This window comes from Mugil cephalus, chromosome 16 (genome assembly GCF_022458985.1).
Source record: "Mugil cephalus isolate CIBA_MC_2020 chromosome 16, CIBA_Mcephalus_1.1, whole genome shotgun sequence".
Lineage (NCBI taxonomy): Eukaryota > Metazoa > Chordata > Actinopteri > Mugiliformes > Mugilidae > Mugil > Mugil cephalus.
In genome coordinates this window covers 8,494,589-8,616,484 of record NC_061785.1, presented here as the reverse complement: position 1 = coordinate 8,616,484, position 121,896 = coordinate 8,494,589, and the positions used below count along the sequence as shown (strand labels likewise).

Genomic DNA, 121,896 nt, shown 5'->3' with positions numbered 1-121,896 from the left:
CTTCACATTGCTGCATTTGACAACTTCCTTGTAGGATTGTTGGCCTACATTTCGGAGCATTTCGAGACAGCCACCTGATGGGCTCGGAGCTGTCTTGAAACCCAACCATGGGCACAGATCTAACCTTTGAACCTTGAATGGGATCAGTTGACAGGCGAGGGCGCTAACTTTAGCTGCTAACTTTAGTCTTGTTCGGGACTAAAGGTAAGTTTAGCCGCTGGGAGGTAAACAAACACTCACACACAGCCACAAAATTCCTCTAGTTAGCGCCATTTTTTTTTTTTGTCTATACAAACACATACATTAGGAAGGCTTAAACTGCGCCTATAGTAATGACTCATTTAACTACTGGCCATTTTTTACCAAATTAGTTCTGCAATCCTCTCTCTTTCGGCCCCCTTCCTCTCTGCTGTTAATTCCTCTTTCGCTCCGTCGCACAATCACACCCAACCCATTTCACCTATTTTTGGAGCCATTAATCTGCAGCTATTTGGCACGGTGCTCAACTCTTAATTCTGATGGCTTTTTTACAGTGTGATTGAGAGTGGAGGGGAAGGGCTTCCTCCTCGCTGCTCGCTGCTTCCCTCACGTCGTGTTTCTGGGTCACATGAGACCTTGTGTTTGGGGTCAAGAGGTCAAGGTTTAGGACCAGGTCCGACGGTTATTCCAGCGTCTTGATCGACAATTTTACTGTTATTATATTTGAAAACCAAAATTCTTTTTATTGTTTTCTAGCTTATCATTAAGAAGACTTTGGTACGGTTACAAATTACCGGAGGTAAAATTTTTATAACCGTCCCGAGTGGTAGTAAATGCTTCAGCTGGGATTTAGATTCGCTGAAGGATTTAGAGCCCGGCTACTCACACGCTCGTCTGTATCAGGGACACTGGACCTGTTAAATTTCAGGGCTACCACAGTAGCTTGTAATGTCAATTCATTGGTTGATCCGCACTGGTGCTCCAGGCTAAATCATGTCAACATCTATTGGTTGAAATTTGATATATCAGGATTCCTAATCAACCAACTCTAATAACCTGTAACACTTAATTTTTTAATAACATTTAATAGAACCACAAAGAAACCTATATACAACTAATTTGTTATATATTAACCCACCATTTACATGTCTGAATCAGCAAACACGTCACAACTTTTGACCTTATGGAAGATTTCTAGTTATGAATACAAGGATTTATACTGACTTCTCTTCTCGTGAACATGGTAAACACCAGCCCATTTGAAGGCTTTACGCTTTGTCTTGTCCCAAATGGCAAACGCTAGCACGCTAACTTACAAAAAATAAAATGGCAAGCACGACAACCATCGAGAATTTTTGGCTTCATCATAGTGAGCAATGTTAGCGTACGAGCTAAATATAACCTCACGGAGGTGCCAGCATGGCCGCTCATTGCTAGCGTTTTTAAGTTGCTATCGGGAGCTTACTTGTACGGAAGAGGATTAGGACCACTGAAAAAAAAAAAAATCGGTTAGAGTGAATGCATTTTCTCAGAATTCTGAGAAAATAGTCAGAACTCAAAACACTCATTCGCTCTAATGACAATGTTTGGGTTTTTTTTTTTTTTACAGTGGCCCTAATCCTCTTCCGTTTACTTAACCGTTTCAAGCAGCTGGATTCTTCCTAGCCTTAAGCTCCTCTGGCTGAGGCAATTTTTGATTTTCTCTGCCTGCCACTTTTGTTATTTGAAATTGTCTATTATTACTGATACATATACTGAAATATTGATACTTCGGATACCAGGTCTTTATGCTCAAAAATCGATCCTCAAATCAAAATATCAATTCTTTCGATACACAGCGGAAAGTAACTAAACTATTGAGTTGTGGCAACACAACAAACCTTGTGTATCACCTCAGATTAAACCACAACACAGGATATAAGGTATTTATCATGAGGTACACAGGAGAGCAGTGTCAGATGCATCATTTTAATAGTAGTTCTTAACAGTTATTTATTTTAATGGTCTTATTCTTTTACTTATTTCTTCTCTTAGTGTTTGAAACACCATTTTCACATAATTTGTATAATTATATGTCCTCTGTTTGGTTTTGCTGTTGTGTTGTGTTAGCTTGGCTATATAGTAAATGAGGCCGCTACCTCAATATACCTGAGTCTAAAATAAATAAATAATTTTCTCTGATGTCTTGTAGTCATTGTGAAGCTATTATTTGAAGTACACTTCTTTTTTCAGATCTACCAGACACGTTGGGGTGTATTTGCACAAAGTATCGGTATCAGATCGGTATCGCCAATACCTCAGTAGCGGATCGTAAAGAAAGTCGAACATCACTACTGCGAATTTACAAACGGTTTCCTGAGGTTCTTAGTACCAAAACATATAGAGCAACATCATTTAGAGTCATAGGTCTGGCAAATGTTCAGTATTCACTCTCTTTTAGCTCTGTGTCCGGACTCCACTAATCCTAGGGAAGTTGGCTCGTTGTTGGCTAGGTAGTGCACATGTGGGTTTAAAAGCTTTTATTTAAAGCAGCTGCCTGCTGTTGCCAAAAGACTCACTAACCGATATAATTTACAGAAAATTCTTACGATTCCAGATAATTAGTCCATCTCAGTGGACTGGAACATCTTCAAATTAACTAACTAAAACAGGAGAGCAGTGAAATACAGAGCACGTGCACTGGGCAGGAAAAGTGAATTAAAAGAGCGACCAGTTGAATCTAAAAAGCTGTGGACTGACGACAACTTCGGCCAGGAACAAGCCAGCCTTGAAGCTAACCATACCCAAAGGACTTCAAGGTAGAGGAGGACGTAGAAAGACACAAACAGACGGGGAAGAAAACATATCAACAGGAACATAAATGTCCTCAGGCAAACCAACGATAGATTCAGTGTTCTTGTTTTGTTCTGTTCTCTTGTTGGAAGCGGTGGGACAAATGAATCTGGAGCTGGAGGAATTCACGTAAAACAATCATGTCAATTTGGGGAAGAAACTCTGCACTTGATGAGTTTTAATGTTAATATACTAGCACAGGGGAGTCAAACATATGGCCCGAGGGCCAAATCCAGGCCACCAGAGGGTCTAATCTGCAAAGTGCAAAAACTACTAACTAAACTACTAACTGCAAATGTTCAATAAAAATAACTGCTATTATTAATTTAGCAGCAGTGGGGTTAAAAATTAAGCCAGTGAATCACTTAAATTCTGTGTAATCAAGTTGGGCGTGTTCGTGGATAGCTGTTTGTCTGTGAATCAGTTGGGCGGAGTCAGACGTGACCAAGATGGCGGCAGACGGCCGGAGCCGCCCACCCTGAGCTTCAAAAAGCCGTCTTCAGAAGTGTTGTGTGACACAGGGTCCATCCGTCTTTTTATACATATGAAAGCAGAAAGATTAGCAAGATTTGCGTATACGGTTTTATTTAAGGAATTTGTAAGTTGTTGACAGGTTGTTCTAATAATAACAATTGCTGTCATAAAGAGTTATTATATTCAGTCAGCATCAGACGCAAGTCTCTTCAAAGTTTCAGTTTTTTTTTTTGGTATGGTTAAAATATAAACACATCTATTATAGCATTCGTACTGATTACCACTCATTTCACCAACTTCTGAACACCACACCCACCTTCGTCTGTACCCTCCGTTCACCCCACCCTCCTCTCACAACCCCCCCGACCCCCACCAGGCCTGGTCCATAGCACTGGAACAACCCTGCTGATAGGGTTTCACTCTCTGCGGGCCGAAGAGGAGGGCAGGCAGTGCAAAACAAGATCTGGGACTCAAATCTACCTGGGAATCTAGATTCCTGTTCCTCTGGGACCTGCGTCTTCCTGTAGATAACCGAGTCTGAAAGGTAAGACCGCGGAGAAACGTGTGCGATGGGCGTTCATGAAGTCCAAGGAAATCTCCCTGGCACGTGCCTTGAATGTTTGTGGATTGTCTGACATTGACGGCCACTGATGCTTCAGATAATTCAGAGTCCGTGTTAAGTTCGAGTTGACGATTATAGTTGAGATTGTTTGAGTTCTGTGGTCAGTGGTTTTTGGCTGCAGGACGAGTAGGAGGAGCTCCTGCCTGTGGCCAATGGAGACCTCTGTAAGTGGATCAATTAATGAGAGAAAAAATCAGAAGCAGATGCTTCACAGTGCACTACAGGCTGGGCTGTTTGTTAAAAGTCATAGTTATAGCTCAAGAGGGCCTTTAAATGTATACCATATCATAATATATATGCATAATTATCTGCATAATCTGAGTTTAACGTAACGATTTAACCTTTCTTGACCAAGTAGTTGATTTAAATATGAATCAAAACAAATCTGAAGCACATATAAGTAGAGGGCTTCCTCCTCTTCCACCGCTTCTTACCTAACACTGTAGCCGGTGAGGAATGTGGCCCTCTGCGGTGGAGTTTTTAGTCCACGGGGATGTATGTGTGTATTTGGGAATGTGCTGACTGATGCCCTTCCTCCCCCAGCTGTCCCCTCGAGATTTATCTGGAGCTAAAACAGGCATGTCGTGGGGGACAGGAGCGCCTCTTCACTTAGGGAGGCGGTAACAGGAGCCCGGCCCTTTGCGGCGCAGCTCCTGTAGTTCCCATCAGCGCAGCAGTTTGCCTCCATCTTGCATTTCCCAGAACGTCCAAAAACACCTGTAATCTCCATTTTATTTATTTTTTATTTTTTTTCATCCATCAGCCACCGGCTCACATTAATCACAGGAGAAAACCTATTTCGGTGCAAATCTGTGCTGGTGCGGTCCTATGTACGTTTGGTGCTGATGACAGTGCTATAGAACACAAGCTCATAAAAATAGCTCACATAGGACTGAGTCCCCGGCTAGGAAATGAGCTTCAATTACAGCGGATGAAAAGCAATTACATTAACTGTCTCCCTGAAGACGAGCCCTCCTGCTTTTTCCCTTGTGCTGGGACTCACCTCCAGCTTTACATAATTGCTTTCGACCTGAGCAATTGACAGCGACATACTGCTGGGCCCCATCTGAGCGCTTAGTCAAGAGAGACATGAGCTGCAACCAGGAATTAGTGTCCTCGGGGGCATGCAGGGATTGGACACTATGTTTTAAAGTGTGTTTTATTTAATTAGGGAATCCTGTGAGGTTTGGCTGGGATCTGGGGCTGATGTGCAACTTCATCATTCTCAAATATCTCCTGGGAGTACATTTGTATCGTCTTCCTGCGCTTTTATTGTATCACGTTTCTCTGCCTGCCAGTATCTTATTGCTAATTTTGTCATCCTCTCCGCGAAACACCTGCCTGTTGAAACACACTCTAAAAGGAATTCATTCATGTCAGCTTATTTACAGTTAAGTTAAACATACGAAATAAAACCAATTAGTAGTTATGCTAGTAATAATAAAGCCGTAATGAGTGTTAAGGTCAGTTGAAGATGCTTTCTTCAGTTTTGAAGCGAACGTTTTGTCATTGTGGATCTCCAGTGAGATAACTTTATTATTCTAAGGCTGTTATTTTTATCATTATTATTTATGATATACATTTCTGTTCAGACCTGAGATATTTTTGACCACTTGGTACCAGTGCAACGAGCGAAATTAACTCACTGGAGTCGATGGACGCGCCGGTGCGTCCAAATCACATGATCAGTTTAAGATGACGTAGCAGCAAGACGCAGCGTCCCTGTATCACCGTTTCAACTTTTGTTTAAAGTGCTGAGATCAACCTATGCACCAGTTTTTAAATTCTATTGACAGGCCAACCAAAACTAGGCTTATTATAAATAATTTACGCCTTACTTTTTCTGGAATATTTCCGTCATGTTGGTGCACGGGAGAAACGGTGGTAGATCGCTAGCCTGCTTCAAATGCTCGAAATGACACCTCTTTCCTATTGGTGGAAAAAATGCATCCCATCAACCAATCAGAAAATGATGTGTCAATGGTTGCTAAGGAAGAGGGAAAAGGGAAAAGTTGTGAGAGTGACGCTATATTCAGTCATTTCCTGCATTTTAATGAAAGTAGTTATAAATAGCTTTGTTGAATTTCCACATAAGCTTTTGAAATTTACACTTTAGATTTTCATTCCAAGTTATTAAAATGGTTCAGTAAACATGTTTAGGTTTTTACAGTGAAAAATCTAACTTTTTCCTACTCAGATTTGATGGTTTTATTGTGGTTTTATGTCCAATGTGTTAAAGCAGTTTTTAAAGTAATTGTAAAATGGCACACGTGAGGTTGTGCTGAAAAGAATGAACCCAAACAAGGCAACAAGGTGAGGAGTTTTTAAGATGAAATATCAAGCTAAAACCAAAAGTAGTCAAAAACGCCCAGTGTGGAAAATCCATTGTCCACACCGTCTAGACACATGCATCCATCCATCAGCAGGACAACATCATTTTTCTGCTGCTTTGAAAACCGTTAGAAATCGAGGCTTGATTTCGTTAATGGAAAGTTTAAGTTTTGCAACCTTTATGAGCAAATATGATCTTTCTCATATTTAAAAAATGCTGGAAAATGTGTTAGAGGATGATTTGGTCAACTTCTAGTCCGCTGACACAGTAAGAGCATATTCACACTCCTTATAGCTCTATCTCTGGTCTCCACCGACCTTTATATATTCAGCTTTGTCTGGTGTTGGGTGGGAGGTAGGCGACGTAACATTATTTCATCAGAGCCCGATTACTGAAAAAAAAAGAAGCAGTGAAAGGGTGAAGTCATCAAACTAAAACAACAAGCTAAAAGACGATAAAATGTTTCGTAGAACATCAGATGATCCATTGTTGTTATTTCATTAGTGCAGCTTAAAACTTTTAATATATAAAAACATTTCTCTGCTTTTTATGAAGCAGTTTGACGTGAAATTCTTCAGGAGGACGTTTTCTCATTAGTGAACCACTGGTGGAGACATTCAAGTGCAGCTGAAAGATTTAGTGTCAATGTTTCAAATATAAATTTTAAACTGTGCCACTGTATTTTTCTTAATGGTGGCCATTATTATGAGAACATAATTAGTCTGTTCTGTCTTTTAGCCATGCCTATCACAACTCCCGTCCCTCCTAACAAGAGGAAGAAGGCCAACAAGATCATCACTGATCTGACCAACATCAGCCAGAATGGTAAAATACACACACACACACACACACACACACACACACACACACACACACTCACACACAGCATCCAACATGAAGCTTTTCGCTGGTCATCCCACTTTCTCAAATATCCTCTGCCGTCTCCCATGTGATCTGATTATCCAGCCCAGTAAATGTCAAATCTTTACTGTGTGTCTGCTATCTGCCCACTCATCGTGTGGAAATTGAACTGCGTGGGTGTAAATCACTGCATGTGGTTGCATGATACTGCAATTAAATAAGGAGGCAGACACTTGTTCCAAGCAGTAACACAATATTGAACATGCATGTGGCATCTCTTGGACGGATGTGGGTCATTATCAGATGGCACAGCCGCCGCAAATCTGTCACCATTATAGGTAACACAATATACCAGAGGGGGATTCTGACATATTTCTTTGCGTAAGCGGCAACTAAATTGGAATCAATGCGACTTGTAAAAACGTGCCTAATAGGTCGTGTCTAAAATAGGAAGCTGAATTTACCAACATATTTCAGAAGTTTAGTTTCTGTCACTTTACAATATGTGCCGTGTCTTTTGTTCGTTTACATTGGCTGCTTGTGCTAAGCACGATTTTCTTTTTCTTTTTTTGCCAAAAATCTCTTTCTGTGCATCAGGGATTTTACTTATTGCAGGAAAGACCCAACAGAAAGTGTTTACCGCGGCTCGTTCTGCCAGGCTCACCAGTTGGTCCATCTGCTCAAAGTCTTGCTGCGCAGCTTAAAATGGTTCAAACTCAAGAGAACATTATTTCTAATTATAGCGCGCAAAGTTTTCACAAAATGTCAGAAGACTTTGGAGGAGACATAAGTTACTAACTGTAAAGTTTTACTGCATGAGTAGGGCACGGCAGTCACAGTGTTGATGGAGACTGAAACGTCGGATGGGTTGACATGGACGCCTCTGAATTAAATCTTCTAAATATTGAGATATTCTGACGTCTCCTGTGGGATGACCATGACGTTTCCTTTTAAGCAAATGACCTTCACAACCTTCCCAAGATGAAGTTATTATCTTCATTGTGTCATAATGTTAATCTATGTATCGTATATGTCTTGTGTTTAGAGCTAAAGGGCACATGTTGGCGTGCTAACACGTTATACTAAGATTGCAAACAATAAACTGAGCATTGTCGGACATTTTTTAGTTTACGCAGCATGTTGTATCCATAGACTGTATAAAGATGGACGGTGGAACTGCTCCTCTAAAGTGAAGCCAAAGCAAGTAGAGCTCCCCCTGGTGACTGGAGGTTGCAGTACAGGTCATAAGCTCCACCTCCTCCATGTTAGTGGATGAGACTTGGGTCAAAGTAAAACACAAAAATACAAGTAAATTTTTTTTTCAAAGATAGTTTCTGTCATTTTTAGGGTTTTTATTTAACATAAATGGTGATGTATGATCAAGACTCACCTTCATGGATAATTTTTTTTTTTTTAGACACTATAGAAACAGGATGTGGCATAATGGCTGCTACTAGTTGCCATGCCAACCACTTCATAAAAAGTCCCTTTGGGCAGTGGGCGTTGTAAAAAAAATAATAATAATAAGTGCAGTATATAATCCAATATTTTCTTGCAACCGGTGGACGTAGATGAAAATAGTGTGAGGTTGGCCGAAGCAGGGAAGTGGGGATACGTTGTCCATATTTATACACTCTATGGTTGACAAATGTAAACAAAATTATGTTAAATAGGCACACCACTGATGAGCATGATTCATGAGGGGCCAGGGCTTCTCAGAGAGCTCCTAAAAATTAACTCAGTTTAGGATTAATCCAGGACATTCTCAGAGAACTCTGATCTTAGGGAGGAGGTGTGGTTGACCCCGTTGCTAGGTATGAAAGCTAGTTAAAAATACACGTTTGATGATAATGGACATAGAATAGGCCGTCAAATCAATAGACTTAATCATAGAATCTAATCTGTGTAGAGTCTGTGTTGTTCTAAATTACATAACAAGTAAGCTATACTTTAAAATTATCCTACGAAATGTGTGAAAACTCACACTTGCACAGTATTCACATGCTGATAGTTGTGTATATATATTTGCTTACATTCATTTACCACGGTGGTCATTTTTGCACTTCATCCGTTTGGTATCAACGGGGGTAAAATGACTCCGCTTTCATCAATTTCTGTGACTGGATTCCTGCACGATCCAATCTGTAGCAATTAATTAATTCACTGTCACTGTCTCCTGCCTCTTCTTTCCTCCATTTTCTCCTCTGGAAGGAACTCCTGAACCTCTTGAAAGTCCTCCTCCCTGCTCTAAGCAGATCTCACCGTAGGAGCTCTTTTAAGAGCTAAAATTCTTTATGAATAACCTTTCATCTTTACCAGGACTCTTAACTTTGAGGGGAAATTCTCCATCATGATTCTTATCTTGTTTGACCACTAGGAGCAACGACAGGACAGTTCATGGCTCTTCCTAGCCCTCCTAGCTAGTAGACTCTTCCTGTTTCGCCTTACGAACAGTTTATGAACATTTCCTTTCATGCAGGTGCAGATGAACATGCCAGCTGGATGTAAGGCTGTTGGCTGTAGTCTTTGTGGCGCGTCGCAATCGGCCTTCGCTGGCGTCAGGTTTATCAGCTGCTAGCGTAGCTTAGCGCGTTTTAATATGTTGCAGCTCGTATATATATTCTCCACTAATATTCAATATAATATTCACTTACTAATGTCTGTCAGCGGCCCCTTCGTCTGTCACATCTGCAGCACATCTGCGTTTTCCCGCCAATTTGCTTTCAGACAGTCTGGAGCTTATCCTGCTTATCCCTTGTTTTGCTCCAGTTATTGCCCACACAGCCATCCTCCATCACTGCCACTGTGTCACTCAGTCCGTTCATGTCACTCATGTATGTTGTCCGTCTGCTGCCCCCCCCCCCCCCCCCCCCTGCTTCTGTCAGTCTGTCCAGTTTCCTCCCAGTCAGCAGCACCAGCTCCTGTTTCACATTCTTCTGAATTAACACTCTAATCAATATCCTCACGGGAGTGTTCGCTCTGCTCAGCAGCCTCGATTATTCTCTCCCTCTCTTTCTTTCGCTCCCTCGCACGCACACACACACTTAACACACACCTACTTGTGCAAGTCTGATTTACGAGGTACTGCTAACAGCTCTCTGCAGCGTAGCGTTGCCAACTCCCAGCTTTATGGATGTGTTCGTGCGTGTGTGTGTTTATGGCTGAACTCCAGGTGTTATGAATGATATCAGAGTGTATGTGGTGGATGAGAAGTGTGTTTTATGGGGAGCTCTGTGGAGCAGTAAAATCCATCAGATCTCTCCATCACTGAGAGAGAGCAGAGGCGAGAGCGGGGCCTCGTGTTATAAGGGTTTCCCTCCATAAATTGTTCTTCCAGAAACCCTGCCATGACATTCCCCTGTGTCCTTTTCCTCCGTATTGGTTTGGCCCAGTAACCCCTACAACTCCCCCGGATTCCCATGAACACACCCTCTAACACCTCACAACTGGTTTCTGGCTCCTGTTTATCACTACAAGTATGGTCTGGAAGCCTGACTATAAAAAAACATGCCCTTTACAGTCCCATACATCCATCACCCTATACCAGGCATGAGGTGGAACGTAAACCCGCTTTTTAATTTACCAGATGGGCTTAGGTGAGCATAACTCTGCCGCCGACAAGGCTGCACCAACATCTCAGTCTGCTATTTTAATAACAAAAATTGCTTAGGAAGTATCCACATTTGGAAACAATGACTTGATTTCCATTCCTACATTTTAAAGAAATGGTTTGACATTTTAGGTAATATGCTCATTATTTTATTTTATTTTTTATTTTTTTGCATGTCAGAGAAGCACTATCTAAACATGAGGCTACAGACAGGAGATGGTTAGCTTAGCATAGCTTAGCTTATCTTAGCTTAAGCTTCCTGCTTACTTCTTTGGTTGATATATAACATGCTAATGAGATATGAGAGTGTTGGCAAAATCAGTCTGTTTCCCCAAAGTACTTCTTGCTTGCATTTCTGCTAAAATAAGCTAAGCTAAGCTAAGCTACCATTATCTCACAGTAACTTTTATATCTCATATGTAGACAGTGTCATTTGCTCTGTGAGAAAGTAAGAATTTGTCAAAAAAAAAAAAGAAGAAGAAGAAAGAAAGAAGAAAGAAGAAATTGCATCAATTGCAAGTGAATGTCATTGACACATGAAACCGATGTTCAACCATTTGCCTCGTTGGTATTTTGGTGAGCGTCTGTCTCCATCGTATTATTTTGCACTATATGGGTGCACAAGGTTAATTGTACCTATTTTGTCCTCGTCCTCTTCCTCCAGATGATGAGCCGGACGCCGAGGCCGCTGAGCTCAACCTGGGTACCAAGATCAAGACGCCCAAAGACGTGATGTTGGAGGAGCTCTCCCTGTCCAAGAACAAGGGGTCCAAGATGTTCAAGATGAGGCAGCAGAGAGTGGACAAGTTCATCGTAACCAACGAGAACATGGTGAGAGAGAGGAAATGCAGTGTGCGTGTATTTGTGTTCTGATAAGATCACATCATCTGTTCTTTTCTTATCTTCCAGCAGAACCTCGAGAACCTGCTCATGTCCCCTCCTCCTATTCCACCAAAGCCTGAGATGCCAAAGGAAGAAAGTATGTTGATGGATGCACTCTCTTAAAAGATGCCTTCTTTCCGTTAATATTCTATAAATTAACTTTTTTTCTGGTCCTCTCACCCTTGCCGCTGTGTGTCTTAGTTGTGGAGGAGACAGTGGACGAAGAAGCTGAGAGGGAGAAGAGGAGGAAGGAATATGTACGCACCTACGTATCGCCATGGGAACGGGCCATGAAGGACAACGAGGAGCTGAAAGCCACCATGAAGGCTTGCATGCCGGGACCCATCCAGATGCACCCGGAACTGCCTCTTTTCAAGAGCTTCAACAGGTACAGAGTAACTTACAGTTCTCTGTGAAGGATCCAGGTCATCCAGGTCATGGTAATCCCAAAGACGTTTAAAAAGGCAACTGTTTTAACCGTTCTTACTCCCAACTTAGTCACCAATGTGGCCTCGGTGGAATCAGTTCTTCTTTGTGTGTGTGTGTGCATGGATTACCGCTATCTGGCCTCACGTTCGACTGCTACCAGGAAGCCTCAGTTGGATTATCCCTGGCAACTATGAGGATCAATAAACTGTTGGTGCAGTCTGTGCTTGCATGGATTGTCTTGTCTTTCATTGTTCATCGTTCATCGACAGCAATAATCCAATACTCCACGGCGGAGCTCCTGCAACTACGGGTCCACCTATCTGAGTCTCAGCCAACATAAAATGTATTATTATTATTATTATTGCTGTTTATATATCATGTATATTAAACTTAATTTTCTTTTCAATCAATCATTCAGTCTATAAGGTTTAATTGGTGTTAATGCTGATACAGTATGCTAGCATTCTGATACTGGGCACAGAGCCATTAACAAGGCTTAACAACATTAAATGTTTTATTGTATTTATTGACATTTGTATTTTTTTCTCTTAATCTCACATTCTCATCCTAAAATATATGTTGTATTTTTAACTATATAACAAGTGTACACAAGCTAACATGCTACACTGCGAGTACAGTATTTGCTTAGCGTAGCCCTTACTATGACTCAGAAGCTTTTAGTATGTTTGTTTTAACAATTTGCTTAACAGACGTGTTAACATAGCATAGTTCATCAAAGCTGACATTTACCTGTTGCATCATATATTCTCTTATTTCCGTGTTAGCATGCTAATACTCTAACATAGTGATGTTTTGATGTTTAGCCATCTCAGTTTAGCGTGTTAGCGTGCTGTCTTGTCCTAGAGTGTGGACATTGAGAAACGCTACAAACATTTTTGGCTTCAGATGTGGTCAGGTGATACGTTACTAGACTTCTTACATTGCTGCAAAGTAGGAAACTGTCTCATAAATGTCTAACAAACTGTGCTCCGGATTTGTAAGGCAGGCTTTGGGTCAACAGTTTGTAGCCTCAAACTGAGTTTGACTAATGTCACCTGAGTCATTTTGTCAGATGTGGCAGAGCTCCTGTGTGGTGTGAAGGCAGTTTACTCATCATAAGTAAACTGCTTTTGACACGTAAAACCCAGGGAGGGCTCCTTTAATAAAACTTTACTATATTAGAGAAGACATTATTAGGTGAGAGACCTCGGCTCTCTTTATGAGAACATAAAACAAGGCACACAACAGTTTCACCCCCGAGATAACTGGGGACATACACATTGGCCGAGGCTGTGTTTAGATAATACTGCTGCTTCAGACATCTGCTGTTTAACATTAATGGAACAGAGGTATTGTTTATGGTACTGTAATGTTCTTATATAGTAACTGCACCATCAGCTCACTGACTCATTCGGTAAAAGCCTCTTCCATCCAGTGCCGTCAACACTGCATCTATGACATTAAGAAATGTACTATTACACTCGAGGCAGCATTTCAGCCACGAGGTCATTATTTTAAACTCCTTTGAATCCTGAGTTTTCGTCCATTCAGATGCTGCTGACGAATGTTGTGGATCGAGGTAAAAGCAGATGTATTCTTTGTGTTTATCGCAGGATCTGTTAACGTTTTTTAACCCGCACTGACGTCACCCATGGTTTTGAAGCTCAGTGTGGGTGGCACAGACCGTCGCAATCATGGCAGTGCCTAACTTTGCCAAACTCCTGGTTAATTCAAAAATGGGTAAAGAGTTGGAGCTGGTGGCGCCTACTGTGGGGAAGCTGACAGATTCAGTGTGTAATATACGACCTGTGCTATCCTGTATCACTGAATGAGTGAAGTGCTGATTGAAAGATAACACTTCCTGCCTCCATTTATACCTTTACTAAAATATGTTGGAATCATGCTAATGTGTATTTAAATAAAGTTGTGGTGGAAAATTAAAAAAAATATAAAAAATTTATAATCAACCAAAGATTTTGCGACCCCCATGCAGTACCTCCGTGGACCCCCTAGGGGTCACAGACTCCCTGTTGAAGACCTACGATTTAAACAGTCATATTAACTGACTTCATTTTCCATCTCCAAAGGTTCCTGCTTTGTAGAAACACTTCTTTCTTCTTGCCTCTTCAGGACGGCCCTGCCTTTCGGCGGCTACGACAAGGCGTCCAAGATGCTGACCTTCGAGCTCCCAGAGATCAACGCCGCCACAGAGGAGCCGGAGCCTCTGCCCACCATGCAGGCCGACATGCGCTCGCGTCCCTCGTTCAACCGCACGCCCATCGGCTGGGTCTGCAGCGACGACAACTCACACATCCACATGGAAGTGGACAACATGCCCTTCGACGGAGAGACGGACGACCTGTGAACACGCATGCAGACACAAACATATATATATTTACAGTACAACGTAGCTTGAAAAATAAACACTGGAACTCGTAACACTTTCGCATAAAACTGCATCAAACACGTTATTTTATTGCATGGAAACAAAATGAACGTTTTCAAATGACTTCATGGAAAAGGAAGGAGTGTCTAACCTGGTCTCCTTTTCATCCCCAATTATGAATGAGTCTTACTATAATTTTACATACTGTGAGCTACTATGAGACCTGTGTGAATAGAAATAGATAAGCACTCTGCACTCTTAAAACAATGTATTTATGCAATAAACTTACCCTTTACAGAACTTTTGGCGGCTTTTCATTATGCACGTACTAGTCAGAGTAAAATCTTTACTGAAAGGGATCATGTCCCCTTATGGGTGGGTGGAGAAGTTGTCATCAGGTCTTTGACAAAATCAGCCGAAGAAACTGTGAAGGGAGTGAGAAACACACCTGTTACCTACTTCCAAAGTGTGTGGGGTAAGGAAAGCTTTGATCAAAACGATGATGACCCTGATGTAGGCCACAAGGCAAAACACCAAAGGCTAATGTTTCTAACAACCTGATAACTCGATGAAGGAAATGTAAAAGCACAGCTGGAGATGAAGCCATTTTACTCATAAATATTACAAACCTACCAATTACACTGCTTTTCTTCGACCATTTCTGGTGGCAAACACATCACAACTCCTGGACTTGGACTTCATTAATTCAATTTTATACATATTGTGTCAGTAACGACACAAATTGTCTCAAGATGTTTTACAAAAACTGGCCTGAAGTCTCCAGAGCAAGCTTGATCAGAACCCAACTTACATGAAGGGACCCATCAGCCCGTTGTGCCTCCAAAACAGTTGTGACTCATCAAAGAACGGACATGGGCCTTCTGAGGGTGTCCTGTGGTGTCTGGCAACGCAATGTTGTTAGTGGGGGTATTTGGATCCATTGTGCTGAGGGGAGGGGGTTCTGTGGATCAGGCTCGTTTCAGTGCATCCCACAAATACTTGACCAGTTTGGGATCTAGTGAATTTGGAGGCCAGGTCAACACTTTGAGATGTTTTTGACTTGTTCCTGACGGGTGCCTGCTGATCTAGGTGGGTGGCACATGTCTAAGTAACATCCACATGAATGCCAGGTCCAAAAGTTTCCCAACAGAACACTGCTGCTTGAACGTTGTCACAAGATGGTCAATGTTCTCCCGGGAGGGGTTTTAATGTTGTGGCTGATCAGTGTACATGTTCAGCAACATGAAGATCAAGAACACTGGCCGGGGATGACTACCCTTTGACAACAAACCAACATTTAAATACGGGCTTCTGCTACAAAGTCGCTATGATCTTGACTTATGATCATTCTCTCTCGCACACCTTCACTGCCAAACTAAACGCGTCCCCGTGACCTCTCACCTGCTCTATGAATAGTCTCTGTTGGTGACTGTGGACTGGAGCTGGCGGGTCTCCAGTTACAGAAACTAAACAGATGTCCTCTGCATGTTGCTGCCAGCATGTCTCATCTGAGAGAGAGAGAGGATCAGGGAGAGAGAGAGAGACAGAGAGAGAAACGAAGGGAAAAGGAAGAGGAGGAAGTGCTGGAGATGTGCTCGAACAGGTGAGCCGTACCGGGGGGTGACATCATCCCCGTCCGCCGTCGCTCTCCTCGTGCCCAGAAGGCGGCGGCATCGGGCCGAGCAACCGGGGCCCCGGTAAAAGCGCTACGTCACAGAGCGGAGCGGAGAGAACCGGGAGGAGATGGACGCACGGTATCGCGAGAGCGGCGTGCCGCGACCGCAGCGCTGGATGGCGCTGGTGGGGGCTGGATGCGCCCACGGCTCGCCCTCTCTCTCCCGTTAAATCACACGGCAGGACACGCGATCGGACGGAGACTGGCGGCGACGGCGGCCGGGGTGAGTGAATAGACCTGCACGCTACACGGGCTCCATCACGGCTACACCGAGGACTCGCGTGCGACACCGGACAGAGTAGGTGTGTGTCTCTTTACGTGTGGTGGTGGTGGTGGTGGGGGACAGTCAGCGTGGCGGCCAGATGTGATCATCCCCAGATGTGCTCTTGATGTGACAGAGGGTGACTGTCTTTTTCTTCTCCATCATCATCATCATCATCATGACCCCCCCTTCTTCCCTCTCCCTATGCGTCTCTAATTCATTCATTCATTTCTATTTATTCTTAATTTCCCTATGCGCAGCTGGCTCACCCTCGTGTTTTACGGTTTCTTAAAGTAACCCTCTGCTCAAACACAGGTGCACCACATTTATTTATTTTTTATTTATTTATTTTGGTGGGGGGGTCCCTCCACGGTTACAGGTGTTAGAGTTCAGGTATACATGCCTCCACTTCGCGCGTGGCTCCCCCCCCCCTGTCCTGTAACTGCGTGTTTTTGCTTTGAGACCGCGCGGCGGACTTGTTGATGGATGATCGGGTTGGTGGCGTGGAGGGGTGGAGAGGGGGGGTGGGGAGGCGGGGGTGCAGCCTTTCACCGAGGCGGATCCACGCTCCGCTGTCTGTCAGCGCTCCCGGGGGCCCTCCAGTGATTTAACGTTGCGGTTTCGATCCGCGTGATTGATGAGTTTTGGCCCGCATCTCCGGCAGCCCCACGGTCACATCATAGACACGGTGACACAGCCTTCTGCCGCGTGCCTCTCGCGCGCGCACACACGTGAATACCTACAAAAAAAAAAAAAAAAAAAGGAAAAAGGGAGAGTGTCCTTCCCTTCATTGTACTCATTAAACGAACTTATTAACCGCTTAAACCGTAATGATTAACCTTGCAAGGGCTCTTTTTTTTAATCTGTGTTATGAGACATAAATAAAATATCCCCACAGCATGAGGAATACACACCACAAACACACACACACACACACCTACACCTCCCAAACTGATCTTTGACATTTAAACTCTGTCAGCTTTAGTTTACAGCACAGGTGTCAAACATAGGGCCCGCTGGCCAAAAGCAGCTCGCCTTGGAGTCCAAATGCATTTGCAAAGAGCAAAACTTACATTGAAGACATTAACTGTAATTTTTCCAATAAATGTAACTGCTATTCCAAGGTTTTCACACAGTTTTAGTAAGAGTTGTGGACTCAACACCATACTGAAACCCAGACCAGACTAGTTTATTACAGTAAACACTTTCATAATGTACTTTTTTCCACTAAAACAGAGGGAAACATTTCGAGTTGTTGTTATTTATAGGTTAATACGCTATTGTTGAACTGGTCCGACCCACCTCTGAGATCAAACTGGACTGTGTGTGGCCCCCAAACTAAAATGAACCTGGCGCCCCGGCTCTAGAAGGAGCAGGTACACTTGTAATTTCAAATAAGCACATGGGTGCCTGCTAATGGTTTCCGTTGAGTTTAGCTCTTTATTAAATATGACATGTCCTCACATACACGCGGATGTTTCCATATTTCATGACACGCCACTGCAGCTTTAACGCTGGGATACACGAGGTGACGAGGTCTTAGCCAGTGCAACTCTTTAAACGTTCAAAGTAATGGAAGTTAACTTCTCAGTTCAACACGACGCTTTCACCAGCGACTTTATTTAAACGCTCAGAACGTATTATGCGATGTGGACGCCCTCAGAGCTCAGGCTGGTTTAACAGGTCTGAGTTTAGTCACTCGGTGAGATACGCCTTCAGTCCTCTGAGTGTCATGTGTGGCTGATCCGGTCTTGTGTCTCCCATTTATTGTCAGAGAGTTTCCGTCCCAGCGGTTGGGTCCACATGTGTGGGATTACCAGAGGAGAAGAAAGAGACGCTCACGCAGCCTGTCTCCTGTGACCTTTACCGTCCACTAGGCTGCTCTTTCTTTTTTTCTTTTTCCCATGACCGGTCCTCTTTGACACGGGGCTGTTTATTCAGTCTTAAGTCCCACTTATTTCTCCCCTGTCCTCCTCTATCCCACCCTCTCCTCTCTCCTCCTTTTTACTCCCTTTTTCCATTTTCCTTTCTTTTCCTTCTTCTCTCTTTTCAACTCCTCTAGTCTTATAATTTTCCTTTCCTTTCCTTTCCTTTCCTTTCCTTTCCTTTCCTTTCCTTTCCTTTCCTTTCCTTTCCTTTCCTTTCCTTTCCTTTCCCCTTCCATTTCTTGCCCTTTTTCCAACATGCCAATTTCACTTATTTGTCCTCTAGCCCCTTTCCCTCATTCCTTTACTTTACTCCCCTTTTCTCTTGTTTCCTTTCTCTATTTTCCATTTATTCATTTTCCTTTCCTTTCCTCTAGTAATTTTCTATCTCGTTTCCATCCCCTTCATCTCCTCTGTTTTCATCCTTTCTTCCCTTATTCGTTTCTTCCTTTCCTTTCGTTATGTGTCTCCCATTTCATTTCCATCCTATTCTTCTTGCCTCCCATCTTTACCTCCCCTCTTCCCTTACTCCTTTCCTTTCCTTTCCTCTCCTCTCCTCCTCTCCTCCCATTACCCTGACCTCAACTGGAAAAAAAATACTTGCATGATTCCCAGCATGCGTAAGTAAATAAGGATGCTTATGTAATAGCCTAAATATTAAGCAAATATTCTCTCCCCTCTTTATGTTTCACACTAATAGGATTGGCTGTGCACATGAGTCACGGTTATAATGGGTCTCATCGAGGCTGTAGCTGGCACGTGCGTGTGTGTATTTGTGTGATTACGTTGTGAGGCACACTTAAATGTTACAGAGTCTGAGCAGGAAAATGACCTTGAAGCTTACAAAAAAAATAAAAAAATAAAAAATAGTGATATGCTGGCACATGCAGCTGCACGTGCTCCTACTGTACGCACTCGCATACATGAAACACACACATGTATAACTTGTGAAAACGAGGGGTGAGAAAGAGAGGCACAGAGGGGAGGATGAACTCTGGGCTCTCCCTATTGTCAACCAGGGCTATTTGAAGTTACACATAACCCAGTTAGAGGGAAACCACAGCGTGTGTGCGTATGAGAGGCACATGCATGTGAAGTTTTTCGGGGAAACTGAAAGGAAAGAGACAGAGATGAATGGGCAGAGGAGGTGGAGAGAGTGAATGAGAATGGAAAATAGAGGTCAGTGGAGGAAAGTGAGAGGCAGGAAAGAAGTGAATGGGAAGGAGCGAATGGAAGTGCAGCCGAAGGAGAAAGAAAGGGAGCGCACGCTTCGTGGAAGATCGAGACTTCTTCCTCTTCCAGGGATTTATATAAATATACCTCTTGCCTTTATGTCTGGTTGAGAGGGAGGGAGGCGGCGTGAGAGACGGACTATTGTCCTCGGGGACAGCATCAGCTCTTTGTTCAGTCTGCTTGACACTGGTGTCACTGTCACCAAGCCACACTAACCCGCAACATGCAGGGACGGAGGGGGGGAGAGAGGGGCAGAGAATCCAAATTCCATAATGGTGTCATCAATAGCGTTTTATTCTCAACACCGATGTCTGCTTTTGAGTCGTGGAGCACATTCCTTACGGCTGAAGTAGGATCATAAAACGAGAAACAAATGGGCAAACCGGACTTAATGAGAAGTGGGCGAGATGCTGATTCTCTGAATTACTGAGCAACTTTGAACACATAGAGTCTGAAGGTGAAACATAAAATGGGAACTTTGATGTGCGTAGATGTGCTTTTCTTGTGCGGTTTGAGCTGTTAGTGATAATAAAAGTTTGCAGAGAATGAGTTTAAAAGTTCATTCTCCAATCGTCTAAGTTTTCCCCCATGGACTTGCATACCTTCTGCTTTTACTAGTCATTTAAACCTCCTGAGACCTGAGCTTTAGTTTGGTAGTTTTTAATTTCACCAAGGTATTTAGGTTGAGTAGGACTATAAAAACTAAGCATTGTCTTTGATTCAAAAAATATGTCCTTTTATGTGGACATGGGGATTATTTCACTGTATAATAAAGTGAGCAGTATGTGACAAAATGTAAAACCAACATGGCTGTGCAAAGAATTGCAAATAATGAATTCCCAATGTCCTCAAACGAGTATTTGAGTATGCGCGTCATATTAAACTAGAAAAGTTGATAAACATAAATAAACAAGTTTCATCTGTCAAATTTGATGAGGTTTTGTACATTTTTGCTCTTTTGTTAAGTGATCAGCTGCAGAACGTATCCACTGAAATGACTATCATGTTTTTAAACCAGCTAGTATCCAGTTATGAGGATAAAAGTTTTAATGAAGTTGGAAAGCTGCCACAATAAAGCTTAACGTCCCCATATGAGGACGCAGGGTCTCAAGAGCTTAAAGACTTCTCTAGTTGCTGGCTTAAAATTTGACCAGTCCCTTTGGAGGAAGATTCTGTTGTTCGGTCCAGGTCCAGAAAAGGCAGCTGGACCTTGGTGCTGAGATTGTTACAAGCATTTAGATAAAAATAGTCTGCAAATAGTAAAATACCCTTTCTTGTTTTGCAAAGTGAGGTCCATTACCGACTCGTTTCACTATTTTGTTGAGGAAAAAGTAAACTGGCCTGCGCTCAACCCCATCTAACACCTTTAAGATGCCTCTGAGCCAGGTCTTTTCACCCTTTCCAGGTAATTCATCTGTGAGAGATTGCCTGAGCTTAGCCAGCCAGTGCACGAGAGCAGAAAAGTGACAAAAGTAAGCTAACAATGCAGTCAAGGTACACACAGACGGTTTATAGCCCTTCTAAGCTTCCTAGCTTGCCCTAGCTCTTCTGGTTTCCCCCTTTTTAAATGACAAATACAGACTATGTCTGCCTGCTGGTACGAAAAGTTACTGTTTCAAGTGCACCAGGGATCTAACAGGCGTCATGTTATGGGATCCTTCCTGGTCTGTCATTGAATAATTTCCTGTAAACCTTCTTCATGGCACTTCATGAGCTCAGGATGTTGTGAGACAATCCACCAATTGGTTTAGCGGGGAAATCGCCATCACTGTATATGGTAACGTTATGATAGCATCACTATATACTGTAATAGTTGTGACAGGAACCATAGAAACAGCTGTGTGTCCACAGTGCTCCCAGCTGTGTCCTCGCTGGCTTCTATTGATCGACAAGTAATCATCTTGTGTCGAAACTGAGAGCCTCATCCATTCAGATACAAACTCACAAACACCATTTTGATCTGTTTGAAGTTTGACTCTAAACCTAATCTCTATATGAATATGGAGAGTCTGTAGCTAAGAGATACTGGTAGTGGCAGCTTTCTGGTTTCTGTTGTAAGTGTAGTCTGGATCAGGCATGGCATGTGGTTGGATGTAGTAAAACAACAGTCTGTGTCATATCCTGTCAACATGTACGCAAGAACATTGGATTTGTCATGCAAATAGCTTAAACCAGACAACTATAGTGGTTTTAAAGCTGCACCAATCTGCTGGTTGGTTATTTGCTGGTGTTGGGTCATTGTCATCTTGTTTTAGTGTTTTAGTTGTTGTTTTAGTGTCCTGCCTTGTCGCATGTAGTCGGACCCCCGTTGGCGCCTTTTTTTGTAACGTCGGTGGGGTGTGTTTTTCTCTCATTGGCCGATTACCTCAGCAAACCAGGAGAGAAATGAGAGTTAACAAAGCATTAATATTCAAAGAGCACACAGAAGACTCGTCTCATTTTACATCTTCATCTCGTCTGAACATTCAAATGTGTGCTACCAGTCAAAAGTTTGGACACAGCACGTTTACATGCGCGTGAAAAAAACAAATTATTGCCTTAATCTGACTTTGACTGGACAACTTAAGTGTATTTAAACACATTAGTCCGACTAATATAAGAGTTCTCCTTATCCGATTAAGACTGTATACACCTTAACTGGACTTTAACTGGACAACGTGTGTCTGCATGCGCCACAGTCGCCACGCTGGCGTATGACCCACGGAACAAAAACATTAAAAAAAGCCAGTTGCAGAAGAAGAAGGTAAACAGAGCCGGTAGAAGACTCACCTGAGGGATAGCGACATCTTATCTGCACCAGAAGTAGTGTGCACATTACGTATGCGATTAAAAAACTTGTACTCTTATCCATCTTGTTGTTTGAAATGCCGGTCTGCCACATTAGACTCCAGTTGTTTATTATATGACGTAATAGGTCAACTGGAAAGGGGGCTGTATTAACCTGCTAAAAATACACATATCGCTACCTAGTGTGGAGGAGGACATGTTCCTGTCAGTTATTAAATTTTCTCTGTTGCATGAAAACTTGGAAAGGACGGCAATCAGGAAGTCAAATTTGGAGCGTGGCTCGATTAAGGTGTGCATGTAAACACACTGACTTTCCCATTGGATTGAATGAGAATGTGTGTCCAAACATTTGACTGATAGTGTACAAATATCTTCACAATAACTAGAACTAGAAATAATAAAGTGTAGACCAACCGAGTTCTGTATGATTGTTTGTAGCTATTCCTAGCTCCCAAAACTCCAATGCTAATAGTAACTCTATGCGCCTCTTACACAAGCCAACTGTTGACTGTCTCTGACCACTTTTATTGCCGGTGTTTCTTTAAACCGAACTGTCCAGTGATACACTTCTCTATAGTCTTTCTGCTCCAGGTCCAATCTTGTTTCTCAGTTTGCTGGTCGGGCTGTCGCACAGTACGGAAAGAATTGGCCTGGATATTCGTCATGTATTGTGTGAATATATGCTGGCTAGATCGTATCGTGTTGTCCCCAGATGACAACCAGTGAGTTGCCAGATTGCATTAACCTTAGTCCAGCCACCTCGTCAGTGCTCCCAGATATATTTGATGGTGTCCAGCCCAAAACAAAACATCTCAATTAGCATTTTAAGATTGCCCATATCATAAAAAGCAATGCAGTTAAAGCATAGCTTTTATTCAGAAACAAACAGATGCATCCAGCCACCACAACTACTCACCACCTCAAGATACTATGAAGCCATGTGGTACACTCTTCTACAGTTTGTTTGTGACAACGTACAATCTTCCTTATACTCACATAACCACACAAGCACACAAGATCAGCAGAAAAAGCACCAACGTTTTCACAAACCAGTCCAAGTTCTATTCACCTACCCAACTAAAATTCAAAACTACCCGATTTCCATCATTTGACATAAAATATTCATTGCAATCCAATCCAACACACCTGGCTAATATGCCAGCTCTGTAATTGCCTCACTTTTTAAAGAATAAGGTTTCTTATTGTCAACAAATCCAACAACAGCATCAAAACTATCACTGTTTCACAGTGTGGACTTGTCTTCTCTATCTCTGCCCCCGTCTCATCGGCTCATGTATAGTTTCACTGTTAAACACAGTCTCAGTAATTGCGTAAAGTAGCTGGGCACAGTAAATTTGAGCAATCTTCAAAAAAACTGCAGTAAAGTAGTGAACTTGTTGGGAACCATTTTTTAATTTGTTGTTCCAGCGCTACAGCAGCATGATAAACCACAGTGTCCACGTTTATCACAATGTGTTTTAAGAGTTTGTGGGCAATCTTCATATGAAGTATCTTCCAAACTGTGAAATATTATCAGCCTTGTGCTTTAATCGCTGAGTTCTGTGATTGTTTTGAGGCTGTAATTTGTCGTGTTATTGGACTAAATCGTGCTTGGGAGGTTTCTAATGTATAAGCAAGATGGACAAATCACACGAACATTGTTTCTGTTTTTTTGTTTTTGTTGCTCAGTGGGTTAAAATTGAAACTGCCACCATTATAAATTATACGCTGATCAACCACAACATTATGACCACTGACTGGAGAAGTAAATGATGCTTTGTGTTCTGCTGGGAAACTTTTGGCTTGGTTTTGGCTTGAAGCCGCCCTGTACTTTTTAAATTTCCTCTACATAACATTATGACCGCTGACAGGTGAAATAAATAATATCTTGTGAGAATTCTGGACCTGACATTCATGTGGCTGTTACTTGGACATGTACCACCCACCTAGACCAGACACCCTCAACCCCATAGTAACGACACTACTTGATGGCAGCATCCATCCCCACCAGGATGCAGCCTGACACAGACACAAAAACTAAAATTCACTAGATCCCAAACTGATCATCATGTGTGGGATGATCCACAGAGGCCCCCTCCCCTCAACCCATAGGACCCAAAGGACACACACTAACAACATCCTGCTACCAAACACCAAGGACCCATTCTCCGATGAGTCACAACTGTTTTGGAGGCACAAGAGAAACCTACACAATATTAGGAAGGTGGTCATAATGTTTTGCCTGATCGGCGTACATGATTCATTTAGTTTTAGTTTAACCTGACCTGTTTAATACAGTAAGAAACCTTTAAATCATGATTATAGTAAGACATTACACTCAATGAATTTTGAATGAATGAATACGACAATGAACTTCCCAAAAAGACAAATGAACTAAAACAAAAATAACGTCCTCATTTTTTATTTTTTTTAATACATGGAGGATGGCAAATGCTGTTCCATTCACCTTAACTGAAAAGGTGCTCACTGTGTGAGTGATTTCCACTAGGCTGCCACACACACACACACACAGTGTCTGGATGTACAACCAGTGTCCTCACCTCCACATCACACGTGGAAAATGTCTGCTGAGTGCAGTCGCTGTCTGGGCTGCATCCACAGGTCCTGGTCTCCTTATGCTTGCCAGTGCAGGGTCAGGGAATTTGATTGACTTGTGCCTTGACTCGCTCTGGCTTCCAGGAAGTCTCCACCATCAATACACATCATCATCACTCGCCAACCCCCCCACCCCCACCCCCCACCCAACCGTGCAAGTGCGAGTTTGTGTGCGTTTGCGTGTGCTTTCTCAACCAGCGCAGCACACTGTGTCTCTCTGTTAAATCACATGGTTCGGCTTTTCCCCCGCGTGCCTGCTGCTTGGCCTATTTCCATGGTAACTAGCCGAAGATGTGGGCACACGCACGGCCAGAACGCACGCACACACGCACACAGTGCACACAGTGCACACACAAAAACAGCAGAAAACAGCGCTTGTGCGAGGGCTCGCCAGGGCGATCTCGGTTGTGTGTGGCTGTAGGGTGCAGTCGGAGAGAGGATGTGTGATCACACACTCCACACAGGCTCAGCGGGAGACGCTCGCACATGCACACGCGCATGTGCACGCACACAGAAACGCGCACACGCACTGTATGCTGAGACAGAAGCTCAGGATGCTGTGCTGTAGAGGAAAAATGGCACACAGGGGCATGCCAGCCAAATCCCTTTATAAAATCCTCTGGCAATTTGGATTTGTTTGTTTATGGAGGACACGATGTATATTCAGATAGATAGACAGATAGTAGATAGATAGATAGATAGATATTCAGATAGATAGATAGATAGATAGATAGATAGATAGATAGATATTCAGATAGACAGATAGATAGATAGATAGATAGATAGATAGATAGATAGATAGATAGATATTCAGATAGATAGATAGATAGAACTGACATTGCAATGTTGCTGCCTAACAGTTGCATAATGTTTCCTTCCACATTCGTTCGCATGCATTTCCCCTGCCGTCCCTGTCACGATGTCACCCCCTACCTCCGTCCCACCCCCTCATCGCCCCCCCCCCACCTCGCCGCCCGTCCCGTCCCGTGTGGCCGTCGCCATAGCAACTGCCCACGCTGCTCACCTGCCCGCCGCAGCATCCCTGCGCCCTCTGGCCCCTCGCCAGCGGGGGTGCTGTGGCCGTACCGCAACCCGGCAATCAGGCGAGGGGAGCTTTGCCAAAAAGTGGGGAAGCTATAGGGGAAGGAAGGATGGGAGGGAGGGAGGGAGGGAGGGAGGGAGTTGCGGAGAGGGGGTGGAGGGGGAGGAGGTGGGGGGCACTGCGGATCTGTTCGCTACTGCCCTGTGGTGTTATGCAACTTCATGTACTCACACCCACGCACACATATTGTAGGGTGACACACAGACTGTCCTTTTTTTTCAAAAAAAATTATAAAAATTTTTTTATCATCTCATACTCTCACACACAAGTTCAGTAGAAATGCACAGTGATGCTTGAATCAGCATAAGCTCCAGATGATGTCCCCTAAGTACCGATTACGAAATGACATAACAGATTTCATGTCATATCACTGATGAAGTGTTACCCTGCGTGACATCGTGTGCTTTTGTTTTCACATGAATCATGGTGCAAAAAGCAAACCGAAACACTTAAAGCTGCAGTATTTGATTTCAGAACACTGGGAGGCAGCAAAACCTCTAAACAACCTGGAGGCCCCCACCTCATAACACATATCTGCTTACATTCACGTCATGGCCAATGTGTTCGTTATCTGTGTTAACATCTAACGGACATGCAGTTGTGTTTCTCTACCTGACTAATAATAATACAAACCACTCTGCTTTTAGCTCTGTTTTTGGTCTCCACCAAAAAAAAAACAACAAAAAAAACAACAACAATGAGGCAGATTAGAGGCGTAACGTTGCAATTTTGGCCATTTCACACTCCATAAAAAAAAGTATTGATTGAAACTGTTTCAGTGATAGTCTGCAAGAAATATTTATTCGAGTTATTAATTATCTTACACACAATTGAAAGTTAAACTTTTGAGAAACTTTAAAAGTTTATCTGACTTTTGCCTACATATAGCTTGCTAATGCTATGGCTAATGCTACAGCTAATGCTATGGCTAATGCTGTGTTTATCCTATGAGTGATATAATTGTTCTATTGATGCAGTCATGTCATCGTCAGTTATAAATAAACTGATCCGAAAGGCGTTTTAAAAGGTGACTGGACTTGAAAAGTTTTGAGAAAGTTGCCTTTTTTTAAGCGCCTTTTAGATTATCATGACCTGGATGACTGAGAACTTTCACAGATATATTTAAACTGCAAATGATTTATTGACTTATGCCTGTCTGCGCCATTTCAGCGTTAATAAGTTGCTCACTTTTCATTTATAGCGGGGCAGGGCCGTCAAAGCAGACGTCAGTTTGGAGCTTCAGAAGTGAATATATAGTGACACTATGGAGCTGGACTCACCTTCTACCAGCTGATGTTAGGCTGAAAAGTGGCTGATGTCAGTCATTTCATGAGTGGATAAGCTTTGCAGCAGTGTTTTATCTGCATTGCTAACAGTATTTATAGCATTGAACAGCTCATCTTTAATTCTCTCATGTGTAATATCTAATATATGTATAACTACTATTGTATTTAATTATTTATTTATTTAAGGTTTACTTTTTTATCTCTTGTGCGCACTGCCTTTTAGACTGTACTTTACTAAACTATGTTGGATTCATGTTAAAGAATTTAAAGAAATTAAAAAAAATGCCTAATCAACCAAATCAACCCCCCCTGCAGTACCTCCCCCTGTTGAAGACCTATGCTGCACACTATACCAATCAAGCATAACATTATGACCACTAAATAAATGGCTCCTTGATGGCAGCATCCACCAACGGTTGATGAACAACTCAAATTAACACGAAGAACATCACAAGGTGTCGACCTGGCCTCCAAATTCACTATATCCCAAACAGATAAAATACAGAGGCCCCTCCCTTCAAACCCATAGGACCCAAAGGCCCCCCCACAAACATCATTGTGTTACCAGACAGCACAGGACACCCTCAGAAGACCCATGTCTATTCTCTGAACTATGTTAGGTCATAATGTTAGATTGGTGTATAGTGTTACCAATCCAATATATTCATATAGTGAGTTATCAGTGTAACTCTCCATGCACGGTTAGCTGCTGTAAATTCCCTTTCTTGGATTAGCTTGTTGCTAGCTGTTCTCGTTCTTCTTGCTTACAGGTTGGTCTTTGTCTCTCGCAGGCAAAGTGAAAGAAGAGAAGGAAGCATCGAAGGAGTCCCCACATGGGAGCAGCGGCGCCGTCTGATCCACTTTTATCTGATAGAATTTGCCAAAGGACACTTTGGACGCACGCTCATGTCTTCAAACGCAAACTACTAAATCCAAGGAGCTAAAAACAGAAATACAAAAAAAAAAGCCCACCGGTGGCTCTTGCGAGTGGACAGATTTCGAAGTAAAATCACGGCTGGAGAGGGGCAGCGTTGTATGGGTGCCAAACCCCCATCCAAGACACACCACATCTTCTCAGCCTTCAGCCGCCGCCTCCCTCCTCACCCTCCGTCCATCTCCCCCTCGCCCGGCCTTCTCTCATTCTCCCTCTTTGTCTCTCATGGGAGTGACATAGAGGCCGTCGCCTGGTCTGCTGCCCCGCCCCTTCTCCGCCTCGCCGTGGACACGGGGGCGTCCAGGTAGTGATGTCGTGGAAGAGGAACTACTTTGCGTCGGGTGGCGGAGCGGCAGGCGGGGTGCAGGGGCTGGTGACCCCGAGAACCATGACCTCCATCGCACCCAGCAAAGGCCTGAGCAACGAGCCGGGACAGAACAGCTGCTTCCTCAACAGCGCCCTGCAGGTCAGTCACCTTGTCATTACATGGAGATTTTGATCTTAAGCGAAAAAAAAAAAAAAAAAGGAGAAGGAAAGCATCGCACCCGGGTGCAGATTTTTATGAGCGGTGCTGTTTACTTATTAAAAATGTAGAAGGTGCAGCATTCGGAGACGGTTTAATGAGCGCTGAGGTTTCCTTGTAAAGACCGGGCTTAGGTGGAAAAGCGCCTCAAAAGAAACAGTGCTGCAGTGGAGACCTGGCAGGAACAGACTCTGGTAAAGAGGCTCCAATTTTAACACCGTCGCCCTGATGTGCATGTAAACACCCTCGTGAAAAAATGAATAAAAGCAACCGTGTCACTGTACAAATATTCCCATGAAGGAAAACCTCCTCACAATAAATGGATGAGATACAGAAAGAAGACTGCAGCGCCTTATTAGGACAGAAATGCATTTTCTACTTACTAATAATAGCAAATACTGTCTAATTTGAAAGATTGAAGTGCATGCCTATTTTTCTACAAAATGCACATTCATGCACCAACAAATCCCCCCCACCCCCCCACACCACCACCACCACCACCACCCCCCACACTGCAGTAAATTACTATTAAAGCGTGACAGGGATGAGATTAGCGCCATATTAACGGGTGTTTGCGTGTTTCGATGGGTTTTGGCAACACTCCCCGTTTGGCCTCGGCGTGGACATCCAGTGTGTGTGTGTGTGTGTGTGTGTGTGTGTGTGTGTATGTGTCGGAGATGCTTACACTGCGCTGTTACTGCTGCATCTCCTCACTCTCTCTCTCCACACACACACACACACAAAGACTTTTCTCCTCCCTCCTCCCAAGACTTCCAGCTGGCACAAACATACCTACACACACACACACACATAAATGCCTCTTGACTACCGGCTCGAAGGAGAGGGAGAGAAAAAAGGGGAACGAGGGAGAAGAGAGGCTGGAGTAAGAGGGAGCGAGGGGGGACGAGAGGTGGGGGGCGGCGATGGGGCAAAAGCTCAGGGAGAGTCGAAGAGAGCAGAGGAAGAGGAAAAGTTGCTGCTGAAGGAAGGAGGAGGAGAAGAAGAGAAGGAAGAGGGATGAGGAGTATACAGTATGAGAAAGCCGAGGAGAAGACTGGAGGGGATCCTGCTGGGAGGAAGAGAGGAAATAAAGAGTCCAGCAAGGTAAGAATCGAGGGAAAGACGAGGGGAGGAAGATGAAAAGACAAAGTGAAGGGCATGGCGTCTTTTTTTTTTTTTTTTTTGAAATGCACGAAAAGTCTCAACAAAGGCGTTCACGGCGAGGGAAGTGGGCCACTTCAAGGACACACATGTACACACACACACACACACAGATGCGCCCAGAGGAGAGAGGATGTTGAGCGGGACACAGATGAGTTAGATGTGCTAAGAAGAGCTACCTGGCCTTTCTTAGATCGTGGCAGGTGTGAGCAGCGATGACGTGTCAAAGTTCAGACTCTGGTTTTCAGTGGAGCTGCAGCTCAGCATCATTTTATATTCATTCATTCATTCATTTTGCCAGTAGGACGGAAGCTGCACATGCAAGAAAAGCAGCAACGTTATGCTTTAAATTAGGTTTTTCTTTCTTTTTTTTTTTTTTATAAAAAGTGACTTCTGGATCGTTTTAATCGTAAATATGCTTCCATTCAGCACCGGCTAGTGGTTAGCACAAATGTTCTGCTCTGTTTGCTGTATAATGTTCTACTATTAGTGCACTGATAGTAAGTGAAATACTCTCCCCTGCCCCTAAGGGCCCCTTGGGCAAGGAAGGTAACCCTGCGCTACTGCTGCAGTGGAGCTGCTGTGTGGAAACAGCAGCAGCGGCACCATTGTTAGGTCTGTGTGGATTTGTGTGGTAGATAAAAACGAAGGTGCTGCTCACGCTCAGCAACTTCATCGAGTTAAAAATAAAATAGCTAAAGGTTGCACGGAGTGTGTTTGCTTTGGTAAAGCAGAAAGACGTGGGTTCACTCATCAGGAAGCAGGTCCTAAGTTTTCATGCTTCAAAAACTCATAAAAAGTATCTATTCACATGTTTTTTTTTTTTTTAAATCATATGTGCACTGCATCTGAATTACTGAATCTGTGCTGGATTGACTATGTCAGAGATTAAAAGTGTGATTTAAAGTAATTTATACAAAGCTGCAGTCTCCCGTGGTTATGAAAAAAAAATCGAATAAAATAAAGGTTTCCGTTATCTGACAAGACCAAGCTGTTTAGCCGTAATCTCCTGGTTTGGGCCGAGTCTCGTAACAGATCTCGATTCCCACAGTGGCCGATGTTTTTGGGTCAGCGGAGTGATCATAATATTCACCCAACGGTGTTTGCGTGTTTCCAGCTAGCTGTAGGGCGGCACCGCAGCTGAATCAACATGGTTTTCTGGCAAAGTACCTTATTTATTTACGGCGCTGATGGCCGGTATTAATGCGACTGTTAGAGACACTTAAATCGGAGTTAACGTTCCCAAACCGCGGAGCGTTTAAGTCCTGGCTTTGGGCTCATCCAGTGATTGTCCTTACGTCCCATGAATGTGCTGCAAACGGGGGGTAATCGCTTCTTTGGCATCGTGCATTTTTTTTTTTTTTGACATTGCTCAATATGTTCCATCAAAGGGACTATGTGGACATAAAATGGTAAAAAAACAAGAATTTTTAAGCTGCTCTTGCATTTATCTGATCCAAATCTTTACTGAAGCTTAGAAACTGAACAAAATGTACACGTGTAACGTATCTAATAGCTGATGTTTGGTCGGTTTAAAGTAGAATGGGTTCGTGTGTGAAGAGTTTAATGGAAGAATTGGACTTGATTATAGGAGCAGGCCATACCAGCAAATATCTCAGCCCATTTTTATAATGATATTATCTTCCTTAAGTTCGATTTCCAGGATCCATTTAAGTGTCATCGCCGGCATTTCCCCCCTTGAACCATTAAAATACCTGCTGTGAAATCCCATCAAATGACACACCACAGAAGTCAAAAGTGCAGAGAACTGACGGTTGCAATGACAACAGTATCAGTGATAAACAAAATGCAGAGGAAAAGAGATGACATTACCACATGTGGTAATAGGAGACAAGAACAGGAGGAAGTCGGGGACATGGAGGGCAGAAATCAGCCAACACAGCCACTAAGAGCAGAGTGAATTTATCACATTGTAAAAGCCTCCTTATTGTACATAGTTAATAATAACGGGGGGCTTGTTTGAATGTGATTTATTGTATAATATTAGTGCTGAAAAGATCATTTATGAGATTTTTTTAGTTGTGTTTGTGAATATTTTTGACATTTAACGTTACTGTAATGTTGTGGCTTTTTACAATAACAGGCACCAGTTTATTATAAGGCGACAATATGAGCAATTCATAAGGCAGAACAAATGTCTCCGTTCATGGTTAATAGTTTATTTGTGTAGGTTTATAGACCTGCAGAGCTAGAGTCATTAACAAATTATTACATTTAAACCATTAACAAAAAAGGCAGCTGAGAATAAGTCAAATGAACACAACGAATCTGCACACGGACACACAAACTAGTGTATTATTAGGCAGGCATTTGTCCACCTCTGTGTTTTTTGTAAGTAGCGTGTTTCCACTTTATTTACATTATTTACGTCTTGCTGTTTCTCCAACTCTGCAATTTTTGAATTGATTGTTTTGGATCAATGAAGACTCGTGAAGGTTAACTGAGGAAGTTTGGAGATAGAGACATTTGTGTGACTCGTGGTTGTCGAACATTTCGGCCTAAGCTTCAGTCTCCATTGTTGAAAGTGAAGCAGGAAGTAGGAACAAAAAATGACCCAACTGGCTAAAAAGACACAGCTTCGACTAGTGTTTGTGTGTTTGTTGTTACAGATAGGGCCAGGCAGATGAGCACAGGTGTAGGTTACGTATGTCTAGTCCCACAGTACTTTAAAAACTCCTTTACAGTCATTGTGCGTGTGCAGTTCTTTTTAATCTTGCTCCCTCTTAGGCAACACAATTAAGTTTAGACTTCTGCGTTAAGTTGAGGACCCCGAGCATCTTCACACAGTCTGAGTGGAAGGATCTTTTTAACCCCTTCAAGTACTCATTTTTTTTAAATGTCTGACACAGCTCCCCCACTCTGCTGACGTATTAGTATGTATCAGTACAGCTATATTTTATTTATTTATTTAAATTTTTATTTATTCTACTGTTTTTACATTTGCACTACTTTAGCCAGGACATACCATTTAAACTTTCGTTATTTGGATGATGCACCCCAAATATTTCTGACTGAAAGCAGACGGAGCTAGCTGCCCTTGCGGAAAATACTGTAATAGCATAATAGCATAATGTCAGCGCTCTAATCCCGCTATCAGCTCAGTGAATCTGGTGCTGGGAACGAGCAAAGTCGTGCCATTTCCTTGTGGCGCACATTTGCAATATTTCTCTCAAGTTCAACTTATCTTATCTTCCAGCTTCTGGTCACAGTAGTTTATTTTGCCTGTTATTGCTGCAAGTCAATGACGTTCATTAAAATCTTATGGTTTCTGGTCACCAAGTTGCTGCTAGTGTTTTCCTGTGTGTACACTGTTTTAGCATAAGGTTGAACTTCTTTTTAGTTAAAATTAAATCAGCTCTAACTGTATGTAGCATGCTTTGGGAGCTGGTGCTTTGACTGGTCATTCATGGTATAGACCCCTTCACAGTTTGTAAACAGTGTTACGTAGTTTGAGGGGCGGGGCTTAGCTGGAGGCAAAACATCTCAAACACTGTAGTCTGTAAACGGCGGTTAGCATATTTCAACGGACTGAATGGATGAGGAAAATGCATATTTTATAGAATATACTACTACGCCCTCTGCCCAAGCCTGTGAATGTTATTTTAAAAAGCTGACTTTGACTGATGGGACTACATTCACCGACCCCTACACTCTCTCTCACTGGATGGACGATTTGACCAAAGGAGGACACAGAGGGGACGAAGTCTGATCTGTCTTTATTAAGTGAAGCCTCTCCTATAAAGATACCACAAGAAGTAACAAAGCTTATGTAGAAAAAGCAGCTTCTGCTTGGGCACCCCTGAAACATACAACTAATGTTACCAGCCTTACGTTAGCATTAGCATTAACCTGTAACAAGAATTTCCCAAATAATAATTAACTTAATGTAATTTCAGTCACAATTTAGTTTAATCCACCAAAGTTGTCTATGACCAGCAATGGCTGGTATGTGATAAAACTTCAAGTTAGTGTTTTTGCTTTACCAAAAAATACAGCAAGATAACATTTTCGTAGTTGAAAGTGACATCGTTTGATTCAAGCTTCCCTCTGTTTCGCCTCCAGCTGATGTTGTGACGTCACAATGACGTGGGCCATGAAGGGGTCCAAAGGCGGTTAATGACTAAACCGTATTGTTCCATAACCCGTAGCGTAATAACTCACATAATGAGGCAAACACACTTTTTTTAAAACTTTGTCAGCGAGAAAATCTGTCTCATTTTAAAGTGACAGCAAGCAAAGCATGAGCTCATGAGGTTTTCGACTGATTTCTTTTACTGTACAGACGCTCCTGCAGTCTGTCTGCTGTTTTCAAGCTGGGTAGACAACGAGGAAATAAAAAGAAAAAGGTAAAAACTGAGGAAGATGAGGAGGGGGAGCAGAAAAACAAATGGTGGAGGAAGACATAGAGAAAGAAATAGAAGTCTGTGCAAAGATGAGGAGGAAGAGGAGGAGAAAAAAAAGGGGGATGTATAGATGGTGATGAAGAGAGATGGGCAGAGGGAGAGTGTGCCCTCCTTGTGGCTGCTGCAGTGCTGTGCAGGGAGCCGATTCATCACGACCAAATAAACTACGGAGAGAGGAGGGGAAAGATAGAACGCACACACTGGCGTCAGCATGCAGTCTGTCATCCTCTGCCCTCTCTTTTCTTCCACTTATCACTCTCCCCTTAACGCACTCCGCTGCCGGCGTCACACATGCCGCTTTTGTTTACATGCATGCAGATGTTGACGTATGCGCACACGGAAATGCGAAATCCTCAGGGACAGTGATCGGTCAATATTAACTTCCCGCATGCTGAATTAATGCACTAAGAGCTTTCTACTCTAATTATGCACGAGAGAGGGGAAGAGAGATAAAGAAAGAAAGAAAGGAGAAGTGCTCTACTTGTATTCATGTGTCTCTTTGAGACGGTAGTTTTCTGCCTCAGTATCTCTGCGTCTGACTCGCTTTTATTGCCCAAAATATACAAAGTAGAGAGCACACTCAGTGGGAGCTGCTGGGAAAAACAATTAGCTGAAAATGGCTGGGAGCCACGCCGAGCTGCAGACTTGGGTGTTAATTCCCTGCAACCATTTCACATCACAGGAAGTCATTTGAGATTTTTTTTTTTTTTTTAAAGCGACGAGAAACTTGACTTGAGAGCTATTTTTACTCCCCCGAACCTTTTGTAATCCTCGCCAGCATCAAACCAAGCCATTAATTGCCACAGTTTACTCCGACGCCTCGACTGCAGCTTCTCTCATATGGAAATTAAATCAATCAAGACCAATCAAGAAAAGCTCGACACAAGAGCAGATGAATGTGGCTCAGGTTGCCATGGCGATACCTGAACCACACAGCGCTAATGTAACGGAGGAGCTCCTCGCTGCAGCTGCTCGAGCTCCCGACACGAACCGAAAATATCTCAGAGCAGCATTCGTCGCTTCAAACGCAACGTGTGGCTAAATGGGCAAAGTTTGGTTTTAGCTGGCGTTTTCGATCTCTCTGGTTTGGACGGAATCCAACTTTCTCAGTTTTGTTTTAACCCGGCCGAACTTTTTTAGAAGCGCTCGCTTATGAATTCCCTTTCAAAAACCTGGCCGTCTCCCATGCTGTCAGTCGTCATTTCTGACTGCAGTGCACCTGCAGAACTAACACGTCAGGAAGCACACTGCGTTGCTGTGGCAACCGGGAAGCGTCAAGTCGCCAAACTTAGCCACACACTTAGTCTCTTCAAAACCACTGCAGCTCCTGTACACACAAGTTTTAATCAGATACATAAGCAGAAGTGGAAATCAGTCATTTCAAATATAGATTATAATTTTTTCATGCATCGCATCCTAGTTCCTCTTGAGGAATCAGAAGCCTTTCCCAGTACCAGTCCAGAAAGCTAATCCCTCCAGTGAATTCTGGGTTTTTACCTCCCAGCTGACTGTGTCTGGTGAATCTCTAAAGGGAGACGCCCTAGAGGCATCCTCCTCCGGGTATATACAAAAAAAAAAACAAACGTCTGTATTAATTTTTTTTGTCCACGCCAGCGTTACGTCAGGATCTAACGAGACACAACGTAGGTTTGGAGAAACGTACGAAAGTTAAAAAGTGTCTCTGTCACTTAAACCTTTTTGTCTTCCAGGTTTTGTGGCATCTCGACATCTTCCGCAGGAGCTTCCGACAGTTGACCACTCACAAGTGCATGGAGGACTCGTGTATCTTCTGCGCTCTAAAGGTAAAAAAACACTCTGGCTTTTATAACGTTTTATTTTCTTGAGTTTCTGTTCGTCGCGCAAAAATTTCGACCACTTCCGGCGTTTTTTTTGGTCCACTGTATTTCTTGTTCCATGACACTTGACATTGACTAGATTATTTTCTCAAATAAACACAATCATCCTAAAGCTATCATAAGTTACAGAGGTTTTTTTTTTAACACTGATCAGGCATAACATTATGACCACAGACAGGGGAAGTAAATGACATTAACCATCTTGTGACATCACAATGTTCTGCTGTGAAACTTTTGGACCTGGTGTTCATTCGTGTGGATGTTACTTAGACATGTACCACCCGCCTAGACCAGACCAGGCCAGACACCCCCCCACCTCATTGTCATCCCCAGCAGAATGCACCCTGGTACAGACACACACACACACACACACACACACACACACAAAACTGTTTTAAAAAAAAAAAAATTAGAAACTTGAAGTGTTGACTTGGCTTCCAAATTCACTAGATCCCAAACTGATTTAGTATCTGTGGGATGATCCACTGAGGCTCCTCCCCTCAACCCATAGGACCCAAAGGCCCCCACTAACCCTAACACTAACCCTAACCCTCTATTACCAGACACCTTCAGAACGCCCACGTCCGTCCTCTAATGAGTCACAACTGTTTTGGAGGCACGAAATAGACTCACATGATATTAGGAAGGTGGTCATAATGTTGTGCCTGATTGGTGCACACGATTTATTGCCACAGAAAGCTCCCCAACTGTACCGCAAAAAAAACCCTGTCCACATCTTTGTGTGAAATTCTCTACAATGATAGCAGGCTTTGAGCATCAGGTCAGGAACAAATAGTTCTATCCATGAACCACAAATAAGTATTTGGGGTGGGAAATATGTAAGATGGTTACCTAGGGAACCAGAGCCAGGAGCATCCACCAGCAGCCAACTGTAGCTACGTGTTAAGCCTTTTCCTTCCTTCCCTTTATATTTCAGAATTAGTTTCGTTCCTTTAACACGTTTTCTCTCTGCCCATCGCTCTCGTCAGTATTTCGTTTCGCAGTGCAGCGCTTACACCGTGCGTCTCTTCCTCTTCGTCCGCCGTTGTGCGAAACGGCTTCGGCACATTTCAACGCTTTCGCGACACGTCACGGGTTGAATAACTGTTGTGTCGCTGCCGCTGATCCCAAGGAGCCGAAACAGAAGACGTCCCCGAGCCCCTCATAACGAAGGAACCTTATGCAGCTCTGTTCCATCCATTTGTTGCGTCAGTAACAACAAATATGTGTCTGAGTGAAGGGAAGGGTTGTGTGTAACGTGTGCAGTAGTAGCGTGTGTGTGTGTGTGTGTATCAGTGTCGACGTGTGTGTTCTACACGCTGCTCTGTCTCCAGCGCTTCTCTGTAATTAATTGGCTGACTGAAAGCGCTGAGCCAGCAGAGCCCACGCTGGGATGCTACACACACACACATGCACCAACACACAAATCTTCCTTGCATGCCCAACACGCCAAGCCGCTACACGCGTGCACCTTGAGACGCTCACAAATCTGCCTCACCGACGCCGGGGCGCCACACATCTGTGGGTGTGCGGCGCGTGAGTCAGCTGTGGGGGCGCAGAAATCAAAGGTATTGTCGCCGCGGTTAAGCGTTCGCACTTTCCTGTCAGCTTCCATCAACCGTCCCGCCTAGCGAACAGATGCGACGCCGTTCTCGCAGTGTGTTTGTAGCTGTGATCCCCACGGCAACGCAGATAAAAGTCTTTGAATAATCGAGCGAGACACCAAATGAACTTTAATGGTGTGTTAAATTTTCAAACATCCATTTCAGAGGAGCGGAGAGATAAATGGAGATTGGGGTTTGTTCTTTTTTTTTTCTTCTTCTTTTTATTTTTTTTTATTGGGGGGGTTCATCTGCGGCAGATAAAGACGCCTGGCGCCGCCGTAGTAAACAAAAGTTCAGAGAGGCTGCCCCGTGGCTATCCCGCTAGAAATCACTGCAACACTTTATCTCCGTTAGCAGCACTCACGCACCACACTCGGATACATGAACGCACACTCGCTGCAATGAACAGGAGGCAAAGAAGAAGAAAAAGCAGAAGAAGAAGAGGAAGAAGAAGGAGAAGGAGCATAGAGGAGAAAATGGGAGGCAGAAAGATGAATGAATGTGGGAGTTGGCATCGATTGTCTTCACACTCAGACCAACACACACACACGTACTCTCACACACACACACACACACACACACACACCTTCCCCTCTCTTACTCATCCCTCCCTCTTCTCTTCCCCTTCTCCCTCCCCCTCCTCTCCTCTCCTCCCCCCCTCCCTCCCTCTCTCTGTAGGGTATATTCCCCCTCCATTCTCCTTGGCGCATTGCTGCAGTCAGCACAGCCACCATAACACACACACACACACACACACACACACACACACACACACACACACACACACACACACACACACACGCACCCTATTGCTCTGACTTTCCCTTTTTCCTCTTCTCTCTTTCTCTATTTCATTTTCTCTCTCACACACACTCCTCTCTGTCAGCACGACTGCATTACCCATCCCATTGCCAACCCTCACAGCCCTCTACTCACTCTGGCCTATTGTTTTATAACATGCCCCTCCGCCCCCCGTCCTCCCCAACCTCCCACTCCCCCTCCACTCTCCCATATGATCACAGCCATCTTGGCGAATTGCTTCTGTAATGTCACCTGCGCCCGTGTTTGTGGAAACTGGGTTTCACCTGAGATCAAGTGTCTGGACAGAGAAACAGGTCAGATGGAGCTCAAATGAGGAAAGTAATTGGGTGTGAGGATGTGAACTTTAATAAGCAGCAGCACCGAGTATTTCTGCATTTCCTTTAAAAAAAAAAAACCACATTTATACATACACTCACTTTATATATATATATATGCGCTTTTGGAGGAACCTGGAAGGTGTTTGCAGGCTCATCAAGTCCAATTTATTTGAGACATTTCCTGCACCATGCAGAATCAACTTTAACCCAACATTAATAATAAAGAAATAAAACTAAAGTAAAAGATAAATCGTTCTTTTATAACATAATCAGTACAGGTACAGTAGATGGCTGAAAATGGCGGAATGGATTCACCAAAACTGATTAAATTTCTGCACGACTTAAAGCTACAGTGCGGCGCTTTTGCAAATAAATGAATGTTACATTCAAGGCCGCGCCAAACGAGCTCACACAGTATTGATTAAGCTAATCTGCTGCAGGTAAATCTGTGCTATGCTGTGTTTTGCAGCGTGCTGAACTTTTAAATCCGTGGCAGCAAGTGTTTGCCGGAAATTGAAGAAGGGAGCGGTGATAGAGACGGAATTACAGCAGGTGTTAGGAGTCAAAAATAAATAAAAATAAAACAAATGGATCCTTGAAGACGTTTAATCCAAGTAGCTTCTTCACTTCTAAAGATGCGCTGTTGGGGTTTAAATATCTGTGGGAGCTGTCCATCAAAAACTTGCGCGACTATAGAGTCTGGTCGACCTTGAAGAAACTCCTTGAGTTTCCTCGTTTCAGCTTCTTTTGTGGAAATACTAGAACCTGGATGAATGAGAAACTTCACAGACAGCTACAAACCAAAGTTACTAATGTAACCTAGGTTCTATGAATTCATTCATTTAATCTCTGGTCGTTCGCTAGAATGAAATAGATCCTTTGAAAGCGTCCAAGAAAAGTTTCTTATGCCCCAGATAGAAATAAAAATATATTTCTGACACCTTCACCTGCTACCAAGGTGCACGGAGGAGAAAAAAAAATGTGCAGAAAAGGTCACGACTCCAGCAGCACTTGTAGTAAACGGAACAACATTATTAGACGTTTCGGCTCGGGGCCTTCATCAAACCTGGATTACACTTTTTCGCTGTTGAAATAGGAGAAGTGACTAAACTGCACACACACCGTGTATAATACTCTCACTGCCAGAAGACGAAGACAGATTTTCCGCGCTGTGGCTTTAACTCAATTTCATTCTTGTAAAACTGTTGTGATGAGTTTCCCGGTTGCTTTTAGTTTGCTGAATTGTCAGTTTTTGCTGATGGTGCCGAAAGAAATGTGACAAAAAAAAAAAAAAAAAAAAAAAAAAAAAAAGGATTCGACACTCTTGCCGCACAAGATTTACTGTCCAAATAATCCCATTTTTAGTTTGGGAACTTCTCAAAACTGCCCTTATGATGTAGGCTGTGGGAGTTGGGAATGAGCACTTGAACGAGCGGCGGTCGCATGACTCTCTGAGCTGCATCAGAGAGTTTTTACCTTCTATTTTTTAACGCTGGATCACCTTTCATACCTCTTCCAGCATTCTGCTTGGATTCAGTTGCTCTTATTGATCACAAAAAATATTACTGGATGTTCCTTTTTTTCATATTGCTGCATTGATTCTTTTTTTTATTATTATTATTTTCCCCCCGTAAAGCATACATTCATACATGGATTAGTTAATATTGGATGAGGAAATGTCCGTGGGATACATGTGTTTACATTCTGACTGAGGCTGGGTTTTACACGTTTGGATGCCAGACTAAAATGATGACACAGTGCGGATGAACTGTGACTGCGTTAGAACATTTTTTACTCAGTATAGTGTTTCTCAGCCCTCGGGACAGGGAGCACGTGCAGGTTTTCAGTCCAGACATCTAATCTGTGATTGAATTACCGCTGGGACGGAAACCATCCGAGTGCCGGCCGCTGCTCTGACGCGTCAGGCCGACTCAAGTTTATTTCTAGTTTCGGGCTGTTTTAGTGTTGGTCCAGAATAGTTGCTTCTTTTTTTATATTTTTTTCCAGCTGAGGATTCTTACCAACAAAAAATTAGGTCATTTTTATCCGTTGGCAATTTGGAGAGTGTCATCGGTGCTTTTATCTCTGCCTCTTTGGACGCTGCAGCTCTCAGTCAGAAGTTACTCTCCCTGCCTCAGCTTGAACTCAAAACACCACATTTTAAGGTTCAGACGAGGATTTAGTCATTTTCACGTATGTTTTTAATAACAAATGCTGTTTATTCTGCATCTTTAATGCATGTAAGTGCACACAATCCTGCAAGTTTCTTTGAAAATCAATCTCGTAAGCAGGAATATTGTTTGTCTGCAATATATAAAGAGTAAAACCACCTCTTTCTCTCAAACATATTTAAGAGTCAAGACACTGCAAAGATACATAATAATGTTTTAGGATTTGATGGGGTTAATAGGACAAAGATTTTGGTAAAAAACTGTCAAATTTGTTGTTTAAAAATCCCATAAAGCCGGACAGATAACCCACACAGATCGAATGCGTGCATGTGGGCTCATGATCAGTGTTGCCGGCTGGGCCTGCGTCGATGTAAACAGAGTAAATAGCCTCACTCCAAACTGATTGATACTCCATTTTAAACTCCAAACGCTGCCCTCAAAACACACTTCAGTGGCCTAGCTTTCTCTCCGCAACAGTTTGATTCGGATCTATTTTGCCGCTACAAAGCACTCTCAGAACTGTTTTTATCAGAGAAAAGTGCACTACAAATGCCATTTATTATTGATAGGGTCTGATATTGAGGCCAGCAGGGCTTCGGCCACGGCGTCCGGCCGTAGGAGTCGGTCGTGAAGCACTTTGGTTCCTGACAAGCCGGCGACTAGTTCCACCGGCTCTGGTTTTATGGGTCAGTCGACGGGGCACAGTGCCCATTTACGGACATTTTTCTTCCAGTCTGTGTAAAGTAAACGCACTCAAACAATCCGAGGGTCCTCTTCAGGAAGAGCGTGGCGTATTTTTTCTAGCAGCGGTTTAAATCATTAATAGGTTTATACATGTGCGTGTGTTTGCAGAGTATCTTCGCTCAGTTCCAGTTCAGCAGTGAGCGCGTCCTGCCGTCGGACGCGCTACGGAGCGCTCTGGCCAAGACTTTCCAAGACGAGCAGCGCTTTCAGCTGGGCATCATGGACGACGCTGCTGAGTGCTTTGTGAGTTTGCGAGACAACACACACACACACACACACACACACACAAGTGGGAAAAGAGATGCCTTAAGGCTGATGTGAGTGAGGAAGTCTCACGTCTTTACTGCAGTCAGAAATCGTCTGGGGAGGGAGGATGTGGAACAAAAGAGCCGCCCAGAAATATGTTTTCTCTCAAGCTTATGATGCTTATAAAACTTTTATTTATTTATTTATTTTGTCTCTCCCGTGTATTGTGTTGTTCCTTGTCATTTTATCTCTTTTAGCTGATGGAAGGTGCGAGCGTTATTTTAGCAGTAAAATAAAAACCCGCACAGTTGCAGCACACGGCTGCTAATTCGTTGTTTGTGATGCTGCACGTTGACAATTCGTGGAACTTCCTGCAGCTGCTGACGTCACACTCACTATCAGTCCCTCAGACAACAGAAACAATTTAATTAAGCTGCGACAGTAAGTCAATTGAATTATCCGATTAATCTGATTATCTAAAACAAATCTGAAACAAGGCCAGCTGAACTTGTTTGAGTTTTCTTTGTACTCAGTCTCAGTGTGGCTCACGCCGTAAAAACACCAACCAAACACTAGTCGGCACTGTCATTTTTTATTTATTTATTTATTTTTTGCTAATCAGTTATTTTTTTTTTCACTTTCAATTGAAAACTTCGCCAAAGACGAGTCATACAAACGTTTGTATCTTTGAACTTCCTCAGTTAACCTGTGAGTGAATGGGTAGACGTGTCCGTGACTGTAAACCGAGCACCAATAGGTATGAAAGAACTACATGAAAACAAGACTATTTACTATCACCAATAGACAATAGACAAACTTCTCAAATTAACTGAATATAAAGATTGTGCAGTTTGAGCCTGACGCAGTAAAATAGAATATCACAGTATGAAAACACACAAAAAACAAATGTAATGATTTGCAATGACTGTAGAGAGGGAACTATTCACCTTTTAGCTATTCACCGTCAGCTGCATTTTATTTCAAACCAAAACTCTTCACTTCAGTAACTTCAGCCTTTTTTTCACTTTTTTGCTTCATGCTTTCACGTGGCAACACCTCGCTGCACAAAACACAACAAGGTTTTCATCCTGCTTTATTCTCTCCATAAGAAAATCCACATCTCATATATTCTGCGTCGTAACTGCTAATTTAGCGCATGTAAACCAACTCTGCGGATCTTCTTCTATGGTGTGGCTAACCTACTCTTAAGGAGAGTGAATCAGTGACACTGTTGATTTTTTTTTTTAACATTTGCCGAAGTAAAGGCCCACCGAAAAAGGTGTGCGACCCAGCAGTTGAGAATCACTGGTCCAAATTACCGAGCTAACAGAGGAATGCTAACTTGAGAGAACCCGACTCTCACTCCCAAAAGTTATTTGCCGCCTCTGCCACAGGGTTAAGATAAAAAATAAATAAATAAAATAAATCTATTGGACAAAAATAGCAATAAAATTAAATCGTGTTTCGTCCAGTCAGAGCCTCCTCTGTTGTCGAGTTGAGACATGAGGAAAAGCAGCTTTTTGATAGGACGTTTGTCTCGTTCTTGGATCCAAAATGAAATAGCTATTTGTAAAAACACATCATTTGTGCCTTTTTTCGAAACACCGTATTCAAGTTTGACTCTACTCTTCTGTGTGGTAAGTGGCTGATAAATTAATAAAAATCACACGGTCTGAAGAAGCCACTTGTGTCATGGTGAAAGGTCTTGAAGTCTTTGTTTTACATAGATTAGATTGACTAGATTAGCTCTTTATTGTTTTTGCTGAAAGAAACACTTCATGTAGACAATTCAGGATACAAACAAAAGAAGATTGTTTATCCAATATTTAACGTTAAATTAGCATGAAATAAAAGTAAGAGTTTATTCCAGACCCTGATTCTCCGTTAAATGATAAAAATGCTGTTAGTCAGTTAGTGTTTTCACCTTCACCGCGTCCTGTTGCTTCCCCTCCGCCTCTTTCATTCCGCCTTAAAGACCTCCACCGCCTGCGCGTGTGTCGATATTGGTGTGTGTGTGTGTGTGTTTTTCTGTGTGAGCCTGAGAGGCGCTGTCTGATCGATTGGCAGTAAATGTGTTCAGTCAGGGAATCCGTCGGCTTCTTATGAAATATAGATGCTGCTCCCACGGTCAGATTAACAAGAGCGCCAACGGAGAGGAGCGATCGCATGCACGCAAACACACACACACACACACACACACACACACACACAGTACATATGTGTAAAACATGAACAACAGGTAACAGACTCCTTCGCCACATGTTCCTCAGGAGAATCTCCTGATGCGCATCCACTTCCACATCAGCGCCGAGAGCCGGGAGGACATCTGCACGGCCAAGCACTGCATACCACACCAGAAGTTTGCCATGACTCTGTTCGAACAGGTAGGAGATGGCTCGCTCCGAAACAAACGCTTCTACGTGGCATTAGTTAAAATAAACAAAGGGACGCGAGAGTGACGCCCCGCGATGGATTTCTGTTTGCAGTGTGTGTGCAACAGCTGCGGAGCCACATCGGACCCCCTGCCCTTCATTCAGATGGTTCATTACATCTCCACTACGTCCCTCTGGTAAGACCAGACACACACCTACACCTATGCACACACACACACACACACACCTAGACACACACTGCAGTAAATGTGGCAGCAAGCTGTGGCTGGATGGCAGTAAAGGAAGGTACAGCGTGTTCCCTGCTTTCCTGCGCGGGTCCCTGCTGAACACTGGACACACATATTAACACACACACACACACACACACGTCATGCACACGCACGTTGTGTGTGCAGGCAAATGCACGAGCAGGTGTGCGTCCATGTAAAGAGGGACACAGGTAAATCTACACACAGGGGATGGTGCGTGCGCGTGCTTGGAGCTGTTACGTAAAAATTGCTCAGCGTCAATGAAATAAGGAACAGGGGGGAGTAATCAATCAGGTGTTTGATTTAGCAGACCCAAGGGGGGGGGGGGCGACGTAAATCTGTAAGTGGAACAGCGGGTTGGGAAAGGGGAGGATAGGAGAGGGTATATTCCCTACATGTCCCCTTCAGAAATGAAACACGGCAGAGGAAATGGAGGAATAAATGGGGGGCAAAAGTACAAATAAACACGGCACGTCAAGGTAGTTGCGGGGCACAGAGGTGCCGCCAGTCTGTGTTTGTGCCTGTTAGCGCTGCCGGGCTATTTTTACCCGCTCTGAAGCCCCCCCGCCTGTTTACAGTCTACACATCCAAATATGCAAAGTCAACACGAGTAAGATAATCAGAGGGCAACAAAGAGACAAAGCAAACGGCACAAGTAAAGCCGAGGAGCGAAGCGCGATCCCTGCCGGGCGCGTTTTCTGCTTCCTTAAGCCCGCACCCGATTGTGTGTCTGAGGAGAGGAGGAGAGGGCGAGCCAGGGGTTGAAATCGAAGTGAGTGTGAGCTCGGAGAACAGGTTGAGTTCATATCGGGCTAATGAAAGGGGTGAGAGGACGAGAGAGGAGATGAGCGGGGGTGGGTGGGGGAGATGTTACTCTTAAAGGAATGCTTCCCCAGATAATAAACTGAACCGACTCATGGTGCCGAGCCGGAGGCGAACTCTCACGCGTTAATTTGGTATTCACAGAGAATAATAACGTATATTTGAGTTTGTCCTTCAGAGGACGATTGTGCTTAAAAGGGATGAACGCAGCTCAGTGTTAGAGTGTCGTCGCTTGAAGCCGCGCAGGAGGAAGGAGGCTGTCTCAAAAGAGTGGTTTTGTTTGTGATGTAAAAGCTTTAATGAAATTACGCTAACTGTAGACGACAACAGTAATGTATCGTCACTGCTTCACCGGAGAAAAAAAAAAAAAAAAAAACTCACGGAGGTTAATGATGGTGATCAGTCCGAGAGGAAGTTTTCGCAGCCTTCGTTTCAGGCCGTACAAATTAAATCTGTTCTGAGTCTCCCTTTGTTCCTCCTTTTGTTTTATTTTCTTTATTAAAGCAGAACGGGAAAAGCCCGTGGGACCGAGCGGGAGAGCTGTTCCCCGAGAAAGCCTCGGGACTAGACATAATTTGCCGGCAATAGTTTTATTTCCTGGGGTATTTTCTTGCCGCTTATAAATGCGCAGTAAGCGAGCAGATAAAGTTTAGAGACGGGAAACGATGACACATTTTGGATCTGACAATAGATTTTTTTTTGTTCCCTCTCCGTTCGCGTGGAAATGTGTGATATATATCTGATGCGTGTGTGTTTGACGTTGCAGTAACCAGGCGGTGAGGATGCTGGAGTGCAGAGAGAAGGCCACGCCGGACATGTTCGGTGAACTGCTCCGCAACGCCAGCAACATGGGAGACCTGCGCAACTGCCCCGTGAGAACACACAACACACAGTCGTCAACACAACATCCGTCGATTTGTGTTTGTCTTCTGATGTTCAGTTATTTACTGATACAATCCAGGGGTGAAAATCAGATTCTAACCACCGTGTATCACTTAGTTTCATCACTCCTTGATTTTTCCTTCTTTTTCTTCTTCTTCTTCTTCTTTTTTTGTGTTACATAATCAGCATCTCATTTGCATCTTCCTCCCATTTTTTTTTTCTCTCTTGACTTTCTATTAGCATATTCTGAGCTCTCCTCGTCGACCTCCTTTACTGCGATCATCATCGTCTGCTATTTGCAGCCGCATGTTTTAGCATTCTGTGGAGAGTCTGTTTGAAACAATGTCCCTGATACATAGCGGGTAATCACCAGGAGTGATTACAGGAAGGAGGAGGAGGAAGAAGAGAGGTGTCAGTTAGTGGCTCTGCAGGACGGTGTGTTGCGCCGCCACATGGGAAAGAGCTGCCGTCTGAGTTGATCCAGTCTGGCCCGACGCAACCCACCCGATCTCTGCCAACGTGTCCGCACAAAGAGCGCTCCGTCTCTGGGCACAGCCGAGCGAGCGCCGACACCTCGCACTAACACACACACACACACACGTACGGTGCAAACGCTGTGTGCACAATCCTGCGGGACAGACTCACAACCTGCCTCTGTTTATCTTCCATCACTCGCAGCGTTGAGCTCTGTTAATACCACCTTGGGCTTTGCTCAAACAAAGCGATGGTATTTGGATTTGAGAAAGGCTGCTGGAAGATGTTGTAGGACAGTGTGAGGATGTTTGCTTGACGTCAAAGTTGACTGGGTTTTACAATTTAGTCCGGTATAAAATAAACCGATTGAAGTTGGTGCTGCAGCGGGAAGAATTTCGGACGTATTATAGCTGACGTGAACGACTTTAGACACTACTGGGTACTGGGTGGATGTGCTACAGTGCATCATAAGTCGACCATGATCTTTGTATGTAAAACAAACAGACAAGTAAAATTGTACTTGACTGTGCAAGTGCTCTTTTGGATTCAAGTCCAACAAGTGGTGGAAAGTAAATAGGTACATTTACTCAAGTGCTGTACTTCAGCGCAGGGTTTAGGTCCTTAAAGGGAGATGGAAAACATGGTCTATTGTTTATTTGCTACATCTATAGTTTAACCTCCTGAGACCGGAGCTTTTGTTTGATATGCATTTTTTATTTCTCCACGATATTTGGGATCAGTAGGACCTAAGATGTATAAAAACTAAGCATCATCTTTGAACAGCAATGGAAAAAGCTATGTCCTCATATGTGGACACTGGGATTATGTTGTTATTTATATTATAGAAAAGTCACCAACGTGTGACAAAATCTAAAACCGTCTATTTTAATACCTGATCATGGCTGCACAAAGACCGACTTGCAAACAATGAAGTCCCAGGGTCCTCAAACAAGTACTTGCTAATTAGCGACAATGTAGCTTGTTGCTATTGATAAATCAGTTAATTATAATTAATAGTAACCTTTGCTTTTAACCTTTGCTACGACTAGACGGCAGACTAAAGCGTCCACTAATGAGGACAATGGGTTTAAGCAAAGCAGAATAAGCTGCAATAAAACCTAAAACTCAATGTCCCCATATGAGGACGCGGGGGCTCGGGAGGTTAAGATTCTTCACAATGGATAAAATAAAATTTAAACTACAATACATCGCTAGGAATTAATTAAACAAGTTGTTTTCAAACTTTTTTGGGTTCTGGCTACAAACCAGATGTGTATGAGCTTTTTAGAGCAACACCAAATTGAGATTTTATGATATTCATAAATGTCTAAATCAGGGGTCGGCAACCTTCAACAGTCAAAGAGCCATTTGGATCCGCTTCCCACAGAAAAGAAAACACTGGGAGCCACTGCACATATCGTTTTTACCTCTATGCTAGGCCTATAGTGTGTTGCATTTATGAAATGAAAAAACTGCTACAGAGAAAACGAAATTGCATTTATGTAACATAACAGGGATTTATCCGTGGTTGTCTTACCTGGGGTCGAAAAGTTCAATAGATAGCGGACTGGACCTACCTGCGGGTGTCGCACGTCGGCAGTTGTGACGTATATTTTGAGCGACAAAAAATTAAATACATTTTATTTTAATGATAAAAGGTCACCATCAATTCAAATTTTAGAATTATATTTAAAAAACTAACGCACTAAAATAAAAATAAATTTGAATTAAATACTCGATAGCAACTAGTAAATGCGCTGCAATGCACTGTGGGAATTCAGTGTTTTTTGGTTGTTTGGTGTAACAACCGTGAGTGTGGTGTGGCGTTCAGGGTCATTCAGTTGTTGTGTAACTCTCGCTCGTTCACTGATAAGTGACTAGATGCTCTCTATTCTGAGGCAGTTAGCGTAAAAAAAGTGAACGGCTTTGATCAGCGTCCTTGCTCCGCACCGCTCGCCACAAAGAGCCGCAGCAGAGGAACGAAAGAGCCGCATGCGGCTCCGGAGCCGCGGGTTGCCGACCCCTGGTCTAAATAGAGAGAAAATGAGAAGTAGTAAGTCTAAAAAGTAGAACGATTTTTTTTTTCCAAATACTGATTTGTTTATTTGGTGCCTCTTTATCTAAAACTAAAAGCTGCACCTCCAGATGAGATGAGATGAGACGCCTCCATCAACCTTTATTGACCTTTATTGATCGGTTTGTTAAAAGTCCCCAACCACAAAGTGGTTGATCAACAGTGGGAGGTTGGGTTTTTATTAATATTTGTAAATGTGATATCCATTTTTTTTTAACAACTTTAAGTCATTGTCAGTTACAGAGACAAAACTTTACATACATACTCCAACATAATCCTGCACTAAAACCCTCTCCTACTCCCTCCATTGGAAAAAAAAGGATCCAGTGCTGCGTAAATGTAACATGACAAGAGGAAATGCTTAAAAAACATGAGTGATAAGAGATTTAACTTGTTTTCATAAAGGGAGACCACACTCTAATGTATGTGTCCTTCAGTGTTTTATTCTTTCTAGCCAAAGTAGAGACAGAACCTCCTGAATCCATCTCCTAAAGGATAATAACAATGGTTTAGATTATTAGCTTGTTTACAGCTGATCCAGCCACGCATGTGTCTGGCTTCGTCGTCCATCGCTATGGTGAATCTTTCCTTGAAAATTAGACCTAAGTTGTGATAAACTTATGAATGATGTACGATACCATTTACGGAAGAGTATTAGGGCCAACCATGAGAAAAAAATCATAGGAGGCAGATTTTTTAAATTTTTTGCACTTCGAGAAAAAAATTCAGAAAAAAAGTGGTAATACAAACTGACTGTAACCGACTGTACCATCTGTACTCATGGAGAACGTGAGTGTTTTTAGCAGGATGGATAAATAGTGTCCGTTGGGGCCCACGTGCATATGGTTTGAAGGTCGACTTTATTCTCGAAATTTGGCCTTTTTTTTTCTCAAAGTGCATGACGAAAAAAGACAAAGCTCCCTCCTCTCATTGCGTTTCTCATGGGTGGCCCTGACACTCCTCCGTGTGGTGTCAGCGCGCCCTGTTCGTCTCCTCGGCTGTCGCTGCGTTGTTTAAAAGCGCGGCCGTCCTTCTAATTTGTGAGTTGTCAGTGAATATGAGCGCAAACATTTTCCTCGAGTCGTTTCATTGTGCTGTGAAAAAAAAAAAAAAAAAAAAATGCCACAATCAGCATTCTGGAAACCTACAGTATCACTTGACCAGCAGCCCTTGTTATATAACTCACCGTCTCATGCAAAGGTCTGCATAGCCACGGGGAAAAAAATAAATAAATAAATAAATAAAACAATCTGTGCATATACAATTCTGAGATGAGACTGCGCCGATCAATGTTGCATTATGAAGCAGAGCGAATCTGTTTGTACAATCGTTTGATGGATGATGTTGTCGTCGGGCGGCTGATGCTGCGTGTCCTGGGGCGAGCAGCTAGCCCCGGTCCCGGTGCTGCGCTGCTCCCTGGCTCCGAGTTCGTGTCCCTCTCTGGGAGTTGAGGAGCAGACCCTGGCAGAATACCTTCCTGCCGTCTCTGGTGCCAGCGAAAGACGGCCCGCCGCCCACAAAGCGAGCCCTGTGTGTGTGTGTGTGTGTGTGTGTGTGTGTGGTTCTGCATATGTGTGTGTGAGGGTTGTGTTTGGCAAAGTGTCTGGTTGCCAGGGTGTTCTCAGGCTGTTTCCGAGGCCGCTCTGCCAGCACTGCGTTCATGCTCGTGTGTGTGCATGTGTGCCGGCTTTTTTTTTTTTTTTTTTCTATGTGTGTGTGTGTGTGTGTGTGTGTGTGTGTGTGTGTGTGTACCAGCTCTGTGGTGGGTCATGACTCAAAGGAAGGATTCAGAACACACGGTTCTGAACTCAACATAAGGCCCCAAAGGGACAAATACAAACTCGGCACAGCACTTCTTCTTCCTCTGTCGTCCTCCCTTACTACCCTTTCATCGTCTCTTCCCTCCTGCCTTTTATCTCTGCCCCTCACTCTCCCGGAGTTCAGCTTATTTGTGCGCGTGTCTGCATGTGTTCAAATAAAGGCATGGTTTTAGGCACGCTCTCTGCCTCAAAACACACGATGAATAAACCCGTTTAATCACGCACTCTATGTTTTATTTATTTATTTATTTTTTACCCTCTTTCTTTCCGTCACAGAGTAACTGCGGGGAGGTGCTACGTATCCGCCGGGTGCTGATGAACTCACCGGAGATTGTGTCCATTGGTCTGGTGTGGGATTCAGACCACTCTGACCTCGCCGAGGACGTCATACACAGCCTGGGAACCTGCCTTCGTCTGGGAGATGTAAGGGCACACGCGCTTGTTTTTTAATGTTATATATTATACATCATTACACACGTCCAACCCGAACATGAACAATGTAGGACCCAAAAACTGCAGTTCCCTTAATGTCCACTTGAGGCTGACTCCCTGTACAGTTGTCCGAAGTCGGATTTTCTACTCAGAAAGTCGTAATGTTCCGTTTATTAGCACTTCTGATTAGTTTTAGTTGCATTAAATTGGTTGTACTGACAATATTTTTCGACATGCATTTGTTGAAAAGCTGCTACAGTGTAATTTAAGTTTTTCATGTCTTAAAAACCAAAACAGTGTGAAACACCGTCGTGGCAAACTGTGATTAACAGTGTATTTTTTTTTCTACATTTATATAAAACAATTAAAACATTTGAATATTTTTGTATTCTGCTCTGGTAAAAATATCTTAAATTTAGATTAACATTATAGCAATAATATTAAGAATTAAAAAAAAAAATTAATATAAAAACTTTTATATTTGGATGAGGCAAGTTTCATGGACAAGGCCGTCTAGTTTTCTGACTTCTGTAACTGGAACGCTGAGAACGTGGCGTCATTCTCAGTGCCGAATTTCGAGGTTAATGGAACGTACCAATTGAACCACAGGTGCTGGCAAAAATGCTCCACCAGAGGATCTAATCTCTCCCATGGGATGAATTTGCAAAGTGCAAAAATTACACTGGAAACTGCAGTTTTTCCAGTAAAAGTAACTGCTTTTCCAAGGTTTCACACCGTTTTAATAAGAGTTGTGGACATAAGACAACACTGAGAACTAGAACTATACAGAAATTACACTTATTTTTCTTAAGTAATGTCCGTTTGTCCGGTTATTTATAGGGTGTAGTGAAACTGGGCTGAATGTGGCCCCTGAACTAAAATGAGTTTGACACTGCTCTAGAAAGACTAAACTGTTTTTGTAAGGTTGTAAACGTGTTTATTTTAGCTGAAATGTTTGACATTTTAATGGAGGTCAATGGGGATTGACTCCCGTTTGGAGCCGGCCTCAAGTGGCCACTGGAGGAACTGCACCTTTTGTCACATCCCATGTTGGAGATTTCATTTTTCAGGCACAGAGGTTTTGGGTTGAAGCCGACCAATAATTTTAAATCTGTTTTACATACACCAATCAGGCATAACATTATGACCACTGAGAGGTGAAGAAAATAACACCATCTTGTGGTAATACTGTGTTCTGCTGGGAAACCTGTGGACCTGGTATTCATTCGTGTGGTTGTTACTTAGACATGTACCACCCACGTAGACCAGACCAGGCACCCCCACCCCATGGCAATGACACCTTGATGACAGCTGCCATCCTCAGCAGGATACAGCCTGACACAAGCACTCACATAAAAACAGTTTAGGAACAACTAAAAAAAGGAGGTGTTGACCTGTCCTCCAAATTCACTACATCTAAAACCACCCTGTGGACCCTAAATCCACAGAGGCCCCTCCCTTCAACCCAAAGGACCCCCATTAACAACACTGTGCAGCCAGACACCACAGGAAACCCTCAGAAGGCCCATGTCCATTCTCTGATGAGCCAAAACTGTTTTGGGGGCGCAAGGGAGACCCACACAATATTATGAAGGTGGTCATAATGTTATGCCTGATTTGTGTATAGATGCTTAGCACGCCTTCTTTCTTGGTAGCAGTGCATGCTAAACGTCAGCACGTTGGAGTGTGTGAGCGTAGTGATGCAGGACTGTGGTGTAGTGCAGGGAGGTGTGAGTCTAGTGTGGAGACTTGTTGTCGTTCAAGAAAGGGCTGTAGGCTGGAGAAAATAAAAAAGTGGAACTGAATTGCCTTTTTGTTGGACCTAATTAATTTTGCCTGATAACTGCTGCCTTCCTGTTGATGCCGGGACAGAAACAGCTGCGTGAAGAAATCCTTTAGTCCACTACTTGCTCTTTAGTTTTGTTGCTTTGTGGCTGACGGCAATGATTTAAGATTTTAAGGTAGGCTAGACAAAAGAGCAGTACCGACATATATGATATTCTATGAATGCAAACCTTTCCAAGAAAATGCAATCTGATGCATACTCTTGCATGCAAAATCCAGTTTGCAGCACACAGGTGATGGACTTATATTTGAAACGTTCCTTTGGCAGATTCCAGAGAAATGTTTCCGGACCTTCGTGCGCTGGCTAATCCATCTCTAAAGAAGCACAATTAAAACACATGCAAAGAATTGTATGCATACAATGTGAAATCAGCCTGAAATCCATTAACTTCATACGGAGCTGAGGCTTTTTTCCCCTACAATTCCTGCTGCAGCTTCCTCGCCTCGCACACACACAGGTTATCACTATCTTTTCGAGGGCATTCATTAACATAAGGGCTTTCCCAGGCCCTCACCTTAACCCTGTCCATAATTCACTTGTAAACTGTCCTCTAAAACCGAGTATTAACAGGGTTAATAACCCTCAAACAGTTGTGGGGCCCAGAAAAATGACCCAACAACTTCAGTATTCTGCAGAAGTTTGGCCCTCACAACTTCATAAAAGCAAGGAACACACACACACACACACACACACACACACTTGCATGTTCGACCCCGATACTCCGTGTCATGACTGAGTAATGTTGATGCATTTTAACGCCCCTTGTAACATCTCCAGCCGCATCCAGAAGTGATCTCCGCGAATGAATAATGCATAGGCGAATGTGTGTTACAGTGAGGCAAGTTTTCCCCTCTCTGTCTTCCGTCTGCGCCGTGTTTTGTGGGATGAAACCAACGGTTAATGCTCATGAGCGGGATTTATGCAGAAGGTTTCCGTTGATTTATTCAGACCCTTCCGTATTTAGCTCACATTGGTCTGCGCATACATAACCATCCAGGTAGCAGCAGCGCTTCTCTGCAGCAGGTGACCTTACCGAGGGACGTCAATGTGAGATCTGTGCATAGTTCCCGTGCGGGAGGCTGCAGCGTGTCTGCAGCGCCGTGGAGAACGTGTGCGGTTCCCGAGCACGGGGGGAAGTGAGGAGTTTGTGAAACGGCAGCGTGTGAAGGATTACTGCATACGCCGTATAACCTGGGTGAGCAAAAATGTGCTTGTATTCGCTTTAACTCCTCCGTCTCTATCTCCTCTTGCTGCACACCTCTCCCCCTGCATGCCTCTCCCCCTCCCTTCCCGTCTCCTCTCTCCCTCCTCCCTCTCCCTCTCTCTCCCTCTCTCTCTCCCTATCTCCCTGTAGTTGTTCTACCGTGTGACAGAGGAGAGGGCTCGCCAGGCGGAGCTCTACTTGGTGGGCATGGTGTGCTACTACGGCAAGCACTACTCCACCTTCTTCTTCCAGACCAAGATACGCAAGTGGATGTACTTCGACGACGCCCACGTCAAAGAGGTGAGACACGGTTTGAGGTCTGCATGCTGCAGCATGAGGAGGATGCACTGTTCAGCATCTGCTGCATCCTCAGCTGTGCCTGCGAGAGCGGGGCAGACAGGAACTGGGCTGTGTGTTAGTTGAAGTGCTGCACAGTCAGTTCTTTTACAGTAGTGGCAGCTTTAGCTTAATCTGTCTTTATTTAAATCGCAGCGCTTAAACCCTGAGCTTAACGTACGCTGCGTATGTGATTTAAGCATTTTTCAGAAGGCTGAAAAAACTGCATCGATTTTCCCGGAGAACAGATTAAACTTGTGTGGATCTACATGTCCTTGACCCTCGAGTTACACCGATAAAAGTGTCAAGGGCTGAGGGTCGTATTAGATTAGTGAGATGATGACAAATGCGTTAATATGATATCGATAAGAGCACACAGCAGCACAAAGTGTATTTGACCTTCTTCTTTGGGTGGAATGTGTGTAATATTATACCTTAACAAGAACAAATTTACTTTGTCTGTATGTGCGTGTGCTTATATGTATGTTAACGTGCGTGTGTGTGTGTGTATGTGTGTGTGTGCGTTGCCCTCCCGCACCTCCAGATCGGCCCTAAGTGGAAGGACGTGGTGTCTCGCTGTATCAAAGGCCACTATCAGCCCCTGCTGCTGCTCTACGCTGACCCCCGTGGGACGCCTGTGATACTGCAGGAGAGCCCCAACCCCTGTACCAGCTCCAACCCGCAGCTGGAGCTCCAGCACTGCAGCAGCAGCAGCAAGGCCGGTTACGACAGTGAAGACTCTGGTACAGCAAAGATGATACACCCTGCTACAGATCAGATCAGATCAGATTACTCTGTCTTTATCATCTGGGTGCACGCGAGGTTACAGCTTTAAAGTGCTGACCTTCAGTCTGATAATCCAACTTCTGCTTCTGTATGCTGCAGAGCATTAACTTATTTTGACTGGAAACGTACGCACATTCAGGATTACCTAAAAGCTCGGCTCCCCTCCTCTCGCTCTCCGTCAGGTCGGGAGCCGTCCATATCCAGCGACACCCGGACCGACTCTTCGACGGACAGCTCGAGCCACCGCGCTTCTCGCAGCCGATCGCTCCACCAGTCCACGGGCAGCCACCTCTCCAGCGAGTCCCAGACGACAGTGGTGTGCAATCACGACATCGGCGCTCCGCAGCTCGGTGCTGACGCTGGAGGTAATGCCACGAGTCCGGAGGCAAAGTTGTCTCTTCTCTGAGCCCACGGTATGTGCGGCTGATACAGTTTAAGAGGAAGCGGCGGTCAAGTTTGAGTTTGCTTCATCACTGCAGACTCTTCAGGTTATGTGCCTCGTTAGTGGTTATGCTCACATTTATTTGCACTGCTGCCTACATAATTGCCCCCTGTGGGATAAATAAAAATGTTATTGGATTTCCTTTCCCTCCCTTTTCTCCCACGCTCAGAGTCAGCAGTGGAGGGTCCTCCTCGCCCGCCTTCTCCTCCCCTGCAGGAGTACAAGGAGACGGCCGTCTTCCTCCTCTCTTCCCGCAGGCCCCTCACCTCCTCTTCCTCTTCCTCTCGCCCCCTGTCCTCCTCCTCCTCGTCAGGAGTCGGGGGCTGCGAGGGCGGGGCTGGGGGGCCCCACTGGGAGGATGAAAGCACTAGCAGCGAGAGCAAGTCCAGGTACTGCACCACTGGTACACACCTTTAGTCAGTGCGCCTGCGAATGCACACTCAGGAGATACGGTTACAGGTCATAAAGAGTCACGAGGTAAATCTGGGGGCTTCTGAGACGATTAATGTTGTAAGATCTAGATTCATTTGGTAAATTATAGTAGAATTTGACCTATTATGGTCGTCAACATCAAATGTGAGTGGAAATGTCTCAATGTGTCAAGGCCCCGACCAGAAATACAATTTTTATGAAGTCAAAAGCCAAAAGGCCGCACATAACTTTTTTTTTTTAGCATTTTAATGCTTAAGCTCCATTTGAAAGATACTGGTTACTGTAAATGTCAAATAAATGTAGTGGATATGAAACTTTTCCTCCTTTATTTGGTGCTTTAAGCAAATTTTAGTCTCACTTCCTAATGCTACTTTAAAACCTCTGACATTTGCCCTGATATTAACTACTAGAGACATGCTACTGGCTTTTAATTAAGTTAATCAAAATTTCAAAAAAAAAAAAAAAAAAAATGTGGAGGAATGTTTAGCTTTGCTGCCTCACTACCATCTGTTTAACAGCCTCCACCTCCGTTGTACTGCTGTAGCATTTTAAATGTTTATCTCATTAGGTGCTCATTATAATTTGATATTGTCTCAGATTAACATCGTTAAATGTTTAAAACTTCTCTTGCCATCGATTAATTGTAGTTTGTGACCAGTGTAACAGCCTCCTCCTTCCCCTCTGCTCTCTAGTTCTTCAGGAGGCCGTTACAGGCCAACCTGGAGGCCCAGGAGAGAGGCCCTGAACATCGACAGCATCTTCACCCGACAGAGAGGCTCATCTCTGGGCTACAGCACCGTCCCTGGGCCCCCTCACCCTCCAGAGCCCCTGGACCCCCTCCCCTCTGCGGCGCCGGCTCCAGAGCCAGGGTTGCAAGAAGCAGAGGGAAGGGAGATCGGGGAGTTGGAGGCGGGGTTTGGGCTGGTCGGGCAGCCCAGGTCTCAGGGCAGCGGGCGGACGATGGGTCCCCCTGCCCCTCCACCTCTGAGAGGGGTGGAGCACCAGCCACGTCTGATCCAGAGGATGGAGAGTGGCTACGAGAGCAGCGAGAGGAACAGCAGCAGCCCCGACAGGTGGGAAAAGCCGCATATAACAATTACTGTCTCTAGCTCTCGGCTCCTGTTGTTCATCACGTTCACTCCTCTCGGTTTTCTCCCGTTTTTTTTTTTTTTCCTTTCAATTTCACTTGGAACACAAAAGTGACACTAACAAGAACAAATGGTCCATAAGTAGTGGTTTATAACATCAGATAAATCAGTGAATGCATTTGTCTGTCTGTATTGTCTGGGTTATCAAAATCTCTCTCTTTTTTTTTTCTTCCGTCTCCCTCTTTCCGCGCAGGGAGGTGGGGCAACAGAAGCGGGCGCTGATGTCAGGACCTTCATGGCGTTCGGTGCCCAAGTCGAAGAGCAGCAGCGCCATCCTGCAGGAGCAGCCCTCACCCAGCTGGGTCGCCAGCACCAGCACAGGTAGGAGCCATAGCTCCATATCTGCAGCTTATGAAAACATACTGAAGTTACAGTTGAATCGAAATCTACACTTTGACACCATCTTCATCATGGAAATCCAACTGAATTTGATTGGATCTATCATTTGCGTGTTTTTTTTTTTTTTGTTTGTTTGTTTTCAGCCGCAGGGCGCAGTGAGCTGGACGAGCTGCAGGAGGAGGTGGCGAGGAGAGCCCGCCAGCAGGAGCAGCAGAAGCGCAGGGAGGCGGAGCGGGAGGCGGCCATGGGATTCAACCCCAGACCCAGCAAATACATGGACCTGGACCAGCTCCAACACCAGGGTATGGATGCAGCAGGGGGGTGGAGAGAAACACACGGCGGGTAGAAGATGCCGATGTTTGTGCAGAAGTTAGAGTTGAGCAGCAAGTGAAGAAGCAAAATAACAAAACGTATTTTCTCACTTACCTCCAGCAGTGAAGGTTTATGTTACGTGTCTCCACACTTAAACAATGGAGGTAAATGGATGGATGTTTAAAGCTGCACCGACGTTGCATTCAAGAACAGATGCGGTAAAGAGGCGTCGCTCACTTACCAGACACAGACACAAAAATTAAAAATTTTAGATTTATGTTAAAATCATGCACGGTGCAGCTTTAAGGTCCGGCTATCACCTGTTGTCCAGTCTAGGAGTCGCAATGACTCTGTGCCTCTGTCTGACCTCGTCTTTGTCCTGGTTCCCATCTGTTGCTCTGTCTCTCCATATGTCCTTTGCTGTTTTTTTTTATTCGTGAGTTGTTTGTGTTTGTCTGTGTGTGTGTGTGTGTTTGTGTGTGTAACAGTTCCAGCTGTGTTCAGTGTAGCAGAGCCCCGTCAGTTCTTACTAACGTGGAAACTCCCGCGGGACATTTACTGCCCAGCAAGAGAGTGGGAAAGCTCATCCAGGGTGATTCCAATTTAAAATCACAAACTGAGTCCGGGCTGATTCTCCAGAATGTGTGCGAGTGTGTTTTTTTTTTTTAATTTGATCATCTGTGATCATGTTTATCCTCATCTACATTCATACATTCATACTTTACATATATATATATAGTAAATAATCATGTACGTACCCATGTGTCTGGTGGAGGGAAGCCAGTGAGGATTACTGTGTCGTTTCTTCCGTGGCTCTGGAGAAACAGTGTCGATTCTGAGGTAATTACTCAGCTGACATCCTCTCACTTTGGTGTCTGGGATTACAAGATTTTACAACAAACTGGGATTATGGACTTTTCTTTGAAGACAGCAGGAGGGGAGGACAAGCTTGAGTCATATTAGCGACTATAAATAATTCAGTTTTGCACTTTTTTTTTTTTTTTTGCAGCATGACTCAGTGGTTAACACTTTGCCTTTAAACATATTTTAACACCTGTAATTGGATGGATTGTCCTGAAATTTCATACAGGTCTCGCAGAAGATGAATCTGACTGACGTTGGTTATCCTTTGATTTATCCTGAAGTACTATTTTAATCATCAGTCTAAGGTGGGGGTCTTCATCGTTTTTCAGGCTAAGGACCCCAAACTGATGGAGTTTACGTAGGGACCCCCTACCTACTATATGTGTTATATATTAAACTCGGCCTAGTGCTATTTATAAATATACATTATTATTATCATTTTGCATTCAGTATTAGGCTACCCCTTATCCCTTTACTAAAATATGTTGGATTCGTGTTAATGTGTGTTTGACAAAATTAAAATTTGTGGGGGAAATTAAAAGAATATACAAAAAATGTCTAATCAACCAAAGAGTACCTCTGCGGGGCCCCTAGGGGTTAACAGGGAGACATTAGAACTGCTAATGCCGTCGCCATTGTGAGCATGTCAGCGCTACTCTGATCTTCATGGCTGGTTAATCTGCAGATTTTATGGGTTCTGTTGCCAAACAAGGCAACAACGCGCAGTGAGAAAATTTATTGAAATTGGAAGTTATTGAATTCAGAATATTCAAATGTCTGTGGAGACACTTCCATATAAAACCATCAAACCATAGTCACAGTTAAACTAAATTTATATACTTCCAGGTATATTGGTATATTTAAAAACATAGGATAGATTTATTATTCTGCGCTGCAGGCTACGCTATAGCCAGACTTGTACCTCCCCAGAACTGTGAATGCAGGCTACAACAATGCAAATCGCAACAACTATTCAATAACACATTTTATCGTTCACACCTCTCAGTGGCTAACACAAGAACATCAGCTTTTCTGTTGAAGTTGTTTCAGTAAAACTCCAACATGTCGCCATTAAAGTTTGAAAGGAAACTCACCTCAGAAATCACACCACCTACTAGCGCTTTAGCGGCGTGATTGCAGAATGTTCTAGGCCACGTGTAGGCCACGTGAGTATGTGACGACCTAGGCTCTGGGGATCCGTTGCATTGGTATAACTCAAGATTTAATCACCATTCTGCAGCAGGAGGTAAAACTAACACAGGCGACATAGTTCAGATCACTTGGCGATCAAAAACACACCTGCAGTGACCACGTGTTTCCACAGGTGTCGCCAAAGAAAACAAAACAGAGATAGGAGGAAAGAAAAAATATTTCCAAATACATTTTACTTTTGAGGCAGCCTCAACTACTTGTGACTTAGCAATGAAATAATGTTCTAGTGCCATATCGATTTTCAGACTTGCAGACTTTGACTTGGACATGTCCTCATAGACTTAAACTGACACAGCTCTAGTGTGTTTGCAGAATATGTGTTCATGTTCTTGTATGTGTGAGTGGTTTCATGCAAATTCAGTCCACAAGTTCTGTATTTTCTGTGTGTTCAGATGTGTATGTGTGTGGAGAGCGTTTTGCGTAAACTGCAGGTGTGCAGGTGTCCCCCCTCATCCCCCCATCCCCCACCCCTCCAACTCAGCGCTAACTAAATCTATATCAAGGATTATTATGTTGTGACCAGTCTGTCCTACTGTGTGTGTGCTTCAGTGTGTTCAGTGTTCATGTACCTGACACACACACACACACTCCTGTGAGTACACTCAACCTTGATAAAGTGAAAGGACGACTTCTGAACGAACAGATGGCCTCACTATCAGTGCGATTATGCAACAGAATTTCGGTTCCCACATCCATATCGATGGACTCCAGACAATCTGCCTCAGTGTTTTAGAGGACGTTACAGCCAATTGCAACAACAGAGCTGCCGTCAGCCTTCCTTTATTCCACCTCTGTCAATCAAAACTCTGTAAACAGCGTGGGTGATGGCTGCTCTTTTGTTGTCCTCTTATGCATCTTTATTTTTATTTTTTTTTCAATAACCAACTAACACCATTCAGGGGGCATTCACAAGCTACACACTAAAAAATATTTCAACGTATTACCCTGTTTGGTGTCTGTGGCTTCATGAACGTGGCCTCAACTTTGCTCCTCACTTATCTGATTTCAACATTGTGACTAACTAACTTTAGTGCGAGATTACATGTTGATGCATTTGCAATAGAGTTGCAAAGTGAGAACAGACGCGGGGTCTGAAAGTATGAAAAAAATGAAGTCGCGAAAACTGCAGTTTTTCAAATGACCACATGAGGCCTCAAGAGCAAGATCGTTAAATTGCTTTCCAGCAGAAATAAACATGTTTGCATTCTGGTGCAAAAATGATATCCCCACTAATTAAATTATATGAAGACTTAATGGGTGCAGCCCTACAGGTTTCTAGATATGGGCTTAGGTGTCACTTGCCTGCCTTCGCTTCACCTTTTTGACTATTTTAGAGCTATTTAAGAGCCAAGATGGCGACAACTGGGTCCTCAACACAAAGCTTTGTCAGGGAGTGTTCATTCAATGTAAAGCATATAAAGATAAGAAAGAAATATGAAGACAATCATAGTTATATCCTGAAACCTACCAAAGGTCTCTTGCTTATCACGTTATCATTTCATTTGTGAGAGAACTAATGTGCTGCTTGTTCCTTCGATGGCTCCATCGTTTAGCGTGGCAGCATAACGCACTAAATGCTCCGTTGTACATAAGTACATGAGCCTCAGCAGTTGTAGATGTGTATTAAAGGTGCATAAAGACTTCAAATGAAAGCTGCAGCGAATCTGCAACTGTAATATGCTTCCACCATACTCTCTAAATTCACCTAAAATGAACCAGAATCTGAACAACTGATTGAAACAGTGTGACGTTTTCCCCAAAACACATCTTGTACTTAACTTCTCTCTGCGCTTCTTAATATTTAACCTATCGTTTAGTCAGCTCAGGCTGCACAGTCTGTGCAGAAAACATTCAGAAGAAAAGCAAATTGTCTCACTTTGCAACTCTATACATGTGTAAAATAGACACTCACAGACTTACAGTAGAGGAGCGTAATGCATGCCGGCCCCCTCATAACCACTCCTATCTGCTCTGCTTCTCTTTTCTCTGTCTCCTTATGTCTCACCTGTTTTTCATCCATACATTTTGTCTCTGTCTTAATCTTTTATTCTTTCCTGTTCCCTTCCCTCACCTTTTCTCTCACCGCCACTCTGTCTTTTCTCCTTTTTATCTCCCGCTCTGTTGTTAACATCTTCAGCTGTGCTCAGACCCCTGCATGAGGCTAACGCTCATAGCGGATTGGCTGTAGCTGCGTGCATGAGGAGCACTGGGGGCCCAATCAAACGCAGGCAGGAACAGGAAATGGACCGGGAGACAGGAGGCGCCCGGCCACAGGGTCCTCGCAGGTACCATCACTGTTATGTGTCCTCAGCGGTGCCTGTCTCAGAATCACCTCAGACCTCCCTCCCCCACCTCCCTCACTTCGTGTGTGTCCTCAGCTCGAGCTGTCCTCGAACTCACCTCAGGACACCTGTGCGTGTCCTCTGGGTGCTAGCTGTCTTAAGTCGCCTAAACACCCTCATGTGTGTGTCTTCAGCTCTGGCTGGCCGAAATCCCAGAACCCCTGTTTTTGTAACCCACCCGAGCACTGCACTCTTACATCCTGCTGTATGTGCGTATATGCGTGTCTGAGTGTGTGTGCGTGTGTGTGTGTGTGCGCGCGCTCTCCAACGCACACCCTTGACTTTGTACAGTAACTTCTAATCCCCTTTGTGTTTGTGTGTCTGTTGCAGTGCAGTAAAAAAAAACCTGCTTTGCTGGGCTCTCCGTCACCATCGAGAATAAAAAGAGAGCGCTAGAGCGGCTCTCTGCTTTTCCGTGCTTCACCGCTTCCCTTCATTGTTGTCGTGCTGCTCTTTGTAGCTGTGTGCTGCCGCGGCTTCCCTGTGCTCTTTGTGCGCTGCTGATCTGTCCGTCGTTTTGCGCTGCGAAAAGCTGCAGACCGTCTCCGTCGTTCTGTCCCGAGCGCAGTCACAGGCTGTGCTGCGCTGTGTGGTTTGCTCTGTTGCTGTTCGCCGCCGTGTTTGCGTGCTGCAGTAAGTCGGTCTGTTCTCTGTCTGTCGTGTTAGTTCTGTGGTGTGAAGAGGGGAGAGTGAGTTTAAGCAGAAAGAGAAAACGCGTCAAATTCAATATTTAAATAGAGGGAGACGATGCATTTAGAATATGACATAATATAATAATATACCAGTAATATAGGAGTTACAGATTAAGGGAACTTTAAAAAAAACAAACAAACAAACAAAAACATTTTACAGCTGAAAGTTATTTGAAATTAGCAATCATTTTAAAAATGTGTCCCAGTTTTAGCTCCTTGAACATTTGCTGCATTTATTTGCATTGGTGACAATAACCTAAACTTCTTTAAGATTCAGAGTCCCGTATTCGACACAGCTGTCCATACAGATGGTCCCCAAATGTGCCAAAATAACCAGAGATCTAAAAATGCCTCTACTAAAACCTCTAGAAAACTTTATTATCACCAGTCTTGGTGCTGTTTTCATTTACTCTGATGTAGTAAACATATAGTTTAGTTTTTACACAGTGTTCCACATGATTAAATGAACAAATAATGATGTCATAGCCTATTGTAGGTCAAAGCAGGAAAAAAAATAAAAGTCTATAAAAGTAAATAAATATAACCATAATTGAAACAAAAATCTGAAATTTGAAAAAATTAGAAACATAACCAGGAGCTTATTGGATACATGCTTTATTAAAGCTGGACTTTAAAATCTACTTCATCTGTTAGAGCGTAAGGAGTCTCGCTGCTGCTCTATGAACCGTCTGAACTTAATTGCAAAGGGAGAGAGACGATGATTAGATGTGCTAACATAGTCGTGTTAATATTGATTTCAATCTACGTTTGATTAAACTGGTGTAAAATTCAAACAGAAAACAAAAAAACAACATCCTAACTATTTAACGGCGGGGGCTGCAGGGAACGAGGAAGTAGAGGTAAAGCCCAGCGCTCAGCCTCTTTTATTACTTTCCTCCTCTCCTCTATTGATCAACATAAGCCTCTGATTTATAGCTCGCTGCTGCAAAGCCTGCTGGGTAATTACTAAAGCCGAAAAGAGACGGGACAGTTAATGTGGGGGATGGGGGCTGGGCACATACGCACACACACGTGTGTCTATTGCACGAAAATAGACGCAAAATTTACAGACTTGCTGTAACCGACACACTCACAGCTACTCTGACAGAGCACGTCTCTGCAGAGAGGACCCACTAATGTTCAACATATATCATATCCTCCACATATCAATGTATGTAAATCGATAAAGTGATATAGTGGCCCGGCGAGGCCGAATTAGTCCATATCGGTGAGGCCACATTTATTTTCCGAGCTGATATACTGCAGCAGGGCTGGGTGCAGCGGAGGGTGGACTGCTGCTTTGAAAGTCTGATTAAAGTCGAAATCTCGGGCTGTTTGAGAAATGCTCAGAGCGGGCGGTTTGTGATCAGTCAGTCAGTGCGGCTGAGCTTGTGCCTGACTCATAAGCAGCATGGCAGTGAAATCCCATACTTGCGAGCGACGCTTGCACACGGCTGCATCATTGTGTGTTGGAATGCGAGCGAGCTTGTGTGCATCTGCTTGTTTCTCCCGGTTGTGACCTTCCCTCTATGCAGTATCTCACCTGACGTCACAGCAACTCTGTTGTTGTTTGTTTTGTTTTTGTTTTTGTTTTTTTTTCTTCCATCCCTGGCTGCCGGCTGACAGACGCCCTCCCTCTCTTGTGTCCTCCAGTGAACAGCCTGGCCCGGTCCAAGTACTGCTGACGCCCAATCAAGAGGAGGAAGAGGACCAGGCGACGCCCAAACAGGACGCTGCTCTGGGCCAGATCCCACCCCCTCCACCCTATCGACCCCCGCTCACCCTCAGCATCCCTCACCCCTACGCCCCTTCCAGCCAAGGGGAGGAGGAGGGCGGATACGTGGGGGGGAGGAGAGGGGAGGAAGGCGAGGATGGGAGGGAAGGGACGGGGGTGAGGCTGTGTGAGTTGCTGCAGGCAGGGGGGGTTAGTGTCAGACCTCTGGGGAAGCACTTAGCCATCTCTCTACCCTCGCTTCCTCTCCGTCTCTGGGATTCTCATACCACGCACACCTCACACGCCACACACCTTGAACCCACGCACACGCATCCTCCCCCTCCGCCCCCCACCCCTCCCCCGCCCTACCCTCTGGAAGCTTCAGGGCAAAGGAAACCCGTCACGCCGCTCTGGCAACCACCGAGGCCCAATTCCCCCACCGGCGCCGCTCAGCATTGGCCGAGTCACGGAGCCGCCTCGGACGGCGCCACGCGCCATTGGTCCTCTTGGAGTTTGGACCGCCCCGACGCCGTGGTGACGCCGTACGACACGCCCCCAGACCGCTGCATTCCCATCAGGCCGCAGATGTCCAGCCAGAACTACAGCTACAGTTGCCAGTCCTCTCCCGGGCACTACGGCTCCCAGCGTGCCCCGGGGCGACATGGTGATCCTTGCGGTGAACGGGAAGAGGCTGAGCTTTCTGAGCTTGACACCCTCTACCAGGCCAGTTTGCAGGCTGGAAAGACAGGTATACACATCAACCTTGACCCTGAAACCAAGTCTTAACAGGTTTTAACAGAACAACGACCCAAAAGGACAACACGGCCCCACAACGTTACTAATTCACAAGAGTTTAGACCCCGCAACTTATTAAAAACGAGAACACGTACACTGACACACACATTTGTGTGGCTATCTCTATGAGGACATTCATGGACCTAATGCATTCCTCACTTTCCTTGGACCTAAACCCTAATTCTAACCTTAACTCTGAAAACCAAGTCTTAATCCTCAAACAGTCTTTTGTGAGGGTGTGTAAAGGGTGTGTTAACACAGTAAAAGTGACAATAATTATACTTTAAAGTTGTCAGTTTTAAAGCCTTTAATTTAGGTGGAAGCTTTTTTTAGTCTTGAAAACAAACATTTTCTGTGTCTTTTTTGAGTTTTAATTGGAAGTGACAGTGCAGGTATACCAGTTAAGTGGGTTTATTTCCTGCATGCAGTGTGTTTGGTCAGGTTTGGTAATTAAGGACACAGCCCTTAGTACTTTTGCAGACAGGTCACTGCAGCAGATGTCTTTTTTTTTTTCTCACAGAACTATATATAGAATTTTAGTTTTCAAAGATAAATCACAAAAAAATATGATCATAATTTGTTGCACGAGACACAGTGCCGCCTTAAAAAAAATGGCATCTTGTGCTTTAACTCTGTAAAGTGTGATAAATTGCGTCGGTGATGGACTGGAGCTGAATTTACACCGAGTTTATAAATGACGCTGTCAAATCAGGTTGAACAAGCTGTTTTGTCTTTAATGCTTCTTAATAGTACATTTATGAACGGGTTGACGTGTTGCATGGTTGACCATGTGTGTGTTTTCAGGCTGCAGCCCGTCAGAAAGGCTCATATCCAGGGTGGGAGGGCAGGCCCGCTCCAAGACCCCCAACGCAGACATGGAGAGGAGTGTATACGGGGCGGACTGCACCAGCACCCCCACCTACCTCAACAAGGCAATCCATACGTAGTCTCACATGTTCGCAGGTCATCATTTGGATCCGTTTTCCAGCGTCTGACAGACATTTTCTGCCTCTGCAGTCAATGATGTTGCGGGATCTGCGTTTTGGGGCGGAGCCTGATGATGGGGAGAACCTGAGGCGAATTGGACGCAGCCTGAGCGGCACAGTGGTGACCTCTCGCCGCAGCCGCCTGACTGCAACCCGCAGCTTTGTGAGTGCCACTTCCTGTGCTCCGCTGCCTCCCTGTGGCTGTGCTGTTAAACTGCATCTGCCTGATGTCCCGCGGTCACATTGCCTGTGCTCTTCTCCCCCCCTGCTGTTTGTCTTGTTTCTTCCTCTTGTCTTGCTTTTCTTATCTCTGGCCTGTCCTCCTGCTCTCTGCTTCTCTTCCTCTGTCTCTCTCAAAGGTGAAACAGGCTGATGTCAGTGCCTCTCCTTGCTTACTTCCTCTCTTCTGAGTCCCTGTTGCTATTCTACCACTATCATCCTCCTCCATCCTCCTCATCACCAACACCTTCTCATGACCACCTCCCTCCACCGCTTCACAGGTAAACACTGCGCTGCGCTGGTATGACGTTGCACCGTTTTTTCTGCATCAGCTGTGTTCTTACCGGTCTTTCGTTTGTTCTGCTTTGTGTGGCAGATAAGTGTGTTTTTAAATCTGTCCTAAAAAGCGCTTTTTTTTCCCCCTCATATTGAACATATCTACTTCTGGGAAACACCACTCATCTGGTACAAAAGCAGACAAACCCCCAATTTACAAATGATCCTGAGATTGCTCACAGATCTTTAAAAACTAAGGTGTGATCTTAACAATGGCTCCAACAAAAAAGGGTCCAGATCAGAAGAAAAAGCAGCTTTTTACCAACAACTTGTGGATGAACGACACAGAAAATATGCACTCTTTTGTGCACACAAAAAAATAAAATAAATGCTACCAAATAGTCTGACAAGTAGATGTGTTAGTTCAGGTTTTTACACTCATTCACCTTCCAGGAGCAAAAATCACACCTTGCCGTTGGAGCTGAGGCTAATGCACATCGATCCAAAGTGTTTTTACAAGATGTTGTACAGGTCGTGTACCAGTTTTCCAGTCAAGTAGAGAAACTATTAAATATCTTGTTTCAGTTATAATTCTACCTCTGGCTCCTAATAGGATGACAGGTTATGAAATGGCTGGAAAGTTTGCACCTAATTAATAAGCAAAGAAACCACGGCTACGTTTTCATGGACAATATTTCTTCACACTTAATGAGATCGTTCTGAGCAGAGATAACCTGTTTACGCGGCCGCTAAATAAAATGATCTGATCAGATACAGTAAATAGGTCTTTCACCAAAACATCACTCAGAATAGAAAGCGTTTCAAGCTGCTGTAGCATCAAATCTGCTGGAAATAGAAAAGATTTTTTAATTTACTGACAATACTGAATTCATCCAGTAAATGATGGTGACCAAGATGGACCAACATCAATTCAGTCTTCGTTCATAGTTTTGAGCCCTTCAGTTATCAAAGTGTTCAATCATTTCCTCTTTTACGGTCTCCAACAAAAAGATCAGTTCAGTTTTTCTTCTGCGTGTCAGTCCTGGAAACTCGTCATGTCCCCCGATGTTTACCTAAAATAAAACAACAAAAATAATATATTTAGTCCAACCAGAAACAAATGATCCCATCAAGTTTTTACACGGTTATTAAGAGCTAATATTTTCCTCTTGAATGGATTACCAAGGGTTTACACTACCCCTTTACCCCATTAAACATAGCACAGGCATAGCCAAACGAGACAGATACAAAACTAGTAGACATGTAAAAATGCTATTTTATCATTAAAATGTTAGTTCAGTACAGGCGGCTCCGAAAACACATATAAAGACAAAAATGTCAATTGTTGCATAAGACCTGGAGATAATTGAATCACTGGATTGTTGCATGTAAAAACTGGCAAATTATAGTTCATCTCATTAGATGGTAAGGGAAGTGCACTGTGTCATGTTTCCGTCAGAGTTTCAGACTTGAACCCACCAGAGCAGCACAGTTTCTGTAAATCTCAGTTTTAAAAACACATCTCAGAACACGTGTGGACGTCTCAATCTTATATCCGAGGAATGAAGTGGTCTCTGATGAAATCATCTCATCCTGTCCTCTCTCTTGTTGTCCAGGAGCTGTCGGGCAGTGCAGGGAGTTTCTGGCTGTGTCTGACTGGAGTCAAGCTGCCTTCTGATCAGAGTCCCGCTCTGCTTCACTAGCGCCTCACCCTGTCCCCCTCCATGTGGGGGCGACAGCGCCGGGTCCCTCGACGGACCTGGAATTGGCTCAGGAGGATCAGCTCAGCTAACATCCAGTTCCTCCTCCTTCTCCCGCAAAACGACATGCACACGCAAACACATGCACGCACACATGCACATCTGCACTGACGTAGCGCCTCCCTCAGCGCCTGCAGCACCCTGCTTAGCCCTTCCTTGCCTTCCTCCCTCCCTCCTCCCCCTCGACCTACTATTCTGTCTATGCAGTCACTCTGACCCCCCAACTACAACCTCAACCTTTCCCCCAACTTCCCGGGACTGTTGTTTCTCGTCTCCCCCTGGGTTTTCGTCAGAAAGGTGGAGCATGCCGCTTTAGTTGGTGTCGTCGGCTTGCTCGCTCACCGGCCAGGTCTGACTGGGACCGGAGCTCTCAGCAGACTCGTCCTCCACCCACACAGGACCTTTAGCTCAGGGGGAGACTCTAACCAAGTAGCCACGCCTCTTCCTCTTTCTTCACGGGCATTTCCTGGTGGACGCACACGTAGCTGAACTGTTTCAGATGGACAGCCATATTTTTTCTCTTCCTGTTTTTGGTTGTGTTTTTCTTCCTGTGTGTGCACACAGTAAATCCGCAGAGACTGAACTCTCTAATTACTTAAAGTCATGTACAGAAAAACTCATGTATGAAACCTGTATGTTAATTAATAAGACCTTATGGAATGTTGATAATGATAATTAACGAATATTGATAAACTAAACGTGGTACTTCCTCATGTCTGCATTTCAAATAGGAGTGGAGTGCACTTCACAAGTGTCTAGCTGGAGTTACCGCCCCTCTCCCCCCAAACCGCTCGCCGACCTAATGACAGCTCTCCCGTTTCTACCGGGAGATTAAACAAGAAAAGCTTTTTTTCTCTGCGTCTTTCCTCGTTCTTTTCTTTCTACCCTTCTTTCTTGCTCTCTTTGATTCTCGCTTGCTTTCTTCGTTCGAAACAGGAGACAGTGGCGCCGGGAAAAACAGGCCAGCAGCGGAGGGGAGTTGCGAAGGAACGAGAGAATGTAGGTTAGGAAACCCTTCTCTAAGGCTTTATCAATGAAAACAGATGACTCAAGTGCACTTTGCAAGGTTACTCGGCAGAAGTGCACTTTCCGAAGGCTATTGGACTGAGACGGAGGGAAGTCGATGGCGTTCTGGTTTACTTAAGGGCCTCAGGTGAATTTCAGTGGCACTTATGAATTCACAGGTTATTATTTCTCCCTCCCACTGAAACTGGTTCCGAGACCTCTGATGTGAATAGAGAAATTGCTCATGTTCAGCCGGAGACGGTGATATGTCTAATATGAATATGCTTTATATGATATATATGTATTAGAGGTATATTTTCAGCCAGTGAGCTATCTTCTTCAGAGATGTCAACCATCAGTTGTATGAACACTTATCATGACTTAACTCATCACCCCTCCTTTTACTGAGTAGCATTCTGACACGTGTAGAGTACAATTATTATATTCTATTAAATATAAATTAACAAAGTCCTTAAAAAACAACTGGCCAATGTAAATGTAAAGTTCTTGAAGAATTTACTGATTGATCGTTGTGACTAAACCAAAGGTTGGCACTTAACTCAGAGAACGTATCTAACATTTTTATTTTTCATTTAGGTCCATGTTGTTGTTTTGTTTTGTTTTGTTTTGTTTGTCTGTTCTGAGTTCTGGATGTGGGAGAATGTAGCCAATTGTAGCGCATGAGTCCGCTATGCAAATCAACCTTCCCTCACAATCCTGTATCAGAGACAGTCTGGAGGCAGACACACCCACCCACCCGTGGGGGGCTCTCATGGACTCTGGCAGAGGCACGAGGAGAGGAAGAGGAGGAGATCTCATGTTTAATGCTGCTGGGGACCTTTTGTTGTACTGCATCGACTGCTATGTTTCAACCAATGGAATGCAAAAAAAAAAAGAGAGAGCAACGAGGTGGTGGAGGGGGAGAAAGAGAGCGAATGAATGTAGACTACTGGATGAAAGTGTGTGTTTGCGAATGACTCGACGGCGAGAGACAGAGAAGGGTGGAGGTTTAACTAGAAGGTGGCTGTTTGTGGGTGTGTGCAGGCTGTGTGTGTCAGTTATGGGGTGGTGTTGCTCGGGGACAGAGGGAACCTGTATTTTTGCAATAAAGTTATTACCAATGCACTCCCACAGGGGGCGTAACCACCGTAACACGTGTGCGTCATCATTCATTTGTGCAGCCTGCTCCGAAAATATTTTCGAACTGAACCCATTTTAAATTGTATTAGTTCTTTAGACAATACAGACAAATAAAATATATAAAGACTTAATAATTTAACCACTTAAATTAAATCTTACGATTCTATTACTAATGATGCAAACGTAAGTGAAGATTACCATTAGAAATGGTTTCTTTTAGACATCCCAGACTCAACTTTTCAGGGTCGACTTTACATTGTCTAGTCAGAAGTTGTTGCAATGTACTTTTTTTTCTTTCAATGCTATTTACTCGTCCTGCTGAGAAGTCTCCTCAGCCGACTTTAGTGCTACGCCATGACGCTTTAAGCATCGTGTCAACTAGTCCCTGGTCACATGACAATGACAACATGGACGCCTCCGTGAAGACAGGTGAGGAGTCCAGTAGATCGTGGCAGCAAACTAAAAGCGGTTCATCAAGTGTGTGGATATACTTCACTGAAGACGAAGCGCAAAACGTGTAAGTCTGTCTCGAAATACAACAAAAGTGCTACTGCCATGCACACGTCTTAAAAGACATCCACTTACGCTAGCAGAGGAACAGCCCAAATCCTCTCAACTGCAGTCAATTAACAAATTCAACAAATGTGAATAAGACCGTCATAAGAAGTCAAAAATTTGCTGGTTAATTTCGTTGTCAACTTTATTCGATTTTTAGCTGCTGTAGACAGAGAAATGCTTTGGAGATATATCGCATTAAAAAAAAAATGACTACATTAGGTCGAAAGTGCACTATCTACCCCATAACACGTTGTGAAGTACTACGCTGTTTATTCATATAGGGTAAACATATGTACAGAGCACAATATTAATAAATTTGATAAGTGTGTTTATGTTCATTTCTGTTCTATTAGTTGGCATCATTGCTGTGGTTGTAGGGCGCATTTTTAGTCCTTGATGTCAGTGAATGCACGATGCGCGAGTGACATGGAAGCTCTGTTTCCTCCTTTTCATCACGGAAAACAGGCGTCACACATGGGGTGCCAATTTAAATTACTGCCAGGCTGCAGTGTGCACATGATGTCACTAGATGTCAACAGTGATACACTTGCTACAGTCACAAGCCTCCAAACGGTATTAACAGTGGCTCCCACTTCCTACAAAAGTATTGACATGCCCCCACGAACACAAACTCAGACAGTCTTTTGTTGTCAAAGTTTGTCTTCCAAGTCCAGCAGACAATTAAAAGTTTCACAGTATTTGTTGAGGAGAAGAGGAATAAGAAGATGAAGGAGTCCCTGCAGAGCTGACAAAAGGTGATGAATCCATAACCATTACTTTTCATGCATACACCTCTCTCTGGCACATAGAGAGTTCACTTAATGGCTCTTTTATGTGTACACTTATGTTTTTTTCTGATATCCCAGCAGTATGAGTTTGCACATGTTGCTGCCAAGTGCAGTCATTTTTATAGGTGGTTCTCTCACGTCACCTCTTTGAGTGTGTGTATGTGAAGTTGCTGCAGTGAAATGACATTTGAAATGCAAAGATTACAGGTGTCTTGCAAACCATAGTTCATCACTTGAGAGGATTGCATGAGACTGGTATGACCTTAAAGCTGAAGGCACAGTTTAGCTCATTTGACATACCATAATGACATGTGCACCAATCAGCCACAACATTAAAACCACTGACAGGAGTAAGTAAATTACTTTGTTGAAAGCTTTGCTGAGAAAATTTTGGACCTGGAATTCGTGTGGATGTTACATATTCCACGCACCTAGACCAGACTGGCCAACCCCAGCCCAGCTATGACACTCCTTGATGGCATTTGAGTGATAGAATCTGAAGATTCATTTCAAGTGGTTAAATTATTAACTCTTTATACAATTAATTTGTCTGTATTGTCTAAAGAAGTTATACAAATTGCAGTGGGTTTAGATTGAAATAAAAGTTTGCTAAAAGCAGGCTGCATATTTGGGTTTAACTCCTTCCCCTGGAAACCTCTTTCCTCCCGATCCCTCCACAAACAAATCATGACACATTTGTTTGTTTTCTCTGATAAGTTTGTACTGTTTTGGAAGCACAAAGGAGACCTAAAAATTAGGAAGGTGGTCATAATGCTTTGTCTGACCGGTGCATGAGCGAGAGACTTGTAAGTAAATGGGAAGTTTGATTTGCATCTCTAATCAGAGTCAGAATAGTGAGCAGGATAATTAATGAGATGTTGCTAAGAGAAGTGGATTTGTTTCTTAAAAATGTCACCGCCAGAGCATGTAGATATCAATCAATATGCAAATGCAAGCATTTCCCGGTGTAGTACATCCTGTAAGGAGGAGAAAAAGAAGAGTCTACTTTTATTCTTTGTATGTTGTTGTAATGGTTATTTGACTGAAAAAAGAAGCAGACAGAATTCTGAAACATACACGCATACATACTGCTCAGATTTCGCCACATGAAACAAAGATTATTGGACAACGCTTCACAGAACAGAAGTTATTTAAGGCAAAGAAGAGGAAGATTCTGTTCTGTTATGGTCAATTTAGATACCTGAATAAAATCCTGATGGAAGACTGCAAAACTAAAGGCAGAAAGATCCACAAATAAACAAAAACTGGAGGCAGCTACAGTGAAGGTTTGGCAATGCATCACAGTGAAGGAGACTCATTCTTTGGTGATGCCTATTATATCCAGACCTCAGGGAGTCATTGTCTGCAAAGTCAGGGACCTTTTAGATATTAGTATTTAAAAGAACATTTTATTCATGTGAATTTATCCAGGCATGTCTGAGCCCCTGAAGATATAGAAAGATTTTCCTTAGAAAAGCACAGGACACGTACAAAAGGGTCAAATTTAAACGGTGTTAAGAACACAACAGAAGAAAGTGGATTATACACACAGAGAACTAGACACAGGTGAGACAAATCAGGGCGGAGCGATCACAGATGTAACAAGACGTAAGCGAGACACAAAAACACCCAAACTGAACAAAAGTCCAGAATTGAAGCCCATGAAAGAACAACAAATTACATCTGAGACAGACCAACAAATCCAAGTCTATATCCTGACATTCTGCTTCACCGCGCAATATTTTCTACCTCAGAATGCTTCAGTTTAAGGGTCACTTGGGGGAATGAAAGGCTTATCTGGCACAACCTCTTTTGATACTTCTTTGTACATTTTATCATTTTTGCCACAGAAAGTCTTTTTTTTTTTTACTTTTTCAATTGTAGCCGACATTTAAAGTTGTGCCCTTCCGTCCTAAAATCTTTTGATAGTACTTCTTTTCCTTACACTTTTTCTTTTAAGTCACCTAACCTTTTCTTTTCACACACACATATACATGAAGGAAAAGAGTCCCATTCACTGTTCATCAGTTTTGACATGCCCTCTTTCATCTCATCTCATTTCATCCCCCACTGTGCCATTTTAATCTGGAAGCCCTTTTAATCTAATGTGTTCACCTTTTATGTGTGGAGTGCACAGGGTGGGTGGATTTTTTATTTTTTATATTTATTTATTTATTTTCGGCTCTTAACTCCATCAAACGAGACCCTTCCCGCCCCACAGACGTCATGTTGTGATTGAGTCATGTCTATTTTGTGTGCTTCCAAATATGCAAACATTATCTCACCAACATAATGCTATACAGTCTTCTACTCACAGAAGATCAGAAGATCAGCATGTAATCACCAATAGTGCCATTTTCCTAAAATGACCCCCATGCCTTCCATTTCCTGTCAGTTCTCTTGTTTTTATTCCCACTGAATTCGAAATTTGAAATGTGTCTTTTTTGAGATCTGTTCTCCAGTTGCAGCAGTAACAATGCTCCCTTGACATGCGAAATTTTATATTCAGCAGTGTGAACAAATAATCTACTAAAGCGTAAGATACAATTTAATCTGCTGCAATTATTTCCCTTAAATTGGGCAGATTTTAAATGAAAGATATCCCTGTTCTGTCAGTGTTTTTTTTTTTTGGCACATCTATAGAAAACAAACACGTATTTTGATTCTGCAAACATCTATGGAACAGCCTTGAAATGTGTAAAAGGTTCAAGTGCCTGTGTGGACCCCCTAGAGGTCGAGCAGATGCACTGCAGGGGGGTCTCAAACTCTTTGGTTGATTAGACATTTTTGTATATATTTTTTTATTATTATTTTTCCCCACAAAATTTAAATTTCTTTAAATATAAATCCACATGAATCCAACATATTTTAGTAAAGGGATAAGGAATAGCTTAATATTGAATGCAAAATGATAATCATAATGTATTGTAAATAGCACTAGGCCGAGTTTAATAAAGAACACATATAGTAGGTAATCTTTCCACCAGTTTGGGGGCCCTTGGCCTAAAAAACATCGAAGACCCCTGTGCTACACAATTTAACTAAACTAACTGGCTCTGTCGTATTTCAAGTTATCAAATAAGAACAAATAGCCCTTTTCAGAGAATATGTTGGGATAAATGCTCTTTGCTGCAGTTTTCCCACCTGCTGTGAGGCTGTCCTCACTGAAAAGGAGTACTGTCAGTCACTTAAAAGACCTGCGTGGTTTTAAACAGCTCAGTATGCTTCCTAAAAATTGGCAGCATTAATTACTTGCTGAAATTATCTTTCAGCATATATTTCAAATGATTTATGCAGTTGTAGTTACAATTAAGAAACACATCATTGTGAATATGTTGCTATGTGATGTACTGATCACTGTACCAAGTGGTTCTCCTTTTAGTTTATTTCATTCCAGAGCTTCAATGTTTCAGTTCACTGTTACAGAGGATATATGGTTTCATGATGCAGGTGTTTACATAGTCACAGAAAGATACCCAACCAAATAGTACCGGAAGCACAGGTGTAACCCCTTTAATATATTGAGCCACATAAATAAATTAGAAAAAGAAACGGAAAGGAAATTAATGTTTTATTAATTGTTTCGTTTAACAGGAAAACTGTATGTATGGTTTTGTCTAGTTCCAATGTTTCCCATGTTTTTATGTACCCTGAATGCATCAGGTCAAATCGCCCAATCAGAAACTGTAAACGCAGTTTAGCCTCGCCCACCGGTATGTTTGAATTGAGCGTCAGTCTACGGAGAGACAGGGAGCATCTAGTCGGAGTTTCGGAAAGTGAGCGAAGTGAATGAAAGGAAGAAAAATGAGATAAAGTCAGTGAAACGGAGTCTACTGAAGGCAAACGAACAATCGGTGAGTGAAAAAAAAAAGCAACAGAAAGCGGGTTAATGATATGGTAGATCTGGTAACGGCTGTTGTTTTTAGCCGTTACTGCCATTAGCTGTTAAAGCCATAGGCTCTTGACTACCGTTAACTCGCCGGCTAACGTTTGTGGCCGTTACCGCTGTTAGCATTTAACTACTGTTAACTGGTCTGCTAGCGCTTAGCTGTTGGTCCCAACTGTCATCAGTGTGTCTGTGTGTGGACAACTTTCCCCTCATCTGTTGCTGCTTTCAGCAGCAAGGTAAAGGCACAATCCATGAACGATGTGTTCCATTGAAATGTCACCAAAAGTAAATTTGATTATTAGTTTACTTTCTGTGTAGAACCCCTGTAGCGGTACCGGGTGCCAGAGCCGTTTTGTGCCTGTTAAATATAAAAGTAATGCCAGCTTTAGTTTAAAAAAAAAAAAAATAAAAATGAATTGATTAGAACAGAATAGACAGATAAATAGATGAACAACAGATAGATAAATAAATAAATACGTTACAGCAAGACAAACTAAATTTTCTGACAAAACAATCGAATAGGTATTGTATACAATAATATCAATTAATTATCTAATTTGGCAAAATATTCTAATTTGGGTGCATCCTATTAACCTTCAACTTATTAAGTGGACTCAATCTGTCAATTCAGGGGAGAATGCCAACTGCCTTCACCATGTCAGTTAAAGTGTCTGCAATCAAAGTCGAACCAGAACCGTGTGATCATTGAGTGGACCGGTGGATTTTTGACATGTTCTTCTAACCATAGCTTGGCTTTAAATCCAGTTAAAGGAAAGTGGAGCTGGACTGTATTTTTTTCCAACTGGTGTGATGCATTTACTTGACTATGCTGCGACCAAATGGATCCCTGACCCATTAATGGATGATAATATCAGGGCGAGAAATAGATTTTCTCCACAAGCTTGCAAATGGCAGGGGGCTGATGACAGTGCTTGGCATACATTGATCAGGCATAACATTATCGCCACCTTGTGCTTCCAAACCAGCTGTGACTCATCAGAGAATGGACATGGACATACTAGCAACCCCATGGCCCTCTCACGTTTTGTTCCTATGAACATGTATGCGTGCAGTTGTGTATGTTTACGATTATGTGGGCATATGGGTATATGTGAACATGGTGCACAGACATATATGTGCGCCCATACCTTTAGTTTTTCTTCTTTCTGTACTACCTGGTTAGCATTTGAATTATTTTGTCACATCATATTGCACCTACAACTACTTTTATTCATTACACCTGTCCATGTTTTGGTAAACCAAATCTAAAAAAAATAAAGTATTAAAAAAAAAAAAAAAAGATCGAGGACTCCTGTACTAGAGCATTAGGTTAGGGAAGCAAAACTGGTGTTACTTCCTGTCTACTAGATGTATAAACAGCCTACTTTGTTGTTGTCATATTTGTGTTTACAGCTGGTTTCAGTTAATGAAGGTTTACATTTAGCTGTAACTATAGTGGAAGCACATCAGAAAGTTTACTTGAAGGACAGTGAAGCTGAAAACATATGTGCCCTTGCTGAAAGTGAGTTTTTGAGTGGCCTGTTTTAGGGCTTTTCAGTCTATATTTATATATATCAGTATTTGTCTGTGTGAACACAGAGATGTAGGGAGGCTTTAGCTCTTCGATAAGTCATTCTGATAAAACACAGACATCCCATCTTGCCAGTCTGCTGGTAATCCCTGGTCTTCCTAATGCCTTATGTCGCTCTTGTGGACGAGCTCAGGGACTTCGGTAGGATTCAAGTACATTCCCTACTCCTCATCACTCACATTCAGTAAATGTTCCTCCCCACTTTTCACCTTCCTGTCATCTTCACCGATTTTTTATTACCCACCTTTCATTTTCCTGTCTCTGAGTCTCTGTAACCTTTGTGATGTTCTTGACATGGATAACCGTCACTAAATATACATCTTTGTGTTTGTCTTAATAGAGTAAAGTTTGATCTGTCCACACAGGACATTAGCTTTGTGCCATATAGCACAAAGATGGATGTTACTTTGATATGTACCACCTACCCAAGCATTCTTTACAGCTGTTGTTTCTCCTCTTGATGGAAACAGTTTTTCCTAAAGGGGGTGACGTCTTCCAGCAGGATTATGCATCCTGCCATGAAGCAGTTGCATAGACGAGTTGTCAGTTTGTTGATTTCACTGCCGTGTCAGGACACTTTAAGCATCACGTCGACTGTTCATTGATCAAGTGAAAATATCTCATCTTCAAACATGCTGTGGAGTCCTATTAAATGCTATTAATGGTGCTGAATTGCAGTCGGTATTTATACAAATACCTACATATCTATATATATATATACTATACATATCTGCAGCACATAGTATGTAGCGCATGAGCTGTCTGTTTTCATGTCAGTGTTCAGGTCAGGAATATAGATTTCATTGCTGCAAAGCATTACTTTCTTCTGTGTTTTTATTATTGATGTCACCGACAACGACTTAACTTCCATCACATAACAGTCTACTATAGAACTTCTTAAGTCGTGCAACCCTCAGGAAGACCTACACAATATGTCGCTCAGCGTTCATGGTCACCACACTAGTGCTCTCTGGAGGCTTGGAGCTGCTTTTAGGGTAAAACGTGTGCCACATGTTGTAACTTTTCATTTCGTTTTCTTGTACTGTTACAACACCACATTCTGCACAATATATTTACCTGAGCCAAGAAGACAGCCGTGCATGTTGAAATACTTCCTGTTTGACCGGTTCCACTGGCTGCTCTGCTCTTGTGGCTCATCAACTGAAACTGTGAGACATCCAAACAGTTCTGTAGAGAAATAGTTTGTTCACAGTTGCCATGTTTCTACCATTTAACTGGTGATTCTTTTTTTTGTGACATTTATTTTTAATATCGGTTTATGTTGTCATGTAGAACAAAATAGTACACAATAAATATAACACACAGCAAGTCATGTCAGACAGAATCCCAGTCTGCAGCTGATATGTGTAATTCACAGATTAAGCAGATCATAATTCAAACCAGAGTAAATCTGGTAAACAAACATATTTATAAGGCATCATTTAAACCAATGTATTTGTACTGTAGCTTGACGTCCCCCTTCTTCGGCAATAGCCTTTTGGACTTGGTTGGCCAAAAGTAAAGTTCTCCAAAAGTAACTGATTGGGAACCCAGATAGTGTTGTAGAATATCCCAGAGAAACTCAGAGAGATGAGAAGTTAGAGCTTTATTACAACAAAACCAAAGTAGTTTCGGTTACACACACATTTACATCCATTTTGACGTTACATGGATTTCGAAAGACCTACTTCATTACATTAGAATCTAACGTTTCTGATCTTCTGATTTAGTGATTTATTCCAAACATGCAAATAATATGTATATTATGAGCAAATACACAGAATGATAATACAAAGAAAACAGACAGTTAATACAATCTTAAAAATAAAAACAGTATAAATTGCTGATCATCAGTGGGTCGCAGAAACCCTCTTCTTGTTTTGTCAGTGGGAATACAGAAATTTATCTACATGTCTTTTCTGAAACTGATAATTAAATGCAGTGTACTGGGTTAAAGCGTCTACCAACAGCATCCATAGCTGTATAACATATGCAGTGTTTTTGTGATCTGCCGAAGCCTTGCACATATTTTGTCACTCATTTTGGAGGAAAATCATACTTAAATTTCTCCTTGTTATTATCTAGCTTGAATCCATTCATTTATTACAGGAAAAGTAGCCTCTTTGGCACTGAGCGGCAGTCTTCACAAATAATTAAAAAAAATTATCCCAAAGAATTTATCTTTATGCTGGAATTCAGAAAAGGTAGACACTACACCTGAAAACTGGATCCTGCTATCAGTATAGCACTGTTTTATTGATTATTATTCATTTGACATTTACATGATTACTTTTAGATTTGGAGAATGTGTTTTTATCTCTGTAAATGCAACATTATACACATTAGTCCTTGGAGATCTCACTTCCTAGTATTCAGTAATTGTGTACATCACATCATCCACCACCTCAACACACACCACAGATTCACAAGGAAAGAATTTATTCCATAATTCTATAATCTGAAACAAAACTAAAACTTAACAAAAAGTAGCTTTTTGAAGTTCTGACAAGGCGCCCAAAGAGCTTAAAATAATATAGAATAGATACATTTATTAGGTTACTTTGATTATTAACAATAAATAATTTTTCACTTCACTGTGTTAAACTATACATATATAATAATAAATGACATGGATTGTCTATCTATGCTGAATGAGTACTTTGCAAAATGTCAGTGTTGCTGAGCTGCTTCTTCCTCTGGCCCCACACTAGAAATCGTACCTTCATAGCCTGAATCTGAGGTTTTGTGAAGAGTTGGAAGTTGTTTCAACCATGCAGACACCTTTGCTCTTGATTCCAGCACTTGATCAGCATCTGGCTCGGATTTTGCTATGGAAAATGTGAAGAGTATTGGAATGTTAAAGCATTACAAAACTTAAATGGCAGATTTTATACAAGTTAGCCAGCTTGATTCATTTACCTGCAGAGAAGAAAAGTGTCCATCCTGCCTGTTCCATCACCGCTTCTCGTCTGCTCCATTCTCTCTCTAATAGTCTCATATATGGGTTCTCATTGCTCGCTCCTACTTCATCTTCAGTCGCTCTTTTCTGGAACTCGTCATCTTCATATTGGTAATTAATTTCTTTATCATCTTTTTCTGAATTCCCAGACTTCATACTGTCACTCACTGCAAAAAACAAAAAACATGTGTTATATCATGTGTAAAACTAAACAACAAACAAACAAAAATATTCATACTCTCTTCATAAAGAGTTTAACCACTGTTTGTCTTTAATACGCATTTCCTGTTACACACACTTTCATTTCGAAACTTTTTTTTTTTTTATCACAGGGCTTTCATGGGTTTTCAATTATATACATTATGTGTGGAGATGTAATAGTATAGTTAGTGATTTCCAACCCTTTTTGGGTCATGACACTATTTTGATGTCACGAATTTCTGGCGACCCCGGGGACATTATCCTTGTAAAATTAGTTTTTGATCAAGATTAGTGCACAAAATGACCATTTTATTTTCCCTGATCAGGCTGTAGGCCTAAATATACAAGTTGAAAACCCCAGAGTTAGTATCTTCACTCTTCACTGGGAAATAATTTTCTTAACTTCTGATCTATGTTTATATTACTTATATATTTCCTTACATATCTCTGGATACTTACTGTCTGGCCTGAACTCAATGCTGCTGTTTCCTTTGAGGATGTGATGTTTCTCCCAGTTCCTGCGATCCCATTCAATGGTAAGTTGCTCTGTGACCTCCTTGGTTGTGTTCTCATCTCTGGTTTCACTTAATTCGTCACTTCTGTCTTGCTCAGGTTGTGGATCCTCTGGGTAAGCACTGAGGTAAAAAAAGTTGTTTCCTGCCACCATCTCCTCCATCTTCTCCATCAGCTTGATCACCTGATCATCATCTTTTCTCTTCTTGTTAAACACATGATACCGGTTTCCACATTTCTCAATAAGCCACTGCAGAGGTTTTCCTTCACCTTCAATGTACTGCTCGACAGTTTTGTCCCCCAAAGTGTCCCCCCATGTAAACAAAACAATCACATGTCTCCACACTCTCTGTCCAAGTAGCCTCATGTTGCTTTCTGTGATTTTTCTTTGTTCTTCAGTAAATGGTGTGTCAAGTGTCAGTGCCAGTAAAATGACATTTGGTGATGGAGAGCAGAGAGACACTCCTTCTAAAATCTCCGACTTCAAAGATGGAGGATTAAACGCAGGTGGGAAAAACTTCCACCATCCTGGAGTGTCCACAATGACAACATCTCTTCCAGCCACCTCACAACGTTGCTTTAAAGCTTTCACCGTCCTTTCCCCAAAATGAAACCCATCTGATCTCATGATAATATTTCCTGCAGCACTCTTCCCAGAAAACACCCACCCCACCATCAGGATTCTCAGGCTGGGTTTTGGTTCTGCAAAACAAGACATTTATTACAAATGACAATTTAGAAATATTGTTTGAGTCTACATTTTAATTTCTCAAAAAAGTAAAATATGATTAACCCTTTATTGCATATGTCTTCAACAGAGTGTCCATGGACTCCCTAAGGGTCTGCAAGTCTGCATAATAATGTATTTATGAATAGCATCAGGTTCAGTTTAATATATGACACATATATTTGGCAGGGGGGCCCTAATTAATCTCTCCATCGGTTTCGGGGTCCTTGACCTGAAAAACACTCAGTGCGTTTACATGCAGAGCTTAATCGAGCTATGCTCAAAATTCGACTTTCTGACTGCAGTCCTTGTCCCAGTTTACATGCAGCGCAAGAAAATCAAATAACTGTTCTCCTCTTCCACACTAGGTGGCGGTACGTGTCTTTTCAGCGGAATAATACCATGTTAATACGACCCAACTTCCGGTTGACATATTACGTGATATATTAAACAAGAGTCGTTCATGCGGCAGACTGGCATATCAAACAACAACCAGACAGATAGTAGTAAATTTTTTAATCTTGTACGTAACGTTCGCGCTACTTCTGGTGCAGATAAGATCCACGCTATCCCTCAGATGGTTGTTCTAGCGGCTCTGTTTCTCTTCTTCTGCAATCGGCTTTCTTGGACGGTTTTGTTCCGGGGTCACACGCCAATGTAGTGGTTGTGGAGCAAGCGCACACGCATTATCAGATGAAAACTCTTGGTTATCTGGGTGTCTCAATCAGACAATGAGAACTCCAATTTTAATCGGAGGAACGTGTTCACATGCACTTAAGTTCTCCTGTTATAGTCCTATTAAGACAATAATTCGTTTTTTTCATGTGCATGTAAACGCACTGTCTGAAGAGCCCTGTTTTATAGGACACACTTTGAAACACTTGAAAATTAAAAATTTCAACCCTAAAGTGTAATTATATGTCATACAAAGACATAAAATCAAAAAAAAAAAAAAAATCCATGTTGAAAAACAATATATGGTTCCATACATGATTCGTGGTTTCTTGCCCCATAAAGGGTTAAAAGATCTGTCAATAGCTTTTACCAGACTGTGGGATGGGACTGAAAGCTCAGATAAATAATATAAAGAAAGAATTGCAGCATTCTTTTAAAACAAGGTTGTATAGGTTGATGTCGTCTTATTTCTGCCACTACAAATTATGGCCAAATGCAAAAATAGGACAAGATTTTTTAGTTTTAATATACTACATACTCATAAAAGTAAACAAAATGAGCTGACCTGTCAGAAGTGCTTTGAGTGTTTCCCTTTGTTGATGTGACTGCAGATGCCGATCCTCTGCTTTTTTGTTCACTTCGGTCCTCCTTGCCTCAGCACTTTGGACTAGCGTACTGTTCATTTCATAGTAGCTATTTGTTGCCACCATGGCGTCAATCTTCTCAAACAGCTCCTTGACCATCGTGTCATTGTCTTTGCCTTCATCACAAAGACTGTGATATCTGTTTCCACATGCCTCCAGAAGTGACTGCAGTGGTGCACCTTCACCCTTGATGTATTGCTCAATGGTCTTTCCCAGGCGGCGTCTGTGGATGAAGACCACTATGGTGTGATCCCACACTGTCTCACCAAAGAAATGCTGCATGTGCTCCATGGTTGCCTTCTTATTAACATCTTTGAATAGCATTTCTGCATTTATCACCAGGATAAAGCAATGTAGCTGTGGTGGACACATGGTGACACTGAGAATCGCTTCTATCTTGTAAAGTTCTGATGTATCACAGAGGCAGTATCCTCGCAGCCAACCAGGGGCTTTGATCAATGAGACTCTTCTCCCGCATACTTCCGCCTCACCCTTCTCACAACAACATGTTTCTTCTCCAGGATCAAACAACTCTTTTCCCAGGATCATGTTTCCAGCATAATATTTCTGGGCGCTTCTTGATCCCACAAGAACTGCATTGAGCTCTGACAAAAAGAAAAAGGCATAACTAGTAGCAGGAAGAAAAGGTACTTGAAGACACTAATCTATCATTAACAGTGTGAGATTTCATTTAAGGACTCACCTCTGACAGCTGTAGCTTTCTCCATGTTTTCTAAAAAACTAATTACAGATATTTTCTAATGGCGTCCAGTGTGTTCTTCATGTCATGTCTTTGACTACACTGAGCTCAAAACACCAAGTCAAACTGTTTTTTCTTTCTATTTGTAGCATTCTCCGCCCACGGTAAACCTGACTGACAAGTTCAGTTGCCAAGTCCCTTTATACTCTTCACTATTAAAGTGAAAAGAGAAGGAGTGTCAATGTATTAAATATATATCATGGGAAATAAGAGATTGCTTATATTTTCACAACTTGTCTAGGCAGATTTAAACTGCCTAGGACAGACTAAATACTAAATACCCTTTACAGACCATGAACTACATACAGACGTTAATTTGTGTTGGTACTGACTGTCATGTCTTTGTGCCTTGGTTACTTGTTAACATAACCTCTGGGATGTTGTTGAACTGGTTGTTCTAGTGTGTGTACAGAGATAAGAGCAACTTACCAGTGCCAGCCTCTACCTGCTGCCTCTGCCAACTCCAATTGTGGTTGTGGATTGTGAATGTCCAGAGATCCAATCAGACTCCCTAACATTTTTGTCTCGTTTTTATTCGATGACTAAATTTTCAGTTATATTTTGTCAGTTTTCAGATGCCTTTATTGCCTCTGTGTTCTTCTTTTGTCCACCTCACATTTCTTCTTTTTCACTCACTTACAAAGGGGCATTTAAGAGTTTTCTTTTTCATATGATAAATGCAAAACATTCATTCAACAGAAGTGGTAGCAAACTGAGTGGGAGCCATCACTACATCAGTCACGTGAATGTGTGATATATCTTCACCGATTTTTTTTACCTCTATAGTCTCCATAACCTCTTTGTGATGTTCTTGACATGGATAACAGACACTAAACATGCATTTTTGTGTTTGTCTTAATAGAGTAAAGTTTGATTTGTCCACACAGGACATTAGCTTTGTGCCATATAGCACAAAGATGGATGTTACTTTGATATGTACCAGCTACCCAAGCATTCTTTACAGCTGTTGTTTCTCCTTTTGTTGTAACCAGTTTTCCCTAAAGAGTGTGGCGTCTTCCAGCAGGATGATGCATCCCGCCATAAAGCAAAAATGTTCCTCAAATCTCGGTCCAATTGAACATCTGTGGGATGTGCTGGACAAACAAGTCCAATCCATCACAACAACAACAACTTACAGGATTTCAAAGATTATCTGAAAACGTCTTGTTGCCAGATACCACAGCACACCTTCAGATGTTTAGAGGAGTCCATGCCTCGATGGATCAGGGCTGTTTTATGGGCAAAAGAAGGACCAAGAGGCTGCATAGACTAGTTATCAGTTTGTTGACTTCATTGCCATGCCATGACACTTTAAGCATCACATCAACTGTTCACTGATCTTGTGAAGATATCACATGTTCAAATACACTGTTGAGTTCCATTAAATGCTATCGATGGTGCTGAGTTGCTGTCGGTATTTATACATACATATCTATACATATCTGCAGCACACAATATGTAGCGCATGAATTGTCTGTTCTCATGTCACTAGTGCTCTCTGGCGCCTTGGAGCTGCTTTTAGGGTAAAATGTGTGCCACGTTGTAGCTTTTGGTTTGTAATGCTGTACTTTTGTACTGTTACAACACCACATTCTGCACAGTTCTGTAGAGAAATAGTTTGTCCACAGTTGCCATGTCTCTACCATTTAACTGGTGATTCTTTTTGTGACATTTATTTTTAATATCGGTTTATGTTGCCATGTAGAACAAACTAATGGACAATAAATATAACACACAGCAAGTCATTTCAGACAGAACCCCAGTCTGCAGCTGATATGTGTAATTCACAGATTAAGCAGATCATAATTCAAACCAGGGTAAATCTGGTAAACAAACATATTTACAAGGCATCATTTAAACCAATATATTTCTACTGTAGCTTGATTTCCCCCTTCTTCAGCAATAGCTTTTTGGACTTGGTTGGCCAAAAGTAAAGTTCTCCAAAAGTAGCAGATTGGGAACCCAGATAGTGTCGTAGAATATCCCAGAGAAACTCAGAGAGATGAGAATTTAGAGCTTTATTACAACAAAACCAAAGTAGTTTCAGTTACACACACATTTACATCCATTTTAACGTTACATGGATTTCAAAAGACCTACTTCATTACATTAGAATCTAACATTTCTGATTTAGTGATTTATTCTGAAACATGCAAATGATATGTATATTATGAGCAAATACACAGAATGAAAATATAAAAAACAGACAGTTAAGTAGTTAGTAGTTAGTACAATCTTAAAAATAAAAAAGTATAAAGTGCTGGTCATCAGTGGGTCACAGAAACCCTCTTCTTGTCCAGGACATGTTTTATCAGCAGGAATATAGAAGTATCTACTTGTCTTTTCTGAAATTGATAAATAAATGTGATGTACTTGGTTAAAACCTACCAACAGCAGTCTACAGCTGTATATGCAGTATTTTTGTGATATGCCCTGCACATTTTTGTCACTCATGCTCCTTTTGTAGGAAAATTATACTTAAAGTGAACTATTCCCATTATTATTATCTAACTTGTCTCCATTCACTTATTAGAGGAAAAGTAGCCTCTTTGGCACTGAGTTGCAGTCAAATAAATAATTTTAAAGAATTGTTATTTATCTTTATGCATGAATTCAGAAAGGGTAACCAGTCCATACACCTGAAAACTGGATCCTGCTATCAGTCTAACAATATTTTATTAATTATTTACATGATTACTTTTAGATTTGGAGAATGTGTGTTTATCTCTGTAAATGCAACAACATTATACACATTAGTTCTGGGAGATCTCACTTCCTAGTATTCAACAATTGTGCACATCACATCGTCCACCACCTCAACACACACCACAGATTCACAAGGAAATAAATTGGCAGATAATAATGTTTGTTTAAAACAATAAAATGTTCTCTAAAACAAGGTTATTATTTCAGCACTTAACCTGAAACAAAAATATAACTGAAAAAAAGTTTTAAAAAGTTTAAAAAACTTATTAAAGTAACTTTCTTTCTGTTAAGATGTCTTAAAAGCTTAAAGTCCTTTAGAGTAGATACATATATTAAGTTACATTGATAATTCACGATAAAAATTTTTAATAATTTTAATTTTAAACATATAAACTATGTATATACACATATATTTTTAATGTAAAATGCCTGGGATTGCCCTAAATGAGTACTTTGCAAAATGTCAGTGTTGCTGAGCTGCTTCTTCCTCTGGCCCCACACTGGAAATAGTACCTCCATAGCCTGAATCGCATTGTTTCAACCATGCAGACACCTTTTCTCTTGATTCCAGCACTTGATCAGCATCTGGCTCGGATTTTGCTATGGAAAATGTGAAAGAGTATTGGCATGTTAAAGCATTACAAAACTTAAATGGCAGATATCATACAAGTTAGCCAGCTTGATTTATTTACCTGCAGAGAAGAAATGTGTCCATCCTGCCTGTTCCATCGCCGCTTCTCGTCTGCTCCATTCTTTCTCTAATAGTCTCATATATGGGTTCTCATTGCTCGCTCCTACTTCATCTTCAGTCGCTCTTTTCTGGAACTCGTCATCTTCATATTGGTAATTAATTTCTTTATCATCTTTTTCTGAATTCCCAGACTTCATACTGTCACTCACTGCAAAAAACAAAAAAACATGTGTTATATCATGTGTAAAACTAAACAACAAACAAACAAAAATATTCATACTCTCTTCATAAGAGTTTAACCACTGTTTGTCTTTAAAAGGCATTTCCTGTTGCACACACTGTCATACAGTAGGTATGTCACAACAGGAAAGAAATAATGTGTAACTAGTGCCACTAAGTCTGTTTCTCCTGAACCACCTGATTTATTTTTGACTGAATGAGGTTTCCTTTTAGAAACTTTTTTTTTTTTTTTTTTTTTATCACAGGGCTTTCATGGCTTTTTAATTATATACATTATGTGTGGAGATGTAATAGTATAGTTAGTGATTTCCAACCCTTTTTGGGTCATAACACTATTTTGATGTCACGAATTTCTGGCGACCCCAGAAACATTTTTTTTTTTCTAAACTTAGTTTTGATCAGGATTAGTGCACAAAATGACCATTTTATTTTCCCTGATCAGGCTATAGGCCTAAATATACAAGGTTTGAAAACCCCTGAGTTAGTATCTTCACTATTCACCGGGAAATAATTTTCTTATCTTCTGATCTATGTTTAAATTAATTATATATTTTCATATATCTCTGGATACTTACTGTTTGGTCTTAAATCCATGCTGTTGTTTCCTTTGAGGATGTGACTTTTCTCCCAGTTCCTGCGATCCCATTCCATGGTAAGTTGCTCTGTGACCTCCTTGGTTGTGTTCTCATCTCTGGTTTCACTTAATTCGTCACTTCTGTCTTGCTCAGGTTGTGGATCCTCTGGGTAAGCACTGAGGTAAAAAAAGCTGTTTCCTGCCACCATCTCCTCCATCTTCTCCAGCAGCTTGATCACCTGATCATCATCTTTTCTCTTCTTGTTAAACACATGATACCGGTTTCCACATTTCTCAATAAGCCACTGGAGAGGTTTTCCTTCACCTTCAATGTACTGCTCGACAGTTTTGTCTCCCAAAGTGTCCCCCCATGTAAACAAAACAATCACATGTCTCCACACTCTGTGTCCAAGTAGCCTCATGTTGCTTTCTGTGATTCTTCTTTGTTCCTCTGTAAATGGTGTGTCAAGTGTCAGTGCCAGTAAAATGACATTTGGTGATGGAGAGCAGAGAGACACTCCTTCTAAAATCTCCGACTTCAAAGATGGAGGATTAAACGCAGGTGGGAAAAACTTCCACCATCCTGGAGTGTCCACAATGACAACATCTCTTCCAGCCACCTCACAATGTTGCTTTAAAGCTTTCACTGTCCTTTCCCCAGAATGAAACACATCTGATCTCATGATAATATTTCCTGCAGCACTCTTCCCAGAAAACACCCACCCCACCATCAGGATTCTCAGGCTGGGTTTTGGTTCTGCAAAACAAGACATTTATCACAAATGACAATTTAGAAATATTGTTTGAGTCTACATTTTAATTTCTCAACAAAGTAAAATATGATTAACCCTTTATTGCATATGTCTTCAACAGAGTGTCCATGGACTCCCTAAGGGTCTGCAAGTCTGCATAATAATGTATTTATGAATAGCATCAGGTTCAGTTTAATATATGACACATATATTTGGCAGGGGGGCCCTACTTAATCTCTCCATCAGTTTCGGGGTCCTTGACCTGAAAAACACTCAGTGCGTTTACATGCAGAGTTTAATCGAACTATGCTCAAAATTCGACTTTTCTGACTGCAGTCCTTGTCCCAGTTTACATGCAGCGCAAGAAAATCGAATAACTGTTCTCCTCTTCCACACTAGGTGGCGGTACATGTCTTTTCAGCGGAATAATACCATGTTAATACGACCCAACTTCCGGTTGACCTATTACGTGATATATTAAACAAGAGTCGTTCATGCGGCAGACCGGCATTTCAAACGACAACCAGACAGATAGTAGTAAATTTTTTAATCTTGTACGTAACGTTCGCGCTACTTCTGGTGCAGATAAGATCCACGCTATCCCTCAGATGGTTGTTCTAGCGGCTCTGTTTCTCTTCTTCTTCTGCAATCGGCTTTCTTGGACGGTTTTGTTCCGGGGTCATACGCCAACGTAGTGGTTGTGGAGCAAGCGCACACGCATTATCAGATGAAAACTCTTGGTTATCTGGGTGTCTCAATCAGACAATGAGAACTCCAATTTTAATCGGAGGAACGTGTTTACATGAACTTAAGTTCTCCTGTTATAGTCCTATTAAGACAATAATTCGTTTTTTTTCATGTGCATGTAAACGCACTGTCTGAAGAGCCCTGCTTTATAGGACACACATTGAAACACTTGAAAATTAAAAATTTCAACCCTAAAGTGTTATTATATGTTATACAAAGACATAAAGAAAAAAAAATCCATGTTGAAAATCAATATATGGTTCCATACATGATTCGTGGTTTCTTGCCCCATAAAGGGTTAAAAGGTCTGTTAATAGCTTCTACCAGACTGTGGGATTGGACTGAAAGCTCAGATAAATAATATAAAGAAAGAATTGCAGCATTCTTTTAAAACAAGGTTGTATAGGTTGATGTCGTCTTATTTCTGCCACTACAAATTATGGCCAAATGCAAAAATAGGACAAGATTTTTTAGTTTTAATATACTACATACTCATAAAAGTAAACAAAATGAGCTGACCTGTCAGAAGTGCTTTGAGTGTTTCCCTTTGTTGATGTGACTGCAGACGCCGATCCTCTGCTTTTTTGTTCACTTCGGTCCTCCTCGCCTCAGCACTTTGGACTAGCGTACTGTCCATTTCATAGTAGCTATTTGCTGCCACCATGGCGTCAATCTTCTCAAACAGCTCCTTGACCATCATGTCATTGTCTTTGCCTTCATCACAAAGACTGTGATATCTGTTTCCACATGCCTCCAGAAGTGACTGCAGTGGTGCACCTTCCCCCTTGATGTATTGCTCAATGGTCTTTCCCAGGCGGCGTCTGTGGATGAAGACCACTATGGTGTGATCCCACACTGTCTCACCAAAGAAATGCTGCATGTGCTCCAGGGTTGCCTTCTTATTAACATCTTTGAATAGCATTTCTGCATTTATCACCAGGATAAAGCAATGTATCTGTGGTGGACACATGGTGACACTGAGAATCGCTTCTATCTTGTAAAGTTCTGATGTATCACAGAGGCAGTATCCTCGCAGCCAACCAGGGGCTTTGATCAATGAGACTCTTCTCCCGCATACTTCCGCCTCACCCTTCTCACAACAACATGTTTCTTCTCCAGGATCAAACAACTCTTTTCCCAGGATCATGTTTCCAGCATAATATTTCTGGGCGCTTCTTGATCCCACAAGTACTGCATTGAGCTCTGACAAAAAGAAAAAGACATAGCTAGTAGCAGGAAGAAAAGGTACTTGAAGACACTAATCTATCATTAACAGTGTGAGATTTCATGTAAGGACTCACCTCTGACAGCTGTAGCTTTCTCCATGTTTTCTAAAAAACTAATTACAGATATTTTCTAATGGCGTCCAGGGTGTTCTTCATGTCATGTCTTTGACTACACTGAGCTCAAAACACCAAGTCAAACTGTTTTTTCTTTCTATTTGTAGCATTCTCCGCCCACGGTAAACCTGACTGACAAGTTCAGTTGCCAAGTCCCTTTATACTCTTCACTATTAAAGTGAAAAGAGAAGGAGTGTCAATGTATTAAATATATATCATGGGAAATAAGAGATTGCTTATATTTTCACAACTTGTCTAGGCAGATTTAAACTGCCTTGGACAGACTAAATACTAAATACCCTTTACAGACCATGAACTACGTACAGACGTTAATATGTGTTAGTACTGACTGTCATGTCTTCATGCCTTGGTTACTTGTAAACATAACCTCTGGGATGTTGTTGAACTGGTTGTTCTAGTGTGTGTACAGGGATAAGAGCAACTTACCAGTGCCAGCCTCTACCTGCTGCCTCTGCCAACTCTAATTGTGGTTGTGGATTGTGAATGTCCAGAGATCCAATCAGACTCCCTAACATTTTTGTCTCGTTTTTATTCGATGACTAAATTTTCAGTTATATTTTGTCAGTTTTCAGATGCCTTTATTGCCTCTGTGTTCTTCTTTTGTCCACCTCACATTTCTTCTTTTTCACTCACTTACAAAGGGGCATTTAAGAATTTTCTTTTTCATATGATAAATGCAAAACATTTATTCAACAGAAGTGGTAGCAAACTGAGTGGGAGCCATCACTACATCAGTCACGTGAATGTGTGATATATCTTCACCGATTTTTTTTACCTCTATAGTCTCCATAACCTCTTTGTGATGTTCTTGACATGGATAACAGACACTAAACATGCATTTTTGTGTTTGTCTTAATAGAGTAAAGTTTGATTTGTCCACACAGGACATTAGCTTTGTGCCATATAGCACAAAGATGGATGTTACTTTGATATGTACCACCTACCCAAGCATTCTTCACAGCTGTTGTTTCTCCTTTTGATGTAAACAGTTTTCTCTAAAGGGGGTGACGTCTTCCAGCAGGATAATGCATCCCGCCATAAAGCAAAAATGTTCCTCAAATCTCGGTCCAATTGAACATCTGTGGGATTCGCTGGACAAACAAGTCTGATCCATCACAACAACCACAACTCACAGGATTTCAAGGATTATCTGAAAACGTCTTGTTGCCAGATACCCCAGCACACCTTCAGATGTTTAGAGGAGTCCATGCCTCGATGGATCAGGGCTGTTTTATGGACAAAAGAAGGACCAAGCGGTTGCATAGACTCGTTGTCAGTTTGTTGACTTCACTGTCATGTCATGACACTTTAAGCATCACGTTGACTGTTCACTGATCAAGTGAACAGTCGGTATTTATACAGATACATACATATCTATATACATACTATACATATCTGCAGCACATAGTATGTAGCAGATGAGCTGTCTGTCCTAATGTCAGTGTTCAGGTCAGGAATATAGATTTAATTTCTGCAAAGCATTACTTTCTTCTGTGTTTTTATTAGTGATGTCACCAACAACGACTTGACTTTCATCACATAACAGTCGATTTTAGAAGATCTTAAATCGTGCAACCCTCAGGAAGACCCACACAATATGTAGCTCAGCTTTCATGGTCACTACACTAGTGCTCTGTGGAGGCTTGGAGCTGCTTTTAGGGTAAAATGTGTGCCACATGTTGTAGCTTTTGGTTTGTAATGTTGTACTTTTGTACTGTTACAACACCACATTCCGCACAATTCTGTAGAGAAAGAGTTTGTCCACAGTTGCCATGTCTCTACCGTTTAACTGGTGATTCTTTTTGTGACATTTATTTTTAATATCGGTTTATGTTGCCATGTAGAACAAAATAGTACAAAATAAATATAACACACAGCAAGTCATGTCAGACAGAATCTCGGTCTGCAGCTGATATGTGTAATTCACAGATTAAGCACATCATAATTCAAACCAGAGTAAATCTGGTAAACAAACATATTTACAAAGCATAATTTAAACATCATTTTGACGTTACATGGATTTCAAAAGACCTACTTCATTACATTAGAATCTAACATTTCTGATTTTGCTGATTTAGTGATTTATTCCAAACATGCAAATAATATCTATATATGAGCAAATAAACAGAATGATAATACAAAGAAAACAGACAGTTAATACAATCTTAAAAATAAAAAAAGTATAAATTGCTGATCATCAGTGGGTCACAGAAATGTTTTTCTTGTCCAGGACATGTTTTGTCAGCAGGAGTATAGAAGTTTATCTACTTGTCTATTTACAAATTGATAACTAATGAAATGTACTTGGTTAAAACCTACCAACAGCATCCATGCCTGTATAACATATGCAGTATTTTTGTGATATGCCTTGCACATATTTTGTCACTCATTTTGTAGGAAAATCATACTTAATAATAATGGGAATAATTTACTTTATCTAGCTTGGCTCTAGTCTCTTTGGCAGTGAGTTGCAGTCTTCACAAATAATTTTAAAGAATTATTATTTATCTTGCATGAATTCAGAAAAGGTAGACTCTACTAGATTGTAAACCTGAAAACTGGATCCTGCTGTCAGTATAACAATATTTTATTGATTATTATTCATTTGACATTTACATGATTACTTTTAGATTTGGAGAATGTGTGTTTATCTCTGTAAATGCAACAACATTATACACATTAGTCCTTGGAGATCTCACTTCCTAGTATTCAGTAATTGTGCACATCACATCATCCACCACCTCAGCACACACCACAGATTCACAAGGAAATAAATTATTCTATAATTCTATAATCTGAAACAAAAGTAAAACTTTACAAAAAGTAACTTTTTAAAGTTCTGTTAAGGCGCCCAAAGAGCTTAAAATAATATAGAATAGATACATATACGAGGTTACTTTGATTGTTAACAATAAATAATTTTTCACTTCACTGTGTTAAACTATACATATATAGCAATAAATTACATGGATTGTCTGTCTATGCTGAATGAGTACTTTGCAAAATGTCAGTGTTGCTGAGCTGCTTCTTCCTCTGGCCCCACACTGTAAATCGTACCTCCACAGCCTGAATCTAATTGTTTCAACCATGCAGACACCTTTGCTCTTGCTTCCAGCACTTGATCAGCATCTGGCTCGGATTTTCCTTTGGAAAATGTGAAGAGTATTGGAATGTTAAAGCATTACAAAACTTAAATGACAAATATTATACAAGTTAGCCAGCTTGATTTATTTACCTGCAGTGAAGAAATGTGTCCGTTCTGCCAGTTCCATCACCGCTTCTCGTCTTCTCCATTCTCTCTCCATCAGTCTGATATATGGGTTCTCATTGCTCGCTCCCACTTCATCTTCAGTCGCTCTTTTCTGGAACTCGTCATCTTCATATTGGTAATTCTTTTCTTTCTCATCTTTTTCTGATTTCACAGTCTTCATACTTTTACTCACTGCAAAAGACAAAGAACGCGTGTTATATAATGTGTAAAACTAAAAAACAAACAAACAAAAATATTCATTCTCTCTTCATAAACAGTTTAACCGCTGTTTCTCTTTAATACACATTTCCTGTTGCACACATTTTCATACAGTAGGTATGTTACAACAGGAAAGAAATAATGTGTAACTAGTGCCACTAAGTCTGTTTCTCCTGAACCACCTGATTTATTTTTGACTGAATGAAGCTTCCTTTTAGAAACTTTTTTTTTTTTTTTTACTTTTTTTTTTTATCACAGGGTTTTCATGGCTTTTTAATTATATACATAATGTGTGAAGATGTAATAGTATAGTTAGTGATCAGGCTATAGGCCTAAATATACAAGGTTGAAAACCCCTGAGTTAGTATCTTCACTATTCACTGGGAAATAATTTTCTTAACTTCTGATCTATGTTTATATTAATTATATATTTCCTTACATATCTCTGGATACTTACTGTTTGGTGGTGTACTCATGCTGTCGTTTCCTTTGAGGATGTGATGTTTCTCCCAGTTCCTGCGATCCCATTCGATGGTAAGTTGCTCTGTGACCTCCTTGGTTGTGTTCTCATCTCTGGTTTCACTTAATTCGTCACTTCTGTCTTGCTCAGGTTGTGGATCCTCTGGGTTAGCACTGAAGTAAAAAAAGTAGTTTCCTGCCACCATCTCCTCCATCTTCTCCAGTAGCTTAATCACCTGATCATCATCATCTTCTCTCTTCTTGTTAAACACATGATACCGGTTTCCACATTTCTCAATAAGCCACTGGAGAGGTTGTCCTTCACTTTCAATGTGCTGCTCGACAGTTTTGTCCCCCAAAGTGTCCCCCACTGTAAACAACACAATCACATGTCTCCACACTCTCTGTCCAAATGGTCTCATGTTGCTTTCTGTGATTCTTTTTTGTTCCTCTGTAAATGATGTGTCAAATGGCACTGCCAACAAAATGACATTTGGTGATGGAGAGCAGAGAGACACTCCTTCTTCAATCTCAGACTTCAAAGATGGAGGATTAAATGCAGATGGGGAAAACTTCCACCATCCTGGAGTGTCCACAATGACAACATCTCTTCCAGCCACCTCACAACGTTGCTTTGAAGCTTTTACTGTCCTTTCCCCAGAAGGAAACACATCTGATCTCATGATAATATTTCCTGCAGCACTCTTCCCAGAAAACACCCACCCCACCATCAGGATTCTCAGGCTGGGTTTTGGTTCTGCAAAACAAGACATTTATTACAAATGACAATTTAGAAATATTGCAACTTGTATTATTTAAGTTTACATTTTAGTTTCCAACAAGTAAACTATGATTAACCCTTTATTGCATATGTCTTCAACAGAGTGTCCATGGACTCCCTAGGGGTCTACGGTGGGTTGCAAAACCTTTGGTTGGTTGACATTTATATATATTTTTTTTTTTAAATTTTCCCCCACAAATTTAAATTTCATTAAAAACACATTAACATGAATCCAACATATTTTAGTAAAGTGATAAGGGACAGCTTGATACTGAACACAAAATAATAATAATAATGTATTTATAAATAGGATTAGGTTCAGTTTAATATATAACACATATGTTTGGCAGGGGGGCCCTACTTAATCTCTCCATCGGTTTTGGGGTCCTTGACCTGAAAAACAGTCAGTGCGTTTACATGCAGAGCTTAATCGAGCTATGCTCAAAATTCGACTTTTCTGACTGCAGTCCTTGTCCCAGTTTACATGCAGCGCAAGGAAATCAAATAACTGTTCTCCTCTTCCACACTAGGTGGCGATACGTGTCTTTTCAGCGGGTTAGTACCACGTTAATACGTCCCGATTTCCGGTTGACCTATTACGTGATATATTAAACAAGAGTCATTCATGCGGCACACCGGCACTTCAAACAACAACCAGACGGATAATACTAATACTAATATAATAAGATATAATATAATATAATACTATTTTTTTAATCTCGTACATGATGTTCGCGCTACTTCTGGTGCAGGTAAGATCTGCCCTATCCCTCGACCAGCGGCTCCTTTTCTCTTCTTCTTCTTCTGCGATCGGCTTTCTTGGATGTTTTTGTTGACGTTTTGGTCATACGCCAGCGCAGTGGTTGTGGCACATGCGCACACGCACTATCAGATGAAAACTCCAATTCCAATGGCATTATCTGGGTGTCTCAATCGGATAATGAGAACTCCGATTTTAATCAGAGTAACGTGTTCACATGCACTTAAGTTCTCCTGTTATAGTCCGATTAAGGCAATAATTTGTTTTTTTCACGTGCATGTAAATGCACTGTCTGAAGAGCACTGCTTTATAGGACACACATTGAAACGCTTGAAAATTAAAAATTTCAACCCTAAAGTGTTATTAAATGTCATACAAAGACATAAAGAAAAAAAAATCCATGTTGAAAATCAATATATGGTTCCATACATGGTTTGTGGTTCCTCGCTCCATAAAGGGTTAAAAGGTCTGTTAATAGCTTTTACCAGACTGTGGGATGGGACTGAAAGCTCAGATAAATCATATAAAGAAAGAATTGCAGCATTCTTTTAAAACAAGGTTGTATAGGTTGATTCCTCAATTACGTCGTCTTATTTCTTCCACTACAAATACATACAAATGTGAAACTAGGACAAGTGGAAACACCCCTATTGCTTCAAAAGTGTGTGTGTACAGACACTGAACACTCGTTTCCAATGATGGGAGTAACAGCGTTAAAATAAACGGCGTAACGGTGTCATTTTTTTCAGTAACGGGTAATCTAACTAATTACTATTTTTTAGTTTTAATATACTACATACTCATAAAAGTAAACAAAATGAGCTGACCTCTCAGAAGTGCTTTGAGTGTTTCCCTTTGTTGATGTGACTGCAGACGCCGATCCTCTGCTTTTTTGTTCACTTCGGTCCTCCTCGTCTCAGCACTTTGGACTAGCGTACTGTCCATGTCATAGTAGCTATTTGCTGCCACCATGGCGTCAATCTTCTCAAACAGCTCCTTGACCATCATGTCATTGTCTTTGCCTTCATCACAAAGACTGTGATATCTGTTTCCACATGCCTCCAGAAGTGACTGCAGTGGTGCACCTTCACCCTTGATGTATTGCTCAATGGTCTTGCCCAGGCGACCTCTGTGGATGAAGACCACTATGGTGTGATCCCACACTGTCTCACCAAAGAAATGCTGCATGTGCTCCAGGGTTGCCTTCATGTAATTATCTTTGAATAGCATTTCTGCATTTATCACCAGGATAAAACCATGTAGCTGTGGTGGACACATGGTGACACTGAGAATCGCTTCCGTCTTGTAAAGTTCTGATGTATCACAAAGGCAGTATCCTTGCAGCCAACCAGGGGCTTTGATCAATGAGACTCTTCTCCCGCATACTTCCGCCTCTCCCCTCTCACAACAACATGTTTCTTCTACAGGATCAAACGTCTCTTTTCCCAGGATCATGTTTCCAGCGTAATATTTCTGGGCGCTTCTTGATCCCACAAGAACTGCATTGAGCTCTGACAAAAAGAAAAAGACATAGCTAGTAGCAGGAAGAAAAGGTACTTGAAGACACTAATCTATCATTAACAGTGTGAGATTTCATTTAAGGACTCACCTCTGACAGCTGTAGCTTTCTCCATGTTTTCTGAAAAACAAATAACAGATATTTTCTGATGGCGTCCCGTGTGTTCTTCATGTCATGTCTTTGACTGCAGGATGTTTTCTATAATCAGATCGGGCACGGCGTTTGCACTATTCTAAGGCATTTCTTTTTCAGTAACATTAAACCCTTAATAGTGAATAAAAGCTTATCAGTATAAACATTTGACTCATTTTTTTTTGCCCCAAACTGAACTCAAACACATTGAGATCAGAAGATATTGTGGTCTTCACTTATAGCTTCTTTGTGCAGCTAATTTGTGTGTTAAGACAGTTAATAATTCAAAAGAGCTTTTATTGAAAACACACCATTTTACGTACTGTACATTTAAGTATTTTGTTGCCTTCTGGAAGAGACTGTAAGCCCAGATTTGAGAATAAAACTTTCTTTTGCTCAATAAAACTGTGTACACGTACGTAACTGAGAAATTCCTTCAAAGTTCCTGTGAAGCTACGGGGTTTGTTCCTACTTTTTCCACCTGAAACAGAAGCTGCTGTGTTTTCATTTTGTTTTGCTGTTAGGGAAACATTGCACATACTGATGTGTGTGCATGCAGACTTTATGCGGCTTTATGTTAGTTTCACATGCGTATGGATCCATGAGTGTGTTTGTTTGTTCTGCGTGACACAAGTTTTCCAGCTAATACTGGAGCTTGTGACTGAGCATCAGTATGATGTTGAGATAATGTGCTGACATATTTTTTGCAACGAAATGCAACAGCTAGCAGCTTTTAGGCCAAGGTTGGAAACAAGAGGGTGAACTTTCAACTACAGGTAAAATTCAGAAACTTTAAACTCCAAAGGTAAGAAACAGAATGTATCAAACTAGCTATCAAACTGTGCAGTGGATGTTAGTAATGCACAGAGATGGAAATAAGGTCAGTACGAGCCCGGACATGACATCCCCAATATCAGCTGAACGGAATGGATCAAGTGTCTACACACCTGTCCGCCAGTGTGTGAGAATGAACTGAGCTGAGGTTTTGTTAATGTTTTGTTTTGTTATTAATCACGCCTGTACTTTCCTTTCTATGCCACGTCAATGTTTGATGGATGGGACGATATAAAAACATGAGGAGTATGAGAGACACTTTCCCTGACGAGATCTAGCGCTGCTAATGTGGCTATACAGAGGCTAACAAGAAATAAGCTAATATACAGTATTTTAATTAATTTTGGACACAATAATACTTTACTACTTTGTATTTTCTATTACGTTCTCAAGCCTATGAGCTTTATACCCCGATTGATATGTTTAAACCCATTATTTTCAGTGATATTAAGACTGCACTGACCCCACTGGGAAATACTGATTTCTGGGAAATTTCTGATATTAGCTCCATAGTCTGACCTGATGTCCAACACCCAGACAGATTTTCTAAATGTCAGTCGCCTTATGGCCTCTTTTCTGAGGATACACTAACTTGGGGTCTTTCAACACACCTCGTGTGTTGGTCTTCCTCTGAGTTTGGAAATAATCTCAGAGATGTCTCCAGTTTGCCGTTTTCCTGCTAGCATAAGATCAGCATTCGGTTCCCTCTCCTCTCAGGGAGAGGGGTGTCAGTGTTACTCTGTATCTGATGGGGGTGTAATAGAAACCGTTTGATTACAGGTTCATCTGATCAGGAAAAGCGCTCCTTGTAAAATGAACTTAAAATGACAAGCACTGAGAGCCGCTGTGTGCACACCTAACATTTTATCTGTTTTTAGCTATGTTTGTGCGCAGTCACTAGTGCTGCATTCAAGTACGTAAATCATTGCTGCCAGAAAACGTGTTCCTGAAAGCAGTGACAATCGGAACAGACATATTTATCATTCCTCTACCATGCATCTTTCTCCCTCTTGTCTCCTCCCTAGCTTGTGAGTTATACGCTTTCTGCGGAGCGCTCTTTGGAATCTGCAGCATGATGACACTGATGGTGATTGCGGTGGACCGGTACATGGTGATCACCAGGCCTTTGGCATCCCTGGGGGTGATGTCTTGCAAGAAGGCTCTCAGGATTGTGGCTGCCGCCTGGGTCTACTCGATGGGCTGGAGCCTGCCTCCTTTCTTCGGCTGGAGTGAGTCGAGTCTTTATTTATCACCGTAAATCCTCTTGGTGGGGGTGGAGGATTTTTAGATTGTTGTTAATCTTAGTCACGGTTTTCACTTGTCAGCATGTCTGATTCCCCAGTGAAAGATGTACTGCTATGACGGATCAATCTTGCTTTGCCTTCTTTCGACATGGAAATACATTTTATATACAGTCTTGTATTAGAAGGCAGCTGAGTTCATGTTTAACAATGTTTAACGAGGTTGTGGAGTCCAGTTCTCCTACAAGCGTTTGGTTTTTAGTTTCCTGTTCATCCTCCCAAGTGGAATTGCATGTTTGCGTTAAAAAATAACATTTGATTGGAATACAAAGGCCAACAAATCCCATTGGGAGGAAAAAAGCAAATGTTTGCCTGTAACTGTAAAATGTAGAGCCTCACATGGGACAAAGAAAAATAAAAACCCAACTCCAGTTTAAATCTAATCTTGTGTTGCCTCCACACCATAATACAACCAAACACATCTGTTGGACACACTTGAATTTCTCCCATTGGGAGGCATATGAAACCACAGGCAGCATAAAGATGGACTATGAAATAACTGCTAAAAAGTGAAACCAAAGCAAGTAGAGCTCCCCCTGTTGTCTGGCTGCAGTATAGGTCATAAGCTCCACCCCCTCCATGTTAGTGGATGGGACTTGGGCCAAACTAAAACACTAAAATACACGTCAAATATTTTTGGATGGTTTCTGTCATTTTTAGTGAGTTAGTATGATGCTGAACCATGTCCAAGTGTCCATTTACATTAATATGTAACGCATAATCAGTTTCAGCCAGGATGACGTTATGAGTTAGACTAAATTGCGACTCTAATTATGTTAAGTTAATCATTCTTGTTACAGGTTAATGGTAATGCTAACCTCTAGCTAACACAACGTTAGTTACATGTTTCAGGGATGTACAAGCACTTACTTCCACTTACTTCTTGTAGTATCTTCACTTGATAAAAACAGACCAGACTTCGTCGCTTCTGTGTCCTCCTTTGGTCAAATTGTCCATCTATTGATTGAGAGTGTAGGGGTCAGTGAATATAGTCCCATCAGCCAGAGTCATCTTTGTAAAATGACACTCCCGGTCTCTGGGAGTGAGTGTATTAGTAAATTCTCTAAAATATGCATTTTCCTTGTCAATTCTTGCCAAAACAGTCCATTGAAACTGGGGTTTACAGGCTATAGTGTTAGACATGTTTTGCCTCCAGCTAAGCCCCGCCCCTCAAACTACGTCACACTGTTTACAAACTGCGAAGGGACCAGAAACATGAAATGTCTTTTTTTAAGTTTTCAGTTTCAGAACACACAAAATAAACCTCCTGTAATACCAAAAGCTCACAGACACTAAGGTTAAGGATTTTGAGAGAAGCGTAAGCATTCAGGATGCCATGCTACACAGATGGTCACATTTAAATAGAAACTGTTACACTTTAAGACATGTGAAGTGACCATTAAAGAGTGTTTATTCTCCCGCAGGCGCTTACGTCCCAGAAGGTCTGATGACGTCCTGCTCTTTGGACTACATGACTTTCACCCCTTCTGTCCGCTCCTACACCATGCTGCTCTTTACCTTCGTCTTCTTTATACCTCTCTCCGTCATCATCTTCTGCTACTGCTGCATCTTCAGAGCCATCCGACACACTGCGCAGTAGGTACACGATGCACGTCTCTCACAACACACCCCCCTCGTGCACTGATAAAGATGCAAGTGTCTGTGTCGTGCTGATAAATGACGTGTCTGCGTCCTTTTATCAGTTTCCACTAATGTGGCACCTGACTGATAAAAGCGTCCGTTCAGTCAACTGCGCAAGTGGTGAGGGAACTGTGGGCAAACACAAGTAGAATATGTTTGTATATCTCAGTCAATTAACTTAGCTCGTGGACAAGTATTTATATAGTATTTTTAGTTATTAGTATTTTTTTAAAAAAAAGGAAACTCTCACTATGCTGGTTGTGTCTGTGTGTAACAGAGCGATAACAAAGATCAACTCTCAAGGGACCAGAGACTCTGCAAAGAGGTTCCATAAAATGAAGAGTGAATGGAACCTGAGGCGAATTGGACGCAGCCTGAGCGGCACAGTGGTGACCTCTCGCCGAAGCCGCCTGACTGCATCCCGCAGCTTTGTGAGTGCCACTTCCTGTGCTCCGCTGCCTCCCTGTGGCTGTGCTGTTAAACTGCATCTGCCTGATGTCCCGCAGTCACATTGCCTGCGCTCTTCTCCCCCCCTGCTGTTTGTCTTGTTTCTTCCTCTTGTCTTGCTTTTCTTATCTCTGGCCTGTCCTCCTGCTCTCTGCTTCTCTTTCCCTGTCTCTCTCAAAGGTGAAGCAGGCTGATGTCAGTGCCTCTCCTTGCTTACTTCCTCTCTTCTGAGTCCCTGTTGCTATTCTACCACTATCATCCTCCTCCATCCTCCTCATCACCAACACCTTCTCATCACCACCTCCCTCCACCGCTTCACAGGTAAACACTGCGCTGCGCTGGTATGACGTTGCACCGTTTTTTCTGCATCAGCTGTGTTCTTACCGGTGTTTTGTTTGTTCTGCTTTGTGTGGCAGATAAGTGTGTTTTTAAATCAGTCCTGAAAAGCTTTTGTTCTTTGTTTTTTTTCCTCATATTGAACATATCTACTTCTGGGAAACGGCACTTATCTAGTACAAAAGCAGACAAACCCCCAATTTACAAATGATCCTGAGATCGCTCACAGATCTTTAAAAACTAAGGTGTGATCTTAACAATGGCTCCAAAAAAAAATATGCACTCTTTTGTGCACACAAAAAAATAAAATAAATGTTACGAAATAGCCTGACAAGTAGATGTGTTAGTTCAGGTTTTTACACTCATTCACCTTCCAGGAGAAAAAATCACACCTTGCCGTTGGAGCTGAGGCTAATGCACATCGATCCAAAGTGTTTTTACAAGATGTTGTACAGGTCGTGTACCAGTTTTTCAGTCAAGTAGAGAAACTATTAAATATCTTGTTTCAGTTATAATTCTACCTCCGGCTCCTAATAGGACGACAGGTTATGAAATGGCTGGAAAGTTTGCACCTAATTAATAAGAAAAGAAACCACTGCTACGTTTTCATGGACAATATTTCTTCACACTTAATGAGATCGTTCTGAGCAGAGATAACCTGTTTATGCAGCCGCTAAATAAAATGATCCGATCAGATACAGTAAATAGGTCTTTCACCAAAACATCACTCAGAATAGAAAGCGTTTCAAGCTGCTGTAGCATCAAATCTGCTGGAAATAGAAAAGATTTTTTATTTTACTGACAATACTGAATTCATCCAGTAAATGATGGTGACCAAGATGGACCAACATCAATTCAGTCTTTGTTCATAGTTTTGAGTCCTTCAGGTATCGAAGTGTTCAATCATTTCCTTTTATGGTCTCCAACAAAAAGATCAGTTCCGTTTTTCTTCCTGCGTGTCAGTCCTGGAAACTCGTCATGTCCCCCGATGTTTACCTAAAATAAAACAACAAAAATAATGTAATTAGTCCAACCAGAGACAAACGATCTCATCAAGTTTTTACACGGTTATTAAGAGCTAATATTTTCCTCTTGAATGGATTACCAAAGGTTTACACTACCCTTTTACCCCATTAAACATAGCACAGGCATAGCCAAACGAGACAGATACAAAACTAGTAGACATGTGAAAATGCTATTTTATCATTAAAATGTTAGTTCAGTACAGGTGGCTCCGAAAACACATATAAAGGCAAAAATGTCAATTGTTGCATAAAGCCAGGAGATAATTTAATCACTGGAATGTTGCATGTAAAAACTGGCATTAAAAGCTTTTATACACTGTAAAACAAAAACTGTAATATAACGGAATTTTGCTGATTATTTTTTACAGATTATTTCTGTGTTTTAAAAATACAGAAACAATCTGGACAATCAACGAAAAAGGCTGCGGTTTTACATGTCAAATTTAAAATAACATGAAATCATTGTAACTGTGAAAATACGTGTGGAAACATGAAATTTTTGTTCTTTTACAAAAAAACTTTAGAAATACAGATATTTATTGTTAAAATGTGTTCACACGTGCATCGTAATTTTACAAATATTTGTCTGTTATTTAATGGAATAAACTGTAAAATTAAACAAAACTTAAAAATGTCATTTAAAATTACTGAGAAATTAATAGTAAATTAACTATTAAACACTGTAGGCTATTGTGTGTGTATATATATACAATCCAATGTAAATCACAACGTCTTGAATTATTTCACAGCATGTCTGAACAAAACATGTGTAATCAGGAGACATTTTACTGCTGCAATTTCTCCCTGCACAAACACAAAAGACAAAAACGTGAACGCGACACGTCATTGGAGCGCGTGCTTTGAAAAGCGCGGGTCCCGTTTGGATTGGTCGACAGAAACGGTTGGAGAAGAAGAAGAAGACGAAGACCTGCCATTGGCTGATGGGAAACTGAACATCCGTCTTTGACGTTATGCTTAACAAGGTCAACAACCACCACACGGCTGTTCCCGTTTGGTCACAGAAACTTGGAGCAAACAGCAGCTAATGTCGAGGCTGGAGGAAGGACGAAGGCAGAAGGCAAGTATCAAACTGAAGCTTAGTAGTATTAGCTTTATTTACCACCATGCCTCTGACTTTACTCAGTCGACAAAACAAATCCGCTAGCATGTCGTCAATTGAAATGTTTGCTAACTACGATGACAAAAGTATGGCCGGCGGCGGCGTCTTCACGTGGCGTCTGCCAGTGTTAGTCATAGATATATATCTATGAGTGTTAGTAGTCAGTCAGACCAACCACTTTTTATTTTATTTACGCTAACGTTAGCTTAGCACTTAACAGTGAGTCATTACATTTACTTTTGTGAACTGACTGACACAGGCGGAGAGAAAGAGGAACAACATTTGTTTAGAGCTGCAACAATGAACAATAATCGATTATTAACCCTCTTCTACATTTTCACTAATTTTTTGGCCATAACTTTAACTGCGTGTCTTGAAATGGCATGATTTCTGGCTAGGATAGGATTTTTTTTTTCTTTCTTTCTGCAGATAAGTGGTGAGAGTTGACTTCATGGCATAAACTTGTGTTTAGGAACTTCACTCCTTTCCATGCTGAACTGTACAGTGAAGCAGTGGCACTCAGTACAAAAAGGGTCTTTGTGTGTTTAAACCAAGGTGAGGCACTTGAATTCAGACAGATTCAGCTCATGCTTGTGATGCAGGACCAGCACATATACTTTATTGTTGCACCTCATGATGTGTCCTATGTGCCAGCATTTGCATTGTATGAAGTGAAACAAGCATGAAATGTTGGAAGCCTGAGCGGAAACTAGATTATTACCATTTGCATGTGTACAAGTGTAGTAATTTCACTGAAGCATAGCATTGTTGACTCAGAGTCATCTGGAGTTTGAAAGATTAAAATCTGACAGTAACAGTATTTTTCATCCCTTCTAGTCCTCCTAGTCATGGATGCAGAGAGTCCGCTTCTGTCTTTCATCAAATCAGTGCCTAAACTGAGAGACCCTGAGCCTTTGCTGGAGCATCTGCAATGTTTAGGAGTTGAGGACCTGAGCTACCTGCAGGAGATTGACCTCCTTTCTGTCCTCAGACCAGTTGAAGCCAGGAAACGTCTGTCACTGCTCAAAAAGACAAGTATCTGTTTCAGTTTGTACAGAATAAACTTTCACACTAAAAAAATGTACATAGTTAAAATCTACTTATTAGGCCCACCTGCACTAATCAATGCAGTCCAATACAGCAGTTCTACTATGAATTATACTTCAAAGAATCTTCTCTACATTTTTGTTGATGTTTTGAAAAAGGTGATGATTATACACGACACCTTGTTCATCATTGATTTCATAGTGGGTCTTAGTGGTGGTGTACTGCATTATATTGAGAAAGGAACAGTTTAAAATATATCAATGGCTACTGAGGACAGAATTATGTTAGGTAATAATATACCCACATTGAGCTATGTGATGTCTGTGTTTAAATATTACTACCATCTGTCCTTTAATAAGGCCAACAACGTGTCTTGGACAGTCCTCCATGCAGCCAGAGCAACCAACAGTTGAGCAGAGCCAGTACAAGTACAAGTCCAGTAACACAGTCTGACCAGATGCCCCTCTCTGGTCTCTCTAGATTCTGATTCGGTAGCAAATGACACACAACTAATGATGGGATGGGATTATGGGATGAACACAGGATACTTTATCACAATGTACAAAAAAAATGACTTTTGTATCCAGCAGTAGCAATAGTTCCCCCAACAACAATATGTTGTTCATTTAGTTCCCATGTATAGTCAGTCTGGTGTGTATTTTCTTTGTAGTGTGTTATGTTGAGATCTTGCAAGCTTGTCTGTCCCAAAGCAACAGTGTCATCTATAGTGGGACTCGTGTGACTGCTGTGGTGTTGGAAAAGGCTGTATATTCTTGCTCCTTTATCCTGGTCCTGCCTCTTAAACTGTTATTAGCTGTTATTATTTAATAACCGCTAATATTTCTGTCTTCTCTTCAGGGTGTTACAGCTCAGAAACTGCAACTTCACTACGATCAACAAGTAGTTCAAGTATGGACACCACACCTCGTCAATTGTATAGAGCAGGGGTCGGCAACCCGCCGCTCCGGAGCCGCATGCAGCTCTTTCGTTCCTCTGTTGCAGCTCTCTGCAGCGAGCGGTGCAGAGCAAGGACACTGATCAAAGCCGTTCACTTTTTCACGCTAACTAACTGCCTCAGAATAGCGGCAACTAGTCACTCATCAGTGAACGAGCGAGAGTTACACAACAACTGAATGACACTGAATGCCATACCACACTCATGGTTGTAACATCAACCAAAAAACACTGAACTCCCACAGTGCATTGCAGCTCATTTACTAGTTGCTGCCGAGTATTTAATTCAAATGTATTTTTATTTTAGTGCGTTAGTTTTTTAAATATAATTCTAAATTTGAATTGATGGTGATCTTTTAACATTAAAATAAAATGTATTTAATTTTTTGTTGCACAAAATATACACCTCAACTGCCGACGTGCGACACCCGCCGGCAGGTCCAGCCCGCTATTTATTGAACTTTTCAACCCCAGGTAAGCCAACCATGGATAAATCCCCGTTATGTATGCATAATGCAATTTCGTTTTCTCTGTTATTTAATTTCATAAATGCAACACACTATGGACCTAGCATAGAGGTGAAAACGATATATGCAGTGTTATCTTCATTTTAGATGTCAAAGGGGTTTTGTGGCTCCCAGTGTTTTCTTTCCAAATGGCTCTTTGAGTGTTGAGGGCTGCCGACCCCTGGTATAGAGTATGGATTCATTTCCAGTGACATTTCACCAAGTTTCTAATCGGTGTTGTGGATGTATGGTGACTTGTATGTAAATTGTTAACTATGTTTTTTTTTCTTTTTATTATTTTTTTTAAACTTTTTTCTTTCATTACCAGTTCAGTTGAATTTTGTTTTGTTTTTGTTTCAGAACCAGTCATTTTAATTGAATAGATTTTTGAATATTGCTGTAATAATGGCTAGCTGCTACAGTTGAATAAAAATACGGAGAATGGGAAATTGTAGCTGTTCTTGTTCAGCTTGGTCCCACTTTTTCTCATGTTCTCATGTTTTGAAAAGATCAAATTATTGTTGTATACTGTTATATTACATCTAATCTAATATAGCCTACAGCCTTTTTAAATAAAATAATGCCATTAAAACAATAAGAGCACATTTCTGTAACTTTAAGTATTATTATTCATATTACAATGTTAATTTGCCGTCTGGGTAATTTCATTATTTTAAAATCTGATATGTTTGTAATTAAACGTTAAAAACAACGTAAAACAATTAAATGTCCATTTGATGTTTTCTAAAATCAACAGTAAATTCTTGCAATCTAACCAAATATCTAGTTTTGCAACAGTTTTTTGACGTTTTGAAAGATTAATCACATTATTTTGTGTCTCATACTGTTGTATTACATCAAATATAAATTATTATACAATCTCTTCCCATAAAATAATGTCATTAAAACAGATTAATAACAGCACATTTTACACCATATTTCTAGGTGATTTAATTGTTTTAAAATGTGAAAATGTTTCTAATTAAACGTTAAAACAACCTGAAAATACGGCAATATCTTGTTAGAATTACAAGTACAAACTGTACTTTAATTATGGAAAATAACTGTATTTTTACGAGAAAGTAATTTTCCGTTATTTACGGTATTTTTATGGCGCCCCTGCTGCCAGAAATTTACCTTTTTTTTTTTTTTTTTTTTACATTTTTTTTTTTTTTTTTTTTTACAGTGTTCGCTAGCAGAGGAACAGCCCAAATCCTCTCGACGGCAGTCAATTAACAAATTCAACAAACGTGAATAAAACCGTCATAAGAAGTCAACAATTTGCTGGTTAATTTCGTTGTGAAATGCACCATGCGTGAGTGAGTTCGAAGCTCTGTTTCCTCCTTTTCATCACAGAAAACGGGCATTACACATGGGGTGCCAATTTAAATTACTGCCAGGCTGCAGTGTGCACATGTACCACTAGATGTCAGCAGTGGTACACTTGCTACAGTCGCATGCCTCCAAACGGTATTAACAGTGAATCCCACTGCCTACAAAAGTATTGACATGCCCCCACGAACACAAACCCAGACAGTCTTTTGTTGTCAAAGTTTGTCTTCCAAGTCGAGCAGACAATTAAAAGTTTCACAGTATTTGTTGAGGAGAAGAGGAATAAGAAGATGAAGGAGTCCCTGCAGAGCTGACAAAAGGTGATGAATCAATAACCATTACTTTTCACGCATACACCTCTCTCTGGCACATAGAGAGTTCACTTAATGGCTCTTTTATGTGTACACTTATGTTTTTTTCTGATATCCCAGCAGTATGAGTTTGCACATGTTGCTGCTAAGTGCAGTCATTTTTATAGGTGGTTCTCTCATGTCACCTCTTTGAGTGTGTGTATGTGTAGCTGCTGCAGTGAAATGACATTTGAACTGCAAAGATTACAGGTGTCTTGCAAACCATAGTTCATCACTTGAGAGGATTGCATGAGACTGGTATGAGCTTAAAGCTGAGGCCACAGTTTAGCTCATTTGAGATACCATAATGACATGTCAGCCGCAACATTAAAACCACTGACAGGAGTAAGTAAATTACCTTGTTCAAAGCTCTGCTTAGAAACTTTTGGACCTGGAATTCGTGTGGATTTTACATATACCACACACCTTTACCACACCGGCCAACCCCAGCCCATAGCAATGACACTCCTTGATGGCATTTGAGTGATAGAATCTGAAGATTTAATTCAAGAGGTTAAATTATTAACTCTTCATACATTTCATTTGTCTGTATTGTCTAAAGAAGTTATACAATTTGCAGTGGGTTTAGATTGAAATAAAAGTTTGCTAAAAGCAGGCTGCATATTTGGGTTTAACTCCTTCCCCAGGAAACCTCTTTCCTCCCGATCCCTCCACAAACAAATCATGACACATTTGTTTGTTTTCTCTGATAGGTCTGTACTGTTTTGGAAGCACAAAGGAGACCTAAAAATTAGGAAGGTGGTCATAATGCTTTGTCTGACCGGTGCATGAGCGAGAGACTTGTAAGTAAATGGGAAGTTTGATTTGCATCTCTAATCAGAGTCGGAATAGTGAGCAGGATAATTAATGAGATGTTGCTAAGAGAAGTGGATTTGTTTCTTAAAAATGTCACCGTCAGAGCATGTAGATATCAATCAATATGCAAATGAAAGCATTTCTTGGTGTAGTACATCCTGTAAGGAGGAGAAAAGAAGAGTCTACGTTTATTCATGGTATGTTGTTGTAATGGTTATTTGACTGAAAAAAGAAGCAGATAGAGGAATTATGAACCAAACACGCATACATACTGCTCAGATTTCGTCACATGAAACAAAGATTATTGGACAACGCTTCAAGAACAGAAGTTATTTAAGGCAAAGAAGAGGAAGATTCTGTTCTGTTATGGTCGATTTAGTCACCTGAATAAAATCCTGATGGAAGACTGCAAAATTAAAGGCAGAAAGATCCACAAATAAACAAAAACTGAAGGCAGCTACAGTGAGGGTTTGGCAATGCATCACAGAGAAGGAGACTCATTCTTTGGTGATGCCTATTATATCCAGACCTCAGGGAGTCATTGTCTGCAAAGTCAGGGACCTTTTAGATATTAGTATTTAAAAGAACATTTTATTCATGTGAATTTATCCGGGCATGTCTGAGCCCCTGAAGATATAGAAAGATTTTCCTCAGAAAAGCACAGGACACGTGCAAAAGTCAAGAAAAGAATGAATTAAATCTGAAACCTGATACATTTGCTGTGGCCAATGCAAAAGTAGACATAATTATACGTGGAAAAAATGTGAGATTGCAGGTAGAGGTAAATACAGTTTGCAAGGAGCAACATTAGATGATAACAACATCCGTGATTTAGCTCTAGTGTTCTAAGAATCTCCTAATGATTTGGTTTCCTGGAACATCACACTGAAGCAAACTAAAGCATGACATAAAAGAAAAGGAAACAGTTTGATAAAAAATGTGATATTGTCTTGAACTATGCACAAAGTCTAAATTCAGCCGCCATAAAACGAGGCCGCTGTCAGCTTCCCATCTGCGGACGCAATGATGCAATGCAATTTTATTAGCCTATGATGATCTTGTAATGATAAATGCTCTCGTGTGTGTTTTTCATTGACGCATATTGGCAAATGAAACCAGTTTTAGGCAAACAATGCGTTACAGATGCGTTGCCAGGATTAGTTCTTAGATGCATTTGAATCTGGGGAAAACAGTAATTTGGATTAGATCTGGACCATGTTTCAATCGATGCTGAGAAAAAATACCTCTGCAGTGCAATTAGGTCCAATAAATCATACGACCTATACTTCTCAACAAATGCCTTGATCACTGTCCCTTAAAAGTTATTTTAATATATTTTCCAACACAGTGCTCAGATGACAAGTATCGCTGTTCTGTCCATCACCACATAAAACAAACAAAACAACTTCACTGGCCAAGCAGACCTTCAGAAAACGTAATTCATTTCAAACAGAGCGACTATCCCCACTAATATCTAATTTTTAATGAGTCGGGGGCCTTCGGGGTGGCTTCCAGACTTCAGAAACAAGCTAAATAGAGGAAAATTAAACAGCTATTTTTACCAAATTGTAACAGTCTGATCAAAAACAGCCGGGACAAGGTGAAGGTAATCAAGAACACCTCAACTCGTGAATGCAAAGTGATTTGAAAAGTCACTGTGTTCTCAATTTAACAAACAGCTCGGTTGCAGGAGCTCAGGCGGGAAGGTGTGATGTGCAGCTGTGAGAATGAGCACGAGCTGCGGCACCCGCACTAAAACACTATCAGGTTGGCATCCATGTGAAATTGTCAGCAGATTCATTCAGGCACAGCCTGACATAAAAGCTGTGAGTGGTGGGTGATACATCACAATTCAGAGCACAACCTGAGAAAAAGAAACCTTTCTTTTGTCTTCAAAAGATTTTATCGTCAGCTCTTTGCTCAACATTTGTGTTTTGGTGATTAGAAATGTTTAGTTCACGGCGGAAATGTCACAGGTCACACATGTGGAATTAGTAATGACTGCATTAAACGTCTCAGTGCGTCATGAACGTGACGAAATCTGGGCTGATGAAGCAGGTTGTGATTATGTGATAAGAATTTTAATAACAATTATGACACAAGTCGCCACATTCTGTATTTTTCAATGAAGGAAGAGGTCTAGATGTCATTTTAATTTATAGCCATGTAATTTAACTGTGCATAGGAAATCCATATCACACACCACTTAAAAAAAAAACGTGGACGTCACTTCTAAAATCACCAATTTCCGACTCAATCTCAGCTCAGCCATGCTTATCTTTCATCTGCTGCGGCTGAACTGTCCTTCATCACCTTCAGGATTTTGCTTATCAGCCTCAGCTGTCATTCATCATTTTCAGTTCATTTTCTGAAATATTTACAAACTATGAAAAGCAATGTTTTTTTTTAATGAAAGTATCCATTCAGCATTTCTTAAGTACAGCAATCATATAAGCAGCAGCAAACAGGAGCCTTTTTCTATGCTATATGCAATATATAATAGTAGACACCTCCCCAGTATTTTTTGTCCCCTGATTATTTAATATTGAGCCCCGATCTGATCTTAAAATAAACAAAAATAAACTAAATTTCCTCCCCTGGATTCATAAAGATTGTTACTCTCTTGCACATCTTCTCCTGGACCAGGGGTCTTCATAGACTCTCGGCCAATTGTGGGGAACCTGACAGAGTCAGAGTGTAATATGCAGCTTCATGATTGGCCCAGCAGCGATGGGGGTGGGGCCTATTGTGTACAGGAGGCTTAGATTGGCAGGTCTCAGCTAGTGTAGCAAAATAGTGCACTGTCGAGACAGCTCCTGTATCAGTGAATAGGTAGGTAACTACTGACTGATAACCTCGATTTATACCTTTACTAAAATATTTTGGATTTGTGTTAATATGCATTTAAACAAATAATTCTTTTTTAGGGAAAATATATGAAAAATGTCTAATCAACCAAAGATTTTGTGACCCCCCCTGCAGTAGCCCCATGGACCCCTTGTTGAAGATCTATGTCCTACATCATATGTGCGCCATATGGCTGTATTCACTTCAATAAATAGCGCTGTCAAGGTTAATTTGGTGTACAGAGGGCAACTCGTACCTTGGCTCCAGAAGCTCCAACAGACTGTGAAAAACTACATTAAACTACTAGATAAAATAGACTTTTCCTTGACGCTGTCTTGAGGAAACGTTTCTCCTGTTTCAAAATCAGGGTTACCCTGTTTGTTGGTGGCAAATCAAGTTAGAATCATTCCCTGCTACCACCTTCTGAGAAGTTCACATTAAACCAGAAGAGGGAAAAGAAGAGGGTTCCTGATCTGATCAAATCATTTTAAAAATGATGAAATCAGGACATGTCCATCTGGACACCGATGGACATGAGCATGAGCATACACAGCTTCCAATAACACTGGGTGACGAGCGTTTATTAGAAGCAATTGGATGAATACAGAAGCAGAGATACGCTGTCTGCTCAAACAAATATGATTGGACAGTGCTCCACAGTACAGAGTTTTGAAGGTGAAGATATAGTACATTTGGCTTTGGTCCGTTTCCTGATGTCAGCCTGACCTGCAAAACCAGTTTTATTGAGAGCTCAGCTCCTCAAGGCTGAGATGTCTGAGAAGATCTCAGCAGTGCAAAAGCAGATGATGATGAATAGAGCTGCCTGTCAAAGACATGCTGGAAACATGCCTGAGGAGCAGTCTGCAGCAAAGAAAACATGCCAGGAGGGACTCTCGTGTGGAAGTTAAAAGGACAGTCGGATCAGAGTGCAAACTCCAGATTGTCCGCAATCCCTTTTGAGAACGAGTGAGCCACAAGAATTTGAGTGTAAGACTGAGAACCTGAATCAAAACATGCTGGTAAGACAGAGACAGATCTTACCCACATCATCCAGAGAAACATGTGGTTACTCGGAGGCAGCACTCAAACCCTCAAGTAGGAAAACAGTTACGGCTGCTGGAGGGCTTTGGCACATGAATGTAAACAAACTCCTCTGATTTTAACTCATCCCATCTTGTACGGCTGGGATGTTTAAACTTATTTATTCCTGAGCCTTCTGTTTTTCTGTCCGTCTGTCTGTCTTTCTATCCCAGAATCAGTTCTCTGTCCTCCTCCTAATTATATATCTTGTCCTTTCCTTCCTTCTTTCCTTCCTTCATTCCATCTGCTCTGGTGTCATCCAACCATGGATGACGCCAGCACGATGTAGGTGAACACAGACAACAGGAGAGGGCTAAGGTTTATTGGCACTCTGTGGCGTATCTGCAGCCTTTAGTCGCCTGTGTGCAAAATGATGGAAACTGCTTCTTTAGCCCTATTCACAAAGGATTAGTTTTACCTGAGGACGTCCTGTAATTCAGACATTACCCCCTATGTCTGTGTTTCATGTTTCATGTGACGCATCCGCAACACAGACATAAAACTCTGTGTTTTACTCAAATTCATGTTCCGTTGTTGTGGCTCTGCTACTTTCCGCTTCACTCCACTGCGTCAGAGACAGTTTCAATTACTTAGCAAATTATAATGGATGATAAAAATATATTTTTGATACTATTTATCCCAGGGGAGAAATTACCAACGACCTGGTCGTATTTAAATCAGCTCCACCTTTGCAGATGAACACATTAATGATTGATTTAATGGTTTCATCCGTCTAAATGGGCGAATAGTTCAGCGACATCTCGACTTTGCACTCTAACATCTGTCCAAACTTTGAATTATAGCACATCCATAATGATTCTTAAGTAACAAGAGGCAGAAAAAAAATGCAAATCAAACAAAAGTGGCAAAAAAGTAAAAATTTTCCTCTAAATTACAGATATGTTAATTCACATTGGATTAGTATTATCAGAGGACCTCTGTGTTACGAGAATCTATCTATCTATAGTGTGGAGTAGTGGTTAGAGAAGTGGACTTCCTAATCTTAAGGGTTACTTAAGATTCCAGTCACTACTACATCTATAGCTGAGGTGGCCACGAGCAAGGCTATGTATCTAGCCATCCATCACTCCATCTCCCTTAGCAATGCCATCCATCCATCCATCTAGAGAAACTGTGGAGAAGTGGTTTGATTAGTGGACTAATCTTAAATGGTTCCAGCCACCTCTACATCCATACTTGAGGTGCCCATGAGCAAAGGTGTCTCTCTGTCCATTCTTCCATTAATCCATCTATATTTCTATATCAGACTCAGAGTTCTCTGTCCTCCTCCTCATCTTTCTCGTCTCTTCCTCCCTCCCTTCCTCTAGCTGTTCTGGTGTTGCGGGTCGTGTCTGTGTGACGCTCATGCTGGCAGTCAGTCACGCAGACGGGCGCACGTGCAGAGGACTCACGTGCAGTGCGGTGGCAGACAGACGCTCGGTGTCGGAGAGTCCTCGCGAGCTAAAAATAGCGCCCACGCGGAGGCAGGGAGAGGAGACTTCAGCGAATTGAAATAGAAACTTGGGGGTATTTTTACCTCACGCGTCCCTGTGGTCCAACCCGAGCGTGACTTCACCTTCTTTTCCTTCTCCCTATATTTATTTAATTATTAGTCTATTTTTATTCGTCCGCATCCTGAAACCCTGTGTTCATGACACCTATTTTCTTTTGGAACAAATCTCTGCACTTTACCTCGAAGCAAGCAGAGAGCTCCATCACTGTGAATGAACGTGATGTTGCTAAAGACAGCAGCGTTACCACAGCAACCATGAGTTACACACATTGAGCCTGGTCATTCATCCTCTTCTCCCATTTATCCATTCATGAATCACCTGTCTGTCACAGATGCATTCAGTTTCATACTGTAGCCATTCTTACCTTTTCATCGCTTCTCTTCACTTCTCCTTCACATATAATAATGTACTTGTGAGGGGCATGTTCTCAATAAATCTAGTAAACCGCTTCAGTGATATGTCTTTGGGAGCTGTGTCGGAGTTGATCCAACCATGTGGTAATTTTGTTGCTGCGCTCAGGGTTGCTGATGCATTGGGAAGGCTGTTAACATTTTGCTGCTATGCTCCTATTGAGAATCAGCAGCACAGAAACATTTAATAAGTAGCATACGACCCAATGCACGATGGAACATGCTCCCATTAATGTATTTTCAAGAGAAATTAAAGTTATATATATACCGCAGTTTGATGGATACTTACGGCATAACCTTAATGCTTAATACAAGTACATACAGTAGTCAGTGTCAGCGGGACATAGGGCTGGGCAGTATACCAGCATACCAGCGTATGCGCTGCAAGAAACTGTTTCAGACCAATGTAGCGCTTCTAAATACACATGGTGTGACTGTGTCACTGTGAGGTGTGGTGAAGATGGAAATGTCTGAAAATGAAGCAGCAGAATGAGAGGACTTGAGCCAAAGAAAATGTGCCGTGTCGGTTGTTTGGTTGTTTTTTTTAAGGTGACCAGGCGACCCCAATTTCTGAGGACAGTCTGTGTTTTGGATGACCTGTTCCCCGTCTATAGCTGTCCCCGAAAGTGTCTCCAATTTTAGCTTTATGAATGAGAGAAAAAAAAAATGTTGCACAGAGACTACAATTATTATGGTAGCCGGTCTCACTGCTATTGACATTACGGACATAGAGGCTTAAATATGTTTAAATATGAGTTAATATGTCAAAATAAATGAAACAGTAATTGTCCCTGTTTCTTGATTTCATATTGATAACATTTAAATTTTTATCTCCAAGCTGTAAATGTCCCCGTATTTCCACCTGTTTTCCTTCTAGTGTGGGACTATTCTACAATATCTACTCATCATCAATCTCGTCAATCTACTGTATTATTTCCTCATTCAACCAGTAGAAAACATTGGGATTCTGTGATAAACCGCGACACCGTCAGAATTTTGAAAAATACCGTGATATACATTTTTGGTTGTACCGCCTGGCCCTAACAGGACATAAGTGTGATATACTAAAATATATTATATGTTAAAGCGGGAACATTTGTCTCCCCCTTCTGGCTGTGAGATTAATTACACAAACACTGGCTTATTATTAACCACTGGAGTGAGGACTGTAACTTGAGTTTATGGCGAGCCCACTCAACCAGGTAAGAAATACATACGCACTAAAGGTGCACTCACACTAGGGCCAGTTGTCCCGTGCCGTGCTGAGGTATGAATGAAGGAAGCGTGTTTACAGCAGCGTGATGGAGAGGGTAACTGACTACATGTCATTAAATGTCCCAGGGAACTGGTGAACCCATATTTGAAATACGACTGAGGTGACTAACAATGAATGTCAACTTATGGAGCATATACACCACAGATAGTGGAGGTAAATAACTTGAAAAGACTTAGAGGACAGTACCATTCTTTGATATGTAGCTGTGTATTTATTAATATATGTTCAGACTTTCTTTTTTTGTGTGTGTAGTATTTAGCACTAAGTATGTTTTGGTGTCCTTATTTCCAAATAAAATTATTGTGTCATACTCGTTCAACTGTCTGAGCAAAACAATATTTAAATGAGATGAGATATGCTGTCATGTAGGTGAGCACAGACAAAAGGAGAGGGCTAAGGTTTATCGGCACTCTGTGGTGTATCTGCAGCTCATAGTCGACTGTGTGAAAAATGGAGAAAGCTTCTTTCTCTGTGTGATAGTGAATATGCAGCCCCATGAGTTGCCATCAACCTGTAATTAATGCTGTCAGATAAGCAGTTAAATAAGACTCTAGATTTGCTGCAATCACCTATTTTTATTTATTTTTTGTAAGCTGAGCTGAGGTACAAATGGTGTGGAAACATAATAAGGTTATTTTTTCCCTATAATTTTCAAATGTGGACTTACAATTATCCGATAACACGTCAAGCAACATTTGACCGTCTGAGGACATCTGAGCCAGCTACATTTGCATTTAAATTTGAGCTTGAACGTTTTTTTAAAGTGTCCCCACTCTCAACTGGAAAGTTGAGCAGTTGTAGTCTCAGAAAAATGGATAATTTTCTCCAAGGTAGTGTCAATTGCCAGGTTCTTGCAGTGAATTGTGGTACAACTTGGAAGTTGTAATAATATATATATATATATATATATATATATATATATATATATATATATATATATATATATATATATATATATATATATATATATATTTATATATATATATTTTTTTTTTTTTCAGCTGCAGTCCCATCCTAACTGGTGTATTTGGAGGATAGAACAATGCCTTTGTAAAACCTCAGGAACGAGTCCACACCTCAAACATCCTGTTAGCACCATTCCTCACCCATTTGGCTCAGTCCTCAGTAGCATTTGTTAGCACTGACACACCTCACTACCACCTCCACCTCCTCCACTCGTTACCTGTGGCGAATTGGTCTTTTGATTTCCCACCAATCATCCCAATCATCCACTTCTGCTCATCCCCTTCCAGCTAGATTCTCTCCTATGCTCAGCGGTCCACATTTCTCAAAAACTAGTTCTTTACCCTCCATCCAGAGACGCCGACCGTCAGTAAAAACAGCGACGTGGGGTGTCGCAGGCTATCAAAGATGTCATCAGATGTTTAATCAAATTCAAGGTGTTACCTCTCTGGCACAACATCGCCTTCAAACACTTGTTGCAATCTGCATCTTTTGAGGTAAAGTACAACCAAACCTTTGACAGTTTCTTAGGCATTTTGAAAGTTCACTTCAACCCATGCAGGAGAAAAACTGACGTCTCTTCATGAGTCTATTGTAGTGAGTGCCCTGTACCCTGTATGAGTGCCCTGTACTTTGCTGTGGTTAGTACCAGCTAAAAAGACATCAGTTGGATCAACAAATTGATCCGAAAGGCTGGACATGTGATTGGTAGGGAGTTGGAGTTGTTTGTCTCAGTGAGTGACAGGAGGACACTGGATAAACTGCTACACATTATTGACAATCCATCTCATCTGCCAAACATTAGAGGGACAGAGGAGCTCATTTTCCTGCAACCTAATTCAGCTCTTCATCCATAGTGAACACTACAGATCTTCTTTTATTACGTATTTTATCCAGCTGTATAACAGTTCATCTTCTTGTAGCAATTACACTCCCGCTCCTTCTGCAGCAGTACCTTCCTCACTTCCAGCCATCAGTCCACTGGTTACCAACTTCACCTTGGCATCCCAGCCGTCTGCCTAATTTCAATGCGATGGTTGTCACCCTCCACTTTGCGCCGACAAATCCTCCCGGGTAATTACGTAGATTTAGCTCAGCTCATCCAATCACCACTCCATGACAACGCATGCATCAAGGAGATTTCCACCCCTCAAGGCCCAGTCATTCTGAAACTAGAATATCCCCAACTATCAAGTGAAATTACACCCACCAAATTCATTCATGCTTTTTCCATTTTCAGAGACGCGTCACAGAGCAGAACTTGATGGCTTAAGGTCCATCATCTTAGACCTTGGTTTAAAGCACCATTTTTTTACTAATACCCCATTCTTTCACTTCCCAGGATGAGAACATAAGAGGACCACTGAACTAGGGACCACAGCCTTTACATCTTTTTTCATCCCATCCCTTCAAGCCCTCTCATCTCATCCCCACCATATATCCTCATCCTCAAAATAAACTTATTTGTACCTACTGAGTTTTGTATGGAGGACCAACTCTGCCATAATTAAAAATCCATAAAAAAAAAAGAAGCCATAATTAATTAAACCTGCACTAGGGTCGCAGGGGTTGCTGGACTCTATCTCAGCTGGCATCGGACGAGAGGTGGGGTACACCCTGGACAAGTCACCAGCCTAACAGGGCTAGCACAGAGACAAACAACCATTCACACTCACACCTAGGGTCAATTTAGAGTCACCAATTAGCCTAACTCTACATGAAGCAGCAATGTCCTCGCTCCCAACCTCTAAAAGTCTGATCCTCACAACGACAGCCACGCAAACACAAAAAGCATTATTTCCTACAGAATTCAAAACTGCCTTTCAGGGGTTCTGATGACATTTTCTGCAGCAGTCCTTTTGTAATTCCAATGCACGGGCATGTTTCTTCCCTTCCTCCTCAACTCCTCAACAGACAGAGACAAAGATTGAGTAAATTTGATGCAGGCGACACAGTTAGCTAAAAAAAAAACAAAAAAAACACAGAAGTAATGGCTGTGAGATATGTAGGAATCACTGCAATTATTATTATCAGAATTGCTGCCTTTGATTTCAGCCCTTGGCACCATACTCAGTCCCCTGGTATGCGTGCATGATGGAAGTATTCCACTCTTCAATTAAGCAGCCAGTTGGACATTAACCCTTAATCTGTTATAGTAATTATTCATGTCAAGACTATCTACTTATCCTATCTGTGTATTTCCCCTTGCACCCATGGTACTGTACATGGCATCCACTATCTTGTTCCATAGTGTCCCACTTTCGTCGCTTTTCACCACCATCCCCTTATCCTTGTGCTCTACTGACATTAGTTTTAATGGAAAAGACTGTGTCATCAGAGGTGACATTGGTAAGCGAATGGCTGTTAATCAGTAGCTCACCTCTGTATGACTTTTTCTTTGGCTCTTTTACAACCATTTGCAATCCTCCCTGTTTGTTTCCGCCTGGGAGTTCATGTTCTCTTGCATTTCTGACATCCTCTCTATCGTTTTCCTCCAAACATCTTATATCTTTCTACTTCATCCCTCCAGATAAAGTGGCTTAACTGTTCCCTGTCAGTCATGTGGCAGCTTCAGCCAGAAGACAGATTATAAATAATATACTGTGGCCATCGATTGAAATATTACCTGAAGGGGGGAAAATATTATTACTTTTTAATGTCAGGCAAAATGAGCAAACAAGGCCAGGTGAGGTGCAATTGATTTGCCAGCTTAATGTGCCAACATTTTTAATTACAGTAATTAGTTGAGCATGCTGTGAATGGCAGCAACCTGAGATGTGAAAGGAATTTCTTTCACCTGTGGAAGTCTCTGAATTTCCTCCATATTTTATTCATTCTAGCTTAAGACAATGTAAAGTTCTAGCTCCCTTTAGTAGCTCCCTTCAGTAGCTCCCTTCAGTGTATGTTCAGTTGTGTTTTCATTTCCTTCCTAAACCTGGACGTGAAGACTACAGGCGAAGTGGGTGCAGGAGGGTCACAGCAATTTCAAATGACAGCAAAGAACATATTTGAGAGCAATGACAAGAGTGAGTGGTGCCAAAATCCGCATGGACTAGTTGACTAGTTGATTATAATGCTGCGCCACAATGCTTTAACCATCATGTCAACTAGCCACTGATCACGTAACAACAAGTGAGGAACCTAGAGGGATCTAGTATGTGGAAATACTTCACTAAAGATGACGCCTAAACTAACGTTAGGTAGTTAGTCCTGCGTTTTGTTTGTTTTTACATGAACTCTCTTTCCTCAGGATCCCCTGGTACAACCCTCTCTGCCCCCACCCATGCCTTCTTTGTGTGCGTCTGGTTATGGTTTGTCCTTTAATGTTGCCTTCTTGGCTAGGCCTTGCTTGTAAAAGAGATATTTTTAATCTCAGGCAATCTGCCTAGTAAAATAAATGTATTTATCTTATCTATAAAACTGTATTTTTTTTTTAAGCGCACAGCATTGATACACTTAATAAATGTGTTTATGTTCAGTTCTCTTGTGTTTCTATTAGTTGACATTGTTG

The 121,896-nt window shown here is 41.9% G+C and overlaps 4 protein-coding genes and 1 long non-coding RNA gene across 15 annotated transcripts; 2 read left to right on the top strand and 3 right to left on the bottom strand.

Annotated features, from left to right (window-relative positions):
- The first annotated feature begins 3,660 nt into the window (after positions 1–3,660).
- Positions 3,661–14,707, top strand: myoz1b (myozenin 1b). Of its 2 annotated transcripts, none has more exons than XM_047610136.1 (6): positions 3,661–3,829; positions 6,978–7,064; positions 11,375–11,541; positions 11,623–11,689; positions 11,794–11,980; positions 14,152–14,707. In XM_047610136.1, the coding sequence occupies exons 2-6, from the start codon at positions 6,980–6,982 to the stop codon at positions 14,384–14,386; spliced, it is 741 nt and encodes a 246-aa protein (XP_047466092.1). In that variant the 5' UTR covers positions 3,661–3,829; positions 6,978–6,979; the 3' UTR covers positions 14,387–14,707. The 2 variants fall into 2 exon arrangements, with proteins under 2 accessions (XP_047466092.1, XP_047466091.1); XM_047610135.1 differs by having other exon boundaries at positions 11,620–11,689.
- Positions 14,708–15,962: 1,255 nt separating this feature from the next.
- usp54b (ubiquitin specific peptidase 54b) lies at positions 15,963–71,102 on the top strand. 9 transcript variants are annotated; one of them, XR_007114428.1, is made up of 21 exons: positions 15,963–16,384; positions 28,064–28,693; positions 36,045–36,137; positions 41,958–42,092; positions 44,366–44,479; positions 44,582–44,664; positions 46,325–46,430; positions 51,085–51,231; positions 54,441–54,590; positions 55,171–55,369; positions 55,595–55,777; positions 56,024–56,243; positions 56,979–57,359; positions 57,628–57,755; positions 57,917–58,075; positions 62,299–62,446; positions 64,849–65,657; positions 66,509–66,636; positions 66,722–66,853; positions 67,050–67,190; positions 68,802–71,102. XR_007114428.1 is itself a non-coding variant. In XM_047608956.1 (20 exons), exons 2-20 carry the CDS (start codon positions 28,538–28,540, stop codon positions 68,886–68,888), a joined length of 3,558 nt encoding a protein of 1,185 aa, XP_047464912.1. In that variant the 5' UTR covers positions 15,963–16,305; positions 28,085–28,537; the 3' UTR covers positions 68,889–71,102. The 9 variants fall into 9 exon arrangements, 8 of the variants coding, with proteins under 8 accessions (XP_047464912.1, XP_047464911.1, XP_047464910.1 ...); XM_047608956.1 differs by lacking the exon at positions 67,050–67,190 and having other exon boundaries at positions 15,963–16,305; positions 28,085–28,693; XM_047608955.1 differs by lacking the exon at positions 67,050–67,190 and having other exon boundaries at positions 15,963–16,305.
- Positions 68,018–68,768, bottom strand: LOC125022350. Its single transcript, XR_007114429.1, has 2 exons — positions 68,665–68,768; positions 68,018–68,258 (listed from the first exon to the last, which is right to left on the bottom strand). It is a non-coding gene; the product is annotated as an uncharacterized LOC125022350 (long non-coding RNA).
- Positions 71,103–79,507: 8,405 nt separating the features above from the next.
- Positions 79,508–91,603, bottom strand: LOC125022802. Its single transcript, XM_047609744.1, has 9 exons — positions 91,407–91,603; positions 90,625–91,308; positions 88,608–89,363; positions 87,794–88,000; positions 84,339–84,368; positions 83,557–84,240; positions 81,536–82,291; positions 80,836–81,042; positions 79,508–80,744 (listed from the first exon to the last, which is right to left on the bottom strand). The coding sequence occupies exons 1-9, from the start codon at positions 91,429–91,431 to the stop codon at positions 80,587–80,589; spliced, it is 3,507 nt and encodes a 1,168-aa protein (XP_047465700.1). The 5' UTR covers positions 91,432–91,603; the 3' UTR covers positions 79,508–80,586.
- Positions 91,604–93,347: 1,744 nt separating this feature from the next.
- On the bottom strand, positions 93,348–101,674 carry LOC125022254 (GTPase IMAP family member 8-like). 2 transcript variants are annotated; one of them, XM_047608738.1, is made up of 6 exons: positions 101,602–101,674; positions 98,545–98,574; positions 97,763–98,446; positions 95,393–96,151; positions 94,702–94,908; positions 93,348–94,610 (listed from the first exon to the last, which is right to left on the bottom strand). In XM_047608738.1, exons 2-6 carry the CDS (start codon positions 98,567–98,569, stop codon positions 94,474–94,476), a joined length of 1,812 nt encoding a protein of 603 aa, XP_047464694.1. In that variant the 5' UTR covers positions 98,570–98,574; positions 101,602–101,674; the 3' UTR covers positions 93,348–94,473. The 2 variants fall into 2 exon arrangements, with proteins under 2 accessions (XP_047464694.1, XP_047464695.1); XM_047608739.1 differs by having other exon boundaries at positions 101,592–101,648.
- Positions 101,675–121,896: the final 20,222 nt, after the last annotated feature.

Excerpts from the sequence above, each read along its gene's own strand:
- LOC125022802 (XM_047609744.1), bottom strand. The coding sequence starts at position 91,431 with ATGGAGAAAGCTACAGCTGTCAGAG. Across the intron at positions 91,309-91,406 it reads GAAAGCTACAGCTGTCAGAG|AGCTCAATGCAGTACTTGTG; the intron begins GTGAGTCCTTAC and ends TCTTTTTGTCAG. Across the intron at positions 80,745-80,835 it reads GACACTTTTCTTCTCTGCAG|CAAAATCCGAGCCAGATGCT; the intron begins GTAAATGAATCA and ends CATTTTCCATAG.
- myoz1b (XM_047610135.1), top strand. The coding sequence starts at position 6,980 with ATGCCTATCACAACTCCCGTCCCTCCTAACAAGAGGAAGAAGGCCAAC. Across the intron at positions 11,690-11,793 it reads TGAGATGCCAAAGGAAGAAA|TTGTGGAGGAGACAGTGGAC; the intron begins GTATGTTGATGG and ends TGTGTGTCTTAG. Across the intron at positions 11,981-14,151 it reads CTTTTCAAGAGCTTCAACAG|GACGGCCCTGCCTTTCGGCG; the intron begins GTACAGAGTAAC and ends TTGCCTCTTCAG.
- usp54b (XM_047608956.1), top strand. The coding sequence starts at position 28,538 with ATGTCGTGGAAGAGGAACTACTTTGCGTCGGGTGGCGGAGCGGCAGGC. Across the intron at positions 46,431-51,084 it reads GAGACCTGCGCAACTGCCCC|AGTAACTGCGGGGAGGTGCT; the intron begins GTGAGAACACAC and ends TTTCCGTCACAG. Across the intron at positions 62,447-64,848 it reads CGGCCACAGGGTCCTCGCAG|TGAACAGCCTGGCCCGGTCC; the intron begins GTACCATCACTG and ends TGTGTCCTCCAG.
- LOC125022254 (XM_047608738.1), bottom strand. The coding sequence starts at position 98,569 with ATGGAGAAAGCTACAGCTGTCAGAG. Across the intron at positions 98,447-98,544 it reads GAAAGCTACAGCTGTCAGAG|AGCTCAATGCAGTTCTTGTG; the intron begins GTGAGTCCTTAA and ends TCTTTTTGTCAG. Across the intron at positions 94,909-95,392 it reads CATGAGTACACCACCAAACA|TGAGTAAAAGTATGAAGACT; the intron begins GTAAGTATCCAG and ends TGTCTTTTGCAG.